The sequence below is a fragment of the Halichoerus grypus genome, chromosome 1 (assembly GCF_964656455.1).
Source record: "Halichoerus grypus chromosome 1, mHalGry1.hap1.1, whole genome shotgun sequence".
NCBI lineage: Eukaryota > Metazoa > Chordata > Mammalia > Carnivora > Phocidae > Halichoerus > Halichoerus grypus.
The window spans coordinates 215,221,285-215,345,905 of NC_135712.1; the positions used below are offsets into that span (position 1 = coordinate 215,221,285).

General features: G+C 60.5%; 5 protein-coding genes, 2 long non-coding RNA genes and 1 pseudogene across 22 annotated transcripts; 3 read left to right on the forward strand and 5 right to left on the reverse strand.

Moving 5' to 3' along the window:
* Positions 1–446: 446 nt before the first annotated feature.
* MKNK2 (MAPK interacting serine/threonine kinase 2) lies at positions 447–12,630 on the forward strand. 7 transcript variants are annotated; one of them, XM_078057961.1, is made up of 14 exons: positions 447–614; positions 751–886; positions 4,115–4,202; positions 4,333–4,434; positions 4,520–4,617; positions 6,450–6,529; positions 6,848–6,921; positions 7,185–7,289; positions 7,412–7,467; positions 7,555–7,650; positions 8,025–8,219; positions 9,177–9,341; positions 10,017–10,151; positions 10,422–10,601. In XM_078057961.1, the coding sequence occupies exons 2-14, from the start codon at positions 836–838 to the stop codon at positions 10,458–10,460; spliced, it is 1,284 nt and encodes a 427-aa protein (XP_077914087.1). In that variant the 5' UTR covers positions 447–614; positions 751–835; the 3' UTR covers positions 10,461–10,601. The 7 variants fall into 7 exon arrangements, with proteins under 7 accessions (XP_077914087.1, XP_077914079.1, XP_035925863.1 ...); XM_036069970.2 differs by having other exon boundaries at positions 448–614; positions 10,108–10,151; positions 10,422–12,630; XM_078057970.1 differs by lacking the exon at positions 447–614 and adding an exon at positions 2,518–2,555 and having other exon boundaries at positions 750–886; positions 10,108–10,151; positions 10,422–12,630.
* Positions 12,631–24,697: 12,067 nt separating this feature from the next.
* LOC118521437 (tetraspanin-13 pseudogene) lies at positions 24,698–26,973 on the reverse strand (annotated as a pseudogene).
* Positions 26,974–30,109: 3,136 nt separating this feature from the next.
* Positions 30,110–51,115, forward strand: BTBD2 (BTB domain containing 2). Its single transcript, XM_036069973.2, has 9 exons — positions 30,110–30,540; positions 41,822–41,941; positions 44,872–45,028; positions 46,576–46,681; positions 46,766–46,963; positions 48,616–48,808; positions 49,542–49,629; positions 49,761–49,907; positions 50,097–51,115. Exons 1-9 carry the CDS (start codon positions 30,119–30,121, stop codon positions 50,256–50,258), a joined length of 1,593 nt encoding a protein of 530 aa, XP_035925866.2. The 5' UTR covers positions 30,110–30,118; the 3' UTR covers positions 50,259–51,115.
* A 6,634-nt stretch (positions 51,116–57,749) lies between these two features.
* On the reverse strand, positions 57,750–82,978 carry CSNK1G2 (casein kinase 1 gamma 2). 3 transcript variants are annotated; one of them, XM_078057990.1, is made up of 12 exons: positions 82,745–82,973; positions 66,627–67,061; positions 60,546–60,586; positions 60,340–60,409; positions 60,104–60,252; positions 59,779–60,013; positions 59,629–59,714; positions 59,474–59,558; positions 59,233–59,381; positions 58,987–59,070; positions 58,797–58,903; positions 57,750–58,702 (listed from the first exon to the last, which is right to left on the reverse strand). In XM_078057990.1, exons 2-12 carry the CDS (start codon positions 66,808–66,810, stop codon positions 58,648–58,650), a joined length of 1,245 nt encoding a protein of 414 aa, XP_077914116.1. In that variant the 5' UTR covers positions 66,811–67,061; positions 82,745–82,973; the 3' UTR covers positions 57,750–58,647. The 3 variants fall into 3 exon arrangements, with proteins under 3 accessions (XP_077914116.1, XP_077914113.1, XP_077914122.1); XM_078057987.1 differs by having other exon boundaries at positions 60,104–60,409; positions 82,745–82,978; XM_078057996.1 differs by lacking the exon at positions 58,987–59,070 and having other exon boundaries at positions 82,745–82,974.
* Positions 62,819–66,620, reverse strand: LOC144379417 (uncharacterized). The gene is made up of 2 exons (XR_013442336.1): positions 65,857–66,620; positions 62,819–64,431 (listed from the first exon to the last, which is right to left on the reverse strand). It is a non-coding gene; the product is annotated as an uncharacterized LOC144379417 (long non-coding RNA).
* A 3,735-nt stretch (positions 82,979–86,713) lies between the features above and the next one.
* On the reverse strand, positions 86,714–110,568 carry SCAMP4 (secretory carrier membrane protein 4). Of its 8 annotated transcripts, XR_013442342.1 has the most exons (9): positions 110,481–110,568; positions 104,340–104,387; positions 101,127–101,255; positions 100,720–100,876; positions 99,433–99,534; positions 92,957–93,074; positions 89,352–90,869; positions 87,394–87,463; positions 86,714–87,233 (listed from the first exon to the last, which is right to left on the reverse strand). XR_013442342.1 is itself a non-coding variant. In XM_036069982.2 (7 exons), the coding sequence occupies exons 2-7, from the start codon at positions 104,344–104,346 to the stop codon at positions 90,690–90,692; spliced, it is 693 nt and encodes a 230-aa protein (XP_035925875.1). In that variant the 5' UTR covers positions 104,347–104,387; positions 110,481–110,568; the 3' UTR covers positions 89,257–90,689. The 8 variants fall into 8 exon arrangements, 5 of the variants coding, with proteins under 5 accessions (XP_035925875.1, XP_035925876.1, XP_077914162.1 ...); XR_013442339.1 differs by having other exon boundaries at positions 86,714–87,463; XR_013442340.1 differs by lacking the exons at positions 86,714–87,233; positions 87,394–87,463 and having other exon boundaries at positions 89,257–90,055; positions 90,105–90,869.
* Positions 104,340–109,570, reverse strand: ADAT3 (adenosine deaminase tRNA specific 3). Its single transcript, XM_078058004.1, is given in 3 exon segments — positions 104,340–104,387; positions 105,905–107,101; positions 107,104–109,570. Coding segments are annotated over 2 exon segments (1,116 nt in total). The 5' UTR covers positions 107,140–109,570; the 3' UTR covers positions 104,340–104,387; positions 105,905–106,021.
* LOC118521431 (uncharacterized) lies at positions 110,010–111,821 on the forward strand. Its single transcript, XR_004910137.2, has 2 exons — positions 110,010–110,072; positions 111,552–111,821. It is a non-coding gene; the product is annotated as an uncharacterized LOC118521431 (long non-coding RNA).
* Positions 111,822–124,621: the final 12,800 nt, after the last annotated feature.

The following is a 124,621-nucleotide window of genomic DNA, read 5'->3' on the forward strand; positions in this document are numbered from 1 at the left end:
GATCAATCAAGACAGAGCCACAGCAAGTTCTGGAATTGGGGCGCTGCCAAGAGGAAGCCATGTATGTTCTAGGGAAGGGAAGCCGTCCAAAGGAGTCAGTGTATTCCAGGCCCTGGCCGGCACCCTGGGGGGATTGCCAGAGCGCAGGGCCCGGCTCCAGCTCGGTTCCACGGACCCGCGGGTCTCCCAGGGCCTCAGGCAGCCCCTCCAGCACCCGCACCCCTCCAGCAACCGTCAGTAACCCCCCAGGTCCTTCTCCCGGAGCCCCGCGCGCCTCACCGCGCAGGCGCGTGGACACCCCTCACGGCCCTAGTGCGCAACCGCACTTGGCCCGAAGGGCCCTCCAGCCTCGCTCCCGCTGTGCGCGTGTGGGCGGGGCAGGCGGGGGCGGGGCATGCGTGCGGGGCGGGGCGAAGCCTGACCTATAAAGGCGGCGGCGGGGCGGCGCGCCCGGCTCCTCTCGGCGGCGGTGGCGGCGGCCCAGGCGGAGGAGTCCGCGGTGGTGGCGGCGGCGGCGCTGTTCCCCGCGCGGTCCGCGCAGCGGGGTCCGGGCTGCGTGTCTCGGGCGGCGGCGGCGGCGGCAGCACTGCGGCCCCGGCCCGAGCCCGACCCCGGTGAGTGCGGCCCGGCGACCCTGGCCCGGCCCCGACCCGGTCTCGGGGATCGGGCCCCGCGGAGCCTCGCCGGCCCGGGCTCCCGGCGCGCTGGCCGCAGCCACTCACGCTCTCCTTTGTCTGCTCCCGCCTGCAGGGTCCCTTCCCCGGCCGCCCCCCGCCCACGGGCCGTCCCCCCGGGCCCGCCGTCCCCTCCCCCGCTGGCGGGGCCCGGACAGAAGATGGTGCAGAAGAAAACAGCCGAACTTCAGGGCTTCCACCGTTCGTTCAAGGTGAGGGCCGGGTGGGTTTGGGGTCGCCTGGGGCTGGACCACTCGAGTGGCCGGTGGGGGGCGCGTAGCCCACCCCCAGGATTCCCCCCCCCCCGGGGCTCGTGCCTGCCCCCCCCACCCTGGGTCTGGGGCTGCCCCAACCGGGTGTGCGCTGGGTGGGGGGGAGGTCAGTGGGCCACAGTCCAGGCCCCAGCGCCTTGGGGACTGTTGGGGTCTTTCCTCCAAGAACCCCAAGTGGGGCCTGGGGCCCGCAGCCTGTGGGGGCACCTGGCAGTGTGTCCCCTGCAAACCCCAGCTGGGTGTGCACTGCCAGGGAGCTCAGCAGGCCGCAGTCCAGTCCTCAGCGCCCTGGGCCTGTGGGTCTGTGGGGTCTTTCCTCCAGGGATCCGAGGTAGGGCTGCAGGGCCCCAAAGCCTTCCTACGTGGTCTACTGAACGGGGGAGTGGATTGGATGCCCCCCAGCCCTGCACCTCCCAGACACTCCAGGCCCAAGTGCTATTTCCTGTGGGAGCGGGAAGTTTCTGCGGTGGCCCCATGGCTGCAGCCGAGTCCTGGTCTCAGATGAGCGCGTCTGGGGGGGGCGGCGGGCAGGTGCTGGGCTGGGGCCCCACAGGGCTGGCTCAGGGGACGCAGTGATGTCAACGGCCGCCCCACCCCGCCAGCCGCGTTATGTAATGGCTTCCCTGGGCCTCCTTGGGTAGGGACCTGTTGCCCTGTAGAGAAGGCAGGACTTGCGTGTGCGTGTGTGTGTGTGTGTGTGTGTGTGTACACACAGACATGCTGCGCACCAGGGTGGGAGGAGCAAGCTGAGACTGTTTGGGTTAGAATTCCCAGGCCTGTCCAGCCAGCATCTCGGGCCAGCGTGCCCCACCCCTGCCCGCATGCCTGTCATCCGCGCTTCCCCCCACCCCCAGGGCAGCGACACCCTTGGCACGTCCATGTGTCCGGGGCTGGGCTAAAGGGGGTGGACCTGAGACGTCACTGGCAGTGGTCTGTCCCCTCCTGGGGCCGGGCAGGAGCTGAGACAGGGTCAATGTGAGGGGCCAGCACGGCGGCCAAAGCAAACTCGAACTTTCTGGATGGTTCCAGCTGCCTCCTGCCAAGGCCTGCTGACTGGAGGCCTGAGGCCAGCCCCAGGCCCAGCCCGCCCACATTGCTTGGGACCAGAGGCTGCGCCCAGGTGGGACTCTGGGAGTGCTGAGCGGGTGGGAAGAACACTGGACAGGGAGCCTCGCCTCTGAGACGGCCCTCCGGGCCACTCTGGGACTCTCCTCGCACCACACTGAGGTTGCTCCCTGGGGCCGGGGCCAGCTCCCTCCCCCCACCGTCCAGCAGCCGCACAGCGGGGACAGGCTTCTGCCAGGCATCTCCCAACACACTTTCCCCTTTGTAAGTGAGGAAATTGGAGGCGCGGCCAGTGCAGGGGTTTGCCCTGTTCTCCCCTGCACATGGTGCGAGGACACGGGAGCTGGCTCTCCCCTGGGGGTGGCTTAGCCACCCTATCTGCCTCCGAGTTGGAGGCCAGGACAGGCGTGTGGGGGTGGTGAGGGGACCCAGCAGGCCCCCTGGGGTCCTCGCGCCCTTCCTCCGTCGGACGAGCCGTGGGCAGCTTCCTCCCATGTCACCCACAGATGTCCGTCAGGCCTGGGGCTGAGGTCACCAGACCAAGGTGAGGTAGCTGGGAGGTGACATCGCTGGCTGCTGACTGTGAGCCTCTTGTCTACCCTCCCTCGTCATCAGCCCTTTATGTGGTTTACCCTGGAGCCCCTCCTGCCAGGTGGAAGCAGTAACCTGGCGCCTCTGGAGGAGTCTTATCAGACGGCTGTGTCCCTGACTCCCCCGGGGGCCGGACCCCTCCTCAGGCAGGGCCAGGGGCTGGGGGTGAGCCCTGAGCGGGCTGGCTGCAGTACTCCCTTCTCCCCGCTGCCCTGCCTGGCCTGGGCCTCCTAGCAACTATCTGCAGGGTGGGTGAGGAGGCGGGGAGGGCCTGTGCGTGTTTGCAGCCGCTCCCTCTGACCTCTGCCTGCCTCCCCTCTGCTGCCGGCCTGGCTTCCGGGCCCCCTGTCTGTAGGAATCTGGCCCAGCTCCTTCGGCAGCGGGCCCCTCGGGGTCTCTCTAGGGCTTTCCTGAACTTCCTTCTCTGGATGACCCTCCAGCCAGAGCCTAGCCCGGTTGTCCTGAGGCCCAGGGAGGGGCAGTGACTGGGCCCGGGTCACCCAGCATCAGCAGCACCGCTGTGCACACAGGCCGCCCACAGCCCGCCGAGGCCCTGGCCACCTAGTCTACTAGGGTCCGGGGAGCGAAATTAGAGCTAACTCCTGAGGGAAGCTGGCTGGGCCCCAGCCTCAAAGGCCTCACACCTCACGCTGGGGGCCATCAGTCCTCACCCTGGACCATCTGCTCTGCAGAAAGTTCTTCCAGCAATCCTGTGGGGCATACGAAATGGTTTCTCCAACCCCCAGCCGCCTTCCTTCCCTAGTCAGGGGCTGGCGCCCTTCCCCCAGTCGTGGGGGCTGGCGGGCTGCCTCCAGCGGGCCCCTCTCTCCCAGGGCTGCTTTCTTAGCTGGGCGCGGGGGCCTGGAAGGGGCTGTGTCCTGGGGGTGAAACGGGACTGGGCAGGGCCAGGCGGAGGGCGGCCCGGTGTTTCCGCTTTCCCGCCGGGGGCCTTGCAGGCCCATCTCATGAGCCTCCAGAGTCTGGGGGAGTGACACGGTCCGGTAACAGTGCAGCCACACAGGGAGCAGTATGTGGGCAGGAGGGCAGTGGCTCCCCATTTGACAGAGGGGAAACTGAGGCCAGAACGGCAAGGGCCTTGCGCAGGAGGCCGTGGGAAAGCAGGCAGGGCCACCCCTGCTGGGAACCCCACCTGGAGGCCGGTGACTCATCCCCTCACACCGACCGCCCTGCTGCCTTTGATCCCGGGCAGCCCAGAGGTCCAGGTGGGCTATGGAGGTTGTCCCCATTCTGCAGGGTGAGCAACCAAGGTGTGAGGCATGGCCTGGCACCACGGTGACTCATGCCGGGCCCTCTGCCTGCTCACGGCCCCTCCCCGCACCGCATCCCCTTCCTGGACGCCCCAAGGGCCCTGGGCTTGGGGGGGGAGGGGGGAAGGTCCATTTCCTCACAGTCAGGCAAAGCCAGGCTTTGTTCCCCTTGACTTGTGGACACGGGGGGCTGGGTCACTCTCTGGGCGGGGCCTGAGAGCGCTCTCCTCTCCTTTCCCTACAGGGGCAGAATCCTTTCGAGCTGGCCTTCTCCTTAGACCAGACCCATCACGGGGAGACTGACTTCAGCCTGGAGCGCCCCGCCCGCCCTGGTGAGGGCCTGAGCGGGAGGGGCACTTCCCTGGCTGGGGGTGAGGGTGGGTGAGGGCCGTGGCCGGGGAGCCGCAGGGGCCGGCTGCCTGCTGGGCAGGGTCGGCCTCACCTCCAGGTCTCCCAGTACAGATATGCCCACGAGTCAGCCCATCGACATCCCGGACGCCAAGAAGAGGGGCAAGAAGAAGAAACGGTGCCGGGCCACCGACAGCTTCTCGGGCAGGTTTGAGGGTGAGTGGGCACCAGCAGGGGCGGGGGAGGGAGGGAGATGGGGGCTGGCCTGGGGCAGCTCTCAACCGCCGCCCTTGCTCCATAGACGTCTACCAGCTCCAGGAGGATGTGCTCGGGGAGGGCGCCCATGCCCGCGTGCAGACCTGTGTCAACCTCATCACTAACCAGGAGTACGCTGTCAAGGTGAATGCCAGCGCCCGGACGGCCCTCCTTACCTCTCCCCGCAGCGCCTGGGATCCGGCCCCGGCTGAGGGTGGCGGGAGGAGGGGAGTTGGCATCTGAGCCCCTGGACCAGCAGCTGGGGAAAACTAGTGTCTAAAAATGGCCCCAGGGCCAGTGACTCAGGCCACCCCTGGGAATCTGGGTCAGACTGGTCTGAGCCCCCAAGGCTGGGCAGGAAGTGACCACAAGGGGCAGCTCCCTACGCAGGTGGCTGAGGACCAGTGCGGCTGGGGGCTTCGGTCAGAGTTGGCTCTTGTCTGCTGGTTCACCTCGTGCCATTCCTCAGGAGTGGAAAGTGGTTCTCCATGTTGGTCACAAGGATGGAAAGGTCACGCTTTACTTGGGGCCCGAGGAGGCTTGGCATTTGGGGAGATTAGGGCAGGCTTGGAAGAACCTCTTTGAGTGTTCCTGTGTAGCCCCTGACCCACGGTGTGGCCAAGTGGTCTGGGAAACCTGTGTGTCTTGGCCAGGCAGTGTGACCCTGTGTTCTGGGAAATCTTCCAGTCCTCCCTGGCGATGCTGCATCTGGGTGGGATGGTGTCCCAGGAGGCTGGCCGCCCAGGAACGAGGACCAGGTGCTCCCTGGTGAGCGGGGCGGGGCGATGGTGCAAGGGAATTGGATGCCTAGCCTCCAGCATTTTCTGCACTGGGACCCCGCTGGGCAGCCTGGCTTCCTCACACTGTTGTGTGACCGCCCGTAAAGCCGTCCCTCTCCTGAGGGACCACATTTTTCTCCATGAAGTAGGGGTCCTAGCCAGATTGCCCAGAGCTCCTCCAGCAGAGCGTGGCTGCTGGCATTGTGTCAGGAGGCCCGGAAGTCTGGTTGTCCTGCCTCTGTGGCACAGGTGTTTGTCCCCAGACAGGTGGCACAGTGCATAGGCTGGGCCCCGGCAGCAAGTGGACGTCATGCCTGCCTGCGGCAGGAACTAGCTGGGGGAACACACCGCATCCCCCTCCAGGCCGATGCACTGGACAGGGAACCCCGGGCCAGGGGGTGACTAGCCTGCCTCACCGGCCCAGTGAGAGGGGGCCGAAGATCCAACCTGCGGAGGGGTCCCCTGTGGGGGCGCCCAGGGTGCCCGGAGAGCCAGCACGTACCTTCTGCCCCCACTTCTGGGAGCGAAGGTGGCTGGGGGACCCTCCGGTCCTCAGAGCTCCTGGGTGCCCGCGGGGATTGGAAGCAGAAGCTGGCTTCCTGAGGCTGAGTCCCAGGAGGCCCATCTGGATGGGCTGAGGGTCCCCAGGCAGCTGCCCGGACGGTCATGAAACTGGAGAGGTGGGACTTGGCACTGAGGCAGGCGGGGGCGGTGTGTCTGGCAGCCAGGCACCCCAAGGCCCCTCCAGTCCCCTGGGTGGTGTGGGAACCCGCGCAGTGGCCACCAGTCTCCTGGTCAGGGAGGGGAGGCTGCCCAGTCCCAGGGACCCTGACACCCCTGAAGGGGCGTTTTGTAGGAGTCCCAGACCACAGACATGCCCGAGGCCTGTGGGGTCGGGAGTGGAGAAGGCCCAGCTCTCTCTTTTCTCTTTCTGGCTTTCTTGTCCAGCCTGTCTCTCCCCTGGTGCCACTTTGGAGACATGTTGCACCTCCCCTCCCCAAACTTGTGCTGACGCCATAGTTCTGACTTCTGGCGAATTCTGGGCCCCAGGAGGAGAGCTCAGCTTCTTAGAACTTCAGATCTAAGCTCTAATGGGGTCTGAGGCATGGCACAGGGCAAATTTCTGGTAGGGGCCCCTTGGGCTTTGGAGGGTCTGGCTGACCCAGCTGCTCCGTCTCCTGCCCCACCCCCGTCTAGATCATCGAGAAGCAGCCGGGCCACATTCGGAGTCGGGTTTTCCGGGAGGTGGAGATGCTGTATCAGTGCCAGGGCCACAGGTAATGTGACCCACCTTGCCCCAGAACTGGGCCCTGAGCCATCTCTCTGTGGGTGAATGGGCCCGAACAGCTCATCAGCCCCCGCAAGCATTTCGGGAGCACCCAGTGTGTGTCTCTGTGCGGGGTCTCCTGCGGTGCACCCAGCGTCACGCACGCAGTCCCCAGCAGGCAGGGTGGAGGCAGGCCGGGGCCCCCATGCTAGCCTTCTGTGGGCAGGTGGGGGCGGAAAGGGTGGGCCCCAGCTGGGCTGGGCGGTGGGTGCACAGGGTCCTCAGGAGCCTCCCTCCTCTCCTGCCTCTCCAACCCCCCATGCCCCAGGAATGTTCTAGAACTGATAGAGTTCTTTGAGGAGGAGGATCGCTTCTACCTGGTGTTTGAGAAGATGCGGGGCGGTACGTGGGGCCTGGGAGACGCCTCCAGCTGCGTCTTAATGGTTAATGGGCTGTGGGCCGGGCCACCAGGAGGGACTTTTCAGAGCTGCCCCTCCTGTGCATGGGGGGGGTGGATTGTGGGGTCTGAACTTCCTGTCCAGGCTTTGAGCCCAAGGAGGCCAGAGTGGGCACGTGCCTGTGGGGTGGAAGTGGGTACTACTGGGCGGTGGCCTGGAGACACACGGGTGACCTGTACACGTTCTCCCTCCACCGCCTGGCCCCAGGCTCCATCCTGAGCCACATCCACAAGCGGCGGCACTTTAACGAGCTGGAGGCCAGCGTGGTCGTGCAGGACGTGGCCAGTGCCCTGGACTTCCTGCACAACAAAGGTGGGTGGTGGGCCCCACGTGGCCCCCGGGGGTGTCCAGCCTTGCGCCCGCTCCACCTGCCCCGGACTCCCAGACAATGCCCCCACTCCCCCCAGTGACTCTCCCCCTGGTTCTCACCGCAGGCATCGCCCACAGGGACCTAAAGCCGGAGAACATCCTCTGCGAGCACCCCAACCAGGTGAGGGCGCCCGGGAGCGGCCTTCCGAGCGGCCGGCGCGGGGTTGGCCTGGACCCCCGCCTCACCGCCTCTTCGCACCCCTCCCAGGTCTCCCCCGTGAAGATCTGCGACTTCGACCTGGGCAGCGGCATCAAACTCAACGGGGACTGCTCCCCCATCTCCACTCCGGAGCTGCTCACCCCGGTGAGGCGCGCGGGCAGCGGGCACGCCCCGACGCGCTCCCGGGCTGCGGTTGCGTAACCTCGAGGTGCCGCCGCCGCGGAGCTGGGGCTTTTCGCTTAGCAACAGCCGCTGATTGGCCCCGCGGAGGGGGCGGGGCCGGCTCCTGGCCGCTGATTGGGTGGCTGGGCGGGGTGGGCACCTGCCACCTGTTGATTGGGTGGAGGGGCGGGGCTGGGCCCCTGGCCCGCCTCTGATTGGCCTGGCCTGGCGGGGCGTTGGGCGCAGAGGCCCCGGTGACCCTGCCTTCGGGCCCTCACGTGACGCCGGGAAGTCCCGGCCTGGCGGCGCTGCCCTTCCCCCTCGGCGGGCTCCTGACGCCCGGTCCCCGCCCGCAGTGCGGCTCGGCGGAGTACATGGCCCCCGAGGTGGTGGAGGCCTTCAGCGAGGAAGCTAGCATCTACGACAAGCGCTGCGACCTCTGGAGCCTGGGCGTCATTCTCTACATCCTGCTCAGTGGCTACCCGCCCTTCGTGGGCCACTGCGGCAGCGACTGCGGCTGGGACCGCGGCGAGGCCTGCCCGGCCTGCCAGGTGCGCGTGTGCGCCGGCCCCGCGCCCCCCTGCGCCCCCTGCGCCCCGCGGGACCCCCACCCACCGCCAGGCGCCCCCTGCGCCCCCTGAACGCCGTGGGGACCCCCACCACCCCTGTGCCCATGTGCCCCCTGCACCCCTCAGGGACCCCCACCACCCCTGTGCCCATGTGCCCCCTGCACCCCTCAGGGACCCCCACCACCCCTGTGCCCATGTGCCCCCTGCACCCCTCAGGGACCCCCACCACCCCTGTGCCCATGTGCCCCCTGCACCCCTCAGGGACCCCCACCCACCCCGTACCCCCTGTGCCCCGTGCACCCCCTGCACCCTGCGGGGACCCCCACACCCCACCGGGACCCCCAGCCACCCCCTGCACTCCATAGTTTCCCCCATCCCCTGCCCCCCATGGGGCCCTCCACCCCTGCATCCCGCCACTGCCTTGATCGTGGTCTCCGACACCCCGCGTGCCCACAGCAGAGTGCGGGCCCGCCCTCCTGGGGTTCGCAGGCTTCTTGGCTCCGCGGCCTGAGCGAAGGCAGTTGGGAGTCAGGGAGCTGCCGTGAGGAGAGGGGGCTCCAGCCTCGTGGCCTCTGCCCCACGGGAGCCCGGCTGCCCGTCAGCCCGTCCCAGGCAGAGTCCCCTGAGCGCTTGGCTGAGGCCGCTCTCCGTCGCAGCCTGCATCGTTCCCAGGCATTTGGCCCCCAGAGCGCACCCCCCCGCCGTCCTGCCAGCTGATCTCAGGGCCCTCTGCAGCCCCCAGTCCGGTCTGCTGTCGGGGGGGGGTGAGGGGGCTGCGTGTCCAGGTCATGGGTTAGGCCGCGTGGTTGGGTCCCGGGCCCCTGGCAGAGCTCGTTACTAAGCTGGCGTGCCCGACTCTGGGTCCGGCTGGCACGTGTCTGTGGGGGGGCTCAGTCGCCTGCAGCGGACCTTTCACCCCCTTACCCGTCTGCCCCGCAGAACATGCTGTTTGAGAGCATCCAGGAGGGCAAGTACGAGTTTCCCGAGAAGGACTGGGCCCACATCTCCTTCGCTGCCAAAGACCTCATCTCAAAGCTCCTTGTCCGCGACGCCAAGCAGAGGCTGAGCGCCGCCCAAGTTCTGCAGCACCCTTGGGTGCAGGGGGTGAGTGTGAGCCCCGCTAGGGCCTCCTGCCTCCACACAGCCTCCGAGGGGCTAGGGGTGACTTGGCGCGGGTGTCCGAGAGTCCTTGGGAAGGCCAGCAGCAGCGCCCCCGCTGCCGCGTGGGTCTGGGGCTCAGTCTCGGCCGTCTGGGGGGGCACGGGCGTGGCAGGAAAATCCACCCGCTGCTACCAGCTCGGGGTTGGGAGTGCAGGCGCTGCTGCTCAGTGACTTGCGTGGCTTTGTGCCCCGAGGCGCTGGGGCCTCTTTCTGCCTGGCACACCTGCACAGAGCAACCAGCCGGGGTCGTCCAGGTGTTGGGCAGGCCACAGACCCCCCGCAGAGCCCGCCAACCCCAGCCCAGCTCTCTGTCCCCACCCATCTGGGAAGAGCCTGCCATTTCTCTGGCCAGCAGTCACCCGAGCCAGGCTGCCAGCCCAGGGCAAGGAGGCCACAAGGGCAAGGGTCTTAACCAAAAATAGAAGTTGGCACTGGGCCTCCCTAGGGAGCAAAGACGGGCCCTGATCTCAGGGCGAGCTGGTGGAGGGGCACCTGTGTCCTTCGGGAACGTCAGGAGACCCATGAGTAGACAAGGGAGGGGGCGGGGAGCAGGTGTAACGGACCACTGCTGGGCTTCTGCCACATCCTGCTCCCCCTGGCCTGACTCCGTTCTAGCAGGTACACCCCTTGACCCCCGGTCACAGCCATCTGGGCACTGGGAGGGCAGCGGGGCTCTGCGGTTCAGCCCCGCCCTCCTGTCGCTTTACAGTGTGCTCCGGAGAACACTCTGCCCACACCCATGGTCCTGCAGAGGTGAGGCCCACGTGGGGGCGTGGGGCCCAGAGCAGGGACCCCGGGGGGGTGGTTAACGTTAGGTGTTTAAAGAAGACCAGAAACCTTCCTTAAATTGTTGGGTTGGGGGGCCACCTAAGTGCTTGGTTTTCCTGTACCAGTGATGGTGATGGGCTGGGCCCCCGGTGGGGGGGGGGTCCTGGGGCCTGCGGCCCGTCCCGCAGGGTACTGCACGCCCCCGGGGGTCCCGAAGGGATCGTGATCACCTCCTCCGTGCCTGCCCCTCCCCAGGAACAGCTGTGCCAAAGAGCTCACGTCGTTTGCGGCTGAGGCTATCGCCATGAACCGGCAGCTGGCTCAGCGGGAGGAGGACGCAGCCGGGGAGGCAGAGCAGGGCGCGCCCGTGGTCATCCGAGCTACCTCCCGCTGCCTGCAGCTGTCCCCGCCCTCTCAGAGCAAGCTGGCCCAGAGGCGGCAGCGAGCCAGCCTGTCTGCCGCCCCCGTGGTCCTGGTGGGAGACCACGCGTGACCCCTCGCTCCCTCTGTACATAGGTCACTCCTTCCCCTCCCCCCACCCCCCCCATCAAATCTAAAGATTTTTTTTAAGCTGTTGCCAGCCGGTGACCAGCAGGCTGCCCTCCCCTGGCTGGACTCCGAGGCGCTAAGCTCAGTGGGGGGGGGGCTCTTTTTATATGAGGTTTTTGCTGTTGGGTTTTTTCTCCTTTTTTCTGCCCTACCCCCATTTTTGTTCCCCTTTAAAGGTGTTAAAAGCAAAGCAGACGCCTGGGGAGGAGAGTGGGGGACGTGTGTCGCTGGGCTTGCCCGGTCCCTGCCTCCCCAGCCCCAGATGCTCACCTGTACTGTGAAGGTCCCCCACCTGCCCCGCCCCGCCCTATGTGACTCAGGAGAGGAGGCGTTTGTCGTCTTCCAGAGCTGGGGGCACAGGGACGCACCCCCTCCCCAGCCTCACAGTATTTCAGGGACGGGCCAACCCCACACCTCCCCTCAGTGACACAGCAGCTCCTTCATCCCCCACCCGGGAGACACCCTGGTGGCCGGGTGGGGCGGGGGCTTCTCAGGTCTCCCTCGCGGCAGGAGGGGTCCTGGGTGCAGGCAGCTGGACTCCCCCCTCTGACTGACAATCGGGGCTCTCTCAAACCTTGACCTTAAGCTGCAGCTGACCCGGGGTGGGAGGGTGCACCCACTGCCCCCTACCCTGCCCACCCAGGAGGGCGGTGCCAGAGGAAGTGGGAGGGGCTGGATAGGCGCCCGTCAGCCAACGTGGGGGTCCCAAAGACCCCCACCCCGGGCACCCGAGTGCCCCGTCTCAGGGCTCAGTCTGACCACGGCCACGTCCCGCCCCTTGTCACCCCTGGGGTCTGGTGTGGAAGCTCTGTCAGCTCCCTTCCTCCTCAGAGCCAGGGCCCACCCAGGGGTCCTGCTGAAGCCCCCCACCCCCCAAGGGCAGCGTCTCGACTCTGCCCACCTTCAGGAAAACGGCCGCCGCTGCCACGGCCTCCTTCCGGGCACCCAGGAATCGCCATGCCCGCCTCTGCCCACCTTGGCGCTGGGGTCACATGTCGAGGGGCCTGCCAGGCTTGGGGAGACCGACGCCCCTCCTCGTCCTCGGGTGGGAAACACTATGCAATACAGGGCCCCCTTCTCCACGCACACGCGCTCCTGCTGGCCGGGGAGGGTCCCTGCGGCCCCCCGCCCCCCCCTCCCCTGGCTAGGCAGCGTGGGGTCTGGCCAGGTCTCCATGGCAGGCCAGGGCCTGGAAAGCCCTCTGGCTTCTAGTTGTTCGTCCTGTTTTGTTAATTTTTTAAAGACATCAGTTGACTTCCCTTCCCTGTTCTTGAATACTTGAATGTTGGGGGGCCTCGCGGGTGGGGGGGCCCAGATGCTGTTTCTGTGGCAGTCTCTGGTGGCTGGTGGGGACTGACACCCCCTCCGGTCCCCCCGCCCGCCTGGATCTGTGGACTGGCCTTTCCAAAGACCCCGGGGGGGTGGGGAGGCCGCCCCCACCCCCACTTCGTGCCCACCAGTGATCCTACGTGTTGCAACTGGGGATTCCGCCTTTTTGTAAAAAAGAAACAAACGGACCCCCGCCCGCCCCAGGCGCCTTGGCCGTTTTACTCTGGAACGCGGAGCTGTGAGGAGCTTTTTTTTTTTCCCAAAGGTGGGACAGCCACTTCCTCCGCCCGCCACATGTCACGTGGGCCGTGGGAGCTGGAGAGACTGTCGGAACCGTTACTGTGAATGAGCGCCTGGCTCCCAGGCCACCCGGCCCTGCGGGAGGGGAACGGCCACGTCTCAATGTTAAGATGTGTAAAAAAGACAAAAAAAAAACTCAAGTTTTTTAAAAGTGGGGGGAAAACACCCAAGCACTTTAACTCCACCGCACCAGGTGAATCGATACAGCTCATTTTCCTTACACCAACTGTCAATGCCGGAATTTTGTATTGTTTTGTAAGGATTTAATAAAAGTCATAAAAACTTGTGTGTCCTGGTCCTGGTTTTCTGTTTTGTAACAAGTGGCCCCAAACCATTTTTCGTCCCCAGTGACGCCGTGAGCCCAGAGCGTGGACAGGCGCGGCGGGCTTGGCTTGCTGCTCAGGGGGCCTGGGCTCCCCGGTGGGCTCGTCCTCACGACATGCGGGGCAGCGGGGCAGCTCGGCAAATCCGCGGAACCCAAGAGGGAAGGCGGGGCAACGGGGCTGGCCCGACCTGGGACGCTGGGCCATCATCTCCCCGCAGCCAAGGCCAGGCTCGGGGCGCCCCAGATCCAAGCTCAGGGAGGAGGAAGGGAGCAGCTTCTGGTGGTCCTGCTGCCGACTTCGAACACTGCAACCCGACGAAACCTAGTAATTCACACCTCCCCCGTGGCTGGCCCTCAGCCATCATTGAGTCCTCGCTTTGCAGGCCTCTGGGCCAGATAGCCCAGGGCGGACTTCCCATCCTGGCGGGGAGGGAGCTGATCAGGGAGGGCTTCCTGGAGGCAGGAGCCAATGGGGTGGGGGAGGGGGTTGAGGTGTCGGCCTGGCTGCTGTGTGCTTCAGCGTCCTCAGTCGTCAGTGGACCAGCGGGGATCCGAGAGAGGCCAGGTGAGGTGTGAGCAGGTGGCCTGGCGCCTGAGCTGCCCAGTGACCCACATTCAGCGCGGGCTTCCGGGGCGTCTGTGTGGGCTCGGGGTCTGTCCCTGGGGCAGAGCATCGTGGGCTCCGGGTCCGTCCCCCAGGCGCTGCGCCTCGCTCCTGCTCGCGGCCGAGGGACGCTCCCGTGCATGGGGGACACGTGTGTGTGTGCTCATCCGTCCACGGACACTGAGCTTGCTCCCCCGTTTCTGGCCGTTGTGAGTTGTGCTGCCGTGAGCGCTGTTTCCGTTGTCCCTGTGCGTCGTCCCTGCGTGGATGGATGGACACCCACAGACAGGACTGGAGCAGGGCACAGACCCGACTGGATGTCATTTCTGGGAGGACCATCTTGTCACCGTGCGGAGTGTGGACGCAGCCCAAAGGGCCTGGTGAGCTCTTGTCACCTTGCAGCCAGCCCGGTGAGGGGTGACAGGCCAGGGCAGGGTGGTGGCCAGGAGGCCAGAGAGAGGACCAACGGCTGGCTGTGTCAGCGGGTGACCCGGGAGCACCTGGAGTCAGCCTGGACGTGAGACTGGGGAGGCAGGGGCGCTCTCTGGGCTGGGGACAGGCCTCCCTGGACAGGCGTAGGTGCTAGGATGTCCTGCGGCAGCAGGGGCCCGCAGGCCACCCCCGTCCTCCCTGGGAACGCCAGGCTCAGCCGCGAGCATACCCTCCCCCTACCTGGCACCCCGGAGGAAAACCTGAGCACCCTTGAACCTGGCCCCCACCCTGCATTTGTCCCGCTGCCCCCTAGAGCCCTCCACGGAGACCCCACAGCTACTCTGCCTCCTCCAGGACCGCCCCCCACCCCCCGGCCAAGTCCCCCTCTCAGTGCCTCTGGGCCCCTCCCCTGTCCCTTGCCGGCCTGGCGTATGTGTGTGTGCCGAGGAGTGGGGGCCACACGCCAAGCTCCTGCCCTCCCGGGTGGCACCGAGCCCTGCCCGGCCCTGCCAGGCCTCACTGCTGACCTCTCCCAGCCTCCTGCCTGCCAGAGCCCGGCACCGGGCACACCTTGTTCCTGGAGTTGTGGTTTCTTCTCGGCCCATCCTGCCCCTTCCACATCTGTCTCCTCCAGGAGTGGCAGGAAAATCCTGGAGCGGGAGGAACTGGGAGCCTTTCGCAGGCTGGTGACGGGCTCGGCTGGGTCAACGGAGAGGTTGGCTTGGGGCCTCGCGCACCCCAGGACCAGACCGAGATGGGGGGTCCTCCCTGCGCTCCCCGTGACAGGCAGGGTCACAAGTTGATGTTCGGTGCTAATGACGGGGAAATGGGCAGGCCTATGGGAACGGTATCATCTTCACGATTCTTTCTGTAAAGCTAAAACTTTTTAAAAAAATAAATTGTATTTTAAAAATAATAAAAAAATAATAAAAGGAGGGGCGCCTGGGTGGTGCTGTCGGTTGAGCATCTGACTCTTGATTTCGGCTCAGGTCCTGATCTCAGGGTTGTGGGATCGAGCCCCACATCCGGCTCTGTGCCCAGCGGGGCGTCTGCTTGAGATTCTCTTTCTTCCTCTGCCCCTCCCCCCATGCTCACGCATGCTCTCTCTCTCTCTCTCTCTCTCTCTCTCTCTCAAATAAGTAAATAAAGTAGAAGCGCATCCACAGACAGGCAGAGGCTCTGTGGGTGTCAGAGACCGGGGTGGGGCGTGATGGCTGGTGGGGATGGGACAGTGTTTCCTCTTGGGGTGATGGAACTTTCTGGAATTAGACAGCTGTGATGGTTACACAGCACAGTGAATATACTACATGCCACTAATTTGTTCTGTGAACTGCGCCTTGATTAAAGTTAAAAGATGACCAGAGGGGGGCGCCTGGGTGGCTCAGTCGTTAAGCGTCTGCCTTCGGCTCAGGTCACGATCCCAGGGTCCTGGAATCGAGCCCCGCATCGGGCTCCCTGCTCAGCGGGAAGCCTGCTTCTCCTTCTCCCACTCCCCCTGCTTGTGTTCCTGCTCTCGCTAACTCTCTCTCTGTCAAATAAATAAACAAAATCTTTAAAAAAAAAAAAAAAAAGACCAGAGCGAGTCTGTGTAGGATGTGCTCAGTGTTCAATAAATGCATCGAGGACTAAATTATCACCCCAAGGAGTCGGGTGAGGCCGCCCAGACGTCTCCCCCAGAGCTGGGGCCTTCTGCAGGTTTTGCTCCTGTCTCGGTCACCCCCCCCCCACGGCAAGCTCTCCCGTGGGCCACCCCAGCTCGACGCCGTCCTTAATCGTCCTGTCTCCAGAGGGAACCCTTGCCTGTCCCGGTGTCAGACTCACCCACGAGGGAAGAGTGACGGAAGCAAGACAAACGTGAGGAAGAACGGTGCCGTTGGCCTTGTCCATTCCCGACCTGGGGCTGCATTCATACCTCTGTCAATGGGCATTTCTCTCTTCCCCACACAGGGTTTGGGATTTGTGGCAAGCTCGGGAAGAGGCTTCAGGGTTTCTGTCCTGTCCATCATTTTCCCCCTGGAGACTCAGTTTCCCCACGTGGAATGTGGCAGTAACCACTCCAGCTGCCCCCGGACTCCATTTCCCTTTTGTGACCCCCTGTGAGGCAGCAGCAGGCTGGGACACCAACGAGGAGGGGGGACAGGGTGCTTGCCCAGCTCAGGTTGCAGAGTCCCAGAGACACGGGAGGAGCTTGGCGCGGCCAGCATCGTATCAGCTCGTGCAAGGTGGCACCTGAAGGTACCAGGGCCACGTAAGCTTGTGACCCAAGGTGATTAGCTCAGTGACTCAGCCCTGCCCAGTCTCTGGTCCCGCAGAGTCCCTTCACTTGAGCCTGCTGCCAGGCACGCAGTGGCGAGAAACGGGCTCGTGGCCGCGGCCGATGGGAGAGCCAGGACCGAGCAGAGGGGAGCGCGGGCCTCTCCGGGGCACGGAATCTGAGGGGCTCCAAACACTGGGTCCCCGGGACACTCCCTTGTGCTGGGAACCTTTGCAGGACAGTTGCAGATTCGCCTAGTTTCCCCAGGTGGTAACATTTTGCAAAACTGTTACAATGTCACAACCAGGACACTGGCTTCGCTACAGTGCAGCAGAGAGTGGGGTCGGGGTGTCATAGGACCAGGAGAGGGGCCTCCTTGTCTTCCACAGCTTTTCCCTTCGCTGGCGCAGTTCACACCCGTGACAGCCAGTGGTGGTGGGGGCCCCTGGGGGGTGTCGCCGGGACCCCACCCTGGAGTGAGGGATGGAGGCAGTGAGCCCAGGGGGAAAGAGCTCCTCGCCCTGCATTTGGGGCCAGAGTGGGGTACTGCGGGAATCGCTAGCGGGGAGGAGGAGGCGGTGTTCAGATGGGGAAACCGAGGCACGGAGCAGTCACGTCCCGGCCCACGGACGGAGAAGCGGTGTACGCGGCTGGAGCCGCGGAGCTCTGAAGAGCGCCCGCCTCGTTCCCTTGCCTCTCAGAACGCTCGCCCTGCCTGCCTGTCTCTGTCTGTCTGTCCCTCCTGACTCCTCTCTCCCTCCCTTCTGCCTTTCTTTCTGGAATAAAAGCAGCACATACTTGCTAAATGTCCACAACTATTTCACTTCCCAGAAGGAAAACATATAAAGTACAAAATCCACCAGTGAATGAAAGGTTTCCATGCCCGGTGTCTGCGCGGGGGGCGGGGGGGGGGTCCGATGACGGTGTCCGGACGATTGGGGGGTGGGGGGGGTTCTCCGGGCACAGCCCAGGGTCTCTGCCCACAGCAGCTTCTCCCGCGCACTGCTCGGGAGGTGAGTCCCGCTCCAGCTTCTTGTCACCGGGAGGCTTGCCTCTTTGGCATCCGGCCCTCTGGGTTGGGGGACCCCGGCACCGCAGGCTCTCCCTCCATTAACCCGGATGCACACAACCGATCCTGTGAGGTTTCTCAGGAGAGCTGATGAGGGCTGGGCTTTGCAGCTGGGTTCATGTCGGGGGTTCAAGACCAGACTGGGTCTGCCCAGAGGCGTGGCAAAGATGGGATGGCACCCACCCCATTCTGCTGTGGGGAGCCGTCGTACAAAACCAGGACAGGGGAAAGAGGGGCGAGCTCCATGTGTGGTTGCCTGACTAATAATCCCCAAACTCACCAGCTTAACACAACCATTTTATTTTGCTCATGATTCCGTGGACCAGGAATTTGGGAAGGGCTCTGCTGGACGGTGTGCCCCGGGGACAGACCCCGAGCCCACGAAGCTCAGGGAGGGAACCAGACATGGAAGGCCACACGGGGTGTGAGTCCACGTGGGTGCCACGTCCAGAACAGGCTCACCCACAGACGGGAAGGGGGCTTGTTGGGGCCGGGGGCTGGGCTTGGGGGAGATGGGGAGTGATGGCTGATGGGGATGGGTTTGCTTTTAGGGTGATGGAACGTTCTGGAATCGATTGTGGTGATGGGTATACATTATGTGAATACACTAAAAACATTGAATTGTACACTTAAAATGGGTGAATTGTGTATCAATAAAGCCATTGAGGGGGAGAAACAGGCACAACAGCACGATTCACAGCACTGAGAAGGGTCCATTAGCAGGTGAGGGATACACGGTGCGGTCCATCCCCACGCGGGAACACGCTCCAGCCTCAGGAAGGAAGACACCTCATGACACCTGCCATGACGTGGAGGGACCCCAAGGACACCGGGCTCAGCGAGAGGAGCCAGACCCAGAAGGACACATCCTGCAGGACCCCACTCCCAGGAGGTCCCCAGAGGAGTCCCATCCACAGAGACAGAGAGGAGAGTGTGGGAGCCGGGGCTGGGGCAGGGGGTGGGGAGTCCATGCTTTGTGGGGACAGAGTCTCTGTGTGCAGAGATGGAAAGTTCTGGAGACGGAGGGTGGGGGTGGTCTCAGGACAGGGTGAGTGTGCTTCATGCCGCTGAGCTGTGCACTCAGAAATGGTTAAAATGGTACATTTATGTTATGTGTATTTTATCATAATAATTTTTAAAAGGTAAAGCAAAAACCAAAACAACAACAACAACAAAACACAGATTTATTTCTGGCCCCATTCCTGGGTGGCAGGTCCTCTGCTCACTTCTCCGCACTCCCGGGCATGCAGCCACCAGTCCCAGTGGGACAGAAGGGACAGGGATCTGGAGGTGTCACTCTGTTGAGTCTCGGCCCTGATGTCCAGCACTCCAGGCTGGCCCAGTCTAGGGCTGGGGGGTGACCCAGGCCTCGGCTGTATCCAGGCCTCTGCCAGGATGGCCCTGCAGCAGGGGATGGTGGCCGGGGGGGGGAGCTCTCCAGAGAAGGGGGCTCGGAGGACGAGGGAGCCCACCCTGCCACCTCCTTCATGCCACACGACCGGCGGAAGACAGAGCTAGAAGGCCTTCCCTGCGTCCAAGACGAGGCTGGCTTCCTGCTTGTCCCTGTAACATGGGTCCTCACTGGACTCCTTGCAAATGCCGCCTTGCAAAGAGAGACATTACGACTCTCACACCTCGGATGCCGCCTCTACGACACACGGGGGCAGGACACAAACCTCAACGCGAGGTCTCTGCAATAAAGAATCTCGTGATGCAGAGGACTTTGGATTTGCCAGGTCCTGGGAGACATTAAGTCTGAGGAGGGGTGGAGGGAGAGGGGTAGGATTCCCAGTCCCTGTGGTTCCTGAGGAGTGGCACAAAGTGCTTCCAGCACATTCCAGAATATTCCCTCCTGTTCTAGACTCATCCCGGGTCAACATTCCCGGAGTACAGTAGTCACCCTGGGAGCTTGTGAAGTGTTAGGTGGGCCAGTCTCTAGAATAGTTTGATGTAGGAACAGAATTTGCGAGTCAAGGGGCGCCTGGGTGGCTCAGTCGTTAAGTGTCTGCCCTCGGCTCAGGTCATGGTCCCAGGGTCCTGGGATCGAGCCCCACATCGGGCTCCCTGCTCCACGGGAAGCCTGCTTCTCCCTCTCCCACTCCCCCTGCTTGTGTTCCCTCTCTCGCTGTGTCTCTCTCTATCAAATAAATAAATAAAATCTTAAAAAAAAAAAAAAAAGAATCTGAGCGTCTAAACAAATCAGTGCGTTAATCAGACCCGTCACACCGAATCTCAGAGGACTTTCCCCTTCTTTGGGAAACTGGCCCCCGATGGAGTTTTTCCCCTTGCCACCTCTCCTGGGCCAGGCTCCCAGAAGCACACAGTGAGGCAGGAACGCGTGGGAAGGCTTTGTTAGGGTTCCCTGGGAAAATCCAGTAGGGCGATGCCTCTCCATGGGGGCAGCTGCCCCCTGGTGCGCAGGGCCACGTCTGGGGTGCCCCTGGCATGGTGCCCCTGTGCAGCCCCCCACAGCGCCCGGGAAGCCCCACAACTGAGGCCTATGCAGCCCCCCATGCCAGCAGTGTGGAGGGGCATAAGCCCCATGGTGGGGGACGCAGAACCAAAGGGAAAGGCAGGGGAGCAACGGGGGGGACATCGGACAAGGTTCCCGAGGGGAAATCTGGACAGGGCAAGGGTCACACCTCAGTTTTTCCACCTGGGGCAAGAGAGCTGGGGTAGTCGCACCCCACACCTGTGGGTCATCGGCTTAGGGCTGCTCCCATGGGGACGTTACTCCCAGGTTCTCCCGGCTCCCGCCGAGCCCAGCAAAGTGGGTACCAGCTGCCTGAGGGCCGCTCGGGGGACCAGAGCACAAGGTGCTGGCTTGGGGGGAGCATGAGGAAAGCACTGGGCGGCACCTACTAAAAACAGACGTCCAGGTAAGGGGCAGCGGACTGCGCAGGCGGCCCGAAGTCCAGGCCGCCCCCCAGGTTCAGGGCCCCGTCAGTCCGCTCCCTTCGCACCATGTGGCCACCGCCCCCAGGCTGCCCACCGCTGCCCCCGCGGGAGGAGGATGGGCCTGGGTCACCCGGGCTCAGACAGCACTGTGCATACACGCTTGCAGGAGCTGAGACCACCCCCCGCCCCCCCGGCTTCCCGCAGACCCTAAGCGCCTTGTCCTGCAAGACACCACCTCCTGGCAGGTCCCTGGCTTCTGAGGTTCCTTCAGCTTGTTTTCTGGCCCGAGGAATTTCTCATCAGTGGGAAGTTAGACTCAAGGCCTCGATGGGAGTCCAGGTACCACTTTGGGCTCGAACACTTCATGCTGCACCCCCCGGCGATATCTGGTGGTCCCGAGTTTGGAGGTGCTCTGACTCATCCCTGGACTGGGGTGCTGCGAGCCCCACGGGCGTGACGAGACTCCCGCGCCCCGCACCCTCTTACCACTCACCTAGTGATCTCAGCACCACTGACCGCCACGACTGGGAGTGAGAATTTCATGAAGAGCCGCTGGTTTCCAGCAAACATTTCTCCTTCCTTCCCCCAAACCCGGTCACGTACTCAGTTCGTGACCTCAGGAGGCTATGTGAATAGTCCATTCTATGCCCAAGCAAATCCCGTGGTCTGACCGGGCACGAGACTAAATCCAGGCAGAGTCCGCCGGCACCTGACTAGGTGGGCCCTCCTGTTCCGGGTCACTGACCCACTTGTGGGAGGGGCCTTCCTGGGCCAGGGTGTCAAGGAGAAGGCAGGGCTGGCTTGTTGGCGACGTTTCCACCTTCAGCCCAGGCTAATGTGAGCCAAGTGGAACCAGGAAGCATCGACCCACAGCTGAAGTCACTGGCAAACTTCAGTTGTGTGGGGGAGGCAAACCTTTTCCTCTACCCTCTTAGGTTCAATACCGGGGACCTGTCAATTAAACTGATGAAAGACATTTTAATAGGAGCCACACAACTTTACTTATTTTTAGTTTGATGTGCTCAGGCATCACAGAAAGAAGTGAAGGTGCAAAGGAACGGTGAGATCTGAGAGCTCATATACCACCGTAACAGGGAAAAGGGAGGGGAGAAAAGCCACTTACGGGAGAGCAAATGAATTTTAGGAATGATAAATGCGCCCTCAGGAGAATAAGTGGGAGATATGATAGTTTGTGACAAAGTCTATCTGGGAATGGTGCCAGCTTCTCTTCTCCAAGAGGAGACATTGATCCCCGGAAGGGATTTATGACGAGTGAGTTCTTTTGGGAGATTTTGTTTTCATTTTATTTATTATTATTATTTTTTAAAAGATTATTTATTTATTTGACAGAGAGAGAGACAGCGAGAGAGGGAACCCAAGCAGGGGCAGGTGGGAGAGGGAGAAGCAGGCTTCTCGCTGAGCAGGGAGCCCGATGCGGGGCTCGATCCCAGGACCCTGGGAGCATGACCAGAGCCGAAGGCAGACGCTTAATGACTGAGCCACCCAGGCGCCCCATGGGAGGCTCTGTTTTTAGGCAGGTAAGGGATTTCAGGAGCTCAGACGCTCTCAAAATAATTCAAAATAATTCTTACACCAAAGTGGCATATTTTGGGGGTAGCATGTCTTGGTCCCCTTCAGTTGCTCCCCCCAAATTTTTTGTTAACCTTTCCTTTTTTTTTTTCTTGTGTCAGGGATTTTTGGTGTGAATGATATATATCTCTGTGTGACAGCCCCGGTGTCCTAGAGTCGGGGCGGTGGGATAGGGGAGATGACTTCCCACCCTGCCCTCCACCGACGGTTTCATAAAAATTGTAGTCTCCGGAAACGAATCCGAATTCCTGGGCTGGGCTGTGTCAGCAGCGCCCTCTAGAGGCCACCACCAGCATAGACAGGCCCGGGAGCGGTTCAAAGACCCCTGGCTGCGAAATTCTACCACCTTCTCAAAGACTCACTGCAAGAACACGCACAGGTGTTGGGCTGGCAAACAGCACGAAGCGTCAGTTAGATGAGGCAAACGGCCTGTGGACCTTCCCTGGTCACCCCTGGGGCCGGAATGCCCTCAACTTTCAGCTTCCACCGCTCATCTCTGTGTCTTCCAAAGGACACCAGAGCACAGGTAAAAACATCACATTTCAAGGTCAGCTGAACTTAACTGAGATGTAGTTGACTTATAGTGATGCCCAGAGCCTAACTCAGAGCAGCTGGATGGTCTAGGCAAACGCAGGAAACTATGTCGCCCGCATTCCCATCAAGATCTAGAACATTCTGGCACCTGGGAAGCTCCCTCCGCTCCCCAGACAACCATTTTCCTGATTTCTATCTCCATAGAAGTTACACCTGTTCTGGAACTTGATCTAGTTGGGGTCAAACAGGACGTCCTCAGCATCTGGCTACAGAGTTGTGATTTTGCAATTGTATGGTGTGAGGTAAGAAAATTTGTGTTCAGATGTATCAAGACCTTTTTTTTTTTTTTTAACTGGAAGCATAAATACCTTCATTGATAGATGCATTGCTCTCTTCTCTGGCCAGGCATGGACGTGTGAGATATTCAAGAAATAAATAAAGATACTGTAAATTATACCTCAAAAGGAGGTTAACTACCTTGACCAACTATGGGTCCTCTGGGTCCTGAAATAGCATTACTGTCAATTCACCGGTTTTTGTGTTTCATCCTGATTTGTTTAGAAAGGACGACCTTGGGGCATCTGGGTGGCTCAGTCCGTTAAGCATCTGCCTTCGGCTCAGGTCATGATCTCAGGGTCCTGGGACTGAGTCCCAAATCGGACTCCCTGCTCAAAGGGGAGCCTGCCTCTCCCTCTCCTTCTGCCCTTCCCTCCTGATCATGCACTTTCTCTCTTTCTCCCACTCAAATAAATAAAATCTTTTAAAAAATGACGTATTAAAAGTGAACATTTATTTCTTACATTTCAGAATATTTCCTTATGCATTGCTAAGAGAAATATGTCTCAGAAATTTATATACTTATTTATATATAGTTATGTATATTGTATTTATATAATATGTATTTATATATTTATATTTTATTTATATAATATATATTTATATAATAGATATATTTTTAACTTCTATAGGGCAGTTACAACAAGGTACAACATTGTGGATCAAACATCACCTACTTTATCTCCTTATTTTTATTTTTTTTTAAAGATTTTATTCTTAAGTAATCACTATACCCAATGTCGGGCTCAAACTCATGACCCCGAGATCAAGAGTCACATGCTCCACTGACTGAGCCAGCCGGGTGCCCCTAGGGTCACCTACTTTAATCCCTGCAAAGATTTGCATTTTTGCACCAAAGCTGAAATGGCTAATGCTTTTGGAACTCCCTGTATTTGCTTTAATAAAAACTCTACCAGGGGCACCTGGCTGACTCAGTCCATGGAGCTTGTGACCCTTGATCTCACCGTTGTGAGTTTGAGCCCCACCTTGAGCATAGAGATTGCTAAAAATAAAATCTTGAAAACAAAACAAAACAAAACCCTCTACCCGTAGGTGAACTATTATTCCAGAGAATGTAAAATAAAGTATGATTGTGGCTTTATAACCAAAATTTGTTATAATCTAACTGACTGACGTCTTTTTTTTTTTTTTTAAAGTAATCTCTATGTCCAACGTAGGGCTGGACCTCATGACCCTGAGATCAAGAGCCACATGCCTGACTGATGTCTTTTTGAAACATCATATGTGAAAAGCTTTTTATTGTGAAACGTAATGCATTTTCAGAAAAATGCATGCTGGGGTGCCTGGGTGGCTCAGTCTTAAGCGTCTGCCTTCTGCTCAGGTCATGATCCCGGGGGTCCTGGGATGGAGCCCCGCATGGTGGGGGGGTCTCCTGCTCCGCGGGAAGCCTGCTTCTCCCTCCCCCACTCTCCCTGCTTGTGTTCCCTCTCTCGCTGTCTCTCTCTGTCAAATAAATAAAGTCTTTTAAAAAAAGAAAGAAAAATGCATGCAATGCAAATGGATAATTTAACAAGTTATTGTAAAGCCAACACATGCCCGCAGTCCAGACTGAGAAGCCCTCCCCCGCCCCCTGCAACCAACCATAAGACCCATCTGGACCCAGTCCTCCCTTCCCCCACCAGGGTCAGTAACTTGAAATTTATGAGTATTACTTTCTCACTTTCTTTATAGTTTGACCACAGAAGTATGCGGCCTAAATAAATGTAGTCTTGCCTCTTTTAAAAGTTTACATAAGTGGGATGATACTGCACATATTCTTTTTTTTTTAAGATTTTATTTATTTATTTGAGAGAGAGAGAGAGAGCATGAGTAGGGGGAGGGGCAGAGGGAAGAGGAGAAGCAGGCTCCCCGCTGAGCAGGGAGCCTGGGGCTGGATCCCAGGACCCTGAGATCATGACCTGAGCCGAAGATGCTCAACCCACTGAGCCACCCAGGAGCCCCGGGAGCTGTATATTTAGATTCACAATATGAGCAACACAATAGTGCCATACAAAGCTTTTCTGCAGGTCCATATGCTGAGATGCCCCCGTGCGCCGGGCCAGACGCGGTAAACGCAGTAGACACGACAGGTGTACCACTGAGACTCAGCGGAGACCACAAGTTTCGATTTTTTTTTTTTCAGCAATGGAAAAAGAAAAACATTTAGAGAAACGAAAGAGGTACAAATACATAACTCCCCCCCGTCGATAATGTAACTTTTCAGCTTCCTTACCTGCTTCTTTACACAGGTCAGCTGAGCTTGGAGAAAGTGAACGAGATCAGAACATGAAAGATGTTCCTTGTTTTCTCATCAAAGGATCCCACTAGGATTAGCGCGAGGATCTTTCTGGTGCTCATGTCTGCGGGTCAGCCAAACACCCAGGACCTCTGTCCAGCTGAGGAAGAGCTGGGGCCGCCGGCAAATCTCAGAACCTCTCTGGCGTCTGTTCCTATTATCGGAGCACACGTGAGCTCGGGCAGCTGCTGTGCGCTGGCCAGACAGGTGTCATTTGGGGTAATACTTCAAAACCCCCCGCAGTGGAAATTTCTCCGGACGTCATTTTGAGCACTTCTGTGTTGTTCCAGCCACTTCGGAAGCTGGCCCTGTTGTTCCTGGTTCAGGGCTAAGCAAGCACAGACAGAAAACAGAACAATAAACACGAGTAAGAGAATAATCGTGTTAAAAAGAAAACAAATAATGCACTGCACTGCAGCGACCAGGCCAAGCACCCAGAGGCCGGAAATCAGCCCGGCAACCAGAGCGCCAGCAGCGACTCCAGTCACCAACAGACTAAGCAACGTGTGGAGCCGGGGGAGCGCGCACCCGCAGTTCTGGGAACACGCGAGGCCCCCCGCGAACCATCTTGGGGCCTGTGGTTCCCGCAGCAGCTGCGGGGAAACCTGACTCCAGGGAGCCTCGAGGACAACCTCCTTGTCTTTGCCTTTGGGGCCTAGCTGAGGCCGGGGCGGGGGCCCCAGAGCTGGAGCCCCACGCGCCCCATGCACCCCATGCGCCCCATGCGCCGTGGCTAGAACCCGCCCTGGAACTTGCGGCCTCCACCGTGGGAGCGCGAGCCCCAGCCCCAAATGCTGGAAAACAATTTGACTTTTTTTCCCCCACCAGCATTTGATTTTGAAAATTTCCAAACATACAGCCAAGTTTAAATAATTTTGCAGTGCACACCACCTACCCAAACATGAATTCTACCATTGCCCTTCTGCTGTGCCTCCCACCTCTCCCGCTCAGCGTCCCTCCATGGCTCTGACTCGTGTTGGACGCATTTCATGCTTGCAGACATCAGTCCGCTAACCCCCTGAATAATTTGGCGTGCATACCTTTAGCATACGATTCACAAAGAGTTCGTGAATTTTGTTTACATTTTTTCTTTTGAAGTAAAATTTACAATGACTTTCATAAATCTTCGGTATACATTTGCTGAGCTTTTTTTTTTTTTTTTAAAGATTTTATTTATTTATTTGACAGAGAGAGAGCACAAGTAGGCAGAGTGACAGGCAGATGGAGAGGGAGAAACAGGCTCTCCGCCAAGCAGGGAGCCGGATGTGGGGCTCGATCCCAAGACCCCAGGATCATGACCTGAGCCGAAAGCAGCCGCTTAACGGACTGAGCCACCCAGGCGCCCCCATTTGCTGAGCTTTAATGAATGCACACATCAGTGCACCGGGAGCCTCTATGAAGATTGAGAGCATTCCATTCCCCCTGTGCAGGGCAGAATAACACCCCCCAAAGATGTCCATGTCCTAATCCCTAGAATCTGTACGTCTGTCACCTCCCATGGCAAAAGGCACCTTGCAGATGGGATTAAGTTGAGGACCCTCAATGAGGGTGACCCTGGATTCCCCAGAGGGTCCAATGATCTGACAAGTGTCCTTATAAGAGTGGGCAGGAGGGTCAGAGTTGGAGGAGACAGGGCAATAGAAGCAGAGGTCAGAATGAGACAACCACAGAGGCAGCCGGAGAAGGGCAGGAAATGGATTCTCCCAGGGAGCCTCCAGAAGGAGCCAGCCCTGTCCACCTGTTGGAGGGGGCGTTGAGGGGTTGTGGCGCTGGTCAACCTGTGAGCTGGACCCAGGCACTTGGAGGCTCCATCCCCCTCCCCTGTGCTGGGAAGGTGTGGTCCCCTGGCCTTCCCTGCGTTAGAAGCTGCCCAAGGACACAGCCTTGAGACAGTGAGGTGGTGCTGAGACCGACCATCTGGATGGTACTCAGTTCAGGCCTCTATATAAGCTTTAAGATTGGGGCAGGGGGGTGCAGTGTGCTAGACAAGCCTTGGAAGGATGTTCCCTTGCTCATAAACCCATCTACCCATCTGGAATGGCCCGTCCCTTCCTTCAGTTTCTCCTTGCCCAGCGTGTACAGGGGCCCATTTGCAAACCAACACTGCACCTTGATATAGCCCCATGAGACCACGTCAGCCCTCTGACCTCCAGAATTGTCAGAGAGTAAATGTGCTGGTGATAGTTTGTTACAGCATCCTTGGGAATCTCATACACACTCATTGGCCAGGACTGGTCACATGCCCAATCCCTGAACCAAACAGCAGGCCAGTCATTCACACCCACCTCCATAGCTCCTGTGATCTTAGATCTTAATTTCCAACCCACAGGGATTGTAGAGACTGTTGATATTACTACTAGGGTCTGTCCTTGTATTTTATGCTGACAGATAAAATGAATACGAGATTACACAAGTTATAATCAGGATCTTCAGAAACTTACATGGTTCACCAAATGATAAAAGAAAAAGGTAAAATTATATTTTGGGTGAGGGGCTAAAAATCTAGTTAGGCGTCTATTGAGGAGGGTCTGCAAATGTTTTCTTTTTTTTTTTAATTTTTTTTTTTTAAGATTTTATTTATTTATTTGAAAGAGAGAATGAGATAGAGAGAGAGCGTGAGAGGAGGGAAAGTCAGAGGGAGAAGCAGACTCCCTGCTGAGCAGGGAGCCCAATGTGGGACTCGATCCTGAGACTCCAGGATCATGACCTGAGTTGAAGGCAGTCACTTAACCAACTGAGCCACCCAGGCGCCCTGCAAATGTTTTCTGTAAAGGGATTTCCCTGCCCTTTGGGGCTCCATGGTAACTACTCAAATCTGTCCTGGAAGCTGGGAAGCAGGCGTAGACAACTTGCAAATGAATGGGCATGGCTGTGTGCCAATAAAACTTTATTTACAACAACAAGTGGTGGGCCAGGTCTAGCGCTCAGGCAGGCCATATTTGCTGAGGACACCTGTTATAGAGTATTGTTAGAGCTAAATTGGAAATAGCAATATGAACTCACACTCTTCAAAATCGATCATTTCTACCTGATCACTTAGGTAGCCATTAAACAGTTTCGCACCAAAAATTAGCGTGCAGTAATTGAAGAGGTGTCCCCAGTACTGAAAATGCAGTCACGGATACTCTTCTCCATTCCCAGGGAATGAGGGCTCTCTGGAGAAGAGCTGGTTTTGTGTTTTGGGGCAGGGAAGGTGCACTACGGGCCTGGACTATGTCATTGTGAGAAGGCAGGGGTGCTTCTCCATGTTCTGGGGGTGCTGAAGGCACACAGGAGCCCAATGGAAGTATCCTTCATCAATCATGATTACAATTAATTAAAACTAATTAGTCTGAATGCCATGAATTCATAATTATCTTCAAAAGGCAAGAACAAGGATTATAGTATATCCAGGCTGATTTATTCAGATGAACCACTTCTCAGCGTCCCCACATAAAAAGTCTGGTATCCTCTTACCACGAGTTAGATTCAGGGTGATCCCAACTATATAAAAAGATGCTACTTGGGCGCCTGGGTGGCTCAGTCAGTTAAGCGTCTGCCTTCAGCTCAGGTCACAATCCTGGAGTCCCAGGATCGTGTCCTGCATGGGGCTCCCTGCTCAGTAGGGAGTCTGCTTCTCCCTCTGACCCTCCCCCATCTCGTGCTCTCTCACTCTCTCTCTCTCAAAAATAAAAACTTAAAAAAAAAAGATGCTACTCTGTAAAAAAACAAACAAGAAAAAAAAGGCCAACAAAAAATACACTAAAGTGTTAACACTAGTTACTTTGGGATAGTAAGACAATAGGTGATAGTCATGTGCTTTTCTGTATTTTTCTGGCATTTCCAAGATTCCTGCCTTTATTTTTCATACATTACTTTTAGAATGAAAAAAAAAATTATCCCCAGGTTTTGGGCTGGCTTTGTCCATGGTTATAAGTTGCATGGTTTAGCCTTGGGTCAATTTCTCACCCCAAAAGAGCAGAGGCATGAACTCATGCACAAGGTGGCATTTTTATTAAATCCAGTGGCCAAGGCTGCTGATGGGAGCACGTGCTGTGAGGTGGGGCTGGGAGGTGTAGAGCTGCAGGATGCCCTGGGCGGTGTCCCCACCCTCAGGGTAGAGGTTGTCTCCAGGGGGAGAGGATTGGCTGTCAATGGAAGGAAGCCCCTGAAAGGCTTTAAGCAAAGGCTCCAAGACACTCGATTAAATTTGGAGGAGATTGGATTCTAAAGGGTAAGGAGGAGTAAGTGGTTGAGGCTGGGGGTTGTCATGAGAAGCAGGGGACAGTGCAAAATTAAAGCGTGGAGTCCCTTGTTCCAAAATTATTACAAATCTCAAGATGGTGGCAGCAGAGCATTAAATCAAACATGGGGCCCTGGATGACCCCCTGGGCTGCGTGCCCGGTGAAGCTGGCCGTGGCAGGATCCACAACAGAGGCCCCATTCAAGGTCTGCTTTGGAGGTAATGAGCTGATCAAGATTTGGGCAGAGACTGGACACTGGGTGGGATGTCTTGCCTGTGGCTCTCCTAGGTGTCACTGGGCCACGCACCCCTGCCCCCAACGAAAACCCCTTCTCCATGGGAATGACCAGGCTGAGACGCCGGTGTGTGTGTGGGGGGGTGTCTCCCAGGCACTAATTAGATGCTACATTGTCACGGATGTTATGGAAGTGTGTCCTGAAGTCCTGTGTTCAGGTAGGGGCCAGAGGAGAGCCTCATGCCCACCTTTGGGGATGGGTCTGTGCTGGGGCCCTGACCTCTCTACCCAGCCTTCTGGCCACCCTGATGTGGCTCCAGGACCTGGAAGAGGCTCTTCCTGGCATATTCATCTTCCTAACTGCTGGTCACTGGTCAGCGTCCCTTCCTCCAGGAACCCCGCCCCCAGGCTGCAGCTCCAGGTCTTGACCCCCCCACCCCAGGTTGCGCAAGGAGCCCGGCTTTATGCTCTCCGACCTCCCCGTGTCCCCTCTTCAGGGCATTGGGGTACTCTGACACTATGGGTGTGCTCAGCAGTTTGGGGGTTCCAGCCCTGTCTGCACTTCCCATCGGGTACCTGGCCCAGAAGAGGGCTCATTTCTCCTCCCCTCCTGTCTCCCCACCTCCTCCCCTCCCCACCCCCCCGCGACCCCCTCCCTCTCGCCCCGCCCGTCTCCCCGCCCCTCCCCCGTCCCTCCCGTCTCCCCGCCCCGCCCTCCCCTCCCGTCTCCCCGCCCCCTCCCTTGCCCTCCCCCCGCCCGCTCGCCCCCTTCCCTTCCCCTCCCTTGCCTTCGTCCCTCCCTCCCCTCCCGTCGCCCCGCCCCTTCCCCTGCCCACCCCCACCCCTTCCGTCGCCCCTCCCCTCCCTCCCGTCTCCCCTTCCCTTGCCTTCGTCCCGCCCCTCCCCTCCCGTCGCCCCGCCCCCTCCCCTCCCCGCCCTCCTCCCGCCCGCCCCGCCCCGCGGCCGCCGCACCGACAAGATGGCGGCGGGTGGGAGCGGCGGGCGCGCGTCGTGCCCGCCGGGGGTCGGCCCGGGCGCGGGGGGCGGCCCCGGGCCCAGCGCCAACGCCGCCCCCGCCCCCGGCAACGCGGCCGCCGCCGCCGCCGCCCCGGCCCCCGCCGCCCCCGGGCCGCCCCCCGCGCCCGCGCCCGGGCCGGGGCCGGGACCGGGGCCGGGGCCGGGGTCGGGGCCGGGGCCGGGCGCGCAGGCCGCGGCGGGCGGGGAGCGGGCGGCCGAGGAGCCGGGGGCGGCGGCGCTGCTGCGCGAGCCCGTCTACAACTGGCAGGCCACCAAGCCCACGCTGAAGGAGCGCTTCGCCTTCCTCTTCAACAACGAGGTGCTCTGCGACGTGCACTTCCTGGTGGGCAAGGGGCTCGGCGCGCAGCGCATCCCGGCGCACAGGTGGGCCGCCGCCCCGCACCCCGCGCCCTGGGACCCGCCGCCCCCATCCCCGGGCCCTGCCATCCCCCTCCCCCACCGCCCCATCCGCGGGCCCTGCCATCCGCGGCACCCGACCACTCCAGGGACCCGCCACCCCACAGGATCCCGGGGACCCACTTTGCCCCAGGCCTGTGACCCTGCCAGGCCCCCCTCCACCGCTCAGCCCTCTGATACGAGCCATACCCTGGCCTTGGGACCCCCGCCTCTCCATCCCCCCGCAGACTCCTGCCAGCCAGTCCAGGATCTCCAGGCACAGCCGCCCCCACCGTCCTGCCCCAGTGACCTCCTGCACCAAGTGCCCCATCCTTCCCCGGTGGTGACCCCCAGGCCCCCACCAGACCCCCGCCTCCTGAACCCAGAAGCCCAGACTCCTAAACCACATAACCCCCTCAGTGATCCCAGTTCTGTGACACCCCAGCCCCATGTCCGCCCTGGCCTCCAGGCCTTCTCTCTGAAAAAGGGGGCATTGTTGGCCCAGGTCCGGCCCCCCCTGCCAGTCTCCAGGGTGCAGCCGTGAGACCCCAGGGCAGGGTGGGACTGATACCAGACTCCCCGTCCATTCCCTGTCTCTCTGACTGCTCCCCGTCGCACTCCAGGGAGCTGGGGGAGGGGGCCTCACTGGGAGGGCTCCACTGGGGGAGAGGGGCTGGGGGGTTCCTTGCCACTGGCCTGGAATGTTCCGCAGTCTGCTGGGAGCGGTCCGCCCTGCCTTTCTGACATGTGGCCTTTATTTAACCTGTGCCTTTGAGATGTTTCTTTCTGGCTTTTTCTTGGTTATTTATGTACAACTGGATCTAGATTCCTGCCTACAGAAGGTTCCAGGCCTGTGGATGGGTCCCCAGGACCTCCCGTGGCTCCTCCCTCCCCTGTGTGTGTGCAGCCACATGGGCCTCACCCCCACCCAAGCCTGGAGTAGGGGGACTGATCCCTGAGGCACCCTCATGTCCACCTGTGCTCCGAAATACTGCTTAGCCCAGTCTGGCCTTTAAAGCTCCCCCCCCCCACCCCGCTCCCACCAAGCTTCAGGGAACACATGGAGTGAGCAAGGTGAGGCTGCGTGGGCTCCTGCCCCCCGACCCAAGCCCTTTGGGGATGGGGCCAGGTGGATGCAGCTGGAAACCCCACAGGGAGGGGGAAGGGGGACCTCAGGGTTTCTGCTTCAGGGCAGCGAGGGGGTCCCCCGGGCACCACTAACCTTAGGACATGTACTCGACTGTGTGTGGCTGTTGGTGGTGAAGAAGGGATGAGGAAGGTGGGCATGGGGACCCCCAGAGAAGTGGGGAGAAGGGTGTGGCGCTGCTGGGCTCAGGAGAATGGCTGGGAGCAAGGGCTCTGGTAGGAAGGTCAGCCCGGCGTGATACTTAGTGAGCTTTTCTGAGAGCAGCAGGGAGATACAGGGCCTGGGAGGGGATGACAGGGATCCGTGCCCTGAGCAAGTGGTGCTGAGCAGGGCGAGGGGGAGGGGAGGCCTGGAGAGCAGAGGGGCTGGGCACGCAGCAGGGGCAAGGGGGCACTGCGGGCCAGAGGGACATCGTCGGCTTTGAAGGGGGGGCCCAGCTGTAGATGGAGCCTGCAGGCGCTTGGTGAGGACCATAGAAACAGGGCTCCTCTCCCTGGTGTGGTGAGGTGGCAGCTTGGTAGGGGAGGGAGAGCGGGGCTGCGGCGGGGGGCCCCCGGACCCTGGCTCCAGCATCGGGGGGAAGGACAGAGCGGTGGGAGGTAATGGGGCAGCCTGGGGGGGTGTAGATGGGGGGTCAGTGCTTAGGAATGGCTGTGAGGAGCCACTCTGAAAGTGGGGTCTGGGATGAGGCTCTTCTGGGCATGCTGACATTCACCTTCAGACGGGCCCACCCACTGGACCCGTGGCTTCTCCCACTGGTGGCCACACGAGCCCCGAGTCCCCAGGGAGCCTGGCCCCCGGCACACCTTGCTGGCTCCTGCAGGCGTCGGTCATCCCTGGGCCCCAAAGACTCCCTGAGCATGTGTGTTTGATGTCCAGAGAGGGTCCGGGTCAGGCTGATAGCACTTTTCTTGTCCCATTTGCCCTGGTATTGATGCCCCACTATTTGGCCTTTACTGATAGAGGTTCTAGTTCTTTTTCTTTCTTTTCTCCCTTTGGGTCATGATTTTGTACAGATTGGTGAAATCAGGTAGATCGCTGCCCAGCGAGTGGCCCTGGGCTTTCTGTGCCTCAGTTTCCCCACCTGTGAACTGGGACTGACCACTCGGATGCCTCCACCCCAGGACTTCTGGGAGGATTGACTTAGTGACCCAACCAAGTGCTTATCACAGTGGTCCAGGGTGAGCTTAAATAAAGGTGGGGACATCATCCAGGGCGTGAGGCAGGCAAGTCTAGAGGCCGTGGTAGGAGGAGAGGCAGAATCCGAGTGTGGAGCATGGAGGAGGTGAGGCTCCGTACCCCAGAGCCCCGATGGTGCGTACAGGTGCTCCCCGCCTGGGCCCAGACCCCAGGAAGTGATGGTAACCTGACCGTGGGGAAACCTGGCACACCCCACCTGGGCCAGGGGTCACGGTCAACTTCAGAGTGATGTAGAGCGGCCTCTCAGGGACCCCTGATGGGACAGGACCAGAAGGGCACCTCGCCTCTGTAGTTCCTCCCCAAACCCATAACCCCAGTGTCGTGGGTTGAGTGGTGGCCCCCCAAAAGGTGTGTCTTCATCCCAGTCCCTCGTACCTGTGAGTGGGACCTTATTTGGAAAAGGGTCTTTGCAGATGTGATTAAGTTCAGGGTCTCGAGATGAGATCATCCTGGATTATCTGGTGGGCTCTAAACCCGATGACAAGTGTCCTCCTAAGAGACACAGAGGAGAAGCCCCTTGGTGAGCATGGAGTCAGGCATTGGAGTGCTGTGGCCAGAGGCCAGGGGACCCCTGGGGCCCGTGGAGCTGGAAGAGGCAGGTAGGAGCCTCCCCTGGAGCCTCCCGAGGGCCCTGCCGCTCCTCCATCTGGGGCTTCTGGCCTCCAGGACGGGGAGAGGATGAAATCCTGTTGTCGGGAGTCGCCTGGCGTGTGCTGCCGTGTTAGAGCAGTCGTGGGAAGCCGAGATCTCCAGACTGATCGCGGGAAAGCAGCTGACAAGCCCAGATCAGGGACACGCTGCGGGACACCTGGCCGGGCGTCCTGGAGGCTGTCAAGGTCACGAGAAACAAGGAAAGGTGGAGATGTTGCCACACGCTAGGGGCGCTGGGAAGGAGGTGACCAGATGCCACGTGGGGCCCCAGGTGGTGTCCTGGGGCAGAGAGGGGTTAGCGCCAGAACATGGGAACCAGTGCGGCTGAGGCCGCCTCCAAAAAGTGGGGGCTCGTGCCAATCCCCCCGCGACCCTCCCCCCGGGCGGGCATGGGCTCCGGGCGCAGGCTGACCTGGGCTGTGGGGCAGGAGGGCCGGCATCCGTGTAGGCTGAGGAGCGGGCCCTGGCCCCCGGTCCCGAGGCTCTGCCTGGCCTTCACCCTGTGCGCTTTTCCCTCTAAGCTCCCGATGACGGGCACCCCCGTGGTGGTGGTCGTGGGCTTGCTCCTCTCCTTCCCTGCTGCCTTCGGAGCCCCCGGAGAAGGCCTGGCATGCAGTAGGTGCTCAGTAACTGCAGGGCACCGACCTGCCCAAATCAGATGTCTGCGCTCCCTTGCCGGGCGGGCCCTGCGGACATGCTGCGGGGCTCAGGGAGGGCGGCCCTCGCGTGCGAGCCAGGGAAGGACCTGACGCCGCCGCGGTCAGGATCTCAGATGCCCGAGCCCGTCCGCCTGGGAGGATGTAGCAGAGAAGGCCAGCGCGCGGAACGGGCCTTCTGGGGTCTCTCCTGGCATCGATCCGTGTTCTGCTACAAGAACAGTTTTTGATGACTCTGGCTTTCCGGTATGTTTTGAGAACTGCTGAGGCCCTTGTTCCCAATTTTATTCTTTGTCAAGACTTCTTCAGCTGGTTGCACATTTACCCTTTTGGCATCGATCGCCCACCCGTCCCTCCCCACCCCCCTCAAACAGTCATGGACACATGGTGCTGGAGGGAAGCTGTCCCTCCGCGGCCGACATTCCAGCCCGGCATCAGCCAACTTAGGTAAACAGCCTCCGTTCCCCGTACTTAATTCTGCCCAGCAGGACAGGTGTGGACGACACATCAGTGAATGAGCACGGCCGTGTCCCAGTAAAACTTCATTTGCAGAAACAAGGGGTTGGCCGGTTTGCGGGCCCCTGGGCAGACTCATGGTTCCGTAGGATCTCTAGAATCAGTTTGTCAAGTGCTGAAGGAATTTACTGGGGGGGCGGGTCCGCCAGCGATACGGGCCTGGGGAGAGCGAAGTTTAGGGAACAGAGTGTATCTGGGAGCAGGGTCTCTCTCCGTTTGTTCAGGGCGGTTTTTGTGTTCCTAGGACAGTTTTGTGGTTTTCTCCATGAGGCTTTTGCACATTTATTGCTGATTTTTGCTCACGTATTTTTTTCTCTGTTGTGGATAATCTTCCTTATATTTTTCCAGCTGGCTCTTGCTGGGAAGGTGTATGTCTTTTGCATATTTATTTCTATCTGGTTTGAGTGATTTCTGTCCGAGCCCTTGTTCACGTTAATAATTGTTCGGTGGATTCTGTGGTCTGGCACTGTCCGGTACTTCCCTGTGATGACGGGAATGTTCTCGTTACACCGTCCAGCCTAGCTGCACGTGGCTACTGAGTGTTTGAATACAACAGTCGCAACTGAGGAGTTGAATCTTTCATTTTTTAAAAAGATTTTATTTAGTTATTTGGGAGAGAGCGAGCACGAGTGGGGGGTGGAGAGGCAGAGGGAGAGGGAGAAGCAGACTCCCCGCTGAGCAGGGAGCCCAATGCGGGGCTCGATCCCAGGAACCCGAGGTCATGACCTGAGCTGAAGGCAGACGCTTAACGACTGAGCCACCCAGGCGCCTTCGTACCGCACTTCTGACCACAGGACATTGCTCCGTAACAGGTGAGAGCAAGGAGCCTTTGTGTTTTGTTTTTCATTGACAAATGGGACCACGGGTGCTGGTTTCCGACGGCTTCTCTCAAGTTTCTCTCGATTCCCTGCTTGTGGAGGGTTTTCGTGAGTGTGAGTGTGGGGTGCTCCCAAGCCCTTTCCCGGAGTCTGGTCTGTTTGGCCTGACAACTGTCTGTGTGGCAAGTGTGCACCGCCGTGTGGCCGCCGCCCCCTGAGGTCCCCCTGCCCACTTGCTGCCATCACCGGCCTGCCTTCTGTCTCTCCCGGCCTGCTGTTTCTAGAAATTTCATGTAATTGGAGTGATACAGCATGTCATCTTCAGTCTGGCTTCTTGAAAGTTTTTGAGGGGCGCCCGGGGGGCTCGGTCAGTTAAGCATCTGCCTTCGGCTCTGGTCGTGATCTCGGGGTCCTGGGATCGAGTCCTGCGTCAGGCTCCCTGCTCAGCGGGAAGCCTGCTTCTCCCTCTCCCACTGCCCCTGCCCCTGTGCTCTCTCTTTCCCTCTCTCTCTCTGTCTCAAATAAATAAAATGTTTAAATAAAAGAAAAAGTTTTTGGGATTCATCCACGTTGTTGTGTGTATCAGTACACTCAACCCTTGAACCATGTGGGGGTTAGGGGAGCCGGCCTCCTGCACAGCCGAAAATCCACATGTAACTCCACCCCTGAGACCTCACCCACTGACAGCCCAGTGGGGACCGCACGGCTCACGAGTGCACGCACAGTGCGTGCTCTGTTACCACCGTGTGCTGTGTTCTTAGAACCAAGGGAGCCATAAGGAAGAGAAAGGGCGTTTTGAGTCCCATGCCGCCTTCACTGAGAAACATCCGCCGGTGTGTGGACCCGCACTGTTCAAGGGTCAGCTACAGCCCGGTTACCCTTCTTTTTTTATTTTAATTTTATTTGTGAGGGGGAGGGGCAGAGGGAGAGGGAGAATCCCGAGCAGGCTCCTCGCTCAGTGTGGAGCCTGACGCGGGGCTCGATCTCACGGCCCTGAGAGCATGACGGGAGCCGAAATCAAGAGTCCAAGGCTTTTTTTTTTTTTTTTGAAGATTTTATTCATTTGACAGAGAGAGACACAGCGAGAGAGGGAACACAAGCAGGGGGAGTGGGAGAGGGAGAAGCAGGCTTCCCGCGGAGCAGGGAGCCCGATGCGGGGCTCGATCCCAGGACCCTGGGACCATGACCTGAGCCGAAGGCAGACACTTGACCGACTGAGCCGCCCAGGGGTCCCAGCTCAGTTACGGTTATTGCTAAAGTAATTCACACTGTCGCTGAATTCAGCCGCAGGGACGGACCGCGGTGTGTCCACTCACCAGCCGCCGGGCATCCGGGCTGTGTGCGGTTTCCGGCTGCCGTGTGCACTGGGGCACGAGTCTGTGTGTGGACACACGGTTCCTTTACTCTTGGACAAATACCTGGGAGCGGACCCTTGGAACTGGGGGTAACTCTGACATTTGACAGTTTAAGAAAGCGCCAGCCTGGGGCGCCTGGGTGGCTCCGTCGTTAAGCGTCTGCCTTCGGCTCAGGTCATGATCCCAGGGTCCTGGGATCGAGCCCCGCATCGGGCTCCCTGCTCGGCGGGAAGCCTGCTTCTCCCTCTCCCACTCCCCCTGCTCATGCTCTCTGTCAAATAAATAAAGTCTTTAAAAAAAATAAAGCAAGCAAGCGCCAGCCTGCTTTGCGGTGCGTCCACACCGCCTGCCCCGCGTGCTGGCCTCGCGGCCGCACTGCCCCCCCTCTCCCCCCATCTCTGGGAGGGTCTGCCCACAGCCGCTGTCCCTTCTGAAATGTCTGGGGGGCTTCCCTTTGGGGAGAGGTTTTCAGGGGCTCGTTCTGTGCTTGCCTGTGTTCCGAGCGTCTCCTTCTGGAGTCCGTCCGAAGGACATCATCCCTTCATCTAAGCTGTCCTAGTTTGTTGGCATGAAACTGTTGAAATTCTTTCATCTTTAGGGTCCGCAGTGACGGTCCCGCCCTCGCTGCTGATTTTGTGGCTTGTGTCTCTTCCGTGGGCGGCGGGTTCTGGGTGCCCCCCTGCGCCTGGGCTCACGAGGTCCCACCGTCCCCTCGTGGGCTTCCTTCTCCGCTTGGGTGGGTTTGCTCCCCACTGTCGGACGCCTGAAGCGGGAGCTCCCCTGGCTGATTCCCAGGCTTTGCCTCGTGGATTTGCCACATTTGCTTCTAACGGCGCCTCTTTCCTCGTGGCGGGTGGCGTTTCCATTTTCAGGCCGGCTGAGATCTTTCCTCCTTTGCCGCGCGTTCCTCCCCCCGTGGGTTGCTTCGAAGTGTGTTCGTTTCCAAACATTTGGGGATTTCTCAGATTTCCTCTGGTTGTGGACGGCTAATTCCTCTGCTTGGAGAGCGTGCCCTGGCAGACGTCAGCCCTGGTCGTGCGCTCGCCTGGGGACCGTTCCGTGTGCGCGTGGAGGGTTCGGTCGGGCCGGCGGTGCCGGGTGGGCCGCGGTCTGTGCGCCGCTCCGCCGGCCTTCGAGAACAGTCCGGAAACTCCAGCTCTGGAGGTCCGGCGGTCTCTCTCTCCCTCAGCGCTCAGCTTGTGCTTCGCGTACCCGGGGGTCCGTTGCCAGGGGCGTGCGCACCCACGACTACCCCCCGCTGCCAGCGCACGGCCCCCTGAGCCCGGGAAATGTGCATCTCCAGTGAACGCCGGATCCTGACGCCCGTCGTGTCAGATTCACGCCGTGTCTGCGGCCTGGGCCTCCCTCAGCCCCCGCGGCCACTCCCGCTGTGTGGCTGGATGCCAGGCATCCTTCCCGGGGCACCGTGGCCGGAGGCCTGCCACTGCCGTCCCCTCCGAGTGGCTCTCCCCGGGGGACACTGTGAGGCTCTGCGCACGCCGTGTCCTCTCCGTGTTGCCCAGGCCGTCGTGCTGGGTGAGGATTCTCCCCGCGCACGGCTGCGGCCCAGGGGTTTGCTGGCGGTGCTCTTCCGCGTCCGTGACCGCTTCTGCGTTCATCAGCTGGAGTCTGAAGAGCGGTCCCTTCTTTCCGCTCCTCCGCTCACGCGGTTAGGTGGTTCTGTCTTCGTGGACGTGGGTATGTATGTTTTGCAGTACGTGTACGATGTCGTGGCTCGTGTTGTCCCAGATTTGGCCATCCCGCGTCCTCCTAACTCTTCCCCGTCGCACTCGGAGCGTTTTATTTGCTGGCCCCACGAGACACTCCAAGCTCGTCTTGTCCTTTCCCCGCTCCGGCCCCAGAGTCCGCCACGTCTCCAGGGAGCTGGTCCCGTTTGTTGGTGTGGGATGTAGACCCCAAGCTCCGGGCGCTGGGCGTCCCCTCGCCGCCGGGCTGCCCGTGTGTGGAGCCGCAGGATGGTCCCCATGCCTCCACTCCAGGCCAGCACCCCGGAATCCGCGGCCCTCCCGCACTTGTCACCCTGTGCCCTCGGCGGAGAACCCGGCTCGCACCGTCCGCCACATGCCTGCTTCGTGGCGCCGCCCAGAGCAACGACTCTCTGCTCGGGAGCGACACCGAGGAAGCGCGGGGCCGCGGCCTCTCCGGGGGGGCGCCCACTTGTGCGCGGCTCTCTTGGCCCTCGCCCCGTTCCCAAAATACTTGGGTGTTCCCGCCTCATTCAGCCCTGCCCCAGCCCCGGCTCCCACCCTCTCCTCTCTGTCTCTGTGGACAGGACTCCTCCGGGGACCTCCTGGGAGTGGGGTCCTGCGGGATGTGTCCTTCGGGGTCTGGCTCCTCTAGCTGAGCCCAGTGTCCTTGGGGTCCCTGCACGTCGTGGCAGGTGTCAGGGTCCCTTCCTTCCTGAGGCTGGAGCGTGTTCCCGCGTGGGGACAGAAGGACAGGTTGTGTGTGTCCTTCATCCACGGACACGGGTGCGCCCCCCTTCTGGCCGCTGGGACGCACGCTCTGTGAGCACGGGTGTGCAGCCCGTGGGGACGCGTGCGCCCATCTCTCCCGCACGAGCACCAGGCGTGAGCTGCTGGGTGTCGGCCGCTCGGGCTGGGCCAGCAGAGGAGCTGCCAGACGGTTCCCACAGCGGCCGCGTACCTCGCGCTCCCACCGGTCTCGCCGCGGGTCCTGCTCTCTCCGCATCCCTGTGGCCTCTCGTCACGGTCTGCATGGTTCGTCCCGGCCGTCTGCGTGGGGCGAGGCGGCGTCCCCCGGGGGGCAGATCGGGGCTTGGAGAAGAACGGGCGGCCAGCCAGGCGGGAGGGGCCGGAGGCGCGAGGGGGTGTGAGCGGAGGGCCCGGGGGTGCAGACACTCCTCAGACAGGCGGTCTCGCGGGGGGCGTGCGGTCAGCGGCCTCTTCCTGTGGCGCTGGAACCCGTTTTCCGGCGGGAGAGTGAGGTGCTTCCCCCAAGCTGGAGAGGAGGACCGGGAAGGCACTTTATTTATGGAGCGCGTGTGGGGGTGCAGTGAGGGGCCTGGGGCCGCCGAGGACACGGGTGAGGCTGGCCGCGCCTGGGGCAGGGCCACAGAGGCGTTTCCTGTCCCGTCCTGGGGCCAGACGTCCAAGGCCAAGGTGTCGCGGAGGCTCCGGGGACGGTCCTTCCTGCCTCTCCCAGCTCCTGGGGCTCCAGGCGTCCCCGGGCTCGTGGCCGCGTCCCTCCCGTGTCTGTATCTGTTGCCACGTGGCTTCTCCCTGTGTCTGTGCCCAGAGTCCCCTCTCATGAGGACACCAGCGTGGGACTAGGGCCACCCTGCTCCCATATGACCTCACGTGAACCAGTCACGTCCATGAACACGATTTCCAAGTGAGGTCCCATTCTGGCTTTCCGGGTGGACGTGACTTCTGGGGGAGGCTGTCCTCCCCACTTGGATTCCCATCTGGTCCCCTGTCTCGGGTCTGGTCCCCAGACGTGCTCAAGCCCCGTGCACACGGCGGCCCGAACGAGGGCCTGGGAGGCGTGCCCCAGGATGGCGGGGAAGGTAGGAGCCGGGGAAGGAGGTCCTTCTCCCCGTTAAGAGTCGGGGGCTGCCCAGGGCGCCTGGGTGGTTCAGATGGTTAAGCGTCTGCCTTCGGCTCAGGTCATGATCCCGGGGTCCTGGGATCGAGCCCCACGTCAGGCTCCCTGCTAGGCGGGAAGCCTGCTTCTCTCTCTGCCTCTCTCTCTCTCTCTGACTCTCATGAATAAATAAATAAAAAAACATTAAAAAAAAAAAAAAAGAATCGGGGGCTGCCCAGCCTGGGGTTCGCTGGGAGCCATGGGCAGGCTGGGAAGGAGGGTGTGGGGGCCGCTCTGAGCCCCACATGTGTCACGATGGGGACCCCGGGAGGGGGTGTGGTGCAGGGCCTTGTGGACCCGGGGACGGGTGCTCTGAGGCGGATGGGCCACGGGGTGAGCCCTGGAGACTGTGGGTGGACAGCACAGAGCACAGAGTGGGCAGCCCCATGGAGTGCTCCGGCTGGGGCGGGTTGCAGCTGGCTCGAAGGAAAATGGGGGGGCGCCTCACTTCTTGTCCTCACCCACTGGGCCTTCCTGTCCTTTCGCTGAGAAGTCACGGGCAGGTGGGTCCCGTGTGGTCACATCACTCTGGATGAATCCTTCGGCCTCACGACTACCACCTCCTAACGCTCCCCTGTGCTCCTGCCATTCCCCAGGCCCCGATGCCCTTCCCTGCGGCCTCAGCCCCGCTCCGATGTCCCTGCCAAGCCTTCCCTGACCCTCACTTCCCAACACAGGCTTATGTGGTTCCTGCCCCACAGTCAGGCTGTCCATGCACTGGACCTGTCCTGCCTCCCTCCAGGACAGCCAGGACCCTAGCGCCCACAGCCTGAGCACGGGGGGGTGGTGTGCTGGGGGGGGGGGGACACCCACAGCCTGAGCACAGGGGGGTGGTGTGCGTGGGGGGGACACCCACAGCCTGAGCACGGGGGGGTGGTGTGCGTGGGGGGGACACCCACAGCCCGAGCACGGGGGGGGGTGTGTGCGTGGGGGGGGACACCCACAGCCCGAGCACAGGGGGTGGTGGTGTGCGTGGGGGGGGACACCCACAGCCTGAGCACGGGAAGGGTGGTGTGCGTGGCGGGGGACACCCACAGCCCGAGCGCAGGGGGTGTGTGTTTGGGGGGCACGGAGGACCTGCTGTTGCTGGGCCGGCTGCATAGCCTCACTCCTTGGCACCCCCCTTCTGGAAGCATCTGCCACTAGGATGTTCTGGGCCAGTGTCATCTGGGGCGCCGGCCGGAGCCGCTCCCCCAGCACCTCCTGTGGGGACACGTGGGGCCCTGACAGCCCCCAGACTGGGGTGCCGGGAACAGGCGGGGCCGCGAGGAGGGTAACCGGGCTCTTCTCTGACGCCAGGTTCGTGCTGGCCGTGGGCAGCGCCGTCTTCGACGCCATGTTCAACGGGGGGATGGCCACCACATCCACCGAGATCGAGCTGCCCGACGTGGAGCCGGCCGCCTTCCTGGCGCTGCTCAAGTAAGACTTCTAGATCTTTCCCGGAGGGGCGGGATGGAGGAGCCTGATGTTGTCAGACATGGAGACGCAGTTGAGGAAGAGGGCAGGGAGACCCCCAGCGACAGGGCCTCCGGAGCCCCCGGCTCCCGCAGGGTTCCAGGACTGCCTCTGAAGTGAGGGGTGGGCTCTGGAGGCCCCCACCCCGTTTTCATTTTTGTATGTTTTTAACTGAGACGTAATTCCCAGATGGGACAGTCCACCCATTGGCAGCGCACACTTCAGTGGTTTGTAATGTGTCCGCAGCGTTGGCGACGGATTCCACGCCCCGTCACCCGCTCCCCTCCCCCGGCCCCCACGAGCCCCCTTCCCGTCCGTGGATGAGCCTGTTCTGGACGTGTCACCCACGTGGACTCACACCCCGCGTGGCCTTCTGTGTCTGGTTCCCTCCCTGAGCGTCGTGGGCTCGGGGTCCGTCCCGGGGCCGCGCGTGCGAGTCCCCATTCTCACCCGTTGTGGTCAACAAGGGTTGTGGAAGAAGTAAGATAATGTAAGAATGTTCAATACCAGCTCTAGTTGTTTCTTCTTGAGCCTCAGAATTCCCTCAAGTGCGTTAGCATCAGAGCGGTGAGCACCCAGGGCGGGGGCTGCGCGCTCCGAGCAGGGGGGAAGCGAGGCTGTGGGCTGGCCGGGCTCTTTCCCTCCGCTGAGCACAGGCCTCTCGCTTCCAGAAACACCGGGTGTAAATCATGGTGGGGAACTTTACAGACTGTTCCAAACAGTTAACATGTCTTTTTAAATGCAGAGTTTATATTTTCTCTTTCGATTATAAAGATGGCACAGACTCAGAGGGGGAGAGAGAGAGGAAGGAAGGAAAGAAAGGAAACAAACGAAAGTTCAGCAGGTGTGAAGGACAGGACGAGCCGCCCCCCTGCCGTGTCCAAGGCCGCGTGGGTGCTCCCCTCCCCGCCGTCCGCAGCTCACTGCCAGGCGGGGCTTTGTTCCCGTTGGTCCCGTCCGCGGACGCCCCTTAATGCGCGCCGCTGTCTGATACGCTTGGACGCTTGGTCCTGTGTGCTACTCCCAGCGTCTTCCCGGGGACAAGTAGCACTTTGGGGAACAATCTCATGGATTTGTCATCATGTAACTTCTCAGATTGCTAAGACCAGGGGTGGATGGGCTCCGTCCCCACCACTCACCCTGCGGCTGGTATTGTAAAAGCAGCCGGACTATTTGTAAACGATCGGGGAGGGGAGGCTGGGTGCCAGTAAAACTTCATGTACAAGAACAGGTGACAAAACCATGATGAGCTATCACTTCGTACCCACCTGGGCAACTATTACGAAAAACATAGAAAACAAAAGAAGATAACAAGGATCAGTGAGGAGTGGGGATTGGGACCCCCGTGCGGGGCCAGTGCGGATGGGAGACGTGGCCACCTCGCAGGACAGGAGGGAGGTCCCTCAAGAGGTTTAAACGTGGAGTCACCATGTGACCCAGCAATTCCGCTGCTGAATGTCTATGTGAGAACTGAGAGCAGGGACTCAAACAGGTACCCGCGCACCCATGTTCACAGCGGCACGATCCACACGGGATGGACACAACTCAAGTGTCCACCCACGGGTGCAGGATAAACACCACGTGTCCATCTACACGCTAGAATGTTAACATGGACGGACCCCGAGGACACCGAGCTCAGTGAGCCAGACCCCGAAGGACACATCCCGCAGGACCCCACTCCCAGGAAGTCTCCAGAGGAGTCCCGTCCACACAGACAGAAAGGAGAGGGTGGGAGCCGGGGCTGGGGCAGGGGGTGGGGAGTCCATGCTTCACGGGGACAGAGTCTCAGTTTAGGGAGATGGAACGTTCTGGAAATGGAGGGTGGGGGTGGTCGCAGGACAGGGTGAGTGTGCCTCATGCCACTGAAGCGTATGCCTAAAAATGCTTACAGTGGTTATGCTGTGCATGTATTTTTTAAAGTTTTATTTAAGTAATTTTTAGCCCCGATGTAGGGCTTGAACTCACAACCCTGAGATCAAGAGTTGCATGTTCTTCCGACTGAGCCAGCCAGGCGCCCCCTTGTTGTGTGTAGTTTATTGTAATCTTTAAAAAAAAAAATAAAAGAGGTGTTCATGAGAAAACACACAAACAGGTGACGGGTTGCAATTAGCCAAAACCCTGGCTTAGATTGAACTCAGGAGGGATGCTGGGTTCCGGCCATAGCCTCCGTCCTCTGGCTCCCGGTTCCCATCGCTCCCGCTGAGCTGCTCCCCCCGGGCTGACGCTGTCCTCCCCGCTGGTGTGTGAGCGGCCGACCCCGTCACAGGTGCGCTCACTGCACTGCTGACCTCGGGTCCGGGGTCTCCCTGACCCCACAGGATTATAGCTGCTGATGTGTGAGGCTGTGTGCGGCTTCCAGCACATTCTCGGGGGACCCCGGACACGGGCATAGCCTTCTAGGCCTTGCTCTTGCTCTTCATGCTGCATCCCGCCGGCTTCGGCCCAGGGTTCTCATCTCTCCACCGCCTCGTTCTGTCAAATTGACCGTACGTCCACGTTCCGAGTGCGGGGACGGTGGTGGTCATAGTGCCTGGGTCAGGCTGGCCTTCCTGGTCCTGCGACCTGCCCAGAACTCGCTGAGCCTTGCAGCCACGTGGACGGCCGTCCCAGGGCAGATCCCACGCAGGTGCCTCCAGGGGAGTGGGGGGCCTTCCGCGTTGGTGCCCTGGCACGGGCCGTCACACCGGGAAGGAAGGGGCCCGCCGTATAGACCCGCGTTCCGGTGGTGGAGTGTGGGTGGGAGAGCCTCTGGCTGGTCTTGGTGGATAATGGTCTTTGCCAGGTCATAGGGCAACAGACGCTGGTTCTGGAAGGCTCCTGGGGCTGGGCTGGTGGGGCAGGGGCTGGAGTGATGTCTGCCAGCAGGGTCTGACGGTCCTAGCGTCCTGTCTTAGGTTTCTCTACTCGGATGAGGTTCAGATCGGACCCGAGACGGTCATGACCACGCTGTACACAGCCAAGAAGTACGCGGTGCCCGCGCTCGAGGCCCACTGCGTGGAATTCCTGAAGAAGAACCTCCGGGCTGACAATGCGTTCATGCTGCTGACGCAGGTGCGGGACGAGGACGCGGGGTGGGGGGCGGGGCAAGGTCAGGTGTGCTGGGACGGGGGGGGGGGGGGCAGGTGAGGTCAGTGGGACCAGGCGAAGGCGCAGGCGCGCGGGGCCGGGCGAGGGCGTGGCGCCAGGTGAGGACACGGGCTCGCGCGCGGGAGAGGGCGCGGGTGCACGGGGGTTGGGGGCGCGAGGCCTGTGAGAACGCGGGTGTGCGGGTGCGGGGCGAGGACGCGGGTGCGAGGGGTCCGGCGGAGGCCTGGGGCAGGGGCACCAGGTGAGGATGACGTACAGGGACCGAGTGAGGAGGAAGGGGCGCAGGGACCTGGCGATGACGCGGGGGTGGGGCTGGGGCGCAGGGGGAGGGGTGAGTACGGGGGCGGGGCAAGGACGAAGAGTGGATGGGGGGGTTGGGGAAGGTAAGGACCGGGTGCGCAGGGGTTAGGCGAGGACGCTGGGCCGGGCGAGGAAGCGGGCGCGCTGTGCGGGTGGGTTAGGGTGCGGATGCAGTGGGGGGCGGGTGAGAACGCGGGTGCATAGGGGCAGGGCCGGGACCCTGAGACTGGGCAAGGACCGAGGTGTGCTGGTGGGGAGGGCGGGTGAGGGCGCGCGGGGGTGGGGGGGCGAAGGCGCGGCTTGCGGGAGTCGGTGAGGACGAAGGCGCGCGGGGGCCGGGTGAAGGACGCGGGTGGGCGTGGGTGCGGGCCGAGGAGGAGGGTGTGGGGGGGGGAGGCAGGGAGAGAGCGCAGGCGTGCGCGGGTTACGGGAGGGCCTGAGACCGACGGGGATGGATCTCTGAGTGTTTGATGCCCCTTAAATTTTGCGACCCAGTGAGAGCTTCCCTTCCCTCCCCTCCCGTCCCCTCATCCCAACCTGGTCCTTTCCAGCAGAGCGCCTGGCCCTTGTTTGGCTAAAGATTTTCCGCCTACGTTTTGACGCTCTTTTTCAGGGGTCGGGTGTGGGGAGAAAGTTATCATGACGCTTCTTGGAGTGGGTCCCTTTCAGGCTCTGTAGTCCCAGGCATGGGGGTGGGGCTGGCGTGGCCACGGGGACTGGAGGCAGGGAAGGATGTGGACACGGGCGGGTAGGGGACAGGGCCGCCCAGGGGATGGGGGGCGTGACCGGGCCAGAGCCGGGCCTGTCGTGTGGCACAGAGAGCCGTGGCCGCGGGGCTTGTGCTGGCCGGGAGCCGCCTGGGCGAGGGAGCCAGAATCTTCTCGGCTCCGGGTTCCCGCACCCCGCGGGCAGGTTCCTGGTGGAGCAACCTCCGGGGGGCGGAAGTGCACGGCTCCCCTGTCCGTCGGCCTTGCGGGTCGCGCGGTCCCCTCCCCGGGGCCTCCTGCCTTCCCCGGGGGGCCTGTCCTGTCCGCGGACCCCGTGTCCGGCCGTGGAGGTGCGGGCCCTGTGGTGCCCGGGCTCCGGGCCGCAGCTCCCGAGTCTGTGTGGGCCCCGCGGCCCGCGCCGCGTGAGATTCATGACGAGGTGTGACCCGAGGGGCGTCCGGGGCCCCGCCTCGGGCCGTGGGTTGACCCGCGGCCTCTCGCCAGGCGCGTCTCTTCGACGAGCCGCAGCTGGCCAGCCTGTGCCTGGAGAACATCGACAAGAACACGGCCGACGCCATCACGGCCGAGGGCTTCACCGACATCGACCTGGGTGAGGCCCTGGGGCGCCGGGGCGCGTGGCCGCCGTGGGGCGCTGAGAGCCCGCGAGGCCGCTGAGCTGGTCCCGTGCCCGCAGACACGCTGGTGGCCGTGCTGGAGCGGGACACCCTGGGCATCCGGGAGGTGCGCCTGTTCAGCGCCGTCGTCCGCTGGTCCGAGGCCGAGTGTCAGCGGCAACAGCTGCCCGTGACCCCCGAGAACAAGCGCAAGGTGCTGGGCAAGGCGCTCGCCCTCATCCGCTTCCCGCTCATGACCATCGAGGAGTTTGCCGCAGGTAACGGTCAGGGGGCGGGGGCCGCTCGGCGGGAGCACGACCCCCAGGGACCCCAGGTGTGACCCCGAGCCAGCTGTGGGCAGCGCGGGTGGGCCGCTCTGCCGAGGACGCCCTTGCCGTGTCGCGTGGACAGCATGGAGCGCGTGTCCGTGTGTAAAGACCCAACGCCCCACAGACGTCACCCGACGGGCGCCTGGGTTCCCTTCCCTCCGCGTCCCGAGTGCCCGTGCGCGCGCTGGGCCACCGCGGGCCCCCGGCTTGGGTTCACGTCCTGGGGGCCGGGCTCTGGCTTCAGCATCCTCGGCAAGCCTGCGTGGGCTGGGAGGTGGCCGGGCCCCGGGCCGAGGTGGGGGCAGCCCGACCGCGCTTCCTGCCCCGTGTGGACGCGGTGCTGCCCGCCTCCTCTCCGGGCTCCGGGGCTGGCGGGTCCCGGGGAACCCCCCGTGGGTTGCCAGATTGAGCGGCAGCGGTAAAGAACTGCTTGGCACGGCTGTGGTGCGCGCGCTTCTGCAGAGTAGTTGTCTCTGACGGGAAGTTCAGGTCCGGCCCTTCCGTCCGTGCCCGGATCGCTCATTCATCGAACGCGTAGTGAGTGCCTCTCGTGTGTGGGGACCACGGGGGCCTGGGCGCTACGGACCGGGGCCAGGTGGTTGTCAGGGGGCCAGGAGCACCGACGTGGCCCAGGGGGCCCAGGGGCACCAGGCTGTGACAGAGCCGCTCTGTCCCGTCCCCACGCCAGCGGCAACCTTGCTGGGCCCTTCCCTCCCCAGCCTGGCTTGCACCCCCAAAACCGCTCTCCCTGTTCACGGGGACGCTCAACCCCTGGGGCCCGAAGCCCTGCAGGTGCCATCCGTTCACCCTCGGTGTGGAGCCTCTGCTGCTTCCTGTGCCCCCCACTGCCCCTCGCCCCTCCCGTGAGGGTCCCCCCAGGCCGCCCCTGCTCTGCCCAAGGTCACTGGGAATGACCCTGTGTGTGTCCTCTGGGGTTGGACCTTGTGGCCCTTCGTCACTCAGCATGTTTTAGAGAACGCCCCTGCTTCTCTGTCCCACTGGAAAATACGAGACGAGACAGAAGTTGGAAAAAACTCCGCCCAGCTGAGTGCGCCCCGGCCGCGGTCTGATGTATTTGTCCTTCTGCGTGTCCTATGCAGAGATTAAAGAGAAGCATGGTTAACACTCTGTATTCCACTTTGTATCTTCCTTACTCACCAAGAGCTGTCCCCACGGGTCCCCCGGGGCCACCCTGTCCTGAGCCCCGGGCTGTCACCAGCCTGCAGAGGCCAGCTCCCAGCGCTCGCCACCCCACCTCTGCCTCTGGGTTGCCCCCTCCCGGACCCCCCCTCCGGATCGGGTCCTGTCTCGCGAGTCGCCCCTTGGCAGCTGACGGCTCCTCGTGAGCCTGGGCAGGGCGGCCTGGGGCCGGGAGGGGCATGTTGCCCCAGGAGCCGGTGAATCGGACGCCCCTCCAAGTGCCAGGGCGGGGCTGTCCTGCCCTGGGGCTGCCGGGACCCCCCCACCCCCCGCCGCCCCCGGGCGTCCTCACCTGAGATGCCCGTGCGGTGCCCTCGGGGCTCACGGCCGCCTTCCCCGCCCCCCCCCAGCCGCCAGGCCGGCCCCCACCGCAGCCCGACCTCCGCCCCCTGTGCCCGCAGGGCCCGCGCAGTCGGGCATCCTCGTGGACCGCGAGGTGGTCAGCCTCTTCCTGCACTTCACCGTCAACCCCAAGCCGCGTGTCGACTTCATCGACCGGCCGCGCTGCTGCCTCCGGGGAAAGGAGTGCAGCATCAACCGCTTCCAGCAGGTGGAGAGCCGCTGGGGGTACAGTGGTACCAGCGACCGCATCAGGTGGGCTGCCGCGCGGGGCGGGGGGCCGGCGGGGGGCGGGGCGGGGGGCCGGCGGGGGCGGGGGCCGGCGGGGGGCGGGGCGGGGGGCCGGCAGGGGGCGGGGGTGGGGGCCGGCCGCGCGCGGGGTGGGGGGGCGGGGGTGGGGATGGGGGCCGGGCGTGGGGGGTGGGGGCTGGCAGGGGGTGGGGGCTGGCAGGGGATGGGGGTGCGGCCGGGCGCGGGGGGTGGGGGCCGGGGCCGGGCGCGAGGTGGGGGGCCGGCGGGGGTGGGGGCCGGGGCGGCGGGGGCACGGAGGGCCGGCGAGGGCCGGCCGGGCGCGGGGGGTGGGGGCCGGGGGCCGGGCGCGAGGTGGGGGGCCGGCGGGGGGCGGGGCGGGGGGCGGGGCGGGGGGCGGGGGTGGGGGGCCGGCAGGGGGTGGGGGTGGGGATGGGGGCCGGGCGCGAGGTGGGGGGCCGGCGGGGGGCGGGGGTGGGGGGCCGGCCGCGCGCGGGGTGGGGGGCCGGCGGGGGGCGGGGGTGGGGATGGGGGCCGGGCGCGGGGGTGGGGGGCCGCGCGTGGGGGGTGGGGGCTGGCAGGGGATGGGGGTGCGGGCCGGGCGCGGGGGGTGGGGGCCGGCGGGGGCGGGGGGTGGGGGCCGGGGCCGGGCGCGAGGTGGGGGCCGGCGGGGGTGGGGGCCGGCGGGGGCGGCCTTGCGCTGGGCCCTGGCTTAGCACCTCGCCTGTCCGCGGCTCAGGTTCTCGGTCAACAAGCGCATCTTCGTGGTTGGCTTCGGGCTCTACGGCTCCATCCACGGGCCCACGGATTACCAAGTGAACATCCAGGTGCCCACCCCGTGTCCTGCCCCCATCAGCCTGCTCGTGGGTCACAGACTCCGTGCGGCTCGCCCTCCGTGGGGTCCTGCGGGGGGGGCGCGGGGGGCCCTGGTGAGCAGCGCCCGCTCGCGCCCCCGCAGATCATCCACACGGACAGCAACACTGTGCTGGGCCAGAACGACACGGGCTTCAGCTGCGACGGGTCCGCCAGCACCTTCCGGGTCATGTTCAAGGAGCCCGTGGAGGTGCTGCCCAGCGTCAACTACACGGCCTGCGCCACGCTCAAGGTGTGCCTCTCCCCGACCCCGTCAGGACCCCGACCCGCAGTCGCGGGGCTGTAGGGCGCGGCCATCGCCACGGGGGGGCTGCCACCCCGAGGCCCCCGGTAGGACACCCTCGGGAGGGGCTCCGCCGCCCCCCGCCCTGCTGGGGCCCCGGGGTGCCTGACTGCTGGGACCCCGTCCCCCCTCCCCCAGGGCCCGGACTCCCACTACGGCACCAAGGGCCTGCGCAAGGTGACCCACGAGTCCCCCACGACGGGGGCCAAGACGTGCTTCACCTTCTGCTACGCGGCGGGCAACAACAATGGCACGTCCGTGGAGGACGGCCAGATCCCCGAGGTCATCTTCTACACCTAGGCCCCCAGGCCCCCGACGCCACCTGGTGCACGGAGGCCGCGTGTGCGCTCCCTGCCCCGTTTCTGGGCGTCAGGAGAGGCTCACTCCCGTGGCGAGCCTGGCTGCCTGCTCAGAGGAGCCGGGCAGGGGCTGTGAGACCGGCCCCCAGGACTTGGGGCGGGGTAGGGGGGCGGGAGGCAGGGCTGTGGGCGGAGGGGCCGCCGGGTCCTTGGGCGCGGGAGTCCTGCACGCCGTCCCTGCAGCCCGGGGCTGCCTGAGCACAGGCTTCAGACGGGATCTGTCTCATGTTTGTCCGGTCTCAGCGCACATGGCAATGCATCTTGGCTCCCCACTCCTCGGGTAGGAGGCAGTCTGGGGGGGCACCCCTAGTGCATTTGCTTGGGGTCTCGGGTTCTGGTCTATTCACTGGGGATGCTTAGGCCACCCCGGCCCCCAACACACTGGCCTCGGCCCCCCCCCCGAGGTCCTGCAGGCTGGCTTTCTGCCAGGCCCGGGCCCACCCAGTGGGCCCAGTGAAGGGCCACCCTCTTCCAGCCCCTGCAGCCACGGGCATGGATCGCAGACCCCCGTCTGCCCGGGCAGTGCTGTGGGTCCGCCGTGGCGGCCAGGTCCCCAGGTGGCCCGCCTGCCCCCCACCTTGTACATACTGCAGCCCTGCCCCCCCCAGCCTCTGAGTGAGCGCTCTGGCCAGAGGTGCTGGAGGGTGCAGCCCCTCCCCCAAGTCCCTGCCACCTCCCCACGTGTGTTCCCACCCCAGTGATTCCTTCTGGAAATTGTCCTCCCCAAAGCCATGGAAGGTGTGCCCTCCTCACACCATACCCCCAAATAATTTTTTTAAATAAAGGAATGAAATGTAACCGCCCTGACCCGCGTGCTTCTTCAGTGGGACAGGAGCCTGGCAGCTTTGCGATCTGGCTCTTGTCTCTGCAGCTGCTTCCCCCACCGTAAGATTGGGGGGCCCATGGAAGGGCCTTCTGCCCGTGTCTGGAATCACAGTCTCCTGGCACAGACGTCCCCGCCTTGAGGCACCCAGTAGCATTGGGGACCCTCCCCATGCCCTCTGTCCTCTGCACAAACTTCTGGTTTGCCCATCCTGCCCCTGCTGTCCAGCAATGGGGGACCCCAGGGAAGGCTCTGCCCTCTGGACCTGGGGCTGTGCCTGGCACGGAGTAGGTCTCTAGGCCGTGCCTGTGCATCTCGGGTAACCTGACCCGGCTTCCCCACTTGGCTCTGCTCCATGTGTCAGGGAATCCCCAAGAACAGGCAGAGAGAGAACAGGGCCTGATAGCTAAGAATTTTCCAAAATGAGTAGACATCCATACATTTAAAAATCTGTGAGCCAAAGTGAGATTAAAAAAAAAAACAACTCGCATATACCCAAACTGCTAAAAACCAAAGGGAGAAAAAAATCTTAAAAACGAGAGGGGCGCCTGGGTGGCTCAACTGGTTAAGCATCTGACTCTTGGTTTTGGCTCAGGTCATGATCTTGGGGTTGTGAGATCGAGCCCTGTGTCGGGGGGGCTCCACTCTCAGTGTGGAGTCTGCTTCTCCCTCTGCCCCTCCCCTAACTCATTAGCGCACGGTCTCTCTCAAATAAATAAATCTTAAAAAAACTACCACCAAACTAGAATTCTATGCCCTTCAAAAATGAAAATAAAGATAAATGAAGTTAAAAGAAAACAAACAGCAAGATGGGGGACCAAAACTCAACTATGTCAATTATGTTAAACGTATACAGATCTAAACACTCCCAATTAAAAGATAAAGACTGTCAGACTGGATACAAAACCAAAACTAAACTAGTTCCGAATTACCAGAGTCTCACTTCAATTACAAAGAAACAGAAAAACTGAAGGTAAAAGGTGCTAAGTTTCACTACACAAACTAACCTTAGAAGAAAGTGGGTGTGTCTGCATCACTGTCAGGCAAAGGGGGCTCAAGGGCAGCAAGTACTACTGGAAGGGTGGGACATCTCAGCGATGAATGGGTCAACTCGACGGGAAGAAAGAACAGCCCTAAGTGTATGCACCATAGCACGGGTTTGAAATTGCTAAATCCAGAGTCAGCAGAACAAAACGAGAAACCTCTAATCCTAGTTGGAAATGAACACCATCACACCCCCTCAATGAGAAAGATTTCACCTGATCAGCATCCGTAGAATGCTGCACTCTGATGGCAGTAGAATCAAACCAGAAATAAATCATAGGAAGATAAAAACATGTTTACATAAATATAGGCTAAAAAGCCATATGGAAATTAGGAAATATTTTGAACTGAACAATAATCTGATAGTACTATTCCAAAATTGTAGGATCCTGTTAAAGTGGAATTGGGGAAATTTATATTTTATGCACAGATTAGAAAAGAAGAAAGGTTTAAAACCAAAGGTCTAAGTTTTCATCTTAAGAAACGAGAACAACAGCAAATTCGATCCCCAAAATGGGAAATAAAATGCTGAGACCAAAAATGAAGCAGAAAATGAATGAGATACAAAACAAACCATTAGCTGGTTTCTTGATGGAATCGTAGCAAAAACAAAAACATTTTTTTTTTAAGAGCGAAAAACCCAAGAGTGATGTCCAGACTGAAAAGGGGGCAAGCACTACAGACCCTACAGATCCTGAGGACACAGTAAGGGGGGTCATTTCTGGTTAGGATATAGAGAGTCACGGCAGACTGTAACTTTGGTTAAAAAAAGACAAGACAGATGCACTACAGAAATCACATAGAGGTACAGCCACTATTGCAAACAGAACTGGACGTTCCCCAAATAATTTAAAATAGAAATATACAATGCAGCAATTCCACCTCTGGGTGTACATCCAAAGGAAATGAAATCAGTATCCCAAACATCTGCACTCCCACGTCCAGTGTGGCATTACTAACAAGACGTGGAAATGAAGTGTCATGGGCGGATGAATGAAGAAAATGTGGTATGTAGTGTGTATTATTCAGTATTTATTTATTTATTTAGCTAGCTAGCCAGACAGAGAGACAGAGAGTACAAGCAGGGGGGGCAGAGGCAGAGGCAGAGGGAGAAGCAGGCTCCCCGCCGACCAAGGAGCCCGATGTGGGACTCCATCCCAGGACCCTGGGATCATGACCTGAGCCGAAGGCAGCCACGTAACTGACTGAGCCACCCAGGAGTCCCTATTTAGCCTTCTTTTTTTTTTTTTTTAAAGAAAAGCTCTGCCATTTGCAACAACATGCATGACATTATGCACACAAAGACAAATGCTGTATGATCTCTTACATGTGGAATCTAAAACTAAAACTGAACTCCATAGAACCAGAGAGTACATTGGTGGCCAGGGGTGGGGGAAATGGACAGATGATGGTTGGCGGGGGGTACCAGGTCTGTTATAAGATGCACACATTCTGTGGGTGCATTGTACAGCCTGGTGACTACAGTTAGCACAGTCCTTATACCTGAAAGCTGCTAAAAGGGGGACCTTGTATTTTCACCATATACACACACAGTCAACTCTGTGAGCTGATGGATGTGTTAATTACCCTGGTTGTGGGGGATCCTATACAATGTCCTATTGTATGCATGTATCAGGCCACATCGAACATCCTAAATTTTTTAAAAAGTTAAAAGAAATATTTAATTGTAAATATATCAAAGGGATGTGGATGCCAAGGAATCTAGAGAGGCTAGGTTTCAGGGGAAGAACCACCACCCAGAGAGCAGAGGCCAGCAAGTGCCCCCCAGAAGCATATCCTTGAGCTGGGTGTCCTGTGGGTAGGGCAGTCTCTGCCAAAGAGAAGCCAGCTGGGGCTGACGCCTGTGTGGGCTGGCAAAACGAACCGGAACCTGGAGGTGCTTGAAAAATGGCAGGTTTTCTCCCATGGGATTTTGCTTAGTGCTTGGCTGGTGTTGCACGGTGGGTGGGGGTGGAAAAGCAGAGTGAAATCTGTGGTCTCTCCATGCTTGGAGATCAGAGTCCTGCTAGAACTCAGGGCTGGCAATAAAAACAAGGCAGCTCAAGACATGAATAAAGTTCAAGACCGGGCGCCTGGGTGGCTCAGTTGGTTAAGCAACTGCCTTTGGCTCAGGTCATGATCCCGGAGTCCTGGGATCGAGTCCCACATCAGGGTCCCAGCTCAGTGGGAAACCTGCTTCTCCCTCTGACCCTCTCCCCTCTCATGCTGTTTCTCTGTCTCTCTTAATAAATAAATAAATAAATAAATAAATAATAAATAAATAAATAATAAATAAATAAATAAAAAATAAATAATAAATAATAAATAAATAAATAAATAAATAAATAAATAATAAATAATTAATAAATAAATAAATAAATAAATAAATAAATAAAATAAAATAATAAAATAAAATAAAATAAAAAAGTTCAAGACCTGAAAACTAGAGGTGACCTAAAGCTCAAGTGGAAACCCAGCCTGATCAGCCGGCCCAAGTCCGTCATCCAGGCCAGCCAATACAGGAAGGAGTGTCCTCTTGCTGGGGGGGGGGGGGGGCAATTGGGCCTGGCTTCTCAATGTTCAAACACAATGTTTGGAATGCAAAAACAATTCTGAAATGTAAAGGAGGAAAATGTACTCTATAATCAAGAGGAGAAGAAAACAGCCAATAGAAGCAGACCTACAGGGGCCCCAGATGTTGAAACTAGAGGTCAAGGACTATTACGTCACTGCTCTACATCTGTTAAAGAATAAAGACAGTGGGGCAGAGGGACGAAGGAATGGAGGATTTCAATAGAGAAACAAGCTCTACAAACACAAGCGGAAACTTCAGAACTAAAAAATACCTAAAAGAATATATTGGCTACGGGGCACCTGGGTGGCTCAGTCGGTTAAGCATCTGCCTTCAGCTCAGGTCATGATCCCAGGGTCCTGGAATCAAGTCCCACGTTGGGCTCTCTGCTCAGTGGGCCTGCTTCTCCCTTTCCCTCTGCCTGCCTCTCTGCCTACTTGTGCTCTCTCTCTGTCAAATAAATAAAATCTTTTTAAAAAATTATATATTGGATAGCTTAAGAGCACACAAAGCACCACCAAAAAAACAAAAACAAAAACAAAAAACCACAAAACAAAAAAACAGGACTAATAAAATCCAAAGACATGTCAAAATTATCCAAACTGGAAGCACAAAGGAAAATAGAAAAACATAAAACAAAACCAAACCCCCAGAGTATCAGAGACCTTTGGGGTCAGATAAGATGGTCCTACACATAGATAACTGGAGTCCTGAGGGCAGGGGGAAGCTCGGAAAAACACACTCGATGAGCTAATAGCAGGAAATCTTCCAAAGCTGATGAAAGACACCAACCCACAGATCTAAGGAGCTCAGCAGATTGCCCTGCAGGATAAATACAAAGAAAACCACACATCATAGCCAAATGACTTACACACAAACACAGTCTTACAAGCAGCCAGACAAAAAGGTACAGGACTTTGAAGTGAACGATGACAATTCACCTCACATCAGAATCAACCGAATGACATCTTTAAAATGCTTAAGAGCAAAAAACCCAAAACACACCCCACAAAAAACCAAATCCACCTGCCAACCTAAAATTCGATTCCCAACAAAACACCCATCATTAACGCAGACTAAATATTCTCAGGCAACCAAAAGTTGTGACTCTGCTGCCCAAAAACCCACACTACAGAAACCACTAAAGGCAGTTCTTCAGGCTGAAAGGAGAGGACACGAGACGGAATCCCTGGCGGGCAAGAAGCCAGGAAGAGCACTTGGAGTCAGCACATGGACACGTGTGTATATAGAACACACACACACAAAAGTGTATTCACAATTACATAACAAATGTAACAGGGAACTGTGGGCTTATAACATTCGTCAGAAATAAAAGAAATGGCAAAAATAGCACAGAAGTGGGGTCAGTGGAAACAGGAAATATCTGTGTGCACGCCAACACGCATCCGCACGTCCCTATTTTTGCATTTATCCATCTGCTTCTATATTAGGAGCCACAGTTTGAGTCCACCCCTCTGGCTCTAACCCAACACCCCTGGGCTCATGCCGGTCTCCTTTCTCGGGCTTGAGCTTACAGCTGGGTTTTCTGTGCTTCTCTCTTTCAGTCTTGGGTGTATGTGCTCACCCGCAGTCACAGCCCACCCACCCCCCAGGTGAGCCTTCACAGGGCTGCAATGCTGGGCGCAGGCTTTCTGAGGCCCTGCTACGAAGCACGGCCTGGTGGCACGTGGACCCTCGGCTCATGCCCGTTTTACTGAGCTTTTCAAAAGGCTGCTCTGTCAGCCCTTTGCATTGTGTGTCGGTTTGGAAAGTCTCATTGCTAAACCCTCTCGCCCTGGCAAATTACCTTCTTCCCGCCGGCAGGCCCCAAGGACCATCGTCATCTTTGAAACAGAGTCGTTTTACTAGGAGACGCCTTGTAGGTGGCTATTCTCTGTTTCTTAGGTGCCCATTCAGTGTGGAGGTTTGGGGTTTTTCCTCCATCTGGAGGAAACACTAGCTCCAATTTGCTTCTTCAAAGGCCCTGCCAGCGTGGCGTTCCTCCGTGGCCCCTTGTGCTTCCTCTCTTTTCTTGTTCTGCTTCTGTGCCCTTTCATGAATCTTTCTTGGAGTCCTGGGCACCCTGCAGAATATTCCCTGTTTCTAAAGTCATCTTCCCCCTCCTACATTTCCTTCCTGAATTCAAGCTGTTTCCGCTTCTGGTTTTTGCCCATTTTTGTCTTTAGTTTTTGAATTTCTGATCCAAGATGATTTTCACAAAAGTCTTCGAATGCTGTTGGGAGCCATTCTCGCCGTCTTCTTCAGCTTCGAAATTACCTACCCAGGGAGGCTGGGAGTCCCCTGGTCGAACTCCCTGGTCTGTAGTGTGCAGGGCCAAGGTCTGGTTTTGTTAAGAATTCACTCCCTTTGCTTCTGGCCACATCACTCAAAGACCCCTTACAGGGGCACTAGTCCCACCAGGGGGGCTCCCCCCCAACATGACCTCACCTAACCCTCATCACCTCGAAAGACCCTGTCCCTAACACCGTCCCACCCCAGTGGGGTTAGGTTGTCAGCGTATGAACGTTGGGGGAACACATGCAGTCCACAGCATCCACCAGGGAGATCTCTTTTCCTCTGTGCTGCATTCAAGGCAACTGGTGAGGCTGTCCCGGGGCTCCCCACTTTGTCAGGTGCACTGGAGACCCAAGCATCCAGCTGCAGCTGCCCACCCCCCCATTTCTCCTGGAAGAACAAGCCACTTCATTAGGGTTTCTAATGTGTTTGTGTGAAGCCAGGCCCAAGGAGACCTGTCCCTTACCTGTCCTTCGCTCTCATCTTGACTAGGTTAACAGCAGTGTCTCCAGACCCCAAACACAGCCAAGCCCCGCTCCAACACTGACCAGAGTTCTCGGTTCTCTTGTTCCGACTGTCCATGTCTCTTGAGCAAGGGGTCACCCCCCGAGCCTGCCCCTCCCAGGGACGTAACCATCTGTGCTGCCATTGCTGCTTCAGCCAAGCCTCTTGGAAACACCGGACACCACACTCAGGAGTGCTTTCATTTTCCTTTATTTTTTTAAAAAAGCCCCTAAACTCTATGGCTTCCAGGAAGCATCAGAGAAACCGAAGTGCCATTTCTGTACACCGTGTAAAGCAAGACCTAGACACACACACCGCTGCCAGGCCTTCCCCGGCTGCTCCACCCTGAGGCAGCGTGGGCCCTCCGGGGGGGGCCCAGGAGGACCACACTCCCACCAGGGCTGCCCGGCCCTGGACGCGCCTGCAGGGCTGGGACAGGGCTTTAAGGCGCTTGTCTCCTGCTGGTCCGCCGGCGGCGTGGAGCACAGACACGAGAAGCCCACGCACACCCGGGCACAGACCGCGGCCCGAGTGCCAAGCAGGAGGCCGCCCCCGGGGCTCCGGGACCCTGGACACAGCTCCACGAGCAGGTGTGGCAGGAAACCCTGCGGGGCTGTGCCCGCCGGCCCAGGCTTTGGTGCAGCATTTTGGTTTGGGGGGCCTCCCCCACCCCGTCTTCCCCCATGGTGCAGGGAGGCCCAGGGCGGGCTCGCCCCGGCAGCAACGCCCACAGCACCCCCTCGAGAAAACGGCCTTTGGATCGAGGGAGACAAGCTGGACTTTATGAGACTAACGGGACGGGCTGGCCGGCACGGGCGGCCGACTACTCACTTCAGCAGGCGGGCGGGAGGGGCGCAGGGCAGGGTGGCCACTGTTTCTCTTCTCCTTGTTTGAAATAGTTAATGCTCTTGGAGGGGAGGACCAGACACGGGCGTAGAAATTTCGCAAAGTCTCATGTGAAGGAAGTGACCCAGCGTGGGGGGCGGGCAGCCGCGGCTGGCCCTGCAGTCTGTCCTGGCTGTGGGCCACGTGGCCGGGGCCAGGCTCGCCGGGGGGCTGCGGCAGGAGGGTCCAGGGCGCCCGGGCCCAGCATCACTTGTGACGCTGCACTGCTTTTCTCTTCCTTCTCTTGAAAAAACAGCAGCACCTGCACAGGGTGGGCGAGGGAACACGAACATGTGGCCGGTGGTGGGGAGGGGGCCCATGGTGTCCCCACGCCCAGCTGCTGCCCAGGGCCTTACTTGGTGTCATCGGCCACCTCCACCTCCGCGGGCGCCGTGATGGGAGCATTGGAGTGCCCGGCAGTGGGGTCGTCCGCGTTCAGCTCCCCGTTGGTGGAGTTCAGCGCCTGGGTTGGGGGAGGCAGCAGGGGGGTCAGGTGGGCCCTGCCCCACCGCCCCCATGGTTGGGGTCCTTGGCCCAGCCCCTCACCTGGTTTTTGCTGTGTAGCTGGGCTTTGTCCCGAGGCTGAGGCTGCGAGGGCAGGTCGGAGTGGACCGTGCCGATGGGCGTCGGCTGCAGGGGGCAGGACGCAGCGCTGAGGCCGGGCAGCCTACTCCCACCCACCACGCACCTGGGGTCCCATGGGCATGGAGCACCAAGGCTCCCGGCCCCACATCCTGGGGCCTCACCCACTGCAGGAACCAGGGCTCTAGCGGTCCGGGGACCCCCACGTACCAGGGGCTTCCCCGCCCAGTCGTACTCATAGTCGAACACGAAGCCACTGCGGTCGAAGAGGTCGGTAAAGAGCTTGCGCAGGTAGTCGTAGTCCGGCTTCTCGAAGAAGTCCAGGCGCCGCACATAGCGCAGGTAGGTGGCCATCTCCTCTGTGGAGAGCCGGCAGGGGCGCACGAGTCAGTGGGGCCCGGGGGGAGGGGGTCAGTGGGGCCCGGGGCCGCAGGGCTGGGGCGCCCCTCACCTGGGAAGCTCTCGCAGAGCACCTCAATGGGCGTGGCCCGCTTGGTGTCCCCGATCTTCTGGTAGCGTTCCTTCAGTGTGTCGGCCTGTGGGGAGAGCGGTCAGCCGAGACCGACCCACAGGCCCCCCCGCCCGCACCCCCGGCCCCGCGCCCACCTTGAGCCCCTGCCAGGGCAGGCTGCCACGCAGGAAGTACATAAACATGTGGCCCAGCGCCTCCAGGTCGTCGCGGCGGCTCTGCTCTGCGGGGGGAGAGCAGGTCAGCGCGGCCCGCGCGCCCCCCCGCCCGGCCCGTGCGCGGCTCACCCTTGCCCAGGTGCGTGTTGATGCTCATGTAGCGCGCCGTGCCCGTCAGGCTCTTGTGCTCCCGGTAGGGGATGTGCTTCTTGGTCTCGGGGTCGATGTACTCCTTGGCCAGGCCGAAGTCGATGATGTGGATGGCGTGCTGCCGCTTGGTGCCCGGCCGCCCCACCAGGAAGTTCTCGGGCTTCACGTCGCGGTAGATGAGGCTCTTGGTGTGCACGTACTCCATGCGCGTGATCTGTGGTGGGCAGGGGGGCTCAGGGATGTCCCCTCGGCCCGCCCGCCCCTCCCCTGCCCCCCGTCCCTCCCCAGCACCCCCAGCCCGTACCAGCTGGATGGCGATCATGAGCACCGTCTTGAGCGTGAACGTGCGGTCACACAGGTCAAACAGGTCCTCCAGGCTAGGCCCCAGCAGCTCCAGCACCATGGCATTGTACTTCCCACACGGGCCGAAGTAGTAGACCTGAGGGATGCCCTCTGCAGGGGCGACACACAGACTCGTGTGGGACCTGGTGGCACCCTCCGCGGCCCCCACTGCGCCCCCACTGCGCGGGGCCCAGGTACCTGCGGCGCTGAGCTGCTTGTAGAAACGGTACTCCAGGTGCAGTTGAGGCGCCCGGGACTTGATGGGCTCCTGGGAAGGGCAGGTGGACATGTGGTCAGGGGACCCACCGTGCGTGCACCCCGCCCCCCAGGAGACCCCCCGGGCCAGTCTGAGCTCAGGACCCCTGAGGCCCCACTGGGCGGTGGGAGGGAAGGCCTGAACTCACCAGTTTAATAGCTACGTATTCATTTGTATAGAGATTCTTCCCTGTGGGAGAGAGGTGCGTCAGCGCGGCAGGGCCCCCAGCACGGGGGAGACCCCACCTGACCCACGCCTCCAGGGCCACCTCCTATTCCCTAGCAGACCCCCTTGAGCCCGGCCATGCCCTGTGAGTGAGAAGAATGCCTACAAAGCCCCCTGCCCCGCCGCAGGTGGCCCCCATCTGCCCCACACCCTCATCCTCCAGCCCCCCTGCAGCCAGCCCTGCCCTCCCCCCACCAACCCAGGCCCGCCCAGTCAAGGAGGCTGCTCCCAACTCCTCTCTAGGGGATCCTTCCTGCCAGTACACCAACTCGTGCCAATTTCTCCCATCTAAAAAAGAGAGAAAACAGACCCACGATGACCCCGAGGCCCCTCTTCAGCTCCCACAGCGAAGCAGCAGAGGGTGGTGTTCCCCTCCGCCTATGCCATCTGACCTGCAGCAGCCCCCCCTGGCTCCCCGGGACACCCCCCGTCCCTTCTCTCCAGTAACTCTACACTCCGACACCTGCTCTGCCTCTACTTAGTACCAGCCCCGGAGCAGTCCACACCCCCCTGCCCCTGGCTCATCTCCTCCTGTCTGACCCACCAGCAGACCCCGACCCTGTGGAGCACGGCCCCCTGGCAAGAAGCCGCATGGAGAGGCCTGTCCAGGTCCTGTCTTGCGATGACTCACCCAAGGCGCTCCACACCGGCCATCAGCGTGGGGAGCTCCCTTGTGGTGCAGAAAGGGAACAGGCCTCAGGGCCCTGCCCCTTGCTGGAACCCGTGGCCCACTGAGACACTGCTCAGTGGCACCTGGTGGGCAGAGAGCCCCTGGCTGGCTTCCCAGGGCACCAGAGCTCACCACACCTGGGGCCAGGAATCTGTGTGCCTCACAGGAAGAGCAAGCCCGGGGCAGGGTCTTCCCAGGCCCATCACTGACCAGCAGGAGCAGGACCCCCAGGAACCCACACAGAAAGAGCCCACATGCCCAACCTCAGAGAACTGAAAACACATGAGTTCCGGAACCTGCCGCAGCCCAGATTTCACCTGCTAGAGCCCCACAGACGGGACTTATGGTGAGACGGCCCCAGCCCCGTGGCTCAGGGCTTCTGAGAAGGGTCTCCGTGCCCTGTGTGTGGACACCCAGCACCCACTTGGCTTTGAGGTCCGGTGACCTGCTGCGTAACAGAGGGCTGCCCTAGCCCCTCAAGCCCAAACGCTTGCCCCTGCCCCCCAACCCTCTGGGGGTTACCGGGCGCAGCACCGTGGACAGCTGCGCCCCCGTCTCCAGCAGAGGACCCCTCCCAGCACGATCCTGGCCCATGGCCTCGGACTGGCCTCACGGGACCCTAAGGGCCATGAATGTGGCTCCACGTGGTGTCCCTGGTCCTCCAAGATGCCACACGGTCTGCCCCACTGGCCTTGAGCAGGATCCACTGTGGGAAGAGGCCTCAGCTTACTCTCCCCGTCATGGTGACATCCACACCCAGGCTGTTCCTCCAACGTGGCGGTGGAAACCCCGCTGTGTACCACCCCGCAGGCGGAGGCCGGGGCTCCCCGTGCCTGTGAGCCCCTCCCCCCGGTCACCACCCCATCCCGGGCGTGCGCTCAGGTGTGTGTGTCACTGCGGCACCGGCGGGGGCGGGGGGTGTCTTCGGCGCGGCCTCGGCCATCCTGGGGCCTTTGTTCCCAGGGGCGGTTCGAGAGCCAGCGGGTCAGCTTCCCCAGCATGCCGCGTGCCGAGGGGTCCCCGCAGGCCTGCAGACCTGAGGGGGCACAGCTGAACTCCGGCCGCCCAGCCACCACGCGCAGGTGAGTTTCTCTCACAGAGGTTTCTCGTTCTCAGCGGGGAGCGCGTGCACATCCTGCTTATGTATTCACTCATCCACGGGCACTTGGCAGGTTTGGGCGCGCTGACCCAGGTAGTGTGTTTACATTTTTCTTTTCCAGCTGTTGCTCGAACAAAACATTCATTTCTGACTGCACCTTGAGAGACTGCTGAGGCCGCTGCGCACCCACAAGGGTGCTGTCCGGGAGGAGCCCGGCTCGCCTCTCCCCCAGTCTGCGTTCTCTCCTCCCCCGTCTCTTGCCGCGGTCTGGGAGGGGTGGGCAGAGGGGCCCCGGCTTCCCGCAGACGTCCGTTCACTTGGGCAGACAACTCAGCTACGAGGCTCTTCACAGACGCTCAGCAGCAGGGCAGGAAAGCTCTCCTGAAGCCCTGCTTCCTGGGCTTTGATAAAAAACAGGTTTTGCCGCTTATGTTTTTCCTTCAACATTTTATGATGAAAGTTGCAAACATAAAAAAATGGAAAACCCCTGCAGGGAAGACCCACATCCTCAGCCCCTAGATGACAGCAGAAACAACCTGCTCTTCGTTCCTCCACTGTGTCTGTGCACCTGTCACCCACTCATCTCCCTTATTTATTTTCTAAAGATTTTATTTATTAGACAGCGAGAGAGGGAACACAAGCAGGGGGAGCGGCAGAGGGAGAAGCAGGCTTCCCGCCGAGCAGGGAGCCCGGTGCGGGGCTCGATCCCAGGACCCCGGGACCACGACCTGAGCCGAAGGCAGACGCCTCACCGACGGAGCCCCCCAGGCGCCCCTCATCTCCCTTATTTTTAACAAAATCAGAGCATTTCAAAGCAGCAGACATCAGTACCCTCCATATTCTACCAATGAAGAGCACAGACTAGGTTCAGTAGGACCCGCGGCTGACGGGAGACACTGACCCGTGAGGTGCGCGCACGTGAAGCGCCCCATGCGATGAGCACGTCGCCAGCACAGAATCCGGGCCCGGCGCCACCTTCACGGCCCGAGACGCTTCCACCGAGGGGCAGCACCCGGCACGCCCCGTCCTTCCCGGCTCCGTCCACACGGCGCACCGGAGGTTTGTCCGCGCTGCAGCAGGCCCGCCGCCGGGCCCGGTGTCCCGACGAGCTCCGCGGAGGTGTTAGGACGCGGACTTCCTAGCGGCACGCGGGCCCGCTCTGCCAAGTCTGCTGCTCGTGCTGCAAACATGGAGTGTGACTCACGTGGCTGCCTTCCCTCGTGGCTGATGCGGCGGCGTGCCTTCTGAGCTCCCTGGCGATTCAGCGGTCTGCTTTTGTGAAGTCTCTCTTCACATCTCTTGCCTGTTTTTAATGTTTTTTTAAAGTCATCTCTACAGCTGACATGGGGCTCAAACTCTCAACCCCGAGATCAAGAGTCACACGGTCGTCCGATGGAGCCGGCCGCCTGCCCCTCTCGTGCCCGTTTTTAATTGGAGTGTCTTTTTATTACTGAGGTGTCCTTCCACGGGCGCAAACACCAGGGCTTTGTCACATGGTGCTCTCTGAGCACTGCCCGTCCGTGGCTTGCCTGTCCACGCTCCTAACAAGGTCTTCTCATAAATACATGGGTGTTTTTTCTTAAGGTTTATTTATTTCAAAGAGAGAGAGAGCGCGTGCGCACGAGTGGGGGAAGGGGCCGGAGAGAATCTCCAGCAGACTCCCCGCGGAGCCTAGAGCCCCACGTGGGGCTCGATCCCACGACCCATGAGGTCACGACCTGAGCCGAAACCAAGAGTCAGACACTCAACCGAGCCACCCAGGCGCCCCTCATAAAAAGATGTTTTAAACTCTGATGATTCTAACTGATCCTTTATGGTAACTGATAACTTTATTGTGTCTTGTTGAAGAAACTCTGGCGTTCTGACTGCCCGTGGGAGTTGAGGGAGAGCCAGAGTCCTTGAAGGCCAGCGTGAGCTGAAGGGAGCCCGTGTACTCGTGCCCACACGTGCCTGAAGCCGGGTGCGCAGACAGCTGGAGGAGTTCAGGTGCTTGGGGCTCCGAGGGCCTCACCAACGTCAGCAGTCTCACCTCCCGAGGGGCTATGAGCAGAAGGAAGATCCTGAGGCCACACAAGGCTGGAGCTGCAGCCATCCAGACTCGGAGGCCTTCCTGAACTCCCCCGACCCTTGGCTGAGAACCCAGGATGCCCTCGCCGTGAGACAGACGTGACTCCAGCCCTTGAGTCAGGTCAGCTCTCAGCTGCCCACCAGACCCCGACGACGTCAAGATGAGCCTCCAAGACAAAGCGTAACGCAGATGCTCCTCACGTGGCGCCTGCGATTTCCAACAGATACTAAGACAGCACTAGACGTGCAAAAGGAGGCAAACGAGACAGTAACAGGAAATCACAAAGTCAAAGGTGCCAAAGATTTATAGCATTTTAAATAGTCACAAGGACGTGTGAGAATTTAAAGGACAAGATGGGGAAAATAAACCTCAAGGGAGAAACAGGGGAATCCAGTGAAGTGAGAAATACCGTGTATGAAATGAAAAATTCACCTGAACGGCTCCAACAATAGACCAGACAAAGCAGAGAAAAAGAAGGGCGAACTTATAAAAGAGTAAAAACTAACCAGACTGAAGCAAAGAAGGAAAAAAAGGCTAAAACAAAACTCAAAAGAAGCTGGAGGGACCTGCAGAAAAGCATCAAACGCTTAACGTATGTGTAATCGGAGTCTGAGGATGCAAAAGACACGAAGATGAAGGCAGGGAAAGATTTGAAGAAACAATGACTAAAGTTCTTCCAATTTAATGAAAAAGTATTACACAGATCTATGAAGCTTAATCAATCCCAAGCAGGATAAACACAAAGAAATCCCCCTTAAACAATGAGGAATCAAAATCTGAAACCAAAGATAAAAGAAAAACCTTCAAATCGCCAGGAAAAAAGACACACGATGTATAGGAGAACATGAATCATCGGGAAATGCAAATGAAAACCCCTTGACACCCCCGAGCATGCTCAAAACAGAAAAATCTGACGACCCCAAATGCTGATGGGGACATGGGACACGCAGGACCCTCGGATACTGCCCACAGGAGTTTAGAAAGGTTACCATCACTGTGGAGATCAGTCTGGCAAGACCTGCAGAGGGACGCGCAGGACAGTTTTATTCACAACGGTAAAGATGTCCCTGAGCAGGAGAACAGATGAAGAAAACGGGGCGCAGACATTCGGATGGACCACCAGCTACCTACACATGCAACACCGGGGAAACTCAAAATCACGCTGAGCAAAAGCCAGGCAGAAAACACCACATACCTCAATTTTAAAGCTGTTTTAAACCCAAGGCTGCTGCACCCCACGGCCCCACCGCACACTCTCATCTGTCTACGCAGGGCCGTGCTGTGTAGGCTGATCCTGACACCCCAAGGACAGGCCCCCGTAGCCCCCAGGCTGCAGGTCAGGCCTGGGCCTGTGTGCGCGTCCTGGTTTGTGTGTGCATGTGGGTGCAAACACTCACATCCTAACAGGGCAGCGGGAGGGGGTGAAGGCGGCTCCGTCTGGGGTCAGCTGCGGAACCGGCTACTAGGCGGCCGGGGCTGTGCCAGGACGGCTGGACACGGCTGCGCTGCGCTCTCGCCCGCGAGTCTGGCAGTGTTGCAGACAGACAGACAGACACATCCGCTGTTCGAGCCCAGCACCTGCCCTGCATGCCCCCCTCAACCAGCACACGGAGTCCGGACCCCCAGCCCTTGACAGTCGGCTGGCTCAGAAGGCCCAAGCCCAGGGCTTCCTGAAGCAACAGACAGGCAGTGAGACTCCACGGCCCAAGCCCAGCCCTGCAGCCTCTGGAGCGGCCGTGGTGTGGCTCTGGCTCAGGACGGCAGCTCAACCCAGGCTCTCAGGGCCGCTGCTTGGGGCCCACGGCAGTGACACCGGCCACTGGACAGGGCTCAGGCTTTGCCTGCGGTTCCTGACAGCTAAGTGCTCAGCAGGAGCTAAGCTCGCATTTCACCTTGCAAATGCACCTGGGCGCACCAGCTAGAAACTTCCACGTGGGTCCCCCCTGTATGGGGGGGCACACAGATCCCCCACAAAACTGTCCCTCAAAAACACAGGGTGAGGCTAGGGGTCCACCCCTCTGGCAAAGCCTCCCCCTTGGGGAGCAGAATCTCACACTTACCTGAACTCCCAGTCCCAACCATCTGGAAGTCATCTGGGAGTGGTGGCCACAGCCCCCTCGGGCGGCCTCCCCCTCCCCGTGCCCCGGAATATAAGCAAGGGGCTCACCTAGCCGGAGCTCCCCGAAGTTGCCACAGCCTATCTTCTTCCCGACCCGGAAGTTGGGTCCCACCATCAGGACCCCTGAGCTGGTCCCCGAGCTCCGGACGCCATGGCTGGTCCGGCCGCCGGCCTTGGACATTCTCCGACCCTCCTCCGACTCCCCTTTCCCTCCTTTCTTGTCAAAATCCATAAGTTTGTGGTACCCTGGCCTCTCCACGGTGACTCAGCTGCCGTGCAAATCCCGGGTCTGTGCAGACCTGAGGCTGCGGCCGGCTCTTCGGGGCTAGTACACCATGGTGGCCCGGTGGCTCCCGGCTAGTGAGACGTCAGCGCTTGCCAGGGCCCGGTGGTGGTGCTCATCTCGGTGGCCTCGGGGTCACATGCAGGGGGACGACACATTCTGTTGACAGGTCCCGCCGCTTCAAATCTCGTGGTTCCCGGCTGGCAAAGAAACAGAGACACGGGTCAGGAGGCCATGCGTGTCCACGACGCAGCCCTAGCCTGCAGGGGGACCCGAGGGCAGCACCATGAGAGGCTCGGGCCACCAAGCGCACGCTGAAAGATCTACGAAGGTGCGAGCGCGAGCCACGCCTTCCTGGGGCCCGGACAGAGGGGTGCAGTGACCCCAGCCCCCTGTGCGTGCCACGTGTCAAGCTGGTGTGAGACGTGCTGCCGAGTGACCCGCACCCCGTGACTCAGGGACAGCCCCACTGGCAGAAGTCGGCGCTGGTCATGTGACCGAGGCCCTAGAACCCCGAGGCCAGCTGCGGAGCCCCCGGTCTGGGTGCAGAGAGGGCTGGGAGCCGCCTCACCCACAGCCCCTTCCCCAGGCCGAGGGGCTGCCCCTCAGCACAGGGAAGACGACACGGCAGAGCAGAAAGTGCCCGGGGCTGGGAGACAGGCCCTCGCCACCGACCTCCAAGGCCTCTGGCCTGCCCCACCGGCCCCCACTGCATCTCACCTTGTGCGGTCAGGTGATGCCAAGGTCCCCGGGCCTAATTCCAGGACCTGAGACCTATGGTCAGGTGGGGCTTGCTGTGACCCTGGCAAGGCTTCACTGGGTCAGCAGCTGCTGAGGGAAGTCAGGTGGGCTCCCAGGCCGAGAGCGCCAGCTAGCCGGGCACAGGCGGTGCATGCCCCCAGGGTGGGACCAGCCTTGGCCCCTCAGGGACGGAGCAGGGGCCGTGGAGGGCTTGTAGAAGGAAGGGCAGGCACTGCGCAGCCCCCAGGACGCAGGGAGGAAGGGCCAGCCACCCAAGCTGGGTGTGGCGAGGGGCAGGTACCCACAGAAACAACCCCCGGCCGGCCCTTGGCCCTGGCCAGCCGCCTCCAGCCCACCCTGCGTCCCCAGGCCCACCCCCGTCCCCGCAGGTTTTGGGCGCCGGCTGGCCAGCCAGACCAGGCCTCTCAGCCACACCTCCTCCTCCAACCCCCACCAACCGCTCACACCAAAGCCAAAGGATCTCCTCAAGAAGAAACCACCAACATGCTCCTGTAAGCGCCCCCGACCAAACACGTCCTCCTCTAAAATCTGAGTGTGGGGCGCCTGGGTGGCTCAGTCGCTTGACGGATGACTCTGGATTTCAGCTCAGGTCGTGATCTCAGGGCTGCGGGATCGAGCCCCACGTCGGTCTCCGTGCTGGACCCACGTGGGGCTGGGTGTGGAGCCTGCTTGAGATTCTCTCTCCCTCTGCCCCTCCCCTCCCTCCTCCCTTTCTTAAAATTAATTAATTAGATTAGGTCTGAGTGCGCGCCAGGGTCCCGCGGAAGGGGCTCTGCTTGTGCACACAGCTGTCAGGCCCAGAGCGGCACGACCCAGCTCACGCGTGTCCCTGCTCATCGTGGATCGGGGAAGGCGGGCTCCTTAACGCCAAGACGAGACACGGAGTCTGAGGCGCCTGAGCGGGGCTGGCCGCACGTGGGAGCACCCTGAGGTTGGACTGCTCCCCCACCAGCCCTGCGGCCAAAGTGCCAGGGAGGCAGGGATGGTGTCGCCTCCCCATGGGGGCCCCCAGGATGCCCCTCCACTGACCAGGCCAGGACCAAGAGTCCTGGGAACAGCTGGCCCAGAGCAGGCGGGGGCCCCGCGGGGGGGATCCCCAGTCCACGTGCTCAGGGAGAGGCGATGGCCCGGGGTGTGGCGCTCACACCCGTGTGCACGCCCACACCACGCACAAAGGGGTGCTGCTCCGGAAGCCCGGGCGGGGCCTGGCTCAGTACCCTGCTCCGCCACAGAAGAACCTCAGGCTTGGGGTCAGGAAGGAGCAAGGCCCCGCCTGCTTGGGGGACCATCGCTCTGGTGGGCACTGGGGGTAGAGTGAGTGAGTGAGGTGTGCTGGACCTGTCAGTCAGGAACGGGGGCCACACACAAAGAAGGGGGTTTGCAGGGATTCCCAACTTCCCCGCTCCATCAGTTGTACCCCACACACCCCTGGGCAGGGCCTAGAATATGCAAGGGGGATGGAGTCTTGGGGACAGGGGCTGGGCTGCCCCGGGAGGGAACACGTCCATCTGAGATCGACGGAGCCGGCCCCCTTCCCGTGGCGCACACCTGGAAATGCCCAAGAGCCCCTCTGGGCACAGCTGGGGCTCCACCTGAAGGTGACTCTACACAGACCATCGTCTCAAGTTTACCATTAAAGACAAAGCCGTCCACAGGCCCCAGCCTTCCTCCTGGGCTTGAGCCAGACCCTGCTCCCTGGACACACCGTGGGGGCGTCGGAACCACACAAGAAAAGCCAGAGAGCACTTCTCTCCTCGCGAGGGTGGGGATGGCATCTTTTGTTTCTAGGTCCCCGCTTCATCGTTAGTCCTATTACGGAGATACGATTCACATACCATACGTTTCACCCTTTAAAAGTGTACAGTTCAGTGGCCTTTAATAGTTATCCAAGCATTACCATGATCTAATTGCACAACATCCCATCGCCCCAAAAGGCACCCCACCCCATCAGCCGTCACCCCCCAGCCCCCGGCCCCCACGAGCCCCCTTCCCGTCCGCGGATGAGCCTGTTCTGGACGTGTCGCCCACGTGGACTCACACCCCGCGTGGCCTTCTGTGTCTGGTTCCCTCCCTGAGCGTCGTGGGCTTGGGGTCCGTCCCCGTGCGTGGGGGACCGTGCGTGTCCATCTCTGGGCACGGAGAAGCGAGCGTCGGTGGACGTGTGCTTCCGTCCCTCCGGCTGCGCAGCCGGCCGCACACGTGCTGGCTCAGACGGCCATTCTCCCGCAGCCGTCTGAGGAGCTGCTGGGCTGCTCTCCGAGTGGCCACGCCGTTTTCTGGAAGCCCACACACCGCGTACGAGGGTACGAGCGCTCCCTGGGCTCCAGCCCGTGCTGCCGTCCCTGCGGCGGTGCTTCTGGTCTGCATTTCCCCGAACGCCTGCTTTCTTTGTAGACACAAGTCTCCCCCCGACCGAGACAAAGGAAGCCAGACTCATTTCCTCGAGAGTGACGGCGGCTGAAGCAGGAGTCATGAGAAAGGAACGGAGGAGGGGACAGCGGGCAGCTGCCTTTGGAAGAGCCCCCACTGCCTGCAGGAACGTTCCCGCACCAGGAACGGAGCCCACGCGCAGGGCAGGCGCCCGGACGCACAGCCTGGTCTGGGCCGCCCAGAGGGCCGGATGGAGCAGAAATGAGCAGGACGCCGGCACTCCCTGAGGTGGTCGTCAGCCAGGGCAGGATTTTTGCAAAAAACACCTGGTTCTTTACTTGGTAAAAACTTAAGGGCAGAACACTAAAGCCACACACAGCCTCTTAGCGACCGGGTAGACTCGGCACACACAGCAACCCACACGCCCTTCGCACACCTGTCACATGCTCCCTGCTCCTTTGGAGGTCTCCTGGATTCCACACCAAGGGGACACCGGAACCTACCTACTGTCCCGTTAACAGACACTTAGATTTTCTTTCCAGTCGGAAAGTACTCAAGAACACACGCATGGATGCTCGAAACACAAAGGCCCAGAGTCCTTCAGATGTAAAATCCACAGGAATTTCAAAGATCACGAGCAGACACTCTGTGTGGGACACAGAACATTCTCGCATCTCGTGACCTCCACTATCCTGACGGAGGGTGAACTCAAGGGGCGAAGGGGCCCCCCCCAAAGGCAGTGCAGTGGAAGCCAGCGACAGGACATCCTCAGAGCCTTCGGCTCAGGGGACGCGCCCCCAGCGGCGAGGGCTGGGACGTCTCCACACAGACCAGGCCAGGACGACCCGTAAAGGCAGAGATCTGGTCTTTGTCCCAGGGTCTGGCACAGAGCTCCTTGAACCCGGGGCACTTCCCAAGGGACAAGAGCGGCTCTGCTCTGCACCAGAGAGCACGCTGGGTCCGGTCCCCAGGAAGACAAAGCCGGGAGCGGAGCTGGGGAGGCCAGGGTGCAGAACGCCAGGACACAAGGGGGGGCTCCACTCCCTGCTGAACCACCGGTACTGCTCTGCCCCGAGGCCCACGGGAGGAGCCCCTCTGGGGTCCTCATGCCTCAGGACCTCAGCCCCCATCCCTCCTGGGAGGCCCCTCCTCGGCCATCAGCACAGGGCCGTCCCTAGCAGCCCCCACCCCGGATGGGCATCTCCACCTGGCCTCGTGACCCAGGGCGCAAACCCCTCCTGGGCCTGCAGAGCTGCCCTCAAGGACCAGAAAACCAGGGAGACCGCCGTGTCTGGGGGTGGTTCTTAGGGTCCCCTCTGAGAGACCCATATTCTCCCCCCAGGTAGCTCCCTGTGATGGCGGGGTCCGGGGTCTGACAGCACTCTCCTCCCTGGACACCTCGTTGCTGCTGCCTTCGAGAATCCTAACCATGGTGGCAGCATGCCTGGGGCCTGCGGACACTCTCCATACACCCTTCGCTCCCTCTCCAAACCCTCTGCCAGCGCTTACACGGGAGGACTCCATTGGCTGTCCCACTCCGAACAGGCTCCCTCTGCGAGAGCCTCCCCAGCAGCCCCTGGTGGCCTCCCCGTCCAGAAGGGGCCTCCAACGGCTCCAGGGGGCCGCAGAGACAAGGCACCTGGGCACATCACTGGAAGGATGCTCGTGCACACACTGCCCCCTCTCAGGCCCCTGGGCCCACAGGTCCCTCGACACAACACCAGTGACCCATTCCTGCAGCTCACCCAAGCCCCACGCCGGCCCCCTGCAGTCCCCTTACGACAGGGCAGGTCCCCACATGGGCCACCGCCTGTAGGGCACAGCGGGCACCGTGGCGGCAGGCTGGAAGCCCTTCACGCTGACCCCTTCCCAGGAAAGCCCACCAGCTATTCACTCCTGCGAAAAGAGCCGCCAGCCCCCAGCCCAGCAGGCAGCATGGACCTGCGAATGTTCTGGAAGGCGGCCGAGCTCAGGATGCCCTGGGAAGCCACCCACCCAGCACGGGCCACACAGGAGCCTTCCGGGTCTGTCCTGGGACATTCTGAAAGCCAGGTGGGAGCCAGGGGACCAGCAAGAGTGAGTCACACGCCGGCCTGTGGGAAGCAAGGCCAGGGCCAGGGCCTAATAACGCTCCTCCAGGATCCAGGAGCGGGCAGGTGCGCAGCCTGGCACACCTGGGTGAAGCCGGGTAACCCAAGATCTGAGGGCAGCGGAAGTGTCTGCTGTTAGCCCTGCTTAGGCCCAGGCGCCACAGCTAAAAATAATTATCCTGGGGGAAGGGGCCTCCCGTCCCTCACTCAGGCCTAAAATAAACCCACTCTCCACCCAAGCAACATGGCCCCCAGTTCCTGACACAGGGCAGGCCCCCAGGGGAAAGGGCTCCGCTCAGGTCCCCGTGGCCCCTGACCCGGCGGGGGGAGCCCCGGCCTGCCCCTGCCCCTGCCCCCACCACGAGGACCACGGACCAGTGCCCAGGCAGCCCCCGGGTCCACACCGAACAGGTCTTGTAGGGACCACTCCGGGTCGGGGCTATGCTCCTCTGCGAGCACCCACCTCAGGTGAGTTACCTGCCGTGGTTTTTTGGGGGTCGTCCATCTTGTCAGGGCCAGGGGCCAGCTCCCCTGGTGGAGGCCCCAAGAACCCCCTTCTCTGACCGTCTCCACTCAGTGATGTCACAGTCCCTGGCTGACATCACCAGCGCAGCCCCAGCCCAGAGCCGGGGCAAGTCTGGGAGCAGATGCGGACAGGCAGCCCCCCTTCAGGGAGGGGGGCCCTCCGAGGCTGCCCGGCCCCAGGGCACATGGTGGACCCAGTCCTGGGTGCCGACTCACAAGTACCCGCCTCACGTGGGATCCAGGCTGTGCCCCCCAGGGCGTCTCTGGACACGCACGTCCCTCCCGAGCCGGACACACCTCTGTCTCACAGGGGCTTGATGACCTGCAAGCGAGGCCTCCTCCCCAGGGTTCACCTGGGCCCAGGGTCACAAGTACCCCCTGTGCCACATCCTGGCATCGACACAGCACTCCCCACGAGTGACCTGGACCCCGAAGACACGGCCAAGCTTGCAGTCACAGCCGAGAAGTCCGAAGTCACCTGCAAGGTTGTGTTATGACAGAGAAGGAAGTGGCCCCCAAAGGGCAGGCACGGGAGGCTGCCCAACTGGCGCCCCATGATGAGGCCAGTGTTGACGTGTGTCAAGCAAAACAGATCATAAATCAGGCAGTTACAGATGAAGGACTCCAACCCCAAATAAACTGGGGAGAGGAGAGAGCACACGCCCACCCCGTGGGGGCTGCCAGGTAACCAGTGGGGATGAAACCGGGGAGAAGCATCACTGGCGGGTGCCACAAACAGGGGCCACTTCTCAGTGAGCAGGAGGGAGAGGTCCTGGTCCGGGGTGAGCGTAAGCTCGGCAGCCCAGAAGGCACAGGGAGACAGCGTGGGGCTCCCGCCCGAAGTCCTGGCCGGGCCGCGCTGCGAGGACACGGCAGGCGGGGGAAGGCGGACCGGAGGCACCGTGGCTGAGAGAGGGAGGCGGGCACGCTGACGGGCCCCCAGACAGGCCGCCAGAGCCTGCTCTCGAGCGGGTCGGGCCCGGCAGACGCTGACAGAGCTGTGCAAACACGGCCCTGAGAGCACAGGAATTCAGAGCACTAGCCTTGCAACCTCTGGACAGACCCGCGTTTTCTCACAACAAACCAGATTACGAGAGAGGCAAGGTCCCGATGACAAGCCCCACAGCGGAGGCCACGCAACGGGCAGCAAGTGGAGAATCTTAAGAGGGCGACCCCCAGACCTGGGCACCAGTGTCCCTGGCGGGCACCTCCTGTCTACGTACAGGCAGCAGGAGAAGACACCTGAGATCTGCTTTAAAACGCTGCCTCGGAGAAGCCGGGCAGGCCACGGAGATCCGGGTAAGCTGCTGGTGACCTTGGGGCTTCGTGCTCCATCCGGGTGCGTTTGAAAATCACTGTGATAAAGAGCTGAAGGGAAACAGGAGGGGTCTGGGCAGACGAGCAGGGAGCCCTCACGTTCTGCCCCGGGAGACGGGTGACGGTGGGGACGCCTGGGGGGCCTTCCCTGACGGTGGGGGGTCCGAGTGCGGACCCTCTGCCGGACAGCTCGCACGAGACCCTGGACCACCCCCCCCATGCCCCGCGTGTGACCCACATGGGACCATCCAGCCAGCCCGGAAGACGAACGTGCAGAAATGGGCTCGGGCAAATGAGGTGGGTGCCGGGGGCTCAGCGGACGCCTGGGGCGGCACGGGCCAGTGCTGGCCTCTCCTCCGACCCCCCACAGCCACCCAGAAAAGCCCTCACCCATACCCTTCCACAGAGCTAACTACCTGTTAAGGGGGCAGGGGGTCCCAGCCCCACGTGACGGTCCCCGGGGACCCCTCATCCTGGCAGGCTGGCTGGCCCAGCGTGACCACGATGATGACGCACTGTAGCAGTCCCTGGTGCGGGCAGCTGAGTCCCCTAAAAGGCACGTCCTAAACCCCAGAATGGGACCCTATTTGCAAATTAGGGCAGGCCTTCTCCTCAGACAAGTGTCCTCGTGAGGAGAGGACAAAGATGTCCAGGAAGGGCAGGCCACAGATGCTGCCACAGCCAAGGGACAGCAGGATGGCCGGCAACACCAGAATCCGAAGGGCAGGAAGGACCCTTCCTGAAGCCTGCAGGGGGAGTGCGGCCCCACCACACCCTGATCCCGGGCTTCTGGGCTCCAGGACAGTGTGCAGCCCTGGCCAGCACGCCCGGCCAGGACACAGGGCCAGTGTCCGCAGGGAGGAGCCGCGTGGGCAGCGGGGACCCCTGATGGGACGAACGCAGCCTGGGGACGTCCTGCGGGACCCCCGGCCAGCCCTCCTCCGACCGCCCAGGGCATCCACACAAGAACAGGGGACCCAGGGGACCAGCCTGGAGGGGCCGAAGCAGAGTGACAACCGAAATCCCGTGGTGTCGGGATGGGGTCCCGGGACAGAGCGAGGGTCTCTGGTGAGCAACAAGGTGGCAGCGTCTGCTCGTCAGCGCTGACAAAAGCACCACGCTGATGTGACGGGGGGGCGGAGGGCCTGGGCGTGGGGCCCGGGGGGACTCTGCGCCGCGCGGTAACTCGGCACACAGAACTGCTCCAAAATCAAGGGTATTTAAAAAAAACCCAAACCGGGACGCCTGAGTGGCTCAGTCGTTAAGCGTCTGCCTTCGGCTCAGGTCATGATCCCAGGGTCCTGGGATCGAGCCCCACAATGGGCTCCCTGCTCAGCAGGAAGCCTGCTTCTCCCTCTCCCACTCCCCCTGCTTATGTTCCCTCTCTCGCTGGTCTCTGTCAAATGAATAAATGAAGTCTTTAAAAAATAATAAAAAATAAAAAGGCACAGTGGGGCGCCAGGGTGGCTCAGTTAAGCGTCTGCCTTCTGCTCAGGTCATGATCTCAGGGTCCTGGGATCGAGCCCCACATTGGGCTCCCTGCTCAGCGGGGAGTCTGCTTCTCCCTTTGTCCCTCCATGAGCACGCCGCTCGTTCCCATGCACATACACGCTCTCTCAAATAAACAAATAAAAACAAAATCTTAAAAATAAAAAATAAAAAGGCACAGTGAGGGGCGCCTGGGTGGCTCAGTCAGTGAAGCATCCGACTCTTGGTTTCAGGTCAGGTCGTGATCTCAGTCATGAGATCAAGCCCCACGTAGGGCTCTGCACTCAGCGCAGAGTCTGCTTGGGGTTCTCTCTCCCTCTGTCTGTCCCTCCCACTTGTGTGCATACACCTGCTCTCTCTAAAATAAATCTTTAAAAAAAAAAAATAAAAATAAATACATAAAAAGGCAGTGAGTGGGGTTCGGAGAGACGGGTGCAGATCGAAGTCAGACCTGCACGCCGGCCCACTGTCAAAGCCACACATCCTGCCCCCGGACCTGGGTTTACCTAGCTTCTGTGAGACGCTGCCTGTAAGTACTTCCGAGGAGTCAAGTGGGGCGTGCCCACAGGAAGTGAAAGATGCAGAAACCGACAGGCCGGGTGGGAGAGGCGTGAGGGCTGATCTGCTACTGTGTGAGAGCTCAGCGGCCCCAACCTGCGAGCCTCAACCCCTCAGTGGCCCTGGGCGAGGGTGCCCCCCACTGCAGCCACCAGGACAGGCCCAGCCCGCAGGGCCTGGGGACCCTGAGCTCATACAGCACCCCAGGCGCTCACCAAACCCAGTCAGGGCGCACACAGGGCTCACACACCGGGAGGCTCACAGGAGCCGACTCCCGAGGCCCTGGGGAGGCTGCCCGCCCCCCAGAGGCCCAGGTGGCAGTAGGGACGAGTTAAAGACCTGGAGAAACCCCGGAACTACCCAGCCCTTGCCTCTGGCCACACACGTGGCAGTGCAGCCCCCAACTTTGGTCCCCAAGTTCAGCCCCGGATGGAACAGCCCCCGGTGCCCAGAAGGCTACGTCAGAATTCATATGCAGCACTGCTGAAGATCCAGATTCCCAGTGTACCCCGAGGTGCTGATGCAGGGCGCTGGAGTGGGGCCTGGGAGCCCTCACTTAATCCTGAAGGTTCTACTCCAAACTCTGCAGGCCCGCCAGCCACCCACCCAACCCCAACCAGCCCTGGCACCAGCAGCCAGATACGGCAGAGAGAGGGGCAACGTACTCAGTTAACAACGAACCTCAGACAAGCAACAAATCACTGAGTATGAGGACGTCCCCCTCAGCAAGCAACAGGCTGTCTGTCTGACACTAAGGTCCTCGGGCACAGCAGAACTGACAAACCTCCCAGGAAGACTCACCGCTCACAGGGTCACTAATGTTTTCTACTCAATTCTGTGTTTTTTTTAAGATTTTATTTATCTGACAGAGAGAAACACAGCGAGAGAGGGGCGAGAGAGGGAACACAAGCAGGGGGAGTGGGAGAGGGAGGAGCAGGCTTCCCGCTGAGCAGGGAGCCCGATGGGGGGCTCGATCCCAGGCAGGACCTGAGCTGAAGGCAGACGCCCAACTGAGCCACCCGGGCGCCCAATTCTGTGTTACTTCTTAAAATCAAGCATTTCCAATGAAAATTTAGCTTCCAAATAGCGATGAGCCACGAGTGTCAAATGCACACCCAAACATGAAAGAAATAACGAACGTCTCAACCACCACCTCTTACACCAATTACGTGTTTAAATGATCCCAGATACACAGAGTTAAACAATGAATCTCACCTGTTGCTTTTTGCCAAGGCCGCGGGTGTGCTGTCAGCCACCCACGTGGTCTGAGTCCCGTTTCCACCGGGGGCTGGAGCTCCTGTGCCTCAGAAACCCTTGTCACCCCCCAGAAGCCGTGGCCCAGGGGGTGAGCAGCACCTGGCAGAGCCTGGGCGAGGGCCGCCAGGTGCACTGGGACCCGCTGAGCTGGGCCCCCACGTCTGCAAGGACAGTGGAGTATCTGCCGTGGCCCTCTGCTCCCCCAAAACCAGGGCAGATGATCTCCCAAGCTGCCCCTACCTCCCACCTGGCTGTAGAGGAGCTCCACCTGCAGAAGTCAGACCCCACCCCACCCCCACCCCCCCGGGCAGCAGGTCTAACTCTTCCCCCTGCAGCCTGCAGGCCAGGGAAGAACCAGGAGGGAGCACAGCACAGCAGAGCGAGCGGCAGGCAGGCCCGGCGGTCCTCTGCCCCGTGCGTGCGGGGACCTTGGCCACCACGGAGCCACCACGCAGCATAGTCCGCAACTCCAGGCCGCCTCCCTGACAGCTGCTGGGAGGACCAGCCCCCAGAGCCCTCTCCCCACTTGCTTCCTCAGACGTCCAGCTCCAGGAGGGCTGGACGGCACAGGCCCCGGGACCCGTGAGCTGTGGCTGCACCCACACGCTCGGGGAGGCCCCTCTCAGCTCCAGCTCCCTGCAGCAGCTGCAGGTTGGAAGCAAATCTCCAGGGCGGGGCTCTCACCGGGGGCCATCCTGCCCCCAGGAACAGTGGGCGACACCTGGGGACATCTGCGGCCATCATGACTGGCGAGCTCTTGGCACCAAGTGGGTGGGGCCAGGGAAGCTGTTCAGCCCCCACAGCACCCAGGACGCCCCCCAGAGAGTGATTCAACCCCAGTGTCATCAGTGCCGGAAGAAAGGGAGCAGGGATAGAAAGTGTCCTCAGCATAAATTTCCAACAGGCCCATCAGTGCAGCTTACAGAAAAAGGAGGTAGCCCCCGAGTGGGGGCCAGCAGACTGGAGGGTCAGCAGTGAGTGGGCGGTGCTGAGACCTCGCACCACCCTCCCCGCTGACGTCAGAGCAGAGGCAGGAGGGAAGGTGCTGGTGGGGCAGAGAGGTGCGCACCGGTGTGCCAGAGGGCCCTGGGGCCGGCCGCCCGGGACCATCAGCTCTCCCGGGCCTACTCCCGCATGCGGAGCTGCTCGGGGGGTTGACTGGGGGTGATCTGTGAGACCCAGCAGGGCCTCCTGCATGGCGTGGTAAGGACATCGGTATCCTGTCACAGACCCGGAATTACACCCACGACCATTTCTAGAAGCAGTGAGAGCCCTCAGGTGTCTGTGTCCCAACGAACCACACCCGTCTCTCCCGGAAGCCCCCAGCCTTTCTGCACATCTCTGTCTGGGATTTTCTTTTTTTTTTTAACATTTTATTTATCTATTTGACTGAGAGACACAGAGAGAAAGGGAACACAAGCAGGGGGAGTGGGAGAGGGAGAAGCAGGCCTCCCGCGGAGCAGGGAGCCCGATGTGGGGCTCGATCCCAGGACCCTGGGATCACGACCTGAGCTGAAGGCAGACGCTTAATGACTGAGCCACCCAGGCGCCCCTCTGGGATTTCTAATCCCTGAGGCACACAGGTGAACCTGGGGAGACTGAAATGTCCCCAGGCCCTCTGGGGGGGAAGCCTCTAGAAGCACCGCCCCACCGAGGGGTGCTGTCTGGAGCTCCCACGGCCAGAGGCCTGCAGAAGGGCTCTGCCGGGCCCACTCCCTGCCTGGTCAGCCAAGGCTCGCTCCTTGGGGCGGCCACCCTGCTCACTCAGCACCCACCGGCCGGGCCCTGGGAGCAGAGCAAGCAGAGGCCGCGATGAGAGGCACAGCCACGGGGAGCGCTGCACATGCTCGCGTGGGGAGGCCATGCCCTGGACAGTGACACCGCCCTCAACCCTCGGCCGCAGCGAGGACAGTCACCCGCTCGCTAAGACGGGGGACTCAGTCTCCTGACCTAAAACCAGATGAGGTGTCACCTCAGAGGGTACAGATTTCCAGATAATAGAAGTTTACCTTTAAACACAATTTTCTTAAGACTCTAAGACGTCACAGACCAACACGAAACCAAGTAACGACATATTATGTCCATTTCTACATCTTAAACAGTGACTGCCCGCCCCAGGGCTGCCTTGGATCCTGCTGTGACCCTGGATGGCCCAGGACCCACCCAGGAGCTACCCGGGTTCTGGCAGGAAGCTCTGACTGGCGTGGAAAATGCAGGCACCTCGCCCACCCGCCAAGAACGCTCTGCTGGACTCGAGCTTCAGGGTGGGGGTGGGGGGCACTGCTGATTGGAACCTCAGTAGATGCAACCTAAGAGCCACCTTTGCATCCCAGGTCTGGTGTATTAGTTAATTTGACTTCTGACACATGCCAAAAGCAACTTACAGGAATAAAACTGTTTTGTAACCTGACATTTAACCGTGGATATTGCTGAGCTCCCAGAAGAGAAAGGACCCATCGCAAGGGGGAAGGCTCCCAAAAATGGGCCTCCAGCTGCCCTCTGAGGGTGAGCAGAGCATGCAGGAGGCCTTCAGGGGAGGGGACCCCAGACAGGGCCTGGAGAGGGGCCAGACCAGGCCTGTTCTGAGCACAAAGACTGGGCGAGGGTTTCGGGGCAAGGATTTACCACCTGCCAGAGTGCCCCCGACCCTGTGCGGGACCCCCACACCACAAGGGCCCTGTGTGAGCATGGCGTAGGCCAGAAGCATCTGTGGACGCCGGGGCAACAGGGCAGGCCAACACCCAGGGGATGGGGAGGAGAGATGAAAGCCCCCAATCAGCAGGAGCCCCAGGAACTCCCACCACACCTACTCCTGCTTGGACCGGTCCTGCCTGGCACCATGCACACCAAGGGGCACAGGCGTGCGTGCTGGCCTCGTCACCATACTCAGCAGGTTACTCCGGACTCTGCTTCCTCACCCGCACAACAAGGACTTGGGAGGCCGCCCAGCATGGCCCCCCAAAAGGGAAGGGGGCAGACTGGAAGCCATGCAAGGTAGGGGCCTTCCAGACCCACCAGGCCTTGGCTTGGCTGTCCCTTTCCCTGAAGGCCCACTGACTGTACCGCATGGAAAGACTCGACCTGCGGGAACACTCCCGACGAGTCGCCGGAGCACCCTGCGGCCTAGCTTGAGCCAGCAAGGCACGGACGTGGACCACAACCCCAACCAGCATGCCCATGCGCCTTCACAAGCGCCTGTCTCCCCATCGAAGCTGGCCAACACAGCCATGCTGACCTGCCCAGTGCCACCAGAGGCCGGAAGGCTGGTGGCCCCCAGCCCCCAGTGCCCCACAGCCCCACCTCTCCTGCTCCTTCCCCAGCCCTCTGCCCACCACCTGACCTATGGCCTTGATGGGCTTCGAGCTCCTCCTAGGAGGAGACAGGGCCCCAACTGCTCACCCCTGGGTTTTCAGGGCCCACCTGGAAAGAACCTGCCAAGACAGAGATCCAACCCCACCACAACCAGGATGAGGGACCCCACTGTTCATGAGGTGGCATGGGGGCTGGGAGGAAGGGGGAACGCAACAAGGTCAACTATGGGACAAGGAGTTACGGGACATCCCAGGGGAAATGCCACCGTCCTTAAGTACAGCCTTGAGAGAACCAGGCGAGGGGGGCCCCCAGGCCTGTCCCAGTAAATCCCCACGGACACAAGTGACCCCGTAGGTGTCTAATGCCTCCTGGGGGGCATACTGGCTTCCCCAGAGCTGGGATGAGCAGACAGGAAGGCTTTCAACTTTAGAAAAAAAAAAAAAACCTCACCTACTTCCTCTCACAACCCAGGGATAATTACTATGTAATTAAGAGGAGAAGGAGAAAAATCAGCTGGAACCAGAACCAGCAGTTCAAAGAGTCTGTCTTCACAGGGGCTCCGTCAACACAGAGCGGGGACACGCCCAGAGCCAGGTAATGAGACACTCATCCCCGATCCGCTGGAGAAAAATGAGAAGTAACCAAAATCAGACGCGAAGCCCCTTTACACAAGAAGGTCCAAGCGCCAACTTCAGACAGAAAAGACCTGTGCCCCACGACCCCTGCAGGGCTCCTGGGGTTCTGTCCACCCCGGGCGGGGCAGGTGTGTCCAGCGGCTCCTCTCAGACCTCCCTCCCCACCCCCACCACACAGGTCACACCGGCAGTCAGCACACTCCGCTGGCCCAGGACCCCTGCCCCTCGCAGCACCCAGGCACTCCCCTTCCTGTTTCTCAGACACCCCCCGAGGGTGAACAGAACACCTGGGGTGTGCGCAGCCAGTCCCCACCCACCAGCCCGCCCATCTGCCTGCAGGGCCCAGCAGTCCCTTTCTTGGGGCACAATCTGGTGAAGACACAAGCGAAAAACAAAAACTACCAGCAAAACCGCAAACCTCCCCCTTTCAAACCTGTGAGCCTGGCTCCCAATCTGCTGTCAAGGAGCCCCCTCCTTCAGTGACCAGATGAAGTCCCTGCGGACAGTACCCCCCATACGGGAGCCTTTGTGCTCCCACTCATCTCACTCCCACGAGCTGCAGGAGCCTGTGGGGCTGGGAAACGCCAACTGAGGCCGGCCACGTCCTCCAGGCGAGGACCGAGGATCCACGGAGCTGGAGACGCACCGGACCGAGCCCCAGCGGAGGGACGAGGTGTGGGCACCCCCGGAGTCAGACACTGGCCAGAGGGACTGGGGACAACGTGCTGGAGCCCAGCGAGGCCACTGCCCACAAACAATACCGTCCAGAGGCCAGGAGCTCCCCAGCCTACCTGGACGACTGCCCCCAGCCCCCACCACGAAAGCTTCCGAGAAAGTTGGGGCAGGAGGGGGCAGGGAGGAGATCAGTGTGTCCACCGCCCCCAGGCGCACAGACATCTCACCCCCTCCCTGATCCAAAGTGTTTCCGGAAAACAAAACCGGTGGCGCGGGCGGAAAGGGGAGGGCACAGCCACATCGAGGCGGCGGTTCCTAAGCAGTGCCCTGCAACAGGTCACCCCGACGAGACCCCCCGGCCGCGTGCCCCTTCCCCGCCGACCCTGCTCTCCCCGCAGGGCCTTCCAGACCACAAAGCCAGGAACGGGTGGGCTGGGGCAGGAGTCCCGGGTAGAAGGGTGGACGTGGGGGGACAGGGGAGTGGGCAATGGGCCTCAGCACTGGGGAGCAGGGAAGGGGACCGCGGGTCTCAAGTCAGGGCCACTGGAGGACCGCAGAGTCTGCAGCGAGGGGCCGGGGACGCCGCTGGGCCTGGAGCGAGGCATCAGCGAGGACCGTGAGGTCTGCGGCGGGGGCGCCAGCGGGAGTGCGAGGCGGCCAGGCCCGAGTTTGGGGGAAGGGGGACAGTGTGGAGAGGACGGGGGTGAGGAGGCGGCGTCTGGAAGGCGGGAGTCAGTGGCCTGGGGGGACAGAGGCGGGCGGACAGGGGTCCACAGGTGCGGGCCCGGCGGGCGGGCGAGGGGGTGGGGGGGCCGGCAGCGGGGCCGGGGGTCCGCGGGGCGCGGCGGCCCGGGCGCGTGGCCGTGGCAGCGGCGAGGGCGCGCGCGTCCTTACCTCGGGGCCTCCGCCGTGGCCGTGGCCCGCGGCCGGCCGGGCAGCGTCCCGGGCTCCCTCAGCAGCGCGGCGCGGGGCCCCGCTCCGGGCCCCGCTCGCGCTGCGGCTCCGGCTCCAGCGCCCGCTCGGGCCCCCGCTCCCGCTCCCGCGCCGCCGCCGCCGCCGGCCTCCGCATGTTGGCGCGGGCCGTCCCCGCCGCGCGGGCGCCCGGCTCGCCCCGGTCTCGCAGCGTCGCCGCGGCCCGCGCTTACGCCCCGGCGTCGGGGGAGGGCCCGCGCGCACTGCGCAGCCGCCGTCGGGCCCGGGACGCACGGCGCCTCAGCGCGGGGCGGGGCTTGGCGGCCGCGGGCGCCGCCGCACGACGGCCGCCGCGCTTTGCGGCCGCTCCGGGAGGGCCAGGCCGCGGCCCGCGGGGGGTTCCCGGAGGCGCGCGACCGGCGGGGTGGGGTGCGGTGGGGCGCGCGCGCGCGTGCGAGGAAGGAGCCGGGCCGCGTCCGCCCTCCCGGGGGGCGGGGCTCCCGCCACTCGCCCGGGCCCGCCCGCCGTTGCCATGGCGACGCGTGGCCGGCCGCCCCGCCGCGCTTCTGTGACGTCACGGTCTCGCCACCTGACGCCACGGCCGGGCGGTGGCGCGGGGCGGGGCCTCGGGGTGGTGGCGTCGGGGTGGGGCTCGCACGGCCGGCGGGAGCCCGCGGCAGTGGGCCGGGGCGGTGGGCGGCGCGCGGGGCAGGTCCACCGAGGCAGGCGCCCCTGCAGGGCGGAACGCCGATCGGGCCTCCCGGGGAGTCCCCAGGCCTGCGGGCGCTCAGGCGGTTTCAGGAGGTCCAGTGAGGCCGCGTGGGGCAGAGCGACCCCGGGCTCAGCCCGGCACGAGGACGTAGATGGGATCAGATGCTCGGCTGTGGTCCCGCTGGTGGTGGGCAGACGGGAGGGTGTGGTGGGCGGCCAAGCCAGGCCCCTGGAGAGGCTGGCCTCGGGGACCGAGGACGCCAGCCACCACCACTGACCACCTCAGTCTGTACTTTCTCGTTAAGTTCTTGCCGGCTTCTCTCTGAACTCGGACAGAAGCCCTGCAGGCGAAGCGTCCCCCGATGGGATCCAGAGCTGCCCCCGCAGGAGCAGTAGGGACTGCCCTGAGCCAGCAGGACCCTGATGGGCTGGACGTGACTGCCCACCGCACGACCCACGGGCCTGCCTCCCGCAGTCTCCTTTTAGAAACCTGGCAGTATTTTCCCCGTTTGGGAGACAGTCTGGAGACGTGAGTCGGCGGTCTCCCCAGTGTCGGCCTCCCTGAAATAAATGTGTTTTACCACCGCTCGTTTCTCTGCCTTTGGATTTTGCCAGCAGCCAGTGGCTGAACCTGGTGTGTTTGGGACTCTCGGAGCCAGTGCTCTTGCACCCTGTGTCCTGTCCTTCTCCAGTCCCACGCGCAACGTCACCACCTCCAGGAAGCGCGGGCCACATCCCCGTGCTGTTCTTTCTCACTGCATCCTGACCCTCTCCGGCCTGAGCCTCCCCACGGAGAACTGTTTGCCTAAAATCAGCCTCCTCCAAAATGCAAGCTCTTGACAGTTGCTCAGTGGATTACTAGGAAAGAGGAAGGGAGGAAGGAAGGGAAAAAGGGGGGGAAATCCACCCTGTCCCCCAGCAACACCAGACCAGGGACCACATCTGCTTTAGCTCACTGCCGCGTCTATGCACCCAGTAGGCCCTCAGTCTGTGTGTGGCGAATGAATGAATGAATGAAAGAATGCACCAGCGAACTTCACGGTCCTCCCGGATTCTGGAGAATCGGGGTTTTATTTCGTCAGAACTCCTGGCCCCATCTGTCCTCCTCTCTCACTCCTTCGGGAAATCTGCTCTCTGGTGCTCCACTCCCAGGGGGTCAGGAGGCACAGTTGCCTCTCCTCTAGAGGTATTTGAGCTTTCAATCGGAGCTGCAGCCTTACCCCTGTAAAAAGCAGCATCCCAGGCAGCCGAAAGGACATGGAAAGTGAGGCCAAGGCTGGGGTGGTGCCAGGAAAAGGCTGTGTGACTATGCGTGGGTTGCTGGCCCTCTCTGGTCCTCTGCATCCTCGTCTGTAAGGTGGGACTCTCCATAGCCCCCTCAGGTATATCATGGGAATTCATGAACTCATGAATAAAGAATTGTCAGCGGAACATCTCTCTCTCAAATCACTTGGAGTCTTTGAAAAAGCAAACAGCCTTTTGTGTTTCCCCTTTTTTAACCCACTTTGAATGTGGCCCGCAGGTGCCTGACCCCTTCTAGCTTTGATCATGGGGACACCATTTGGGGAAGCTGGTGTGGGAAAGGGCCCCGTTGGGGCTCTCAGTGCAGTGAGAACCTTGTAAAGAGGGGCGCCTGGGTGGCTCAGTCGTTAAGCATCTGCCTTCGGCTCAGGTCATGATCCCAGGGTCCTGGGATCGAGCCCTGCATCGGGCTCCCTGCTCTGCAGGAAGCCTGCTTCTCCCTCTCCCACTCCCCCTGCTTGTGTTCCCTCTCTTGCTATGTCTCTGTCAAATAAATAAATAAGATCTTAAAAAAAAAAAAAAAAAAGAACCTTGTAAAGAGGTTGAGCCGGTTGCCCCATTGCCTATCCCCCCACCTGGGAAAGCCAAACAAAATCCCAGCCTCCCCATAAATCCCCAACAGCTGTGGATTTCAGGGAGGAGGTGGGCAGGCAGCGACCCCTTGTGTTCCCTTACCCCTGGAGGAGGCAGGCCCATCTCCCTGGAGAGACCCGGGGGGACAGGAACAGGCCAGCCCACTGACACAAGCAGGTGCCCCGGTTCACTTTTGTGGAATTGGGTTGGATTCGTGCTCCCTGCAGCCAGGCCTCTCCCCCCGGCCCCCACCGTGGGGGCAGGGAGGCAGACGGGCACATGCCCATTTTCGAGAAGTGTTAACAGGTTTACAAAGGAGGGGTGACTTGCCCACGGTCCCCTGGCTTCGCACCTGCGATGCTGCAGCCCCCCACCGCTGGGTAGCGCCGGCTCCCGGTTCTGAGGGCGGCCCAGCACCCCCGTCCCACGCCAGCCGCTGTGGTGGAAGAGAACGCGCATCCCGAGCTGGGGCAAGTCAACGTTCTCGCGGGATGGTGTGAGCTCAGGAGGGGACACCGAGGCCAGGAGACACGCAAGCGCCAGCGAGGGGTAGTCCGTGAGCAGAAGCCCAGCCGTCTGCGGGAGAGAGCGCAGGAGCTCCTGGGCGGAACTCCCCACCCGGGGGTCTCCCGTCCTCTGAGAACGGACCCCAGCGCCAGGGCTGTACCACGTGACCCCCCAGCCGCCTCTGATTGGCCCAGAGCAAGCCCATCCAGCTCCGCCTCCGGGGCTGCTGAGCGGGAGGGGTCCCAGACGGTGGTGGTCGTCTGCCCTTGTGTGGCTTCGCAGGCGTCTGCCTCCCGCGGTGCTCAGACGCATTGCAGGTGCACAGGCGCCCGGCGCGCCCAGGCCTCCTGGGAGCCTCCGTGCTAACACCGGGAAAGCCCCGCAAACCTGAGCAGGGGACGGCAATGTGTCACGCGTCACCGAAGATCCCAGATGAGGAGCTCCCTGACTCCACTCCTAGGGGTCCGAGGCCTGGGCGAGGTAGAGAGTCGAATAGTGCCTCCTCCAAACGCACATCCACCTGGAACCTCAAAATGGGACCTTATTTGGAAATAGGGTCTCTGCGGAGGTGATGAGTTGAATTCAGACGAGGTCACGCTGGATTAAGGTGGGCTCTAACTTAACGGCTGGTGTTGTTGTAAGAAGAAGATACACGGGGCGACTGAGTGGCTCAGTCGGTGAAGCACCTGACTCAGATGGGGCTCAGCTCATGATCGCGGGTCCTGGGATCGAGCCCCTCGTCAGGCTCTGCGCTCAGCACGATGTCGGCTGGAGATTCTCACCCTCAGCCCCACCCTCTGCCCCTCCCCCACGCGTACTCACTCTCTCTAAAATGAATTTTTTTTTTTAAAGATTTTATTTATTTTGACAGGGAGAGAGACACAGCGAGAGAAGGAACACAAGCAGGGGGAGTGGGAGAGGGAGAAGCAGGCTCCTGGCTGAGCAGGGAGCCTGACGCGGGGCTCGATCCCAGGACCCCGGGATCATGACCTGAGCCGAAGGCAGATGCTTAACGACTGAGCCACCCAGGTGCCCCAAATCTTTTTTTTTTAAAAAGGAGGAAAACAACAAAGAGAGAGTGGACACTGAAGGGGGTCAGCCACAGGCCGAGGGACTTCTAGAGCCCCAGGAGCTGGAAGAAGCTGGAAGGACCCTCCCCTGGAGCCTCCAGAGGGAGCGTGGCCCCGCAACACCTTGATTTCAGGCTTCTGGGTTCCAGAATTTAGGAGGATGAATTGTTTCAGGCCACCCAGTTTGTGGTACTTGGATGTGGCAGTCCCAGGAAACTCCCACAGATGTGGACCCAGATTGGCCATTGTTACGGGTTGAACTGTGGTCCCCAAAAAGATATGTGGAGATTCCAGGCCCCCATACCTGTCTGAGGACAAGGGGTCGCAGGGTTGGTTCCTGCTGAGGGAGAACCTGTCCCAGGCTCCCCCAGCTTCACGGGGCTTCTCCCTGCCTGTCTGGGCCCACGTGTCCCCTTTTTATTGTCATATTGGGTTGGAACCACTCTACGCCTTATGGTCTCACCTTACCTTGAAAAATTACTCCTTCGATGACCCTGTTTCCAAAGAAGGTCACCTCCTGGGGTCCTGGGGGCTAGGACTTCAACATATGAACAGAAGGGTACAATTCAACTTGTCACAAAACACAGAGGTACGCACACATCCATACACGCACACAGACCAGCACCCACTGCGCTCCACCTGAGGGCAGAGCCCAGGCCCTCCAAGCCCCAAACACGGAGGGACAGCCTGAAACAGGTCTGTGCCTTCCGAAGGGTCCCAGAGGGACTGAGCCTCGACTGCCCGCGGCTGTGACCAGCTCATTGACGCCTCCCTAGTGACCCCTGCGCACTTGTCTCCCTGATAAACCTTTTGCCCCCAATCTTTACATTGGGCTCAAACAGGTCACAACAGAGAGAACCCAGCCACCCTCTCTGCAAAAATGAAGAATGCCACTCACCCCTTTTTCTAAAAAAAAAAAAGTTATTTTTTTAATGTTGAAGTGTAATGAACAGATTTTTAGATGACATTAACAAATGTTTTTAAATTTTGTCTTAAATTCTAATAGAGTATTAGTATTCAGCTGGGAGAGGCAGGGAGGGCCCTTCCCTGGAGCCTGCAGAGGGGACGCCGCCCCATGAACACCGACAGCTCAGACATCTGGCCCCCAGGATGCAGGAGCACTGAGCCCCCCAGTCCGTGGTCCTAGGTGATGCCGCCAGCATCCTGCTGTAGATCCCAGCTCTGCCCCCCAGAAGGTGGGAGGAGAGACCCCTGTGGCTTCAACCCTGAGTCTGTGGTTCTTTGATGCGGCCGCCCACACAAAGGGTCCCTTTCTCAATTGGGCCTTGGTGTCTCAACTCCAGCCCCGTCCTGCATCCTTACAGGTCACCTGGGAGCTCAGGGCACACACATCCCTTCACCCGGGCCGTTTCCCCCCTTCCTGCCCTGTCGCCAGTCCGGTCCCCCCGCCCAGCCCAGGGACACCCGCTCCCCGTCCACCCCTGCAATCCGCATCCCACACGTTGACAGGTGCGTCCCCACAGCACACCCCACCCCACCTCCTCGTTCACTGCTCTAGCATCTGGGGGGGCTTCCTGGGGCCGCCTTAACCCTAACCCTCACAGCTCAGGAGGGCACAGCCCAAGAAGTGTTGCAGGGCTGGTTCCTGCTGAGGGAGAACCTGTCCCAGGCTCCCCAGCTTCACGGGGGGAGGTCACTGGTCATCTCGGCGTGCCTTGGCCTGTAGAAGCATCGGCCCCATCTTCATGGGGTTTCTGCCTGCCTGTCTGGGTCCACGTCGCCTTTTTGTAAGGACAGCTGTCATTGCTTTAGGGCCCACCCTACTCACCTTAACTAAGTACCCTTGCGACCGCCCCATTTCCAAATAATTTCCTGTCCTGACCTACTGGGCGCTAGGATGTCAACATGTGAATCTGGGGGGGGCTGGGGGGGGGACACAATGCAACCCATGCCATTTGCTTGGGGCTCGGTCTGGTTTCTCTCTGTGGATCTAGTCTCCTTCCTGTGGTGGCAAAGCGTCCCGCCCTCCCTCCCGTGTCCACGTGGGGTGTCCAGGCCGTGAGCCCTGGGGAGGCCCCTGCAGCTGGGCTTCTGTGAGGCCCTCCTGTTTCTCTTCCAGCCATGTCTACCATGCATCCTTCGGGGCAAGTGATGCTGGTTTCTCATTTTCTGTACACTTCCCTTTTTCAAGTTAAAACAGCGGAGCATAAAAAAAGCAAGCTGACTGAAAGGAAAAGCATGAAGGAGACGCACTGTGATGGCTCACAGTACACGAGGGCGACGCTGTGCGGGGCAGGGTCACAGGCAGGGGCGGCGTGGGGCTAGGGCCACAGACCCGCATGCCCCAACAGCCCCGCAGAGGCCCCGTGATGCAGGAAGGACTATGGTATTTATTTCCAGGATACTCTCCCGTAACAAAACCCACTACGAAGTAACAAAGGCGGATGCGCGTGCGGTTCTCCTACCTGGGGCCACACCCGCTCAGTCCTGCGCGCAGCAGGGGACTCGGCCCCACGGTCAGTGCAGCGCACGCCTCTCGGTCGCAGAGGCTGGCTAGGGGGCGTTCAGGGACACCCGGGAGACCCACGGCTTGAGACCCGAGGGGACCCAGGCCCAGGCGCGTCCTCAGGAACCACGGCCACCTTTGGACACCACACGGCGCCCAGCACGAGCAGCCAAAGCAAGCAAGCATGGGTGTGGAGAGCAAAGAACAGGGCTGGCTGGTCCGGGCTTCTGGAGAGGCCGGCGTCCCGCGCGGCAGTGTGTGACGCAGAGGGTCCCCGTCCTACCCCGAGACAGCCAGCCGGGAGCCGAGAGGCAGCGTTCGGGGCGCCTGGGGCGCCTGGCCAGCAAGGGCTAGGAGACGATCAGGGCTCTTCCGGCTGGTCAGCTCACAGGCGTGCTGCCGAGATCCCCGCGGAACATTCCAGTCCTTTGTCTCAGAAGGAGCTACGAGAGCCGGAGGGAGGTGACGTGTCGTTTAGATTGCTCACTAAGGCACAGGTTTGTCACATCTTAACTTCTAGAAGGCCACTCAAGAAACCCAGTCTCCTGCTTCCTGCAGCTCGAGCGAGGGCTGCGTGGGCGCAGCCGGCCCACCCACTCTGCCCGCTGCTGAGGCTTTCCCTGCGTCTGCAGAGGGGAGATCCCAAAGGGGTTCCGCCCCAGCCTTCAGATCCCCACGGCCCCCGTCCCCCCCAAAGGGGTTCCGCCCCAGCCTTCAGATCTCGACAGGGGTCCCCTCGATGTTCCCATGAAGAGAGCCATTGTGGGCAGGAAGGCCAATGGCCCCACACAGAGCCCAGGGGGCAGACGGACAGATGGACAGGGGCTCAGATCATGGTGCCCAGGCGGCTCATCGGCCTCTGGCCGACCCCGCAGGGCCGTCCACAAGAGCCCTCTGGCTGCAGGTGGACAGGGACACAAAGGACAAGAACACGGAGGACCCGGCCAAGCCCCTCCATCGCCCACGGGGACAGGAAGGAGGGGAGGAGAAGGGCTGAGGGTGACGCCCTGGCGGAGTCCCTCTCCGTGCCATCAGCTCTGGAAGGCAGGCGGCCGGCCTGCTGCCCCTTCTCCTCGGGGAGGCCTGAGGGCGGCCTGAGACCTCCAGAGGAGGGTGTGCTGTGCAGCACGGGCGCCGTCCTGCGGCAGCACAGGCTGGACGGTTTCTGGGTGGCGCGTGCAAGGACCTCACTGCCAAACACAAGACGAACACAAGCGCAGGTCCCTGAGTGCTCGCAGGCTCCACCGCCCTGGCCGGGGGAGGGGAGGGGGGCGGGCAGCAGGGCCAGCCAGCCCCTCTACGGCCACTGGCTGCCGGCTGCCGGGTAGCTGGGCACAGTAGGGTACTCGGGCAGGGTATTTCCCGAGAAGTTGTTGTACTGAGCCTCTCGGGACGGTGGGTTCCGCCAAGCGCCCGTGTTCCACTCGGTCTGAGCCTTCTGGAAGCTTCCGCCAGCCCCCCGATAGATCCTGTGCACCTGCAGGGCAGAGGAGAGAGAATCCAAACTGAGCCTGTGTGTGGCGACAAGAGACCTGCTTGTGTTTAAAGCAGGCCGTCTTGGGTGAATGACAGAAGTCACAGAAACATCCGGGCAGACATGTTAGAAAAGGCACCAAAGCCGACATGGCGGACTCAGAGGGCCCCGCCCTGATCTACGACCACGGTCCCCCCGCTGCTGACATGTGTGGCCACCAGCACTGCTTTCTGCCCCAGCTCCGGGGCCAGGCTCTTGGGCACCCACCTGACACTCGCATCCCATACGTGGCCCAGTCTCCTAGGAAGACGTCCCCAGGAAGGACTGACTCCCCACTGCACCTCGGGGAATGTGGGGCAGTGCTAGAACGCTAGAAGTTCTGGAAAACTCAGCAAGTGAAAAATGGCATTTTAACTGGACACTCTTGATGACCAGTGAAGCTGAATGCTTTCCCCGTTTCTCACAGGGATCTTTCTTCTCCTGCATGACTGTTAAATATCTGTCTCTCCGACCCCTCTCGGTGGGAGTAGGGGGTGTGCAAGAGAGAGCTCGCACGGCGGGCCTGAGACTTCCCTCCCCAGAGGGCGGCTCGCAAGGCTGGCCCTCGGCGGCGTCTGGAACCGGACTCCGGGCTCCCACCACCCTCGCTGCCGGGGGGCTCGGGTCCCTGAACCGTCTGTGCAGACACGAGGTTCGGGCTGAGCGCCTGCTCCCCTCCCGGAGTCTGGGGTCCTGGCCCAAGCTGGGCAGAGGGGCCCACGAGACCGACCCCCGCAGAGAACCGGGCACTGGGTCTCTGCCGGCCCCCTGGAGACCACACCTCACACACGCGGTCCTGTCTCATTTGGGAGGAGCTAAGCGCGTCCTGTGGGACACCCGGGGAGAGGACTCTGGAAGCTCTTGCCTGGTGTCCCCGCCCCGCCCCCCACACCTCTGCCCTGAGCTCATCTGGCTTCCTGTCCTCTCTGTATAAACCACGGCTGTGGGGTCGACCGTCTGCTGAGCCCGGGGGTCCTCCCGGCATATCCCCGCGCCTGGGCCTGGGCCCAGGGATGGACACAGGGGTCCTCCCATTGTTTAGGAAGAACACACTCTATTTGAGTCCACAAATCTTTCCTTTCTAGCCCTATAGGCATTTTCAGTTAGTATTTGCTTTCTAATTTAGAATGTTTGCTGAACAGAAGTCCCTGATTGGAAACAGTTGGCTCCTGTGTGGGCTTGATCCCGGAACCGTGTTTAGATTCATTCAGTGTGTCTCCTTTGTGGTTTCTGCAGTCCCCCCCCCGCCCCCGACTGTCCACACAGCTGAAAGCCTTTGGGGTGCACATATGGGGGGTGTGGAACAATGCTCCTGTCTTCCCACACAGCCGGGTGCAGGGTGAGAAAGCCTACATAAGCCAGGAAACGGGCTTTCAAAGCTAGAATCTCGTGGCAAAGGGCTAAAGAGATCCAGTCACAGCCCACCACACAGCCCGTGCTGGGGCCCAGTGCTGGAGTGACGCCCCGTCCCTCTGCTTTCCCGTGGGGACTCCACGCACATCCACAGGCTCTGACCAACACCTGAGGGCTGCAGGCCTGGTGTCCACCCCCAGGAGAGCCCACGGCTGCCCGCCAGCTTCTGCAGAACGAGCGTTCTGCTGCAGTCTCCAAGCACCCGGGGCCGTACTGCCCACGAGAACTTTCCATGATGGTGGAGACGGCCCACCAGCCCCACGCAGCCAGCAAATACTTGAGATGACATGGGTGTAGTGGATGCCCCTGGGTTTTCAGTTTTACTTAATTTTACTTAATGTGAATTTAACTGTACGGGGCGGCAAATGTCTAGCGGTGGCCAAATCGGGCAGCGTGGAGCACATCCGGGGCCGCATACGTGCTGGGGCCTCTGACGGGTGGTGCCCAAAGGCGGGTGTGGTCATCAGCCGCCCACACCATGCTGTTTCCCCAAGTCTGCCTGAGTAGAGGTCAGCTCGTTCCAGGACATTCAGTCTCTCGCTCCTAAAACAGGGATGAGATGAGCCCCCAGAACTCAGGGACTCAGGCGACGGGAGGCATGGGAAGATGCTGGCAGTCCCAGGACCCAGAGGCCTTACCTTTATGATCGCGATGGCCATCATGGCAGCTGACATGGAGAACATGACGGCTGGAAGCAGCATGACCACAGCAGCTCCGACACTGGTCTGGAAAAACCCAATTGCCGCCAGCCAACCACTGCAAGGGGCAAGAGAGAGCATGGGTGCCAGCACGTCGACCAAACAAGGGCCCAGCATCCTCTATATGTAAAGAGCACCAACAAATCAACAACAAAAAATAAACTATTAGCAGGAAAATGGGCAATTGGTACGAGGACTTGCAGGGGCCAGTGAACACACGAAACGATGCTCAAACCCAGCAACGAGGAAAACACGTTAGAATGGGGTCTCTGCGTTCCCCTGCCACGCAGGCGAGTGTGGGGTGTGCAAGGGGCTGAGGAGAGGAACCTGCCCTGGTGGGAGCATGTCCCTCTGCGGGGACAGCGGCAGTTATCCACAAAAAGCCCTACGTGCTCATTTCCTGCACCCAGCTCTCCTCCTTCTAAGAATTCACGCCCCAGAATTCCTTGTCTTTGTGAAAACCCGGGGGTATCCTCAGTGTTCACCAGCTGGAAAGAACACAGATGTCCGGTGTACCACAGCCACTTGACCGCATGCCGAGCAGGCGTTGAGGAAGCGAGAGGGGAAAGGAGTTAAAGAGGAGTCAGTACAGGAAGACCCCACGGGACCTGTTCTGTCCTGTACACATGTGGACGAACACCCACATTTGCCTCTTGGGGTGAGAGGTGGGAAATAAGTGTATTTTGGGGTTTTATTTTTCTGAACAGGTAATAAAAATACACAGCTCGACCTTCAGGGACTTAGAACAACGTATAGTAACTAGGAAGTTAGCACTAATTCGCTATTATTAACTAACCCACGTGCTTTATTCAGGCGTCCCGGCTGTCCCGCGGGCGTCCCTCTGTTCCAGGAGCCCGCCACGCGGCCACATCCACGGATCAGCCAGCCAGGCCCCCGTTCACCCGGGCTGTTCCAGCCCCCACGGCCACACACGCACTGCCACCCAGAGCCCCGCAGGAGCGTCAACCCCGAGAAGCAGAAGGTTGCGTCCAGCCGCCCCCATGGGAGCCCTGCCACGCCCCACGCCGGAGCCGTGATGCACCTGCGGCCGCCCAGTTCACACGAGGCCAAGCCCTGTGTCTCTGGAGGCTGCCTGTGCTTGCGTGCAAGCGTCTGTTCCCGCCTTGGGTAGCAGGCCAAGTACTGGGGTGCACTCAGCACGCATGGGTTTCCTGTAAGCATCTTCCAGAGACCCTGCCACACTCCAAACAGAAGGGAAGCTGCGTGTCCTCCCCACCCAAGTGCATACGTGGGGACAGCCAAAGAGCCCCTGGGCCGCAGCCTCATTCTGTGCTGGGCGCTGGGGACGGACCACCACCTGATCCCACTCAGCCTGGGGGTGCTGGGAAAGCCACCGGGGGGGCCTCAACTGGGTCAGGGAGTCGGTGTGAGGTACAGCCAGGCAGCCGGAGGGCCCAGGCGGGTGCTGGGTGGTCGGAGGCTCCCAGGAGGGCAGAAGCACTGGCTGTGTGTGTGGGGGGGGTGTCACTTTGGGGACTAGGGTCCTCCCAACAGGTCTGGGGCACTGGAGAAGGGCCAGGCGGGCGGAGGCCCCAGCCTGAGCTCTGTGGCCTCTGGGGAAGTAAAGGCACGCACAGGCAGGAATGCGGGACAGGGAGCCTGCTCCACAGCACCCGCCTCCCCGCAGGACCAGGGGCGAGAAACATCTCAGGTACGACCCTGGGCGACAGCGCTCGCGCTCTGGCCCCCGCCAGCTACACCTGGGTGAGCGACGGAGGCTGCTGCATGCCATCTGCACCAGAAGAGGCCAAGGCGTCCGCGGCGGGGAGCAGGGAGGATGCAGAGAGGCGAGGAGATGGAGGGCAGGGCTCAGGGAGGGGATGAGGGGCGCCAGGGGCTCCCCCAGAGCTGCTCAGGCCGGAGCTCGTGGGGCTGGAACCAGGGAGAGGACAACAGGGCGTGTGAAAAGACGGAGCGGAGACGCGAGATCTGGGGAGTCTGGCAACTGGTCAGGCCAGCGGCCGCGTCCCTCAGCAACCCCGCAGCTAGCGCAAACGCGACACGCGGAGACACGTGTCACAGCCAAGGCGCTAACAGGAGCGCCTCGCGCAGACCCCCCCCGGGCCCATGGGCATGGACGGGAGCACACAGTGCGTCCCCCAGACCCCCCCGGGCCCATGGGCATGGACGGGAGCACAGAGTGCGTCCCCCAGACCCCCCCGGGCCCATGGGCATGGACGGGAGCACACAGTGCATCCCCCAGACCTCCCCAGGCCCATGGGCATGGACGGGAGCACACAGCGCACGTCCCCCAGACCCCCCGGGCCCATGGGCATGGACGGGAGCACACAGCGCGTCCCCCAGGCCCCCCCGGGCCCATGGGCATGGACGGGAGCACACAGTGCGTCCCCCAGACCCCCCCGGGCCCATGGGCATGGACGGGAGCACACAGCGCACGTCCCCCAGACTCCCCGGGCCCATGGGCATGGACGGGAGCACACAGCGCACGTCCCCCAGACCCCCCGGGCCCATGGGCATGGACGGGAGCACAGCGCGCGTCCCCTAGACGCCCCCGGGCCCATCGGATTGGATGGGAGCACAGCACATCCCCCGTGGACAGGAGCGAGGCGCCCACACGCGCTGCCCCGGGGACGGACCCCAGGCCCACGACGCTCAGGGAGGGAACCAGACACGGAAGGCCACACGGGGTGTGAGTCCACGTGGGTGACACGTCCAGAACAGCCTCATCCATGGACGGGAAGGGGGCTCGTGGGGGCCGGGGGCTGGGAGGGGGGTAAATGGTGAGTGACGGCTGATGGGGGCAAGGTACTTTGGGGTTGACAGAACATTCTTGAACTAAATAGAAACGATGGTTGCAGAACCTCGTGGATGCACTAAAACCACCGAGCTGTTCACCGTTAAGAGCAAATTTCTGGTCTGTGCTGTGTAGCTCGCTAAAACCATTATTCTAAAAACCAAACGGCAGGGAAGTGCAGGACGTTGAAGCCTCCCTCCTATAAATCAACTAGAAAGAAGGGAGGGGCGCAAAGACTGGGGAGAGCCTGAGAGAGAAACGGACCCGCAGAAGCGTGCACACCCCATCGGGACATACTGCCAAAGCAAAACGTAGTTCAATGCCATGAGGAATCCTGAACAGAAGGACATTCATGGAAACACGGGGGCTCCAAGGACAGCCAGCCGCCAGGACAGCAGCGCCAGGGCCGCACTGAGCTCCGGGAGCGGCAAAGACATCAGATGCCAGCGGGTGTGACCACCGCACTCTGTCCTGTCTCTGCACCTTCCTGAAAACCCCGAAGTGGCCCGACATGAAAACCCTATTACGGGGCGCCTGGCTGGCTCAGTCACTCCCCGTCTCCAGGTACACAGCACCGGGTCTCCCTCCTACCGTCTCCCCGCTGTGGGGGGAGGTCGGCACCCTCACCCCGGCCTCACCCCAGGGCTCGGCCCAGGCCCCAGAGCCTCCTGCTCTCTGCCCCTCCCTCCGAGGTCCTGCCCTGGAGGCTCCAGGAGCAGTCTGAGGGTTGGGGGCCGGAGAGTCAGGAGGAGGGGTGGAAGCAGCTCAGGGGTCCCCTCTGCCCCAAGGAGCACTGCAACCGAACTGGGCACACTCCAAGTCACCGAATCTACGGGGGACACGCATGCCTGGAGCGTGAACCAGAGACCCCACAGGAAACGGGGTGTCAGAGCATACGACTCTCCTGTACCAGCCGCTCTTCTTCCAGCTTCCTCTGCTCCTCTGGGGACAGCCTTTCTTGACCTCTGCCAGGAGACTGCCAAGAGAACGCAGCCGCCGCCCCCGGAGGGGACCGTCCACAGCCTGCGCGTCGTGAGCGCCGTCATAAACCCACTCACAAAACACATCGCTTAAAAATAAATAAGTAGATGGTAATTTAAAGAGTTTCTCTTTCTAACTTTTTAAATTTTCAAGTAGGCTCCACACCCCACGTGGGGCTGGAACTCACAACCTTGAGAGTTAAGAGTCGCACGCTCCACCGACGGAGGTGGCCAGGCGCCCCTAAAAAGCCCACTTAAAAAGCCACAATTTAAGCGAGAGGGGGGTGTGAAGGAATCGAGGGTGGTTTCTCGGGCGTGAAGAGTAGTGTGGTCTCATGCACTCGGGCGCCCCGGGAGCATCCCCTCTGAGGATGAGCCTGACGCCCCGTGGAAACAGTACTGGTGGCTGCTGGGCGCAGAGACCGGCCGGGCCGCAGCTGCAGCCCACCCGCCCCCTGGCGGTGGGCCATGAGCCTGCCGCCCACCAAGGGCCAGCAGGGCGGGAAGACCCTGGGCTGGGCTTCCAAAGGGAATGTGGTTGGCAGGCCGGCTCCTCGGGGTCCCCACTCCCTGCACCGAGCCCTGGGGAGGCCAAGGGGCTCGGAACCAGTGGGGCCTCCCCGGACCCTCGCCCACTGGCCCCGCCCCACCTGTGCGGGCCAGTACCTAGCGAAAGAATGAGAGCGATGACAAGCTTTTTACGAGAGCAGATGGGGCTACAGCCCGCAGAGGGAAACTTGTCACGGCCCCGAGGAGGGGGTGACCCTGGGTTCCCGGGGGGCCCGGCATCCTCACGAGGTGCTGTGTTCTCCTCCTCCTGATTTTTCAGGAGAGAAAAACCTTTCAGAGCAGTTCTTTGCCCAAGCTCACCAGCTGGTTGGTCACCTGTCCCCTGCCCTGTTTGGCCAGCATTCCAGCAAGAAGGAAAACTCCTGAAGTCCCCCTTCTGCAAGCCGACCCCCGAAGAAGGTGCACACCACCCCTGTCCAGTGTGGAAACCAGGGTGGGGTGGCACTGGGCAGAAAAGAGCTCGCACGGCAGGCCTGAGACTTCCCTCCCCAGAGGGCGGCTCGCAAGGCTGGCCCTCGGCGGCGTCTGGAACCGGACTCCGGGCTCCCACCACCCTCGCTGCCGGGGGGCTCGGGTCCCTGAACCGTCTGTGCAGACACGAGGTTCGGGCTGAGCGCCTGCTCCCCTCCTGGAGTCTGGGGTCCTGGCCCAAGCTGGGCAGAGGGGCCCGCGAGACCGACCCCCGCAGAGAACCAGGTGCTGGGTCTCTGCCGGCCCCCTGGAGACCACACCTCACACACGCGGTCCTGTCTCGTTTGGGGGGAGCTAAGCGCGTCCTGTGGGACACCCCGGGAGAGGACTCTGGAAGCTCTTGCCTGGTGTCCCCGCCCCGCCCCCCACACCTCTGCCCTGAGCTCATCTGGCTTCCTGTCCTCTCTGTATAAACCACGGCCGTGGGGTCGACCGTCTGCTGAGCCTGGGGGTCCTCCCGGCACATCCCCGCGCCTGGGACCCCAAGACAGCCCTTCACTGGCCCTCCAGACCCAGATTTGGGAGGGCATCAGCCAAGAAGAAACCCAATACCGAGGGTCCACGCAGACCTCATCTGCTCACTGGGCAGGAAGGAAGCAACAGGGGAAGGCTGTGCTAGAAGCAATCCCAGGGGAGAGCAGGAAGTGACTCGTAAACTTTGAAAAGGGGACAGAAGACACAGAAGAGGACAGACAACAGGAAGAAGCCGAGGGGCAGGCTCAGGATGCCATGAACACCCTAAGGGATGGCAAACGAGAGGCCGCACAGGGCACACCTGAGCAGAGACAGGACTCCAGAGCACGGACAAGGCCGAGCACGCGCATGCACAGCCTCACGTGTCGCCCACAGGATACTCGACACCAAAGACGTGACCCACGGCAGCCAGCAGCCCCACGGGCACCCACATTCTCGTCCCGGGACCTGGTACGTGTCCGCAGAGGGAAACTTGTCACGGCCCCGAGGAGGGGGTGACCCTGGGTTCCCGGGGGGCCCGGCATCCTCACGAGGTCCTCAGGAGAGGGAGGCAGAGGGTGGGAGTCCCAGAGATGGGCAGACCCCGCGCTGCTGGGGGTGAGGATGGGGGGGGGCCGTGGGCCAGGAAGAGGCCGGAGCCGGGTCTCCCGGGGGCCCTGGGGGGACCAGCCCTGCCCGCGCTGGGGTTTGGTTCCATGAGGCCCGTGTCAGACTCCTGACCCCAAAAGTGTGAAGTAACTGTTTAAATCGCTAAGCTTGTTGTAATCTGTGACAGCAACCACAGGACTAGGTATAAAACCTTAAAAGCAAACAGAAAACCGGCTCTCCCTCGATGGCGGTGTCCCAGGAGGCCATCCCGGGGAGGCCCTTGTGCTGTCCACTGAGCTGCTCCTCCCAGACACCCCCCAGGCCCACCTCCCAGCCTTCCAGGTGCCCATGAGTGCATCCCGGGCAGGACCCTCAGGGGCAGGCCCCGGGTGCGCGTGAGCAGCAGACCCCAGCCCCGTGGGTGCCGCCCCGAGAGCTCACGCACGAGGGCACACGCGCCTTCTCTTACGCCCTGGGAGACTCGGGCTCTGCTGTCCCACAGTGAACGCGCGTCATACCCCTGCGCTGCAGCCTGGGCTCCCGGGGGCCTGGCTCACCATGCACCCCATCCCGTGAAGCCGATCGCTTGGATGACCGTCAAGACAAACTGGGCTCCAAAGATGAAGAAGAACGCCATGAAGTTGAAGGAGCTGTCGGCTCTAGAGAGAGAGAGAACAGCTGTCACGGCAGCCCGCGTGCAGCAGGACCAGCGGGGACGGGGCTCCCGCCCTCCCCAGAGGCGCCAACCCGAACGCGCCATCCCACGCTGCTCAGCCTGGGCCTGGGCTCTACGGGGCCACCACACGGCTTCTCTGGGAAACACTGCGCCAACAGCTTCCTGGCTGCAAAGGGGTCTGAGAGATCTCAGTGCGAGCGACGACGCTCACATGGGTGCTGGAGGTTAACCCAGGGGACGGCGTGTCGCAGATTTAAGGGGCTCTGCATGCTCCCCGGAGGACGGGGGGCAGCCGCCGAGGGGCCGCGGCGCAGGCCACCGAAGCAGGACGGGGCCTGCAGGACCCTGAGCCCTGAGGGCAGCGGGAGGAGGCAGGGCACTCGCAGGCCGTCAGCAGGCCCCGCGCGTTCCTGAGCGAGGCAGCCGGAGCCAGCCCAGAACCTGGAGGAACGGCCTGTCTAGTTCCAGCACACACGTGGGTTTCTAGGTCTTGTCTCCAAGGAGGGCCTCAGGGACGCTGTCTGATGGACTCTGAGAGCCCGGGATTCGGGAACCATCTAGGGGCAAACACGGCAGCTCCTGAGTAACAGGGGGCCCGCTGGGGGCGAGTGTCCACAGACAGGAGCATCCCGCGGCCGTGAGCAGGAGCGAGGCACCCACACGCGCGGCCCCGGGGACGGACCCCGAGCCCACGACACTCAGGGAGGGAGCCAGACACAGAAGGCCACGCGGGGTGTGAGTCCACGTGGGTGACACGTCCAGAACAGGCTCATCCACGGACGGGAAGGGGGCTCGTGGGGGCGGGGGCTGGGGAGTGACAGCTGACGGGGACGGGGTTGCCTTGGGGGTGATGGAATGTTCTGGAACTACACAGAAGTGATGGTTCCACAACCCCTTGAAGACACCAGAAACGCTGCTTCGAGTAGGTGAGCGGACAGATGAGTTAGTTATTAAAAGAACAGGCCCTCGTTGGCCGTGGTCTGCAGCCCCTGGATATAAGCTGTCCCCAAACCCAACAGAACGGTTCTGGGCACGTGCGCAAGACGCCAGGCCGGCGAGGGCGCAGGCCCCGAGCGCGCGGTCAGGCGTCTGGCTCCTGCCGGTGCTGAACCCCAGACGCTCCCCGAGGCCCCCTCAGAGATGCAGCCCGCCCCACGCCCCAACTTACCGGAAGGCCTTGTACACAGGCCGGAACCAGCACACGTAGCCACAGGGGGAGAAGAGCAGCAGCCAGACCAAGGCCAGGCCAACGTTGGCCCCCGAGCCACCACCGATCCACCAGGCCAGGCAGGCGACAAGGTTGACCCCCAGGGTGGCACAGTAGACTGGAGAGGGGGGCGAGGAGGGTGAGCGGGGACGGAGGGCGGCAGGCCAGGACCCCTCCCACCCGCCGGGGGAGCCGGGCCGAGGCTCTGGTCAGCATGGGAGTCACGCAGCCAGAGGAGGACTCGGGACATCACTGTGTTAGAAAGGCGAGGTTCAGCCCAAAATTCGGGCAAACTTTGTGGTGTGGGCTGTCCCGGGCCGGGGTCTGAGGGGTGCACAGGGAGGCCCCGCCCCCGCCCCAGGGCTCACACAGCCACAGCCGGTAGATTCTCTTCACCAGAAGCTGGTGCTCGATGGGGATCTCGTCGGAGATGTTCTGGTAGAAACAGGGCTTCAGGGGGATAAACTTGGGCAGTGGCGGGAAGTTGTTCTCCTTTTCTGCAAGGACAGAAAACACCAGGGAACGAAACCAGGCGGGGAGCCTCAGTGACAGCCCCAAACACGTCCCCATCCCTGTCCTCAACCTGCGGACATGTCCCCTCACGCAACAGAGGGGACCTTGTCAGGGCCCCCGAGGAGAGGGTGACCCTGGGTTCCCCAAGGGCCCGGCGTCCTCATGAGGTCCTCACGAGAGGGAGGCAGAGGGTGGGAGTCCCAGAGATGGGCAGACCCCGCGCTGCTGGTGGTGAGGATGGAGGGGGGGGCCGCGGGCCAGGAAAAGGCCGGAGCTGGGTCTCCCGGGGGCCCCGGCGGGGGGGGGGGGACCAACCCTGCCTGCGCCTGAGTTTTAGGACTTCTGACTTCACGACATGAAATGATAAATGTGGTTTATTTTTTTTTTTTAAGATTTTATTTATTTATTTGAGAGAGAGACAGCATGAGCAGGGAGAGGGAGATGGGGGAAGGGGGAGAACAGAGAGAAGCAGGCTCCCCACTGAGCAGACGCGGGGCTCGATCCCAGGACCCCGGGATCATGACCTGAGTGGAAGGCAGACACTTCACCGACTGAGCCACCCAGGCGCCCCAGAAAAAAGTGGTTTAAATCACTCCGCCGTGGTGATTCCTGAGAGCAGACAGAGAAGACACGCAGACTCGGTGGCAGAGCCAAATACCGTTAACACCTGACTCCAGAGAAGATTCTGGCACTCTGAATGCATGAGCTTCCTGGGGCAGCTCTGACAAATGACCACCAGCCAGGGGGTTCCAACCACAGGACTTTATGCTCCCCGGTCCCAGAGCCCAGAAGTCTGAGGTCGAGGTGGGGCAGGGCCACGCTCCCTTGGAGGCTCCAGGGGACGGTCCCTCCTGGCTCTCCCAGCTCCTGGGGGCTCCAGGCGTCCCTCGGCATGCAGCCGCATCACTCCATGCCTGCCTCGGTGGTCACGCGGCCACCTCCCCTGTGCGTCTTTATGAGAACACCTGTCATTGGATTATGGCTACCCTCCTTCAGCGTGAGCTCCTCTTTACTAACATACACGCAACGATTCTGCTTCCCAATAAAACCCCACTTCACAGGTACGGGGTGAGGATTAAACACGTCTTTTGGGGACAGGCCTTAGCCTGCAGCACAGTATGGTTAGTGATACCCCTCAGCCTTTCAACATCCCCTATGGCAGGACACGTCTCCTGAGCACCTCGGAGGGCCAGACTGTGAACAAAAGACGGGGGGGCCGCCCTCCTGGCCAGGGGGAGACCAACAATAATCACAATGAATGAGCAAGTGTGGCGTGCTGGAAAATGCTGCGTCTGTGTTGGAAGGGGGCACCAGGGATGTGTGTGCTGGGGGGTTGCTTAGCTGTGCTCTAAGAGGAGGGCAGGGGCGCCCGGGGGGCTCAGTCGGTTAAGCGTCTGACCCTTGATCTCAGCTCAGCTCTTGATCTCACGGTCGTGAGTTCAAGCCCTGCATTGGGCTCCATGCCGCGTGTGAAGCTTGCTTAAAAAGAGTTGTCAGGGGGCGCCTGGGTGGCTCAGATGGTTAAGCGTCTGCCTTCAGCTCAGGTCATGATCCCGGGGTCCTGGGATCGAGCCCCACATCGAGCCCCACATTGGGCTCCTGGCTCAGCGGGGAGCCTGCTTCTCCCTCTCCCTCTGCCTCTCTCCCTGCTCATGTTCTCTCTATCTCTGTGTCTCAAACGAATAAATAAAAAGTTTAAAAAAAAAAAAAAAAAAAGAGTCGTCAGGTTAGCCCCCTCACTGCAAGAGTTGGTATTTAAACAAACACTCCAGGGGCGCCTGGGTGGCTCAGTCGGTTAGGCGGCTGCCTTCGGCTCGGGTCATGATCCCAGGGTCCTGGGATCGAGCCCCGCATCGGGCTCCCTGCTCAGCGGGGAGCCTGCTTCTCCCTGTCTCTCTGCCTGCCTCTCTGCATACTTGTTCTCTCTATCTCTCTGTCAAACAAATAAAATCTTTAAAAAAAATAAAAAATAAAAAATAAAAAAATAAACAAACACTCCAGAAAGCAAAGGAAACAGGCCAGTGCGTTCTGGCCTCGGTCTGAGTGCCAGCTGATCGAGAGGCAGTGGGAAGATCAGGGCCGGAGGGGTGGACAGGCGGAGGCAGACCACACCTTACTGGCCACGGAGAGGCCACAGGCATTTACCACGTGACACAGGAAGCCACAGCGTGTCCCAAGCCCGAGCAGAGAGGGGAGTCGATCCCACTCTGAGCTTGCCGGCTCTGAGCCCCTGCAATCAGACGTGGGAGGAGGGCCTCCCTGGCACGGACTCACAGCCTCCATGCCACGGTCACCAGTCACTACCCTTCAAGGCTCCTGTCCAAGGCCCCAACGAGGACCCCACCTGGCCCCACGGCCCCCGGCACCCCTCTCCTCCCGACATCTGACCCCCACCCCTCCTGCAGCCCACAGCAAGAACAGGGCGATGCTTCCAGCGGTCAGGCAGCTAGCACACGCTGTGACACGGAGGTGGGAACCCCACCCCCAAGTCACACACCCTCTGAAACCCTGCTTTCTCGGCAGGTAAGAAGCCCCGGGGCAACATTCTGTGCACACTTAGAACTTGGGCACCCGGAGCCCCACCCCACCCCCCACCTGAGTACCCGGGCAGATGCTGGGACGGCAGGGGTGGAGAGGCGTGGGGCGACCGTGAGCGGACGGTGTGCACTCCTGGCGCCTCACCGTGGCTTTGGGGCCCCAGGGCCGCCCTCACTTTACCTGCACACTCCATCCCTCCTTCCGAGCAGGACGAGGTGGGCACACCGTGAGAGAGTGAGAGTGTCATCTGACGCGTGTAGGTATGACCCCAGACGCCCACACCTCACACGTTACGTTGACGTCCACGACCAAGTGGGCCCCAAGGCAGAAAGCCTGGCCAGGCCGACAAGTGCCATGGAAACGGGAATCTATCGCTCGTCTGGCTCAGAGCGAGGAAGTGACCCCAGCACCCTCCATGCAAGGAGGAGAATGGTGTGTGCCCCCCCCGGGGGGGGCATTAGGGTGGGTCTGGCCACTAGGGGACACTTCCCAGAGGATCCCCCGCTGCAGGGCCTCTGGGGGACACTCACCGGACATTTCCGCTGTGACAACTGGGCGGGGCAGAAGCCTACGGCCACCTGGAGGGGAAACAGCCATAGTCAGGAGGTCCCCGAAGCCGCCGGGGGACCCCGACCCCAGCTGCGTGCTCAGCAGCAACCGCACCTAGAGGCCTCCCCTTCAGAGCCCCCCGGGCCGCGTCTGTGCTGGAAGGAGAGGGGTCGGGCTGCTGCCCCAAACACACCCGGCCGGAACCGAAACGTTCCTGGGACCCCGTGGGCCCACCCCGCCTCCTCGTCCCCAACCCCCCCAAACTTCCTCTTTATCCACGAACAGCTGCACGCACCTCCTCAGGGCCACTGAGAACGGGGTTCGCGCTCACTGCTGTGAACATTACACAAGTCACACGGCCTCTCTGGTCTGCACTTCTGTCCCTGCGAGGCTGACAGGGCTGACAACCTCACCACAACCCAAGTGGGGCAGCTAGGGACGCACCTGGCACCCAGTGCCCTTCCTACACGGAACCAGGTGAGCTGGCGTCACGGAGGAGCCCCGGCGAGCAGGCTGCCCCCGACGCGTACACCTGCGGGGACTCTGCCGGCTCCCTCAGGGCCCTGTGCTGGGCACTGCCGTCTCCGGGACATAAGCCGGGCTCATGTGGCCACGACCGCCTCACTGGGATGGGAGCCCATGGACGACTTCCTCACCCAGTCTACGTGACGAGGTTCCAGTGACACTAGCTCCCAGGGTCCACGCCCCCCTCCCCAGGAGACCCTCTCTGGCCCGGCCCAGTCCTCTGTGCCCACACGCCTGGTGGGCTCACAGCCACCCCACTGCCCATCCACGGCACTGGCCTGTGGGCAGACCCCCTCCCCCGCCCTGTGCCTGTGGGCTGGCGTGGGCCGGGAGAAGACCCCTAGGGCTCAAGGGGAGGCTCAGAGCAGGGATGAACTGGGCCCCACAGTGGCCCCATGATCCAAAAATGCACATTTGCCAGACAAACCCACGTTGGTTCTAGTGCTGACGGCTCTGCAGCTGACCCCCGCCCCACCGCCCTCCATGAAGAACGGGAAATGGGACGACAGCCGAAGAAGCCTTTCGGGGAGCTGACTCCAGGCTGGCAGGTGTGCCTCTGTGTAAATACGCACTGGCCAGCCACACCCTTCCAGACCCAGGACACAGGCCGGGAGGCGCCCGGGGGGGGGCACTCTTCCCCCACTTGGCTCAGAAGCTCCCCTTCCCGTGCACAAACCCCAAACCTTGGCAGAAGTGGTCACCCAACCCAGGTACCCTCGGCCACCATGGTCCCCTGCCACTGTCAACAGACGCCAACCTGGTTTGGGGCTGTTTATTTTCACAGACAGAGCCGTCTCCTGACACCCGGGACGAGGGGGATTCTGTCCCGGCAGACCCTCGGGCTTGGGGCAAAAGGTGGCTGGAGAAGTCCGAGTGCCCAGCCCCCCGCCCAGGCTGGACCCCACGAAGCTCAAGCCCAGGGAAAAAGCTCAGACGGGGCAGAAACGCGTCCCCACACACCAGTGGGAACAGCGTGGGGTCCGGCTTCGGGGTGGAGACGCGCGTCGTCCTTAACACTGACCCGCAGGATCACGGCCGCCTGGGCGACAGTGAGAGAGGCGGCGGCCTGCCGGGGGGCCTGAGGGGAGGCTGAGCCGCTGGCGGCAGAGAAGCTCCAGAAGGCAGCGGGCACGGCCGCCTACGAGCCAGGGTCCAGCCGGCGGCACTGGGCCTCCAGGACCCCACGGAACACCTGGAAGCGGTGGTTGAGATCAGGCCGGGCGTGGATGCGGAAGCGGGTACCCAGGGCGCCGTCGGGCGAGGGCGCCCCATAGAAGACACGCTGCACGCGGGAGTGCACCAAGGCCATGGCACACATGGCACAGGGCTCGCGGGTGACGTAGAGGTCGTAGCCAGTGCACACGTAGGGCAGGCTGTCCGCATGCACGTCCCCGTCCTCGTCCAGCTTGCGCACAGAGCCCACGCGGACGCCCAGGGGGGCGAGGGCTGGGGCGAAGGAGCAGGCAGGGTAGGCATCGAGGTCATAGGCGCCACGGCCCTGGCCCCGGGCCACCAGGTCGATGCACACCATGGTGGCGTGCAGCAGCGGGCTGGCCGCGCTGCTGCAGTCGTGGCCGGTGGCCAGCACGCGGCCGGAGGACGGGTCCACCACCACAGCCCCCACGGCCCTCAGGCCCCTCGCAGCCGCCTGCCGCGCGGCCCACACAGCCCGCTCCATGTGGGCCTGCATCGCCGTCTGCTCCTGCGCGGAGAACAGCCGCCCGGCCAAGGCACGAGTCACCTGCCTATCCTCGTGGAAGGACGTGGGCCAGTGGGCGCGCGCCTCCTCGAACTGGCCTCTGGTCAGGGGTGGCCGGGCTGGCACAGGCACCAGGAAGGGCTGCCCCAGGCCCCGGGGGTCCACGGCTGGCTGCGGGAGGAGCTCAGCGAGCGATCGGGCCCCCGCGGCCGGCCCCGCCAGGCACAGCAGCAGCTCCAGCGCGTGCGGCCGGCTGGCATCGCGGCTGGGCCGCACCCTCTTGAGGTGAGGCTGGGCGCGCAGCGGGTGGACGGCCGACACCTCCTGGAGGAGGCGTGAGGTCTGGCGCTTGTCGAGGATGGGTGCGGCGTAGGCCAGCACCAGCTCCACGTCCTTGGACTGCTGCTCGGACAGGACCGGGAGGGCTTGCCACGGCTCGGGCTCTTGCTCGGGGCTCCGGGTCTTCTCGTCCCCACGCTGCTCCATGAGGCCCGGGGCGGGGTCCTTCCTCGGCACGGCTCCGACTGTGGGAGACAGAGATCGGAGCAGAGCATCATCCGTCAGGTGCAGAAGGCCCGGGTGAGCCGGAGGAGTCCGTCCCAGGTCCCAGGAGCGTGCGGCATCTGAAGGCTCGTCCGAGAGCTCGGCCCACAGAGAACGCATCACTGGCCATGCTCGCGCTCAGATCCTGCCAACTCTTGGTTTGCAGAACTTAAACCGTCACTGACAATTTTGTCCCCCGTGACACGTGTCACCGTGAACACGCACACCGGGTCTCGGAGACTCAGTGAGAAAAAACACGAACGGTCTCGTCAACTGTCTTCACGTTGGCCGTGTGCTCAGGTGACAACACTAATTTCACCTGTTTCTTTGTGCACTTTTTGGAACGGTGGCTTCTAGAACATTTCACGTTATGTCCGTACCTCGCATTGTGTCCCTGCCGGTCAGGACCGGCTCGGATAACGTCAGACCTCAATTACTGGTCATCTCGACGTGACTCTGGAGGATCCTTGTTGCCACTGTGTGCCCAGACCACACGGCCTGCTGGCGTCCTGGAGTGGACCGCCCCCCTCCCCGCCCCTCCCCGTGAACCGGGAAAGGCTGCAATTGTCTGACAACTGTGGGCTTCTACCTTTCACGACACGCCTCCCAGCACGCTCCTCTGCTGCACAGAACCGCGGGCATTCATCAGCCAGGCCCGCTGGAGGGCACGGGACATCCTCGCCCACCGCGCTATGTCCTGAGCTCATGATACAGTCTGGTAAGCACGCAGAACCAGGGCTGCTGGTGGCAGCCATGAAGACTGGAAGGCATAGAGGGCCCCTGGTGCCCGGAGGGCCCACCGGAGGGTCCATGGTGCCGACTCTGAATCTGCTCCCAGCACACACCATGCCCAGGACCCCACAGCCCGCATGGGCCGCAGAAGCTCCCAGTCTCCACGGCAAAATACACGTCTCACTTGCTCCTCCAAAAGTACAACTCTGTCCGATGAAAACAAAACAGGTGACAAGTAAAGGAGCCTGCCACTGGGACACTGCTGGCCGGGGTGCCGGCTCCTAGGTGGGGTGGGTAAAAACCCCAGCAGTCACCGTCCAGCCAGCGGCTGCTCCACTCCACACCCAGCCACGAGCCCAGGAGCACGGAGAACACACGTCCACAAAGAAGCCTGCACACGCCTGCTCACGGCAGAGCGTCCACAGCAGCCAGAAGGTGTGCACACGGCCCGAGTGTCCTTCGATGGATGAACAAATACACACACGGTCCCCCACACGCAGGCATGTTACTCGGCTGTGAACAGGAGCAAGGCGCCCACGCACGCGGCCCCGGGGATGGACCCTGAGCCCACGACGCTCAGGGAGGGAACCAGACACAGAAGGCCACACGGGGTGTGAGTCCATGTGGGTGACACGTCCAGAACGGGCTCATCCGCGGACAGGAAGGGGGCTCCTGGGGGCCAGGGGAAGGGGGACTGGGTGTGACTACTAATGGGGACGGGGCTTTTTTGGGGGGCGGGTGGAATGTTCTGGAATAAGACTGTGATGACAGTTCCACAACCCCACAAATGTCCTAAAAACCATAGATCTGTCCGTTTTTAATGGGTGAACTGCCCCTCAGTGAAGCTGCTAAAAAAAGCGGGGAGAAGTAAGGACGTGGGGAGGGGTAAGGACACGGGGCAGTTGCCAGGTCAGCAGCCTCCAAACAAGGCCCAATGCCTCAGATGACAGCTGCTGGTACCGTAGCCGCCACGTGTCCTCCCAATGACCCAGGAGGGAGCTTGGGGAACTGTCCCCTTTCTACAAGACAAGATGAGGCTCTGTGAGCCGGAAGGACGTGCCTGGAGCCACAAGGCAGGGAAGGCGACTCAGGATCTGACCAGGCAGACATTCAACCGCTCTCGGACTGCCTCCCGAGCCCACTCCACAGATACGGAGGACAGCTTCCGCAGACGGGGTCCCGCCTGAGCTCCCAGGCCCAGCGTCCGGAGGGGAGAGCCAGCCCAGTGGCAAACAGCGTCCACAGACCAGTGTTCTGTTTCAACACGCCAGGGATGTGGAGTGGGCCGGGAGCCACGGGGCACCTGGGCTCCTCTCTTGTCCGCTGCCGCAGATCGAGCCCCAGCCTCCGGCACCTGGCCGCCTCCACACTCCCCGCACACACCCTTGGCTGTTCTTGCCAGCGCAGTCCCGTCCCTGGACCCCCGGGGCAGACACAGCCTGCTCAGAACAGCCCGTTCACCTGCGCCGTCGCAGCACCTGTCTCTGGCACTGGAGTCCTGGGCCGGGAGCAGGGGGCCCTCACCTGCATGGGAGCCCCACAGGGTGTGGTGGGCCAGAGACAGGACCCTAACACAAGTCCCCTGGGCAGCTCAGGGCCCCCCGCGGCCCCCTCCGCAATCGGGGTACTCTGGAACCCTGGCGCTGGGAGGAAGCCGGAAATGGCACCGATTCAGGCAGTGCAGTCGCCCTGCAAGGCAACACCCCGTAAACTCACGCAGGCCCCGTCTCACCAGGGGACTAGGCAGGCCGGCCAGAGCCTGGGTGTGAGCCCACCCTGAGCGTCCCCCTCCGAGAAGTGGGAACCCAACACCACCACGCAGGGCAGTCCGAGCCAGGGAGGGACGCAATCCACACGGGGCCCCACACGAGGCCCCCGGCCCGGCGACGCCCTGCGGGGGGCGGGCAGCGCCCCGGAGGGCTCCTCGGAGGCAGCGACTCGCAGCGCGCCCTGGAAGGCCGGCAGCCTGAGCAGGACAGCCAGCGCCGGAGCCCCGGGCCGCCCGCAGCGCGCCGGGGGCTGGTTCCAGGGCGCGGCCATCTGAGCCCCTAACGAGCTCCCCCCTTGCTCATACGGACTTCTCCTACGGCGGGGCGTCCTGCCACGCGCCCGGCCGTGCACGAAAGTTCCAGAATGTCGGGCATGCGGGGTGCGGGAGGGAACCCCCTCTGCCCGGAGCCACGACAAGAGAAGACCCCGAGCACTCACACTGCCGGTAAGCGCCGGGAGAGGCTCACGTCTACCGACGTGGAAGACGCCTGCGGGGCGGGACGCCAGTAAACGCGCGGCCCGGAGGCAGGGGGCTGGCCGCGATGACCCCAAGCACGCGCGCGGGGGGAGGGGGCGAGCGGAGCAGCTGGACGCACGGGGCCTCCACCCCCGGCCGCAGGGGCGCGCGCACGCGCACAAGGTCTACGGGCGCGGGCAGCAGCGGCCCGCGGCCCGGCCGCCCCGCGCGCACGCGCACGCGCACAGGCGCCGATGCCCCCGGCTGCCTCCTCGCGCCCGGCGCGGCCGGCGTCCCCCGCCAGCAGAGATACGAGCCCCCGCCCGTCACCACCCCGGCTCGCCGTCCGTGGGAGCCCGGGTCGCGAGAGCCGAGCCCCCGGGGCCCCGCGCTTACCTGACGAACCGCAAGCGAGCGCAGCGCCTCACAAGTCTTAGCAACCGACCGCCTGCCCCGCCTCCGCGCGCGCCGCGGGGCACGACGGGAGCGTAGTTCCAGGGGCGGGGTCGGCGGGGAACAGGGGCGGGGCCGGAACTACAATCCCCACAAGGCTGCGCGCCGGGCCACGGAGTGCCGCCCATCTCCCGAGCGCGGCTCGGGAGAGCGGCTGGAGCGCCGGGAGCGCCGAGTTGAGGGTTTGAGGTCCGGAGAAGAGGACCCTGGGGGCTGTTGGGGAAATCCGACTAGAGAGACTGAGGCAGAAGCGTACACGACACCCTGCAGCGCTCCCCGAGCCCAGTTTGCTGCTGCCACGTGGCTCCATTGGGGCCGCCCGCCGAGACCTGCGTGGTCAGGTTCTCATACTGGTCAAGGACTGGGCGATTCTTGGCCTCAGTTTTCCCATCTGTACAGTAGGCGAAGGTCCCGGGACCTCTTGACTCTTTAAGGCAAAACATGCTAATTTTATGAGCAACTCCAGGGATTCATTCTGGTCAAACAGATTTATTAACCCAAGGGTTCTTTACATTGGGCAACGTCTGGGGACATTTGTGGTTGTTGTGACCCGGGGGCGGGGGGGGTGCACTTGGCATCAAATGGCATCAAAACCTGGAGGCCAGGGATGTCATTCAGCACCCCGCGGTGCACAGGACAGCCCCAACACAACCAACCCCAAGCGTACACAGCGCACAGGTTGGAAGATCCCGGTTTGACCCCATTGCTGAGTAAGGAGAAAAATTCAGATCTAAAAGGGCCCGGAGGGGCGCCTGGGTGGCTCAGTCATTAAGTGTCTGCCTTCGGCTCAGGTCATGATCCCAGGATCCTGGGATCGAGCCCCGCATCGGGCTCCCTGCTCGGCGGGAAGCCTGCTTCTCCCTCTCCCACTCCCTCTGCTTGTGTTCCCTCTCTTGCTGTGTCTCTCTCCGTCAAATAAATAAAAATAAAATCTTAAAAAAATAAAAATAAAATAAAAGGGACCTGAAGGGGGAAATTCCATGTTTCCATTGTCTCCCTGTTTCCTTCCTGCAGGAACCAAGGAATTCCCCCTGAAGATCTGTCAAATGTCTATCCTGGGAGGGGGCGGCTGGAGGGGAGAACCCTCCTCCCCGGGGTTCCTGCTGCCCCCAGGCTCCTCAACCCTGCAGGGCCCTAAGAATCCATCCTGGTGGATTCCCTTCCTTTGCAAAGCATCGCCTCAAGTCCCCATTTATTCCTGGGAAAACAACACTCCAGGAAACAATTTTGCTTGCCCCTGGTCACCTTCCTTTTTTTCTTCCAAATAAAGTCAGATTAAAGTGTGCTTTTGTTTTCTTCTTTACACATCTCTCCAGCCCTGGCTGTGCCACTCAAGCTAGCCTAGAGCGCCTGTTTTGCTGACTTTTTTTTAAATTCCAAGGTGTTTGATTGGCATGTTGTTAAAAGCAAAGACTCAATTTTCTTCATGTAAAAAAAATGAATCTCTTCAATGTATTTTTCTGCTTTTTTTTTTTAAGATTTTATTTACTTATTTTGACAGAGAGAGACACAGCGAGAGAGGGAACACAAGCAGGGGGAGTGGGAGAGGGAGAAGCAGGCTTCCCGCCGAGCACGGAGCCCAATGTGGGGCTCGATCCCAGGACCCTGGGATCATGACCTGAGCCAAAGGCAGACGCTTAACGACTGAGCCACCCAGGCGCCCTGCCTATTTTTTTTTAAGTTCACATGGGGATGTGAAGTGGTGCAGTCACTATGGAAAACAGTTTAGGGGCGCCTGGGTGGCTCAGTCGTTAAGCGTCTGCCTTCGGCTCAGGTCATGATCCCGGGGTCCTGGGATCGAGCCCCGCATCGGGCTCCCTGCTCGGCGGGAAGCCTGCTTCTCCCTCTCCCACTCCCCCTGCTTGTGTTCCCTCTCTCACTGTGTCTCTCTCTGTCAAATAAATAAATAAAATCTTAAAAAAAAAAAGAAAAAAGAAAACAGTTTAGCAGATCTTCCAAAAGAACTGCCCTATGACCCGGCGATTCTAAGTCTAGATATATACACTAGGGAATTGAAAGCAGGGACCCAAATGGATACTGGCCCAGCCATGCTCACAGCAGCATTATGCACAATAGATAAAGGGTGGGAATTCAAGTATCAACGGGTGAATGAATAAACAAAACATGGTCCATCCAGACACTGGAATATGATTCAGCCTTAAAAAGGAAGGGATCCTGGGGCGCCTGGGTGGCTCAGTTGGTTAAGCGACTGCCTTCGGCTCAGGTCATGATCCTGGAGTCCCTGGATCGAGTCCCGCATCGGGCTCCCTGCTCAGCAGGGAGTCGGCTTCTCTCTCTGACCCTCCCCCCTCTCATTTACTCGCTCTCTCTCATTCTCTCTCTCTCAAATAAATAAATAAAATCTTTAAAAAAAAAAGGAAGGGATCCTGACCCCTGCTACAACGAGGATGGACCTTAAAGACACTGTGTTCAGTGAAATAAGCCAGACACAGAAGGACAAACACTATGATTCTACTCGTATGAGTCCCAGATAGTCAGACTCATAGAGAACGAAGGTAGATGGTGGGAACCAGCGGGGAGGGGGGAGGGAGAGTGGATGCGAATGGGTATGGAATTTCTTTCTGGGGTGATAAACATGTTCCATGACTAGATGGAGTTGGTGGTTATGCAATAGTGTGCATGTGCTCTCTATGCCTCTCAAGGGTACTCTCTAAAACAGTTAATTTTATGTTATGTGAAATTTGCCTCAAAAACATTTTTAAAGACATACAGGAAGAAAAGAAGATCTTTGGGGCACCCAGTGGCTCAGTCAGTGAAGTGACTGCCTTTGGCTTGGGTCATGATCTCAGGGTCCTGGGATTGAGCTCTGAATCGGGCTCCCTGCTCAGCAGAGGGGGGTTTCTCTTCTCCCTCTCCCTCTGTCGCTCCCCCTGCTTGTGCTCTCTCTCTCTCTCAAATAAGTAAATAAAATCTTAAAAAAAAAAAGAAAAGAAGATCTTTGCTTCCCTGTGTCCTGTCTGTGTGCCACCTCCATCTCCTTGCAGGCCAGGAATGGACCAGTTCTCTGAAATCCTCTCTCTGCAACCTTCAGAGGTTGGCTGGCCCCCAGCCCACCTGTCTGCTGTGTGAGCCCCCCCCCCCCCAGGGGACCCTGCTGTCAGGCTGTCCATGCAGACACCGGGCGGGCGTATAAAATGCATCCCTGCATCCACACAAAGAACTCCACTCTGGGCAGGAAACCCAAAGGAGACCTCCCCCACCCCAAATCTTCCTAACAGAAGTCAAGCACAGAGTGCATCCAAAGGGCAGCGCTGAGTCCAGGAGGGGAAAGGCAGTGTGGTCCAGTGAGCAGAGCCAGGCGGCCTACAGTGGTCCAGAGCTGGAAGCGCCCCACATGCAGGGGACTGTAAGTGTTGTGCTTTGCCTGGTAGGCACCTAACTCCTCTTCTGCACAGGGCAACCCACCTTTTTTGTCCATACAGTTCCCGGGACTGCTCTGCCGCCTCAGCCCCATCAATCAGAGCATTTCCCTCCCCCTGGGCTCGGCGATTGGTTCAGAAATGGAGTTGGGACTCAACGGGACCAATGAGAGTCAGCCTTGGGATTTTGTTTGAAATGCAAGCGGAGTCCTTCTCATTGTGCTGTAGGGTTAAAGCCTGGAGCTTCCAGAAGTAATTTTTACTACCCAATAGTGGAGCTTGTCTGAGAATTAAGCCCCAACAGAAGAGAACAGATCCCAAGGGGAAAGAGAGGTCCATGCCTTGGTGACATTGTTTGAGCACCTGGATCTAGCCCTGCCTGAATCAGAAGCCCTTGGGCTTTCCTGCATTTTGTCTTGTTTGGTGTGGTTTTTATGACTTAAGCTAATTTGAGTTATGATTTCAGTCCTTTATAAACCACGAGCTTCAGTCAATAGGGTCCCTTCTGTTTTGACATTGCTCATCATGTAGCGCCTTTCACAAGTCACGTGATCCTCAAAACTCACGGTGACAGGCAAGTTGTGCCCAGAACCAACAGGTTGGGAAAACCTGGGAATTGGTTCCCCAACTGTAAGCTGGGTGGGAGCAGAAAGTGCCCCGGAGTGTCGGAAGCCTGGGTCGGCTGCGGACGGGCGGGAGGGCCATAAGCTCTTCCATATAGCCACAAAGCAGTCAGCAGGTGAGTCTGGAGAGGGGACGGGCGTCCCCACAAGCCTACTCCTCTCTCCACGGGGCGGGGGCGAAAATCAACGTTCCTCACGCCAAGTTGTGCGGCTTTTGTTGATCTGGCTCATCATCCTGTTGATGTCTGAGGATGCTCTGGACGCTGGTGTGCGCCAGGTGCTTCCCACTCTGTGGGGATCCTCAGACCAGGCTTTTCCTGGAAACGCAGGGGGGAGGGGTGGGGAGCATTTCCTTCAATGCCCAGGGAAGGCCGATGAAAGCCACTGGAGATCCGCAAGGAGGGAAAGTTGCCGCGTCCTGCTTCCTGAAGATTATAGGACACTTTGCTGCCCCCAGCAGGTCTCTGCTCGTCAGCCAGACCGCAGGGGCGCTCCTTGCCCCTCTGACGCTCACGCACCCACACAGCTGATCACATGCCAACCATCTGTCACTTCCCCCGCAGCCAGAAAACACTCGCTTCTGAAAAACAAACTGAACTGTCCTAAAGTTCTGAAACCCAACCTCTTTGCTCACATCTCTTTAACCCTTACTTGGCACAGAATTATAGAACCCACCTGGTTCTCTGCTTTCCCAGGCCCCAGAGCTGAGACTAACAACAACAATTAGTCACCATTAATATTTACAGAGTGCTTGTTTCAAAGCACTTGACATCATCTCCTTTGTCCTCACGGCAATCCTACACAGCAGGGCGGCAAGTAGCCTCGTTTTAAAGATGAGAAAACATTGCATCCACCGTCCTTTGGATCATTTGACGCTTATGATTAGGTTTATGTGTGTGCCTTCCCCACTCACACCCCAAGGCAGGGTTTGCTTGCAGCTTGCATCGAGGTGCCCTGTCCAGACAGGGCCTGAGTTCCACGACCTTGAATGACCTCTTCACGATTCATGGGGCTGGAAATGCACCCCAGGGGGCACAGAGTTCCAATGGACCTCGCCAAAAGCCTGGCCATATGGGACTGGGGTGTCGGGAGAAGCCCCATTTTGGGTAATCCTTATTCTGTCCCAGCCTACCCTTTTGTTTGATAGTCTTCCAGCACTTGTTACTACCTGGCGATATCTTACTTATCTAGAATGTCTGCTCCACCAGAGCTGGCAGTTCTGTTCACGGTGGTGTCCGCATCTCCTGGCCCAGGGTGAGTGCTCAATACAGGCGGCCAGCCAATGTTAGGATTATTATTATTAATATTTTAACAAGACAGACAGGATCGCCCACGCATCCCCTGAGGAGCCCTGTGCAGCCTCCCCAGCCGCTAAGGATCAGGCGGGCACTGTTGTCACTCACCTACCAAAGGCAGCATGTCCCAGTCCCTGGCTTCAGGTCTGATCAGCAGGTGCAGTGACTAGAACACTTCCCAAAACATCCACACCCACAGCCTTGCCCCCTCCATCTGAGGGACCCACAGCCTTGCCCCCCCACCATCTGAGGGACCCACAGCCCTGCCCCCACCCACCATCATATGAGGGACCTGGTGTCTGCTTCAGATCACTCAGGGAAGGCTGGGTGGCCTCCCAGCAGGGCCACCACAACAAGCACTCCTTTAGAAATGCAGATTCTTAGGGCGCCTGGGTGGCTCAGTCATTAAGCATCTGCCTTTGGAGGGTCATGATCCCAGGGTCCCTTGTCAGGCTCCCTGCTCAATGGGAAGCCTGCTTCTCCCTCTCCCGCTCCCCCTGCTTGTGTTCCCTCTCTCGCTATGTCTCTCTCTGTCAAATAAATAAATAAAATCTTAAAAAAAAAAAAAAGGAAGAAAGAAATGTAGATTCTTGGCCCCCACCCCTCACCTGCTGAATCAGAAACTCTGAGCTGGGCCCCAGCCATCTGTGTTTCAATGGGCCTCTCCTGGGGATTCCAGTGCCCCCCTCCCTCAACTTTGAGAACCAGGCCCTTTCCTCCCCCCACATTTGCAATGTATGGAGATGTCTATGGTCATCAGGACTGGGGTTACTCCTGCCACCGAGGGGGTGAGGGCCAGGGATGCTGCTGCCCCCCCACCACAGTGCCCAGGAGGCTCCCACAGAGAGTGACCTGCCCAGAGTGTCAGCAGGGCCAAGGGGGACAAACTCTGCATTAATTATTTGGAAAGTATAATGGTCTGACCCCTGCTCATGCTGGACAGCAGAGTAACCCCCCAGGCGTCAGAGGGACAAACCAGGGCGACCCCAGGGTCTGTGAGTCACCCCCACTCAGTGTGTGTAGTGAAGTGTGTGCGGCATCCCGGGAGCTCAGGAGTCAGATGGTTACAGAACGCAGTCTCCTGGGGGTCAGTGGAACCCCCTGACCCAGGGGTCTCACCTGGGGGAGATTCTGCTCCCCAGGGGACATTGGTGACGTCTGGGGACATTTTTGGTTGTTTCAACTCCAGCGAGTGCTCCTGGCATGGAGTGGGTGGGGGCCAGGGATGCTGCCCAGTACCCCACGGTGCTCAGGACGCCCTGCAACCAAGAAACATCCAATTCCAAGTGTCCAGTGCCGAGGCCGACAAAGCCTGCCCAAGAGCCGAGCAGATGGTGAGGGACCCTGGACAAGGGTCTTGGGGCCCCGAGCCTCGGTTTCCCCACCTGTAAATTGGGAACGGTGACAGGACCTATTCGCCTTAGGTTGTTGCAAAGACAGGGACGAGGGCGGCCAAGGAGAGACCCAATGCCTGGGTCTGGGGTGGCGGGATCTATTTGGCGGCAGACCCCGCCCCTTAAAACCGAGGCTCTTCTCCGACTGGGGGATATCTACCTAAGGAAATGGAGGCCCTTCTTCAGGAGAAGGCCGTGCCCCTGTGTCAGGAGCTGGAGGAATCCCCGTGCCCTCCTAGCCCCCCGCCCGGTCCTGTGTGGCCCTTGAGCTGCGAAGAGGCACGGGCGCCACAAACCGCCCCCGCTCGGGAAGAGCAATTTCTATTGGCCATCGGGCAGCAGCGGCGAGGTCCGATTGGCCGAGAGGAGCGTAGCGGCGAGTGATGGACGGTCTGGGGCGGGGCCTCCGGGGCGGGGCGGGGCGAGGCGGGGGGCGGGGCGAGGCCGGGACGGGGAGGCGGAGGGCAGAGTGCCCCGCCCCCGCGGGAATAGGACGGGGGGCGGTGAGGTTGCAGGTTCTCCTCCGCCCCAACTTTTCCTTTCTCAGATGGGGAAACTGAGTCTCTGCTTCCTGCCTTTATTCAAAATGTTATTTCCAATACCGTGGGTGGTAGTGGTTTGTTTGTTTTTTTTTTGCATTACTTTTGATTTTTAAATATATCTTTTTTTTTTTAAGATTTTATTTATTTATTTGACAGAGAGAGAGAGACACAGCGAGAGAGGGAACACAAGCAGGGGGAGTGGGAGAGGGAGAAGCAGGCTTCCTGTGGGGCAGGGAGCCCGATGCGGGGCTCGATCCCAGGACCCTGGGACCATGACCTGAGCCGAAGGCAGACGCTTAACCACTGAGCCACCCAGGAGCCCCATGATTTTTAAATATATCTCAATAAAATAGTATTTACCTCCTTGACTGAGGTGTTTGTTGTTTTTTGTGGTGTTTGGGTTTTTGGGTTTTTTTTTTGCCCTTTTGTGAACTTTGGGTCCAACGTGAGCGCCTCGCTCTCTTGACCCAGGTTCCAGCTCTACAGAAAAGGACTAGGCAGGTGAGCTCAGTGGGTCCACAATGTTGGGCCTCTGATGCTGAGGTCAGTCATGACTCCTAGATCTAACCTTCAGGGGGTGGAGAGGGAGGGGACCTTTGTCCTTACGTTTAAAAATCGAATAATCGGGGGCGCCTGTGTGGCTCAGTAGGTCAAGCAGCTGCCTTCGGCTCAGGTCATGATCCCGGGGCCCTGGGATCCAGTCCCCAGGATCCTACTCATCAGGGAGTCTGCTTCTTCCTCTGTCTGCAGCTTCCCCCTTGCTTGTGCTCTCTCGCTCTCTCCCCTCTGTCAGATAAATAACTAACTAAATAAATAAAATCTTAAAAATTAAAAAAAATAAAAATTGAGGAATTAGGCACAATTGTCAATTTTTGTCAATTTTTGTTTTATTTCTTTAATTTTTAATTTTTAATTTTTTTAAAGATTTTATTTATTTATTTGACAGAGAGAGACACAGCGAGAGAGGGAACACAAGCAGGGGGAGTGGGAGAGGGAGAAGCAGGCTTCCTGCCGAGCAGGGAGCCCGATGCGGGGCTCGATCCCAGGACCCTGGGATCACGACCTGAGCTGAAGGCAGTTGCTTAACCAACTGAGCCACCCAGGCACCCAATTTTTGTCAATTTTTGTAACATCTGTATAGGGATAGAATTCACATATGATACAATTCACCCACTTAATGTGTACAGTTCAGGGGCGCCTGGGTGGCTCAGTCGTTAAGCGTCTGCCTTCGGCTCAGGTCGTGATCCCAGGGTCCTGGGATCGAGCCCCGCATCGGGCTCTCTGCTCAGCGGAAAGCCTGCTTCTCCCTCTCCCATTCCCCCTGCTTGTGTTCCCTCTCGCTGTGTCTCTCTCTGTCAAATAAATAAATAAAATCTTAAAAAAAAAAATAAAGTGTACAGTTCAATGGTTTTTATTTAATTTTTTAAGATTTTTAACAAATTTATTTGACAGAGAAAGAAAGAGCACAAGCAGGGGGAGCAGCAGGTAGAGGGAGAAGTAGGCTCCTCGATAAGCAGGGAGCCCGATGCAGGGCTTGATCCCAGGACCCTGAGATCATGACCTGAGCTGAAGGCAGACGCCTTACCGACTGAGCCACCCAGGCATCCCTATTTTAGAACATTTTAATCATCCCAAGAAGAAACCCCATAGGCATTAGCAGTCACTCCCCCCACAAGCCCCTGGCACCCACTAATTCACCTGCGTCCATGGATTTGCTTATTCTGAACATTTCATGTGAATGGGTCATGCAGGATTCGTCCCTTTGTGTCTGCTTTCCTTCACTGAGGGTGATGTTTTCAAGATTCCCCCACATGCTGGCGCTTCACCCCTGCTTGCAGCTGAATAATATTCCAATGTGATGGGCCAGGTTAGTTTTCCACCCGTCAAGCCGCGAACGTTTGGTTTGTTTCCACCTCTCGGCGATGTAAGTAACACTGCTTGGAACATGCGTGCGCAGGCTAGTATGTGGACATATACTTTCATTTGCTGCACCAAATGGTAACTCAGCGTTTAACCTCCGAAGGAGTTGCCCTCCTGTTTTCCAGGGCGGCTGCCCCATGGCGTGCTCCCACCGGCCTGGGTGTGAGGGTCCTAACTGTTCCATACGCGCACGCACATTCCTGTCTGTTTGAAGACAGCTGTCGGACCAGGTGAGAAGGACCGTCTCACCGTGGTTTGGGCTTGCATTTCCCCGATGACTCAGGACATTGAGGCGACGATAATTATGGAACACCTACTATGCGCCAGGCCCTTTCCTGGGAAAACACACTCGATCTTGGCCCCAGCAGCGCTCCTGAGCCCTGGAAGGAGGCCGATGACGGCCAAGGGAAACAGAACAAGGGCGAGATCGTGCTCACGGAGTGAGTGCTCTGCGGAGAGTTGGAACCAGTGCGGTCTTCACAGGGACTGAAGTGGTCGGGGAAGGCATCTCCACGAGGTGACACTTTCCCTGAGCCCCCAACACTGAAATGTTTCCTGTGGGGAGAGCATTCCGTGCGGACGGGGCAGCCTGTGCAGAGGTCCTGAGGCAGCCTCTGGCGCTGCATGTTCCAAACAGGCACGAGATCCCGCAGGTTGAAGTTCGGTGAACACAGGGGCTCATGGAGTTGAAGCTGAGAGAGCCAAAGTGTTGCCACTTTGCAAAACCATTTAGCAGTTTCTTTCTTTCTTCTTTCTCCCTTCCTTCCTTCCTTCCTTCCTTCCTTCCTTCCTTCCTTCCTTCCTTCCTTCCTCCCTTCCTTCCTTCCTTCCTTTCTTTCCTTCTTTCCTTCCTTCTTTCTTTCTCTTTCTTTCTTTCTTTCAGATTTATTTGAGAGAGAGAAAGCTCGTGCAAGCAGGGGTAAGGGCAGAGGGAGAAGGCAAGAGAGAATCCTAAGCAGACTCCCTGCTGAGTGCAGAGCCTGACATGGGGCTCGATCCCAGGACCCCAAGACCATGGCCTGAGCCGAAACCAAGATCTGGTCGCTCAACAGATGGAGCCACCCACATACCCTGGCAGCTTCCGTTAAAGCTAAGCCCACGTATATTCTATGACCATCCCAATCAACTCCTGAATAGATAGGCACCTGTTACGGACTGGATAGTGCCCCCCAAATTTAAACGCTGAACCCCTAACTGCCAAGAGCTCAGAATGTGGCTGTATTTAAACACAGGGTCTTTAAAGGCTTAAGTTCAAATGAGGTCACAAGGGTGTCCCTGATCCAGTGAGGCCGGTGTCCTCATAAGAAGAGGAGATCAGGACACAGTCAGAGGGACGGACCCTGTGTGGGAAGACAGTGGGGACACACCGAGGAGAGCCCTCCCAGGAGGAACCGGCTGACACCCTGATCTCGGACCTCCCGCCTCTAGGAGAGAATAAATGTCTGTTGTTTGCGGCCCCCCGCCCCCTGCCCATGTCACCGTGTAACGGCAGTCCCAGCAAACTGATACAGTGCCCAATAAAATGCGTGCATATGTCCAGTAAAAGACTTGCATGGATGTTTGTACTTTACTCACAATAGCCCCAAAATGGAAACAACCCAAGGATCCATCTGCAAGGGAATGGGCCAAGGATTCATGCTATGTTTGCACCACGGAATACTATGCAGAGGTGAGACGGTGCGTGCACCTGCTACACGCAGCCCCCGCGGGGTCTCACTGCGCGGTGCGGAGCCAAGGAGCACATTGTACGACTCCATCGATGGAAGGTACAAAATCCGGTGAAGCAAGTTCATGGTGATGGGAGTCAACCTGTGGTACCCTCTGGGGGGGCGGGCAGGGCCAGGGCAGGAGGGACCCTCCAGGGCCAGGGCGGGGAGTGGAGGACCTGGGGAACAGTGCTCGGGCACCTCCATGTGCGCACAGACATACGGACGTGTGGATATATAAGCAAGTTTTTATTTATTTATTTTTTTAAAGATTTTATTTATTTATTTGACAGAGAGAGAGATAGCGAGAGCAGGAACACAAGCAGGGGGAGTGGGAGAGGGAGAAGCAGGCTTCCCGCTGAGCAGGGAGCCCGATGTGGGGCTCGATCCCAGGACCCCGGGATCATGACCTGAGCCGAAGGCAGACGCTTAACGACTGAGCCACCCAGGCACCCAAGCAAGTTTTAATTTTTTAATTTTTAATTTTTAATTTTTTTTTAAGATTTTTTATTTATTTATTTGACAGAGAGAGGCACAGCGAGAGAGGGAACACAAGCAGAGGGAGTGGGAGAGGGAGAAGCAGGCTTCCCGCCGAGCAGGGAGCCCGATGCGGGGCTCGATCCCAGGACCCTGGGATCACGACCTGAGCCGAAGGCAGATGCTTAACGACTGAGCCTCCGAGGCGCCCCTGTAAGCAAGTTTTTAAAAAGGTTTTATTTTTGAAGAAAACCGTATACCTACTCCCTGGCCCCACACACGCACAGCCTTCCCCGTGATCAAATCTGTCACCGGCTGTTTGTCACGAGGACAAACCGACACTGACATGCCTTTATCACTGGAAGTCCACAGTTGACATTAGGGCTCAGTCTTGGTGTTGTCCGTTCTATGGCTTTGGCCAAATGTGTGCAGACACGTACCCACCATCACAGTATCACAGAGTTGTTTGCTGCCCTAAAATTCCTCTGTGCTCCACTGTTCACCCCCCCCGCTCCAACCCTGGCAAGCACCACAGATGTTCATCTGTCTCCTTAGCTTCCCCTGTACGTGTGCACTTTATCGAGCTGTGCAATTAAAATTTACGCACACTACAGTAGGTTATATTTTCACTTTTTAAATATTATTTCTGGGTGCGTTTGTGAGGACATTTCTGGGTGAGATTATGATCGGAACTGGTCAGCCCGAGTGAAGCGGGTGCACCTCATCTCATGAGGTGTGGGTGTCATCTCATCCATCGTGGGCCTGAACTTTAAAGAACGGGAAGGAAGGGAGAATTTGTGCCTTCTGCCCGAGCCCTCGAGCTGGGCCCTTGGACTGGGACTCCAGCTTGCAGATGGCGCATTATGGGACTTCTCAGCCTCCGTGACTGCAAGGGCCAATTCCTCCTTAGAAATCTGTCTGTATATCCGTTCTCATATTCTTAGATATCCTATGGTTCTGTTTCTCTGGGGAACCCCGACTAACACAAGCTCCCAGGTGCTCCTCCTGGCACCCTCTTTTCTGCTTCTAAGCCCCACTCCTGCGGTGGGACAGGAGGGGCAGGAGAGCAGGTGGGGGCAGGTTGGCTAGGGGTGAGGGGTCTGGCTGAGTAGAAAGGAGAGGGCTGGGTCCCCAGGAAGGGCTTCCTGGGTGAAAGTCTCGAGCCTCCTGCCGCTGGCCCCCTCCAGTGCAGTCCTCCCTGCCCGCCCCACCCCCAGTCTGCTGGGCCAGTGGTGCTATTTTAAGATGCCCCCCACTTCCTTCCTCACCCTGTCAGGAGCCCACTTCCTGACTGGGTCTCACTCTCTCCTCTTAGGGGGGGGTAAAGACAGACTTGCAAGTTGGGGTGTTTCTCCACCAACCCCAGGGTCCCAGACCCTGAACTTGGGTTTCTCGGTCCATTCTGCAAACCAGGAGGGGCCATATAATTTGTAGATCCCCTTGTTCAAAAATTATTAGGAATTTCAAGACAACAGCCACAGAGCAATAACCCATGGGAGGGGCTCTTCGGAGCTTGAGGCTCTGGGTGACTGCACAGGTCTCAGCCCCTCGAAGTTGGTGCTGCCCTGAGCCCTGGGGCTGTCCCCGTACCTCGTGGTTTCATAAACTTGTATTTATCTATTTTATTGTGGTAAAATACACGTAACATAAAATTTACTGTTTAGTCATTTCTAAGTGCACAGCTCAGCGTCATGAAGCACACTCACCCTGTCCTGCGACCACCCCCACCCTCCATCTCCAGAACGTTCCATCTCCCCACATGGAGACTCTGTCCCCGTGAAGCACGGACTCCCCACCCCCTGCCCCAGCCCCGGCTCCCACCCTCTCCTCTCTGTCTCTGTGGACGGGACTCCTCCGGGGACCTCCTGGGAGTGGGGTCCTGCGGGATGTGTCCTTCCGGGTCTGGCTCCTCTCACTGAGCGCAGTGTCCTCGGGGTCCCTCCACGTCGTGGCAGGGGTCAGGGTCCTTCCTTTTGTAGCAGGTGTAGGTGCACCTGTTCGAGTCCCTCTCACTCTCGGGCAGACACCAAGAAGCAGAAACATTAATTTCTAACAGTCAGTCTTCTTTAAGCTATTTGGTTTTATTTCAGCCTCTGCCTGATCGTAACAGTGAAGCACTGAAGCCAAGCAAGCCCCAAATAAACTCAGAAGACACATCCAAGGGTGAAGAACAGAAAACGGTCACCAGCAAACTCATCTCACTGCGCCGCTGCCCATTCTCACTGTGGGGTGTTTTTCTCACAGGGGGGCCTATGGGTGCTTCGTTCCCCGGACGCAGCAGTAGACCATCTCATTAGAATCCTCTGCTTCCAGGAATCGTCCCTGCGGGTCCCTGCCCTTGAGTGTGCGATGTCCCATATGCCGGTTTGGTTCTGGCCACAGCCAGAAATAACGTATGTGTCCATCAAGAGGGCATGGAGTATATAAGCGGGGGGCCGGCTTGGGGGTTGCAGGAGAGGATTGCAGCTGGACCTGGGCAGAAGTGACCACCTGTACAGTGTTTGTTAAAAGCTACTAGGTGTGTTTAAAGTTTTTAAAAGGTGGGGAAATCTCTTGCATCTGCTCTCAGGTGCACACAGATGCATGGGTTTTTCAGCATAGAAACAGGAGCAGCTGGGAATAGTGGCTGCCTTGGGTTGGGATCATCCTTTTCCTGGGGAACGGGACTGGGAGCAGGACACTTTATGCACTGTCTTTCAGACCCTTTGAATTTTGAACCACGAAAATATAGTTCCTATGAAAACATA

What these genes read in the sequence shown, in the direction of transcription:
- MKNK2 (XM_036069970.2), top strand. Translation starts at nt 836, where the DNA reads ATGGTGCAGAAGAAAACAGCCGAACTTCAGGGCTTCCACCGTTCGTTC. An exon ending in CTTCTCGGGCAGGTTTGAGG is followed by an intron (nt 4,435 to 4,519) that starts GTGAGTGGGCAC and finishes CTTGCTCCATAG; the next exon opens with ACGTCTACCAGCTCCAGGAG. An exon ending in ACCAGGAGTACGCTGTCAAG is followed by an intron (nt 4,618 to 6,449) that starts GTGAATGCCAGC and finishes ACCCCCGTCTAG; the next exon opens with ATCATCGAGAAGCAGCCGGG.
- BTBD2 (XM_036069973.2), top strand. Translation starts at nt 30,119, where the DNA reads ATGGCGGCGGGTGGGAGCGGCGGGCGCGCGTCGTGCCCGCCGGGGGTC. An exon ending in CGTTCATGCTGCTGACGCAG is followed by an intron (nt 45,029 to 46,575) that starts GTGCGGGACGAG and finishes GCCTCTCGCCAG; the next exon opens with GCGCGTCTCTTCGACGAGCC. An exon ending in CTTCACCGACATCGACCTGG is followed by an intron (nt 46,682 to 46,765) that starts GTGAGGCCCTGG and finishes CCGTGCCCGCAG; the next exon opens with ACACGCTGGTGGCCGTGCTG.
- CSNK1G2 (XM_078057987.1), bottom strand. Translation starts at nt 66,810, where the DNA reads ATGGATTTTGACAAGAAAGGAGGGAAAGGGGAGTCGGAGGAGGGTCGG. An exon ending in ACTGGGCGGGGAAGCCCCTG is followed by an intron (nt 59,071 to 59,232) that starts GTACGTGGGGGT and finishes TGCCCCCTGCAG; the next exon opens with CCGACGCCCATCGGCACGGT. An exon ending in GAGGTGGCCGATGACACCAA is followed by an intron (nt 58,703 to 58,796) that starts GTAAGGCCCTGG and finishes CACCCTGTGCAG; the next exon opens with GTGCTGCTGTTTTTTCAAGA.
- SCAMP4 (XM_036069982.2), bottom strand. An exon ending in CCTGTGTACAAGGCCTTCCG is followed by an intron (nt 99,535 to 100,719) that starts GTAAGTTGGGGC and finishes CTCTCTCTCTAG; the next exon opens with AGCCGACAGCTCCTTCAACT. An exon ending in TTCACGGGATGGGGTGCATG is followed by an intron (nt 93,075 to 99,432) that starts GTGAGCCAGGCC and finishes TGCCCCTTGCAG; the next exon opens with TGGTTGGCTGGCGGCAATTG.